The sequence below is a fragment of the Daucus carota genome, chromosome 4 (genome assembly GCF_001625215.2).
Source record: "Daucus carota subsp. sativus chromosome 4, DH1 v3.0, whole genome shotgun sequence".
NCBI classification, from domain to species: Eukaryota; Viridiplantae; Streptophyta; class Magnoliopsida; order Apiales; family Apiaceae; genus Daucus; species Daucus carota.
Window position 1 is genome coordinate 21,872,451 of NC_030384.2, and position 144,179 is coordinate 22,016,629.

The 144,179-nt window shown below is 35.6% G+C and overlaps 5 protein-coding genes across 6 annotated transcripts; 4 read left to right on the forward strand and 1 right to left on the reverse strand.

Moving 5' to 3' along the window:
- The first annotated feature begins 17,773 nt into the window (after positions 1 to 17,773).
- On the forward strand, positions 17,774 to 20,660 carry LOC108215783 (F-box protein At5g51380). Its single transcript, XM_017388354.2, has 2 exons — positions 17,774 to 19,132; positions 19,928 to 20,660. Exons 1-2 carry the CDS (start codon positions 17,964 to 17,966, stop codon positions 20,193 to 20,195), a joined length of 1,437 nt encoding a protein of 478 aa, XP_017243843.1. The 5' UTR covers positions 17,774 to 17,963; the 3' UTR covers positions 20,196 to 20,660.
- Positions 20,661 to 23,920: 3,260 nt separating this feature from the next.
- Positions 23,921 to 43,913, reverse strand: LOC108218356 (uncharacterized). 2 transcript variants are annotated; one of them, XM_017391272.2, is made up of 51 exons: positions 43,702 to 43,913; positions 42,351 to 42,648; positions 42,032 to 42,260; positions 41,517 to 41,859; positions 41,295 to 41,408; positions 40,769 to 40,897; positions 40,499 to 40,690; positions 40,216 to 40,410; positions 38,941 to 39,078; positions 38,685 to 38,804; positions 38,351 to 38,604; positions 37,751 to 37,854; positions 37,417 to 37,511; positions 37,103 to 37,336; positions 35,994 to 36,191; positions 35,806 to 35,875; positions 35,627 to 35,694; positions 34,960 to 35,105; positions 34,723 to 34,831; positions 34,492 to 34,638; positions 34,342 to 34,389; positions 34,140 to 34,268; positions 33,805 to 34,044; positions 33,586 to 33,714; positions 33,420 to 33,505; positions 33,233 to 33,338; positions 33,049 to 33,144; positions 32,752 to 32,904; positions 32,373 to 32,555; positions 32,061 to 32,290; positions 31,823 to 31,955; positions 31,595 to 31,720; positions 30,930 to 30,974; positions 30,696 to 30,773; positions 30,501 to 30,617; positions 29,079 to 29,205; positions 28,886 to 28,986; positions 28,676 to 28,813; positions 28,483 to 28,569; positions 27,927 to 28,073; positions 27,691 to 27,792; positions 27,547 to 27,594; positions 27,323 to 27,469; positions 27,154 to 27,215; positions 26,792 to 26,945; positions 26,510 to 26,701; positions 26,329 to 26,433; positions 25,656 to 25,790; positions 25,230 to 25,460; positions 24,315 to 24,416; positions 23,921 to 24,225 (listed from the first exon to the last, which is right to left on the reverse strand). In XM_017391272.2, the coding sequence occupies exons 1-51, from the start codon at positions 43,798 to 43,800 to the stop codon at positions 24,079 to 24,081; spliced, it is 7,206 nt and encodes a 2,401-aa protein (XP_017246761.1). In that variant the 5' UTR covers positions 43,801 to 43,913; the 3' UTR covers positions 23,921 to 24,078. The 2 variants fall into 2 exon arrangements, with proteins under 2 accessions (XP_017246761.1, XP_017246760.1); XM_017391271.2 differs by having other exon boundaries at positions 35,994 to 36,197.
- Positions 43,914 to 61,344: 17,431 nt separating this feature from the next.
- Positions 61,345 to 62,943, forward strand: LOC135152252 (uncharacterized). Its single transcript, XM_064092106.1, has one exon. The coding sequence runs from the start codon at positions 61,345 to 61,347 to the stop codon at positions 62,941 to 62,943; it is 1,599 nt and encodes a 532-aa protein (XP_063948176.1).
- An 8,324-nt stretch (positions 62,944 to 71,267) lies between these two features.
- On the forward strand, positions 71,268 to 77,132 carry LOC135152253 (uncharacterized). Its single transcript, XM_064092107.1, has 3 exons — positions 71,268 to 72,341; positions 75,840 to 76,615; positions 77,054 to 77,132. Exons 1-3 carry the CDS (start codon positions 71,268 to 71,270, stop codon positions 77,130 to 77,132), a joined length of 1,929 nt encoding a protein of 642 aa, XP_063948177.1.
- A 40,085-nt stretch (positions 77,133 to 117,217) lies between these two features.
- On the forward strand, positions 117,218 to 119,038 carry LOC135152254 (uncharacterized). The gene has a single exon (XM_064092108.1). The coding sequence runs from the start codon at positions 117,218 to 117,220 to the stop codon at positions 119,036 to 119,038; it is 1,821 nt and encodes a 606-aa protein (XP_063948178.1).
- The last annotated feature ends 25,141 nt before the right edge of the window (positions 119,039 to 144,179 follow it).

The following is a 144,179-nucleotide window of genomic DNA, read 5'->3' on the forward strand; positions in this document are numbered from 1 at the left end:
CCCACAACACCAAGCCCTGATCTCCCGACTACACTGGTGGATACAATACTGACGATCTCATCGAGAAATAAAAGAGGAAGATGAGTTTCATGCTGCACATATACACACAATACATCATCTCACCAGATCCACCTTTCATCTCCCCCGTCATCGTTCGTTCCCCCCATCACCAACTCCGTCCATTCTCCGTCAACAATACCTCCGACTTTTCGACCTCTCTTTTAATCTCTTGAATAACTAGAGCTTAGTCGTGGATTTTAGTGTTGTTAAAGCTTGATATAGTTTTTGATATAATTATAAATTGATGATTTATGCTATACAAATTAGTGATATTCGTTTTATAAATTAGTGATATTCGCTTTACAAATTAGTGATATTCGCTTAAAAAAATAGTGATTTGTGTCGCTGAAATTAGTGATTTCTATATCTTCTCTTATGACTGGATCTCAGATTATTTGCCACGTTAATTCTCAGACATAAAAATTACAGATCGAAGAAGATGAAGATTGGAGAGGGTGAGTTTGTGTTAATTGACGTTTTGTATGTATATGCTGTTTATACTTTTGTATGTATATAGTGTGTGTATCAGTTTTCTAGAGAAGCGCTAACGTGAGTTGAGCAGCAGTGGTGAGAAAAGTGGGCTGGATTGGTTAAGAAAAGTGGGCTGGGTCATTAGTTTTTAGTTTTTAGATTTAGGTGGTTTGTAGTTGAATAGGACTCTATATATATATATATATATATATATATATATATATATATGAGTGGAGTTTTGTGGGACACTATTGCTTTTAAAAATTTGGAGTCCCTAAGATCCACCGTTGGATCTTAAAAAGATCCTGTGGCTCTGATTTAATGATCAAATATACCGCTGACAATTTTCAAGCATTTTTCAACTTCACTTTCGCCCACGTTTCTTCAGATGTATCCCGCATCCTCCGATGATAAACACTAGTATGGTCGTTACCACATAATCGTATAACCCTAGGTGCAGAACCATCCATACTAAACACAACCACCAGTTAGGGCTTTTGCAGGACGCATCAATCTCGTTCGAAGATGAGTTCAGGTATGTCCACTATCTTCTCATTATGTCCTTCAATTGCTTTGCATGTCGTTGTTCTTGCCGTTGAAAAGACTGATTCCATGAAATCCGGCATCCCGAATGAATGGGTTCTCCTACATTTGCCGGTAGCCCCATTGAATGGGTGGTGCCGCAATTGTCGGCTCTAAACAATGGCATCTCCTTGTTTTTTAGGGGCTTTTTTAGAAATCGAAATTTGTGTGTGTTCAAACTCGGCATAGTACACCAAAATCACCTTTTTTGGATAATGACTGATTCGATGGAATTTAGGGCTTTTGGTGTGCAGTACATTTTTGACAATTTAAATGCATTTTGTGGTTTAGTTGGGCGCTTTGAGTTTTTTCATCCTGCAGTTGTGTTCTGTGTGATGATTAAATTGATATGTATTTTCCGGAAGGAAGATTGCAAGTTTTTTATGTGTCCTACATCTGTGTAATTTTCTTGTTTGAAGATAATTTGATGTTAAGTCCTGCAATTGGTTGTTATTTTTATCCTACAATTGATACTATGTGATTGTATGGGTTCCCCATTGACTGGTTTGTCTTGCATTTGCTTAATATTGAATATTTTTGGTTGGGGCTATGTTAGTAATAGAAATTTGTGTGAGTTTATACGCGTCATGTTGCAACGAAATGTCCTCATTTTGGAAGTTGACTGTTTCGATTGAATTAGGCCTTTGTAATGCATCTTGTGGTTTAGTTCTGTACTTTGTGATTATTTTGGATCCGGACATTTTGTTCTGTACTTTGGGATACTACATTTGGTGCGTATGTTTGGATTTGAATATTGTACCTTATAAGGTACAATATTCTAGATTAACAGTTTGGTAATATTATAGCTAATTTTTTTATGAGTCCTGCACTCTGTTATCGTTTTGATCCTGAATTTGCGTCATATGTGATACTGCATTTGTTATGTTTTGTTGGGAATGAAGATTGCAACTGTTAATCTAGCCTGCAAATTTTTAATATTGTAGTATCTGCATATTTTTTGGTTTAGTTTTGCACTCTGTTAGTAATTAAAGGTAAATACTTTCAATATCCCCGGCGTTGTTGAGAACACTCACTTTTTGAAGGTGATTTATCTGCAGGAGTTTTAAGTTTTGAATGTCCGAGTATACCAATTGCACTTTTGATTGGATAAAGATCAATTTAGTCCTTTGCAATGTAGCTTCCTAACGCTAATATTATTATCTGCGGGTCTAATTAGATGCTTGAAAACAGGAAGTTGAAGATGCACAGAGGATCCGCAGGAGTGTAATTGACTGTTTTGAATGGGCTAGCCTTCCGAGTGTATCTGAAAAAGAGAGGGAGAGAATCCTTCATTTTGTAGTTGTCGGCGGTGGTCCGACAGGAGTGGAGTTGGCAGCAGAGCTTCATGACTTTGTGCATAAAGATTTAGCCAAGTTGTATCCCACTCTAAAACAATATGTGAAGATTACTCTTCTAGAGGCCACTGATCACATATTGACCATGTAAGTTTTGATCTAGATTTCAGTTATCATGTTCAAATTCTTTTATTAGGAAAATGTAAATAATTAGTAAATACTTCAATTTAGACAAAGTTTAGTATAGCAGGACACACATCTCTCTTATTATGGAACTACAAACAAATAAATGCTGCTAATCTTGCTTGGCATCGTTAGATTACTCAGTATTACCAGTGGGTGAATAAAAAACACTATTTTGGCCTATTATCAGTATACATATACATATTAGCTTGGTTCTGGTACCTTTGGTTATATTTTTGTAAGGATATGTGGAAGGTTCTATTACTTTATGTTTTTTGCCACAGGGTAACAGGAGAGTTTTGGCAACTGATGAATGGTTACGAGTTCAAGGAACTCAGAGCATATATGCTTTAGGTGATTGTGCAACAATAAATCAACGTAAAGTGATGTGTGTTTCTTCTGTTTTCTCGACAAAGTGAATCATGCATTTGGTTTGTTTCTTGAAGTTGCATAATAAGTGATTATGCATTTGGTTTGTTTTTTGGCTATCGGAGTTTCTTATTTTTAATGTGTCCTTCCAGTTTCTAATTACAGACTAGTATCTTGGAATTTTTAAACACAGTTTGGAGTTTTTTAAGTGTCCTGCACATTGTATAATTAGTTGTTCTGCATCGTGTGTAATATTCTAGTATCTTAAGTGTATAATAAGCTATTATTCCTTGTGTGCTTGATAAGCTATTATTCCTCGTGTGCTTAGGTCGAAGGAGAAGCAATAGACTAATCGAAAGCCCGTGGGTATACAATTAGGCTAAGAAGAAACCAGGATACATAACCATTGATGATGACGGCTATAGTTGCACGCCTGCAAGAGTTCACCACACAAACATTACACGGTTCACCACGCAAACATTAAAAAAAAAAAAAAAAGACTCCAGATTCGACTGAAGCACATAATCACATGTGCGGAACACAGCAAAAGACACACAAGAACATGTGCATAACGGAAAAACAACCATTAGTTTGTAATGATGATACGAAGGAAGACAAATACATTAACCATAAACATGTCCTGCACAGAAATCTTATGCACAATAGACCTTGCAGTGCAGGACTTAAAGTGAACAAAAGATGCATTAAAAAAACTGCAAAACTTACTCGATTCGGCCTTCTTATTAGACATTAGACACTTTACACAGAATGATCCCGGTAATAAAGATATTGTCTCCCGAGTATGAAAGAACAAAAATGAGAAAATGAAAAAAAAAAAAATGTTTCGTAGGTGCAGGACACTTCTTCTACAAAATCTCCTAGAAACACTCAGAGGCAGTTGTAACTGCTTGATAACTTACGCACGCGACTACTTTTAAAAAAATGAACGGGTTGGTTTTTAAATTTTTAAAAATTTAAGGAAGAAAAGATTAAATTAAAAAACATTACAGCCATCAGATCTAACACAAAATGGAAGGCCCAGATTGGGATTCCAAGGACTCCAAAATTTATAGGACTCCATATAACTTTCTTTTATATATATATATATATATATATATATATATATATATATATATATATATATATATATATATATATATATGAGTTCAATATATAATAATGTATAATCTTCTTACATATCTGTAAAGTTCCGACAAATATAGTCTATCGATAGACAATATATGAGTATATTTGGGGTGTGATTTTTTCAAATAATTGATGATATTTTTTTATTCTTAATATATCAATTCACTTTTAGCAGGAGTTTTTATGGTTAGAGATATTGTTACAAATTTTTTTTTTAGTACTATTTCTATGTGCGCTGATTAACAATTTTGATTGACTTTTGTGTGTGCCAAATACATTATTGGAAGAGTTAACAAATAAATCTTAGGACAAATTCAATCGTGGCCTAAAGGTTCAAATTTGAGCTAATTTCGGTCTAAATCTTCCCAGAAGTAGCCTAAATCTTGGTCCAAATTTAGGCCGGTGAATAGTGTCAGCCTAAATTTAGACCGGTACTATTCACCGGCCTAAATCTTTTTAGTGATATAATAATAACTTTTTAACTTTTGTAAATTTAGTTAATTGAATGATTATATGTCAATATAATTACTAAATAGTTATAAATTATATTTAATATATTTTACTAAAATAATTATATATATTAATCATGAAATATAATAAAAGTAAACACTCTTAAAATAATTCAAATTAACAATACATTAAACATAAGACAAAGATTACATTCGAGACGGCGGAGAACGATGAAAATGCTCGATTTCACCAATATCTTGGACGATATCAAAAAATTAAAAATAAAGAAGCTCATATTGTTGGGTTCCGTCCCGAATTCCTAATTAAGTCAAGAATCCTAATTTGAGAAGGTATCTTATTTATGATAATTGAGGTAATCCGATTCTTGGTAGAATATTAATTGTGGAAGGATTTCTATCCAAGATAGGAAAAGATGGTAATTATCATAAATAGGAATTTGAAGTAAATTAGGATTAGAATATTGTGGTGCCTATAAATATAGCTATTTGTAGGAGGTTTATGTATTGCGAAAGTTAGAGAGTTGTGTGATAGATACACAAGAGAGAACTTTTGTGATCAAGTTGAGGTGTTTGTATACAAAAGCGTTGAGTGAGGGAGCGACTCCAATCTTGTAATACATTCATATTTAGTGGATTGGTGGTTTTACCCTCCCTTGAGGGGTTTCCACGTTAATTGTTTGTGTTCTTTACTTTCGTGCTTGTTATTGTATTTGATTAACGTCAATCTATAGTGGATGCGATCCTAACAAACTGGTATCAAGAGCTCAGGTTCGAGAAGTAGATTCGACGTTAAAGAGGAGGCAATCACGAAGTAGGCTGTTTGCGTTGTTGGTCTTGTGTTGATTTTTTTTTTGGCTTGATGGAGGATCTGAAATCGTTGAGGATTGATGCACCCAAGTATGATGGGAAGACGGATTTCACTATGTGGCAATTAACCGTCAAGGATGTGTTAATTCAACAAGGACTTGATGATGCCTTGGAGAAGACAAAGCCAAAAGAGATGAGTGATGCAGATTGAGCGAAAATCCAGAAGAGAGCGGCGAGTACAATCAGGCTGGCACTTGCACCCGAAGTGAGATATAACGTGTTGAAGGAGTCGACACCAAAGGAGATATGGGACAAGTTAGCAAACATATAGGCTTCAAAGTCGTTGACCAACCGACTTAATTTGAAGATATAGTTGTACTCACTGAAACTGGATGAAGAAGGTAATCTCCATGATCACATTAGTTGTTTTAATCAGCTGGTATGTCATTTGGCTAATGTTGATAAGCCGATAAAAGACGAGGAACAAGCTCTGTTGCTGTTGTCATCATTACCGAAGTCCTTCAAATATTTTAAGCAAACGTTGTTAGTGGGGAGGACATCTCTTACGCTTGATGATGTGTTAAAAGCGCTAAGAGATAATGAGAGGATGACAAAGGATGCTGTTTCTCAAAGTGGTGAGACGGTTTTAGCTGTCCAAAGTGCTGAAAGAGGGAGGAGTCGCGCGCGCAATGACCCACGAGGAAGAAGTAAATCTCGGCTGAGTAAGAAGGATATGAGCACTGTTGAGTGCTATTATTGTGGTGAAACGGGTCATATGCAGATGTTCTGTCCGAACTTTAAAGAAGACTTGAGATCCTTTAAAGAGATGAAGGGAAAGAACAAAGTTGAAGATGCGCACTCTACACACGTGGTCGAGGATGGAGAGTTTTTGATGGCGAGTGATGATATCCTTTCTGATTCGGTGAAGAATAAATCAGAATGGGTGATGGATTCTGCTGCTTCCATGCACATATGTAGGGATCGAGCGATGTTTGAGACTTTATGCACAGATGAAGATCTTGGTAATATCATTGTGGGGAATGATGAGAAGATGAAGGTTCAAGGTGTTGGAACTGTTTGTCTTAAACTCCATGATGGTACAATCAAGAAGGCTCTCAATGTCAGGTTTGTACCAGATGCATCAAAGAACATGTTGTCTTTGAGCGTGTTGGCATCACGGGGGTACAGATTCGTTGGACGAGGGCGAAACTGCGAGGTGTATAAAGGAAAGAGCTTGATTCTACGAGGGATGATGAACAAGAAGAACATCTATTGTTTAGATGGTGGAGTAACGAAGATGAAGACCGAGAAAAAGGTAAGATTCTCGGATTCAGTTGAAGTTTTAGGGAATTCGAGCCGAGGGACGATTTGTTGGGTTCCGTCCAGAATTCCTAATTAAGTCAAGAATCCTAATTTGAGAAGGTATCTTATTTATGATAATTGAGGTAATCCGATTCTTGGTAGAATATTAATTGTGGAAGGATTTCTATCCAAGATAGGAAAAGATGGTAATTATCATAAATAGGAATTTGAAGTAAATTAGGATTAGAATATTGTGGTGCCTATAAATATAGCTATTTGTAGGAGGTTTATGTATTGCGGAAGTTAGAGAGTTGTGTGAGAGATACACAAGAGAAACTTTTGTGATCAAGTTGAGGTGTTTGTATACAAGAGCGTTGAGTGAGGGAGCGACTCCAATCTTGTAATACATTCATATTTAGTGGATTGGTGGTTTTACCCTCCCTTGAGGGGTTTCCACGTTAATTGTTTGTGTTCTTTACTTTCGTGCTTGTTATTGTATTTGATTAACGTCAATCTATAGTGGATGCGATCCTAACACATATTGCACTCCGAGATGCATTAATTGAGCATTTGTGGGAATAATATATTAATTCAGAGTAGTATAGAATCTTTGTAATTTTTATTTTAGTTAATTAAGTTAAATTTTAAATTTTCTTTTATTTTCTTTGTTCAAATGTAATGTTTTTCTAATTTAATGAATTTATTGAGTTTAATATTAATATGAAGTCTTCTATTATTGTTAAGAGATTAGAATAATAATATAAAGATGGTTAGAAAATTAAAATATTGATATATGAATTTGGACCAAAATTTAGCCCAAACTGTTGGAATGGGAAGATGGTTCGGTCTAAATTTGGACCAAGATTTAAACTTGTTCCAGTGTTGAAGATGGTCTTATAACATGGTATTTTTGCATTTTAGTTGGAGTTGGTCCTACAGCAATATATTATTTTTTTTAAAACGTGGCTTGAAGTAAAATTCAACTAATCTTCAAAACAGAAAAAAAAATATTGTATAAGTCATTGATTTTAGGTTTATTAAATTTATAAAAAAATCTTGATTTAAAATTCCAGCTGCTCTTGATATGTGAAAATAATTTAATTTTAAAAAAAAAATTAACCTCCAATTCCACTACTGATATATGTAAATGCAGAAAAAGTTTCTGCACCAAGACTTCAATCACAGTAGCCTGGAAATTCAGAGTATGTCCAAGAACCTCCTAGTTAACTCTTATATAGTAGTATAATTTAAGATATTAAGCTCTTAATAAATTAATATAAAATTAGGGTGTCAACTCTAACAATGTTCTTTATATTTGCACTTAACTTATATTTTACTCTTATTTTGATTAAAATATTTGTCATGTAGTGAGAATCTAATGTAAGAAATGGAGAAAATGATTATTTTGATTTAAGAGCTAGTTCAGAGTCTCTTGGAGATGCTCTTAGAAACATGACAAACATGACATAGTATGCTTAATCCCTCCGTCCACTGGATTCAAGGAGGGTTCGATACGTATTTTAAGATTTTTATAAAATATGAATTTATAAATTTTTTATTTTTTTATAAAATAATTATGTCTAACTTTTTATTCAAAAACAAAAATTAAAATAAGTTACAAAAGTATATGAAAGTTTTAAAATACGTGTTAAATAATACAAAAAAACGATGTAAAATTAGATGAGATGAGAGAATATTAATCTCTGGTAAGAGGCTTCTACTTATGTTTCGAAATTTAAAAAGTATTTATATGTTAAATTTAAACATATCAATTATATATCTATACTGTACAATAATAAGCCAACATGGATATAATTTGTAATCCAAGGTTTTAATTATATCTTTTGGTTTGGTACTCTACTTTTGGTACCACAAGTTTACAAATATGGAGTCTATTAGTCTTACATTATTAAACAGTTTCAAATACTAAAAACACTCATAACAATACATTATCATATAATATTTCATTAAAAAAATTTTAATGATGCTATAAGTATACAATTTTGAATATCTATTTTTAACAAGAATCTTCATATAACTTTTTTAACTTTAATGTGTTCTATTTCGATATAAACACGAACCATTACATAACTCTTTTCAACTCTAATCTTAAAAGTTATTGTTGTCAAAAAAACCAAGATTACAAGATTACGTTGAAATTCGATTGATTGGATTAGCGGATCTTTCAAAAGTATTACACGATCGGCTATGTTTGGAAAAAATTTGAATTTTTTGAATTTTTTTTATTTTAAAATCTACGTGTACTAAATTCGGATTAAATGTACTAAAATCCTAATGTGTTTATATATATATATATATATATATATATATATATATATATATATATATATATATATATATATATATATATATTCGGGTTTGTCCATTATCAAGTAAACGGGAGAAAATATAGTCAGGTGAATAATATAATTTTAATTAAAATTCAATTCATTAATACTAAAATACTAATAAAATGATGTTAAAATTTAAATTATAAATAATAAATTACGAATTATATACCCGCCCGTGCTTTGCACTGCTAGTATATCTTATAAGTCAACTAGTTGAGAAGTCGCGCGTTGCGGCGGCCTATAAAAATTATATTAATAATTCAATATTAATATTTGTAGAATAAAATAATTTTGTGGCTGTCTATAAAAACTATATTAACGTTTCAAAATTGATATATGTAGGATAAAATAAATTTTATATTATAAAAATCTTGATGTAATACCAATACTAATATATAAAATTGCAAAATTGGACTATAATTCATGGTGAAAAAATGAAAACAAATTTGTAAAGGTAATTAACAATTTGAAGCACGACGAATCTTAATTTTATTTGTGTTTATTTTTTGAAAAGTAATCATGTTCTTACATTATCACCTTCCGCCAATTTTTTTGGATTGATTGTGAAAAAAACATCTAACTTAAATTCGTGAGGTTGTAGTATTGAGAGAAAGGAGGTTATATTTAGATGATCCAAAACCTTGAGAGAAAGGAGGTTGTATTTAGATGATCCAAAATCTTGCGATCTATAGGGGTATTTATAGGTGCAGAGAGACTTGTGTGCTACTCTTTCCCATAATTAAATAATCTGAAACAAAATCAGATTAAAATTTTCAAGCTACTATATTCCGTGAATAATCCGAAACAAAATCAAATTCTGAAACTTGCTTCTAATATACCCGAAACTAAAAAAGGTAGTTCTAATTTTTGATATTTTTCATCCAAAAATTCCAGAAAATTAGAAAAATAAAACGGAGTGATGTGATGCGCCACCTACACGCCCCTCGCTTCTCCACCATATTTTTTTGTATACAAAGTAAATCATATAAAAATTAACAACAACAAACATGTCCAATGAACAAAACAAATATTATAAAAGAATAACCAACAAACATACATCACTTATAGATAATTTATTGATATCATCTATCAATATCATGTCAAGACTATATTCTTTTTCCCTGTTTCAATTTGTCGACTCCCACATAGCGATCTATAACTACCTTTGCTTGCAACAACCTTTATTTTTTTTAATACTATATAAACAGCCTTCACTCATCGTTGCAGAAGAACGGCACCACCAAGTTAGAAATCAAGCAAGTGAACTATCACCAGAGAGAGGTAGAGTTGTGGTATTGAGAGAGAGAGGAGGTTGTGTTTAGATTATCCAAAACTCTACAATCTACAGGGGTATTTATAGGTGCATAGAGACTTGTGTGCTACTCTTTCCCATAATTAAATAATCTGAAACAAAATCAGATTAAAACTTTCAAACTACTATATTTCATAAATAATCTGAAACAAAATCAGATTTTGAAACTTGCTTCTAATATACCCAAAACTAAAAAAGGTAGTTTTAATTTTTGATATTTTTCATCCAAAAAATCCAGAATATTAGAAAAATAGAACGGAGCGATATGAGAGGCGCCATCCACATGCCCCTCGCTTCTCTATAAAGTATATTGATTGATGCTTACTGGACTCCATTTGCGTTCACCACAATCCTCTTATAAAATACATACATGGAGTTCCATGGAATTTTGTAATGTTTATAGCCACCCGGAGTAAGTCGAGAAGATAATTTTGTTGGGTTAGATTAGTCGTGTTTAGTTAGTGAGTTAGTAAAATAAAATCCTATCTTTGAGTTAGTATTAAATTTCGATTTAGTGCATGACAAACTCCACGTTTGAACACATTTGAAATAGTGGAGACTTTTGCTTTCTATAGTTTTATCTTTGTAAGTCTATTTAAAGCTATAGCTCTCTGCATTTATATTTTCAGTTTTAACAAATAGTATCAGAGCTTTCGAAGAAACCTGACCTAGGCGTAAACAGTAATTGTGAGTGAGAGAAATTTAGTGAAACATGAGATTAGGACTGAGCATTCGGACGGTTCGGTTTAAAACCGAACCGAATCGAAAAAACCGAAAATCGAATTAGACTTTTTCTGAAACCGAACCGGACCATATTATTACTCTGAACCGAACCGAACCAACCGAATTACTTCGGTTTGGTTCCGGTTTTGGTTTACAAAACCGAAATTTTTAATCACATTCAGTGATTTCATCCAAAAAAATCTCGAAATCATCTGCTAGCAAAGACATGATCAGAGAGCTCGCACAAAATAACATTAACAGCAAACAAAACAACACTAGACCCGAAATAACGCCCAACACAACACCCGTATTACTCAGTACTTTACCAAAAGCAGGGCACTCAATCTCTCCAATCTCTTCATCCACGCCTTTGAACACTGCTGTTATTGGGGTCTTGAATGGAAGTGTGATTCTTCTGTGTTTTGGAGTGATGGAGTTGAATACGGGTTGGGGGTTGAATATGGGTTGGGGTGAGAGTAAAGATTATGTTTCATGCGATTCTTCGAAGGATGAAGGGAGGGTGAATGTGTCAGAGAGAAAGGGAATGCTAATCTGAAAATGTACAGAAAAAAGCAGAAATAATAAACATAATATACATTTATTTTATATGTAATTAAAAATTCGGTTATTTCGGTTTAAACTGAAATATTTTATCAAAAACCGAACCAAACCGAATTTATTTTTGGTTCAAACCGAATTAACCAAAATTCTAGAAAAATGAAACCGAACCGAAATTTTATAATTCGGTTCGTTTTCTGTTTCCGTTCGGTTTTGCTCACCCCTGCATGAGATGGAGGAGAGTGGTAATTTTAGTCAGCCGAACATTTCAACATTTGCACGGATTATCATCATTAGAGCTTGATCATGAAAAATCTTCTCAGATAAAAGGAGTATTTAAGTGTGGTTCAAAATGGGTTTCGAAAATCGATAGAGGAAGATGTTCTAACAGCACAGAAGAAGGTTGTTGATGAAGCAAGGCTAAAGGATCTAAAGGCCAAGAACTATTTGTTTAGTTCAATTGATAAGACCATTTAAAAAATGATTATTCACAAAAAGACATCTAAATAACTTGAGAATTCGATGGCAATTAAATACTAGGGGAATGCAAGAGTGAGACTAGCCCATTTACAGACATTGTGTAGAGACTTCGTGTTGTTTAGGATGAAGCATGGTGAGTCGGTCACGGAGTATTTCATTAGAGTAATGATGGTTTCCAATGACATGATAAATTGTGGAGAAGCCTTGTCCTATGTAAAGGTTGTGGAAAAGATCTCGAGAACGCAGAGAATATTAATTACATCATATGTTCCATCGAGGAGTCCAAAGACATCGACAAACTATTCATTGATGCATTGCAAAACTCATTTATCGTTCATCAACATAAATTTAAAAAAATTCTATTGGAGTGCAGGAGCAAGTCCTGAAAATATCACCTGATGAGTGTGGAGGAAGAGACAGAGGAAACACTCGAGAAAGAAGAAGAGGCCAAGGAAGGTCATTTAACAAAGCACTTGTGGAATGTTTCAAGTGTCACTAATTAAGACATTTTCCGTATGAATATACACAATCAAATAACATGATGAATTATTCACAATTTAATGAGGAAGAGATGTTGATGACTTTTGTGGAGGGCAAGAATGCTAAGAAAAAAGAAGTGTGTTACTTGGATTCAGGTTGTAGTAATCATATGTGCTAAAATAAATTTTGATTTACAAATTTGGATGAGAATTATTGGTATCATGTGAAACTTGGAAACAATTTTCAAATGAAAGTTATGAGAAAATGGGATGTTTGTCTTGGTATTGATGGGATTGTTCACATGATGTCAGAAGTTTACTACGTGACGGAATTAAAGAAACAAATTACTCAGTAAATGCCAACTTCGAGATAGAGGCTTTGTCATCCCGATCCCACATGATGTGTGTAATGCATACAGGGAGGGATATAATGATGCAGACATGTATGACTACAAACCAAATGTTTTAATTATTGGCAACAACAATGATCACAATTATTGAGACACCAATTTGCATGCAGCTTTCAATAATTAAAGAATCTCGGTTGGGACATCGTAGGTATGGACATCTAAATTATAAAAGTCTGACAACTTAACAGCTGAAAAATATAGTGGCAGGATTTTCCGTGTTAAATGAGGTGAGAAGTACTTGCACAAGTTGTTTGGTGGATATGATACATAGAGAAGTTATTTCAAAAAAAAAACAATGGAGTTCTACGGAGAAGTTGCAGCTGGTACCTTCAAATATATATGGTCCACTCACTCCATCTTCTAACATCGAAAAAAGATATATGGTGACTCTTAGTGATGATTACAGTAGGAATGTATGGATTTATTTTTTGAAAGAAAAATCTGAACCTTTTATATTTTTTAAGGAAAAAGATATATGTTGTGTTGCTTGAGAACTGAGAGGGGGTGAATTCAACTCAAATGAATTTAATTACTATTTCAAGGCAAATTATATAACAAGGCAACTCACAACAGCTTATACGTCGTCGCAGAATGGGATAGTAGAACATCAAAGTTGAATCGTCATGAATATGGTCTGATGTGTTCTGAAAGACAAAGGAATGCCAAAAACTTACTACGCTGAAGCTGCTAATGGGTCGGCACATGTTCTCAGTAGAAGTCCAACATCAGTGTTTAAAGAAAATAAACTAGAAGAAATTTAGAGCAATGATAATATTAGTCCCAATTAGACGTTAAAGGGTGGTTGAAAAAGTCTTAAAAAAATTGTTAATTTCAATTCGAACACTACATCATAAGTGGCCTATTGTAACAAATAATTTTTATGTTACAAGATAAAATGTTCAAATCAACTGAACAAGTTCAGGAAATATTCTATATTAAAAAATAATCCTCGAGGGGGCTACAAATCCAACATTAAGTCGACTACAAGTCTACAAAACACAATTTACAAATACGCTCGTCCTAACAGATTTTCTATCTTCGCACTTCGAGAGTATGTGTGGAGAGTGTGTGCACTTTAAAAGTGTTGTAGTTGTTTTCAAATGAAAAGACAAAGCTTTATTTATAGACTTCAACATTAACCATGGTTAACTGAGTGATCCTAGTTCTGTGATAGTGATCCTGGTTCTGCGAAGTGATCCTAGTTCTGTAAGATTGATCCTAGTACTGTTGAATACATGACCTTAACTAGAGATGGTTAGATATGGAGTCATCCTAGTTCTCTTAAAGTGATCCTAGTTTCCTTGGAAATTAACTAAAATAAACTAACTCAAGCATGGTTAGATTTGCCTTAAACAATTCCCATTTAAACTGAAGTGGCGCCCCAAGGTGTGTATGAGAGTATAAGTGGTGCTACTTGATTTTTAACTTAACCAAATACTCACAAAAGATAAGTGGCGCAAGGAGGTGTATAAAGTGGCGCCCCATAGGTGTATGGAATGAATGTGGTGCCACTGAGCACTTAGGAAAAATCTCCATAATTTTTTAGTGACGCCAGTACTGGTGCTTTGACTCAGATTTCCTCCTTTCACCTTAAATGGCGCCTTATACAAGAGTATGTATGAGTGTGGCGCCACTTAGATTAGTACTTAGCAAATATTCTTCAAGTGGCGCTTGCGCGCGCGCGCGCACACACACATATTAATGTATGTATATTATAAATTTATTTGACTTTATTTCAAGTGGCGCTAAATAAAAATATATATATAACATGAATTTAAATCTTTCGCGCCGTTTTTTGAATTGGAATTCAATTGATTCAGGAACACCTCGAACTTGACTTGATCATTTTTTTCGTTGATTAAACGTATCGAACAACGTTGTACGTACTGACGCTATGTGCACTCGTCTGGTTCACGAATGACTAATATTGAAGTGGATCTTTGAATTCTTTACTTGATGAAAGTCTTGATCAGTCAACCCTAATTTGATGTTTCGAAAAGTCGTATAAAAGACTCAGAAAGTCATATAAAAGGCTCGTAAAGTCGTATAAAAGACTCGGAAAGTCATATAAAACTTTTGAAAAGTTCCTACGAAACTTATCCAAAGTTGGGCAAAGGATAGAGGTCATAAATAAATCTTGTTATTATTGGATTATTAAAAGGCCCAAAAAAGCAAAGTTCAGTTAATAAGCGTCTGAAATATTATTTATTAATTTCGTAATTAATTAATACTCCCTCTGTCCCGCCAGATTGTTTATGTACACTATTTGCACGTATTTTGAGGTTCTCGTAAAGTATGGTTCTATAACGTATTTTTAATTTTTTCTTTTCTTAAATAAAAGTTAAAACGTCAAATTTTTTCAAGATTTTTTTAAAAAATAAATAAATAATGTAAGTATACTTTATAGGAGCCTTAAAATACGTGCCAAAAATAACGTAAAGAACCTGGTGGGACGAAGGGAGTATAGGCTAAATAAAATCCCACCACATTTGAGGTACGTGGGCTGTCAAATGTTTAGGGCTTGAGCCCCAACCCTATCAAGACCTGTGTCTGAAATCGTAGTCTAATTGGGAGTCTACTAATAAGGATCCAGAACCTCAAAGTTCTAAACGGATTCTAACTCGGGATGACTATCTAGAATATTTTTTTTTTTTTTTTTTTTGCCAGAACTATCTAGAATATTTATTAACCATAAACAACTCAAAATAATGATCAAATATCAGTTATATCTTCTCTCAAACACAAACACCCGTTTCTAATCGGTCTCAAAAGCAGAACAGGGTTCATTAAGTTAATTTATTATAAAAATGTTATATTACATATGGCAAGCAGAATGGATTTAAAAAAAATTAATATTAAAACAAAAAAATGATAAACTAAGCTATGATAAATTTTAATGACAATACCCTCACAATTATAACGAGGGGTAATATATGAAATTAAATCAAACATTCCGTCTGTCAATAGAAAATAGGGAATTTATCATAAATATTTCTTAAGTTATAATAGTTTTACAATTTTTTAATAATATTTGTGGAAATATTGTCTATAATTAAAATCAACTAAATGCAATTCTTGTTTACACTTGCAATTCAATATTAACCATTTTGTAAAAAAGAAAAAAAGAAGAAGAGATTTTGTCATGTATACTACTTTTTGGATCTTATTTACAAATATACTATCCTCTCTGAAATCTTTCAAATATACTATCTTCTGAATCTTATTTTTAAATATACTACCTATCTAATTCATCTTTTTATTTCTTTATTATTTGACTCTCCTCCTCTCTCATCTCACCCCACTCTCTGTCTTCCTCACCACTCAACTGCATTGCCCAAACCCCAACATCCTGGATTTTTCACGCAGAGAAATGACATGCCAGCAATACTTCACAAGGTGAACCATGTCGATCTTCATCAAAAAACTACAGTATTACGAAGGCGAAAAATGAGATGATATATGTAGTTGCATCAGTTTCAGAATTCTATGCCAAATTGTTTTATTGTATAGCTTGTTTGAATATTTAAGTACAATTATAGAAAGAGAATGTTTTTATTTGTTAGAAATCACAACAAACAAATCACAGGAACAAGCTCCTGCAGCAGGACTTAAACGATTTTTAGAAGCTCCTGCAACATGACTTAAACGATTTTTACAAGCTCCCGCAGTAGGACTTAAATGATTTTTTATAAATCTTATACGATTCTAACTCACCCAATTCATACTCACTATCGAACCTCTTTTCTCCATCTTCCTCGTAAGTCATATTTACTCACACTTGTGGTCCCTCCTATCATCCACAACATCCTATCTTTGTATGAATTTCGAGTCGTGTGTAAATTTCGAGTTGATTTCTATATTGTTGTTTTAGTTGCTTTTGAGGTTGTAATGTTTGGCCCCGCAGGGGTTAACTTTTTGTCTTGCAACCGTTGCAACTATTATGCAAATAAATATAATTTTCGAAAAAAAAAATTCCAAAGTTGTATTTCTGGTTGCATATGGTTGATCCCAGTTGCAGATGTGGTTGCATATGCAACCACCTTATTTTTGGAATTATTTTCAGGAATATAGTATTTTTATAATTTGTTTTAAAAATTGGTAGTATTTTCGCGAAAATTCTTTTAAACTTGGTTATGTATAAAAAAAGCCAAAAAAAAGGGAGGTGTTATTGCAACAGAGTAAATTTATATTTAAAAAAATGATAGATGTTTTTTTTTAAAATTTTAAAATATTAGTGTGTTTGCAAAAAAAATAAAAAAAATATATATTTTAAAAAAAGCCCTAAAAATATACGCTAAATAAATTTAATGGAAACAGCTTACCGCTATTTTGTTCGGTAACATTGATTAATGACCAAAACATCATTATGATTCGTGAAATTGTTGTACTTCTCTGACTTTTTGATCATTTTCATAATCACCACAAAAAGATAATCTACTCAAAAGACATTTATAATAGGGTTTGTCTAGTGTGTGCCCATGGGCACATGCTAAGCGCGGAATTTGATAAGTTTGGGAGGTTTTGATTGGTGTGGTTGTTGTATTTGCAGGGGGTCCACCATTAGTAAGATATGTGAGCCAATCAAAATCTCTCAACCTTGTAAAATTCCACGCTTAGCATGTGCTCATGGGCACATACTAGAAAAACCGTTTATAATAATCCCATGCGCACAACCACACACAAATATATACAAAACATGTCAAATCATAACCATTGATTTTCATATCGTAACAAATTAAAGATACATATAGTAACAAAAAAGAAATTCATGAGAGAGAAAAAACATGGGTCCCACTTGTTAATCTAAACAACTCTATAAAAGTGTTAATAGTAATACAAGCCCTAGTTTTTGCAGTTTCTTGAGTACGAAAATTGAGTAATTAGATTTGTGAGATATTTTAATTCCTTGTTGGGTTTCAATCTCTACTTGATTATCAACAAACCCCTCAAAAATCTCATGATTTAATGCCATCTTCACCGAGAAAAAGCCCATTCCCTCCATTAAAGAACCCCCTGAAACATGTGTTTCACAAGATGCGATTTCACTCTCGTTCGAATTCAGTCACTCCCCCTACTGAATTTGATGAAACCCATGTCGTGAATCCGGTTTATAATCCGGGTCTTACCCGGGTTTCCTCAGGACCCGATTGTACTTCTTTGATTTCGGATGAGAATTTGCTTTGTATTTTATCTAAAGTTGATGAAAAGCAGTTAGGTGTGTGTGGTTTAGTTTGTAAAAGATGGGAAAAGCTCAGTGGGAAGTTGGTTAGGAGTCTTAAGTTGTTAGATTGGGAGTTTCTTGATTCGGGTCGATTGATTTATCGGTTTCCTAATTTGGTTGATGTTGATGTTGTTAGAGCTTGTGTTAAACGTAGTCATAGTAGTGGAATTGTGTTGAGTAGTAATTTTTTGTCGGTGGAGTTGAATTCGGGTGTTTTGAATGATGGGTTTGTTAAGAAATTGGATTTGTTGGATTCTGGGGTGGTTGACCAAGGGATCCGTGTGCTTGTTGAAGGGTGTTTGAGTTTACAGAAACTTGTTTTGGTTAATGTGAGTGAAGAAGGGTTGAGTTGTGTTGCGGAGGGTTGTAAGACTTTGCAGGAGTTGGAGTTGTATTGTTGTTGTGATTTTGTGTTAAGAGGGATTTCGAAGTGTCGGAATTTGCAGATTTTGAAGTTGGTTGGTTGTATTGATGGATTTTATGATTCGGTGGTTTCGGATATTGGGTTGACGATTTTGGCCCAAGGTTGTAGAAGGCTGGTGCAGCTTGAATTGGTTGGTTGTGAGGGGAGTTTTGATGGGATCAAAGCTGTTGGCCAGTGTTGCCAAATGCTAGAGGAGCTGACACTTTGTAACCATAGAATGGATGGTGGATGGTTAGCAGCACTGTCGTATTGTGGTAATTTGAAAACTTTGAAACTTAAGTCTTGTAAGAGTATTGATTCGTGTCCGGGTCCGGATGAGCATCTTAGTTATTGTCCAACGCTTGAAGAATTGCATTTGCAGCACTGTCAGATGCGGGATAAACAAGGTGTTAGAGCATTGTTCATAGCATGTCAAACTGTAAGAGATCTTGTTATTGAGGATTGTTGGGGATTGGATAACATAACATTTGCATATGCTAGCATTTGCAGGTATAATGTCGAACTCTTTTTTGCTGACAGTTAACAAATCGTAATATATATGATTCATGAAACATGCGTACTTCTGATTTTAAATATCTTAGTGTCTGAAATTTACCTTTTTATGGATGTGTTTTCTCCGCCTTGTTGGTTTGTTAAAGTATTATTTTTTTTATGTGTTTTTCAGTGGGTTAGAGTTTTAGTTTAACTAGTCCTGTTCTATATCTGAATAGTAATGGCATAGTCACGTGTGTATTTGTTTGAAGAAATTCACAGTAACATACAAAGGCATTGAAAAAATGGATTGATTGAAATGCAGGAAAAAATTTCATCCGTGCTCATTATTTGTATATGTTATGCTTAAGGATATAATTATTCAATATAAACTGTTTTGTCTCATTAACTTAGGATTGGTCATTCGGGCAGAATCTCAGTTATTGTAATAAGAGCAGAGTAGGTGATACGTGATAGCAGAGGGACCGGACTTTAATAAGACATGCAATTCCAAATCGATAGCTCTTGCACAGACTGCAGGGCATGCAAATCTGAAAAAGTGACACTGTAATATCATGTCATCTCCCTTGACACTTGGCACTAATATTATGTTATTTCATTACTGAATACTGGTAATCTATACCTGCATGAGACATTCTTATCAATTATCCTAGTTTTCAAAATATTTTATGATTGAGTAAATAGAATTATGGTTCAACCACAGCACTTGCTGTATAATGTCATATTAATGTTTACGAATAAAGGGCTTTATTTTAACATTAATCCAATGTTTCCGGTTTTCATTTTCTGTAGGAGAGTAAGGCTTTTCTCTGTAGAAGGGTGCTCATTACTTACAATGGACGGTTTGGACCCTGTAGTTCTTGCCTGGAAAGAGCTTAATAGGCTTAAAGTGATTTCATGCAACAATATTAAAGATGGTGAAATAACATTAGAACTAGCAACATTGTTTTCTTCTTTGAAAGAACTGAAGTGGAGCCCAGATTCGAGATCTATACTTTTATCAGGTCTTGCGGGAACTGGAGTTGGACAGAGAGGTGGTAGATCTTTCAGCCGGAAGTAACTAACGGACTGGAACTCTAATTCCAAGGATTCAAGCATCAGCTGAACGTCTTTTTGCTATAGATTACTCCACAGGTTATCGGCACGTTTTGTACATCTGCAACACACACGGCTGTTTTTTCTAGTCACCAGAATATAGTATACACGGTGGATGACTTCTAACTTGTACCCTTCTTTGTTCCATTGGTGTATCCTTAAGAAAGCAGTTTTTCAAATGCATAACCTGAAATTTAGCCTGACTGTTCAGAAATATTGACTGTTCAGAAATAATAATGAAGATTTATTATTGTACACCACACTAGCTTCCACAGCAATAGAAATTTAGTCATTTTGTATCTTGGCTGAAATGGAAATATTGTAGCTGCATGACCTTGACCTATTTTAAATGACATGTTATAGCACATTGTATTGTTTGACACATTATATATTGGGAATTCATGAATAAGCTACAAATTCTCCTCTTAAACCTCAGATTTGAATTGCTTTGGTGAGAGCTTTATGGGTTATATTTGGTATATTCTTTTTTGAAATATTAGATTTTGACTATGTGGGTTTTAAAGGGCTAAAATTTTAATGTTATAGCATCATTGAAGCTTTAAAGTGAAATTTGAAGCTTTAAAAGTGAAATTTGGTGGTGTTTTACTGATTTGGCGAGATTATTATTTATATATTAGCCTTGAACCGATGCGAAGCACCGGTGAGCAGGGGTGAACAAAAACTCGAATAAACCACGAAACCGATCGAGCCCACCCCTTTTTTAAACCGTTTAACCTGAACCGTTCGAAACCGAAATATTAATGGGTTCGTTTTTCTTTAACCCGAATAGGTTGGGTCGGGTCAAGGTTTAACGAATTTCAACCATTATCTAACCCAACCCAACCTGTTACATTACATAAATTATATATAATAATATATGAATTCTTAAAGTTAATAAATAATTATAAATATAAATTTTGACTAAAGTTAAAATATATAAGTTCTGGGCTTATTTGCACTAAAATTGAAATAATAGATATTCTGCTGGACCTCAACTTTGTAGTAAAAATCAGTAGTCCCAATCTGTCTTTGTTAACAGAATATACATGGAAAGTAAAAAAGCAAAAAATATATGCTATTTTACTCTTATTTTTAAATACGTATTCAGTTAATACTTAATCAACATGTAACAGGTTGACGTGGTCAGTATCTTTTATTAGACCCAAAGAAACTGAGTTAACCAAAAATCACGACATTATGAAACAAGATACCCATATTTTACCAGTCCCAAATAAAAAATATATGATATTCTAGCCGACCCGACCCAACCCTAACCGATCCAAATTCTAACCGATCCAAACCAATAAAATTTAGACCGAAATTTAATTGCGTTAGAAATTATTAAAACCCAATATAATGGGTTGGGTTAAGGTTTCGGGTAAAACCGACCCAACCTGACACATGAACACCCCTACCGGCGAGCATATAATTCGAAATTTATTATTTATAATTTAATTTTTAACATCATTAGTATTTTGTACCAATGAATTGAAGTTTGATTAAATCATATTAACCTTTGATTATATTTTTTATTGAAAATTTAGTTTTTTCAATTTTTTATATATTGTAAATTGGTAGTATAAATAATATACATGTTTATTGTCTATTAAATATTTTTTTAACATTATATGTGATAATGTGTTTTTCAATTAATTTTAATCATATTTTACATATTTCATATATCTCCACTTGTACGGGAAAAAATAATTATTTATCATATATTGGCTTTTGGTTTATTTTGGAGTACACCGCGTTAGGTCAGGTTGACTGTCGCGGGTCAAAAAATTTACGCAGCCCGAATCCGACCCGAAATTTTAATGGGTCAGAACACCCAATCCGAACCCGACCCGCACTATCCGTGGGTAACCCGAACCCGACCCGAAAATTAATATTTATTAATAAAAAAAATTTTAAATGATAAATAAATATTATTTTAATCCAAATAAATTAATTTTTATTAAATTAAATAATTTTATATTAGATTTAACTAATAAATTTTATAAAAATAATATAAATAATATAAATATATATAATATTTATATTATATATTAATTTTCGGGTAATTTCGGATCAATTTCGGGTAACCCGAATTCAACTCGAAAATGACCCGTTTTTTCTGGGTTGTTTTTGGGTCAACCCGAATTCGACCCGAACCCGAAAAACCCCAACCCGAATTCGTATTTTGCGGGTCGAATTCGTGTCGGGTTGTCGGTTCGGATCCAATATTGCCACCCCTAACCATAACTAATAAAACCTTCGTAACTATAATATGAATCTACTTCACTAATATTTCATTAATATATCGACTTCTCTTTAAGGCCTCAAGAGGTCTACAAAATAATTATATTTTCTTTATATTTCATCCATATCTCATGTATTTATTTAGTATTGCTGTGATGATTAAGATAAATGCCGATTTGTGATGACTAAGGGGTCATTTGGTAAATCTGAATGACTTACATCTGATTGAGTAATATATCTGAATAATTTGAATCAATAAAATATCTGAATGATGAATAATAAATATTATTTGGCATATAAATTTTAATAGTGTCTGAATGATATTGTTTTTCATAATTTTGTTATTTAAATAGATAAATTTGTTTGAACTCATGTATAAATGTTGTTCAACTGTTTTTTTAAGGTGTCCGTTAACTATTACTATTATTATGCTATTATATAAAAATAATAATTATTAGATAAATTTTAAGAAAAAAATGTTATAAAAAGATTTTATCAAATAAATTAATAAATAATGAAAAATAATTTTAATGACTTCATGCAAATTATATATAAAAAATAACTAATTCATAAATTATTAAAAAAAAATCACTATAGTATACATGGCTGCAACAAAAAGCAGCTGGCTATAGATTTCAGGAACTGCTGAACTGATAATTCAGGATTTGAGGAAGGAATGGCTCAGCAGTAAATGATTCGCTTAGCACTAAACGAAAAACTTCCCAAATGAAATGAATCACCTGTATCAGACAGTTAAGCCCATTCAGCATTCATTCAGACCAAAGCAAATATGCCCTAAATTTATAGACAACAGCTGAGCATGGTTAGAGTTGAGTTTTTGAAGCTGTTTGGCTAAATTTTTTTATTTTAAGTATGCCAACTCACCTTTTAACCAAGGTTTTAGATGGTTGGAGATGCTCTTAGTATCGTCGAACCCAAGTGGGCAGCCTGCCTTATTATAAATTACATGTGGGAAAAGATTATGTGTGATTTTATTTCTTCCCGTCATTGGTTTTGAAAACATCATTTATTTTACTCTGGAAACAGATAATGGTATACAAAAACTGAATTTAAATTTTTTTAAAAGTATACAAAAACTACAAGATTCGGATTTGAACACAATCATCAGACGATAGAATAGAGGAAGTAATTTCCAAATTATCAACTCCTAGAGATAAAATCCTCAAAAATGTGTGAAACAACAGAAATTTTATTTTCCAGAGCTTCTGATTTAACTGCATTAAATTGACTTGTGAAAAACATTTTCCAGAAGGCATGGACAATTTTTAATACGTTTTCCTGAACAAACTAACGGATCTTATTATTAAGAACTGCTATTCTTGTTACCTGATTTCATTCCATTTTTGTTTCCTCAACCAAACAGAGAACAAGCAGTCAGTCATAAATTAATGAACATGGTATAAAATCCACTAATTTTTTAGCGGTTAATTGCAAAATGAACTGTTTTTAACTTATTAACTTATCGTTAAAACATAAAGTTTGCCAATTTCAAATAAGTTGCAGTTGCCATCAATCTATTATCCTACAGGTGTCTTAATTTAATGCACAATATTAGTCAGTTCAGTGCCAGATAAATAACAGAATATCTAGTGCATGTCAGCCAACCCACCGGAAACCACCCCTTCTTCCACAGGTTTTGGACCACCGCATGATCTCGAGACTGACTCAAAGAGCTTCTCAATCTCCGGTGCGCATCTGGTGAAAGACCGACTCCAGAAGTTGTACCTTGGATTCTGCTTGATAAACGAACGCCAATTATATTTCGAGTTACTTGAATTTATGGAAACATGAATGTAAAGAGCTGACAGGTAGAAAAAGTCACCTTAATGAGTTCAATGAATGTGATTAAAAGCCCCCAAGGATGAGGTCGATTAACAATGAGACGTTCCAATAAAACTCTGGTAATTTGTTCCTGGATAACTTCCTGCTACCAAAATTGAAGTCATTTGTTAAAAATTTAAAACAGGTCAAAAACATGTAAAAATGTCAATTGTGAGGAATGCTGTGTGAATTTGTTGTGTGTGTATATATATAAGTTTTAATAGTATAGTAGATAAAGTTGGGGACAGGAAATCGGTTTTGCAGAAACCCTCAGTGTGATACAGCTGTGCCATGTTCTCCTGCTTCTATTTCCCACTCACCTTTGACTTCAGTTTGCCACACCTTACTCACAATAGGGTGGAACTCGGGGAGTGGGAGTTCAGTCATGAAGTTGAGAAGTTAGTGGACTGGAGGGAGTGGAAGATGGAGAAGTGTTATTTGGCATAGTTGAATCGGGACTGAACTATGCTTCAGGGCTGTTGGAATGGAGTTGGTTCTCAATTAAAGTATGAAGGTGGGGGGCCGCGCAAGGGCCTCAATTCTCATTAGGAGGTCAAACCAAGGACCTACGGAAGTCGGGGCTACCCCGACCCTATGGGCAATGCAACAGTGTCCTGAGGGAGGAGTTTAGAGGCCTTAATAGTAGTGGAAACTCATGTGTCACCAACATAGACCAGTAAAATGAAAAAGTAAGGTTTGCCAGCTTTTTACTAATTCTTGTGAAAAGATATGGCACCCTGCCAATAAACTTTAGAAAACTAATGCCAGTCTGTATGCATTTAATTAACTATTTAATCTTAACAATCCATGCTTGCATACACATAAACCTATGGTAGAGTAAAATTGAGTAAACAAAATGGAACCAACAATATATTGACGATTCCTTTCACCTTCATCAAAAGAAAGCAATGCTTACCTGATTCGATTCTGCAAACAAGTAGAGCAGGATGAAAGAGAAGTAATGTGTATGATTGTTTGGATAACGTAGTTGGTTAGCAACAGCATTTAGGAAAAGGTACCGCCCTTCTGTATCTAGCTCTGTGATTAATAACTGAAAGATGTCTAATGCAGCACCCACATGAAATGCAGCCAATGAGACACTTCCCTGTGCATGAGGGGGAGTTCTCGCCTGCAGCTGCTGTATAGCCTAAAATTACAGTACAAATACCATGAGAAATCAAGAAATACATATCCCATGATCTATTCAGTTGAGTGGGAAGAATTGTTTATTCTTAATGTAAGGCTTTGTATGACCAAATTAACTTCTTAGCAATTATCAAGAATCTTAACTAAATAAGCGGACCAGAGAAAACGTGCAACACGAAAACAGAAAGTCTCATACCTGCATTCCAACATAAAGTACAAGGGAGTTCATCAGAGGTACATTGTACCGAGTTCCAGCTCGAGCGGCATCACTTGGTGGTAGCAGCAGTTTTTGCTTCAGCTCAGAAAGAAAAGAAGACCCTTGTTGCTTGGTCTGAAAAAAAAAAAAAGAAGGGCACACATTCACGGGAGGTTCAAGACAGAGTTAAAAGTATCTCGAAGAATATCCTGGCTCACCCTTAAAAACAAAATAAATAATCTGGCTCTTGGCAAGTTAGTACATTGGTTAGCATGTCAACTCCAACAATGCTCTTTGTATTTGCGCTCTATTTTATGTGATCCCTATCTACCAAAATTTTTTATTCATATTTTTACTCCAACTATGACAATGTAGTGGAGGAATCAGAGGGAAGTTGATACTTTATTGATTAGAAATAAGTTAAGAGCATCTAGTGGTTTTTGAAAGTAGGGAGAGAGGGGGCTCTGAAATTTAAAAGAGCCTACAGGAGTCTCTTGGAGCTCTCATTTGAGCTGTGCTCTAAGGAAATTAAATGAAGTGGAACCAAGTTTTTTATTATTGTAAGCAATTGGAACTAAATTAATTCAAGATGATACTATCTTAAAAGCTCTTGCAATAGACAGTTCATCCTCATGCAAATTAATATCAATTAGCAAGTAAATAACTTGTTTACCTTCAGGAATTCATCAACATCACTCTTAATCTGCTTCGCTCTCAGAGCAGCATCAACCTCCGAGAGTATACGTGGGGCCTGAGTGATCTCCGCCAACAGATCAATCTAACCAAGTGAAAAACAATTAGGTTACAATCAAGTAAAACATACAGCACGCAGTCGTACTTTACGTGTAAGACACCTTTAAGTTGGGAGTGGAAGGATCTGGCAGCCTCATGTTGCGAGGAAATGCGCTGAGGATTATATTTCGCATTTGTATGCAACTGGGAGGAATAACATCACAGAAGCTGAAATGATAGTCACAGAGAAATTCTGGAAAATCATGAAGCAGCACTAACAATACCCTCAGCGAACCTTTATACAGAAAATGAACCTGGAAATAGAGGTGAATCAAGGCATTATACAACTGCAATATTATATATAACTATAAATCAGTACTCTGAAGTTTAAAAATATGACCAACCGGCTCTCCGAGTTCCGCATTCCTCAGGAATGGCTCCAAAAACTGGAATAAATCTACCAGCAAACGCTGGAAAAAAGGCCAACCCTTCTGAGGATTCCCAGTCAGCAACTTCGGCATGAAACTTCTATGACTCACAAGCTCAAGCCAAGCATAGCTAACATCAAAAGGAGAAGTCAATGACACTCGACGTTAGAATATTATATGCTTAAGTAATGAAAACTTAAGCAATAAGATATTTAAAGAGCCAAAAACTATCTGCCGGGACGGAGTATTTCACAACCAATCACTGTGTATCCAGTAAAAAATTCATACTCGCGAGGCAGATCTTGAACAGGGATACATGTAAGTGTCATTGTACTCACCTGAATGCAGGAATTTTAAGTGGTTGCAGTGCATGGAATGCATTGGCAAGTGCTATCAAAACCTGAAGAAAACAAAATAATTTAGTATTTTACGTTGTGTGACTTTTAAGTAGGTCTGGAAAGTTGACATGTGACACGCTAACACAAAACGAAATGCCATACACCTCACCTGTAAGTTTGCACCATCAGTCACTGGCTCCAAGGTAGTCAGGTCAAGCAGCCAGTTGATGAACAGCCTAAAATAAGGTCTAGGATTGAAAGATGTTTTTTTCTCCTCAGCATCTTTGTGAATAGTTCTCACAGTAACCGCCAGAACCTACAGATATAAGAGACTTGCTCATAAAAGATCCCCTAAAAGAAATTTTTAAATGCATTACAGGTTCTGAATCAAACCTTGGACAGCAGAGATAGTTTACTTGATCCCTGGTCTGCCGGAAAGAACTACAAACAAAATAAAGAAAGTGAGGATACAAATATATGAGAAATTGGAAAACAAGTCCAACACAAACATCACAGATCCCCAGATCAACTAGCTACCTTGAGTATCGAAAAGACGAGTGCTGCATATATGTCAATAGCAAGGAAAGACAGTGGCTGGGTTTGTTGATGTGATTGTAGACAGTGAGACACAGAGAGTTCCTGCAGTAAAAATAAACAGTTGAGTACTAAACTTAGGAATACTCAGAAGGTTCAAAATAGAACTATAAATAGAAGTGTAGAAGAAGCAGCCTGATTAGAAACCAAGAAAAACTGTAATAGTAAAGCAGAAGCACCATAAGAAGGCGGAAAAATTTATCCAGCATATCATCCCCTTTCAGCAGCCCACTTTGCAGCAACTGTAAGACAAAGTGAGCAGAAGCTGCATCCTTTGCCCCAGGAAGTTCACATATCTGATACCATTCTGCAAACAGCATTGAGACCTGCATACAGAACCAACCACATAGATAAGCTTATGTTCAATTAAATGTATAAATACAAGAACTCATAAGTACAGTATCAGAACTATTCCTACAAGAACTATAGAAAAAATATATTCTTATCCATCCCATCTATCTGGTTTTTCAACATCTGATAAAATTGCAATCAAAAAACCAGTGCAATAGGCTTATTCAAATTGGATTTCAAGTACATGAAGGAATATATTTGTTTTATACCAGTGTACATTTATGAAAATCATCAAGTAAAAGATTAGAGACTTAACTATCTTATGCTAAGTTCTAGAATGATTTTCTCTCACAAATAATATCAAATATCAAGTGCAGACACTGCTACTATAGAGTATATTCACTTCAATGCTAAGAACGGCTTTTGTTGCTCAAGCACACTCACCTGATTGCGGAATCCAACTGGATCTGGTTCCACAGAGTCCAAGAGATTGTACTCTTCCCGGCTTGCTGCAGAGAGACCAGTAGTTTGCTGCATAAACAGGTAACTTTAAGAATATATAGCAAAAGAAAAAATATTCTGATCATGACTTGACTATTGAAACACAGAGCAAAAGTAAGATGGCACTCCCATTAACCTTTCTGTCTCTAGAGTGTCTCAGGTTATCGTCTTTCCCGACAGCAAGACCTGATAAAGAAGCAGCACTGGCAGAAGGATTCCTAGCAATCTCCACAAGCTGTTGTAATGACTCGGGAGATCCAGGCCGTGCTGCAAGCTGCAATAACAGTCATTATGATATACATGTTTACGAGATCAATTCCGAAGTAACACAATAAATTGAACAGACCTTAGCAAGTGCATCAACAAGATGATGTAATTCAGATATGACTTTTGAATTGCTCATCACTAGAGTTTGAATGAGGGACACTGCAAAGTCTGTGGCAGCTTCTGCAATATATTAAATGGAACAGTTAGTACTGCCAAAGTGTCAATTACTGCAAAAGCAAATTGCCATGACACCCCTTTTTCCTAACACATACTATTCCTTCCTGCATCAAGAAGCTTCGCCATATGAACATTATACTCTGCAAGATTGAGCAGGTCGCTTCGAATAAGGCCAACAGTAATATCTATGTTGAATTTCCGGTCCTCGTCAGAGTAGATTACCTAAAACATGATTTGTTCAGTATAAACAAAGTCTTGAAAACAAAGATTATATTGGCGATATCATAAAATTAATGGACAAACTACAATAAAACCATGTTACATACAACCATATTAAAAAGCTAGCAAGATCTTGATTAAATTAAATGTTATGCTCAAAAAACACAAAATACCAAGTACTTTCAGGCTAGTCAGTCAACATGATAGACAGCTTAAGGACAAATAAAGAAGGAAATCTTATATCTAAATAAATATATAAATGCATGCAAGCAATAAACCCATCATCACATCAACAAATAATAATTAAACACACACGAGTTTACTCTTATCAGCTTATATTTCCTTTAGAGCAAGTCCAATAGGTTACCTAAATGAGCTTCTAAACTCACATTTAGGTAATGTATCAAAAAAAAGGGTACTCCAACACTATCCTAGTGATTACCTAAATCATTAGCACATCCCCAAATTTCTTAGCCATTACCTATTTGAGGTAACCTCTAGTCAATACCTATTTAATAATTATGAATAAAAAATTCATTTCCCTCCTTTTTTCTTTATCTTTTCCCTCCTTTTCCCCCTTCTTTCCCTCAAATTTATTATTAAAATGATAATAAGGAACAAAAATAGAGATTGCTATTGGAGTTGACACTAAGAGTAGCTCCCCTAAATCACTAGGACTCATTATCTTATATTATAAATATTATAATTAGGTAATGAGATAGGTAACCTATTGGACTTGCTCTTAGGCTTTTCTTCTATTTGATTATATTGTTAGACTTGTTATAATTTGGCATAGTACTTAGAGAGCTGCATCGCCGCATATTATAACGCGTACCTGAGTAACCACAGAAAGTTACATAGTTCTTGAGCAACTGAATATAGCTTCAGCATCTAGAATTAGCAGACGTGCTTTATTATTACTTGCCAAAAAGCGGCAATGTAAACATAGCAATGTGATCAACACACTCTTGTGCTACATGCTAGGGAGTATTCACATTTCTTTGCCAATAAAAACACATACAATCATTTTCCATCAACAGAACAGATACAGAAGGATGGCAATAGTCAATTGAAAGTACATCACATGTAAACCTATCCTGACTATGCAACATGTAAAGTACAAGATACTTCATGCAACTGACGAACATTTACAAGATACTTCATGCAACTGACAAACATTATCAAAAATGGAAAATCAGGTTAACGGTTTTAGCAATGCCGTCAACTGATTAAAAACCTATCACGGATTCACGCGCCATCACAGTCAATTCAAAAAAGAAAAATTATTACAATCATACCCAACTAGTCAGCTCCTTGACAACAAGCTTGCTAACATCACGAATGGCAGAGAGAATTGCAAGGTGTGCACCAACATGTGCATTGTTCGACTCATTTTCATATAGCCCTTTAAAAACCTGTCATATTGCATACATGTTTAATATGGGTGATAAAAGGTTGCATAAAGGCCTTAAATGCGACGAGAAGTCCCAGACCTTCTGAGCTACTGCCAATGCAGCCTCATCTCGACTTATACACCTTAGAATGATCCCGGGAACCTCAGAAACAATTGCCTGCACATATTATCTGATTATTTAACACGATACACCATCTAGAGGAAACATCCATGAAAGTACAGTAACTCCGTTCTCAAGTGACCTAATTATAATAAGACACGTATAACAGTTGAGACTATGGCCAATAAACACATCAAAATAAAGAAGCTCTACCTGAATATCAGCTTCTGTACCATCAATAGTGACTAAACTTTCAAGCTGCGCAGAAGCACAAACAGCCTTATCAGATTTATAAACCAAATTTCAAACTAGGCATGCACATATTGTAGTAGCACCTCTTACAGAACAAAAATTACATAGAATTACATCTTACAACAGTGTAATTTCCTCACAAAACTTTTACCAATTCACCATACAAATAAATCCGGGAGTGTAAGTTCCTAGTTAAAAACATATGTAGATATACAATATTAATAAAAATTTGAGCACTTGACCTCACTTCTCAAAACAAATGTACGCATGCTGCTCATGCTGTAATTATATTCTAACGACCCTTTCCAGCCTCATTAGAAGAGCATTATATACACTGACAATCCAGCTATATTGTGTAACAGTATATAGACACTAAAGCAGCAAACAGACCAAATCACAGTTTGCAACATATATTTATTAAGATTACACAAACTTCTAAAATATAAGTAGCTTGCTGTATATGAGCCATACGACAGATTCATTAGAAACTCAATAGAATAGATTTGAGAGAGAGAGAGAGAGAGAGAGAGAGAGAGAGAGAGATTTACGTGCCGTAGGACCAAAAAAGTAAAGCACTACAACCACTGTTGAAAACTGAAGTCACAAGGAAAAGTAGAAGTCTTAACCTTCTCTGAAACAAGCTGATACTTGTCCAGCGCGTCGCCTGTAGTCAATGATGGTTCTGAGATGCTGCTTCCAAGTCGCTCACTTGTGGATGTAGAAGGCAATGCCTGCACAGATGCTCCAGATTCCTGAGAGAAAGATAATTCATGATCATATAAGTTGTGAAGTTGTATACATAACTGTGTGCGCTTCCGGACAAACACATCTTATTATAAATCTGTTGTACTAACTTTTGAAACAATTGTTGGTTCTGCAGACTGCAACTCAGATGCCGAAGCAGAAGGATAAGAAACAGGGATAGCATCACTCTCAAAATTTTGTTGAACTACACCTTCAGCCAACCCAGAAGGCATTGTGGAAACACTAATATATAAAGCATAAGAAAAGAAAATGTCGATAAAATAAAATTAGTAACAACATCAGTAAGAAAATTAATGCAAGAGCAAGGCTAATTAGTTCGAAAAACACCTAAGTTGTTTCGGTGGACCAGCATCCAGTTCTTCAGAGCCAAGATCAAGGGAATGTGCAACAGAACCCATTCCTGTGTTTCCAAGGGTTGAATAGGGACCAGAATTTAGTTGACCAGATGCTGAACCATATGCCTGAGAAAGGGCACTACTGACGGATGTTGAAGGACCCACTGGAGAAATATTTGAGGTTTGACTAGATTGATTTTGCCAGGGTAACCGGACAAAATCCTGCAAAATACAAAGGCAAATCATTAAAATATCCATCTACGGTCATACTTTGGGAAAATTAATAAGAGAAAATGTGTTATACCTCGTACACTCTCTGTTGCGAGTGCGAAAGACGCCCAGGTTTCGGTCGGAGGGCCTCGGGTAAAACCCCCATGTGACCTTGAGTATACAGGCTTGTATCAAAAAATGCAGGACCAACACCCTCCCTTTGCTTCCTTCTTATAGATAATTGTTGTGCTATTTCCCCATCAATAGTCTGTATAGCCTGCAAAATGAGTATTTGGAGTCAGCTGAAGTGGAATCAAGAACAATATTACATCAATATCATTTCACAATCTTTGAGAAGCAAACACAAGTAAATAATTGTGTAGAGTATTATTAATTCAGATCCAAGTAAGCTCATGTCATTAAATTGTAAGAACTAGTTTCATTTTCCAAACTCAACCAAGAAATTGCCAAACCTTCTCTGTCGCAGCTTGTTCAATGTGAGCACATCCCAGGTCAAGGTTATCATTAGCAACAAGCTGTACAGCTTGTTCAAGAAGTTCGTTTGCAAGAGTCAACCCCTGAACTGAGCTTCTCAAGTGACTTATAATTGAAGCGCGAAGAGGTTCCTAGAAGAATAGAATTAGATTTACAGTATCTTAGTCAAAGAAAGCCAAGTAACAATATAAACTATTTCGAACTTGTATAACCTCAGGATCTTAACAACTGATATGATATGATGAAACAACAATAACTTGATTTGCATATACAACCTTGCATGTCACATGGGCGAGGCTTCCAGCCAAACTTGCCACCATTAAGTGTGCAGCATTACGAATTCGAGTCTCGTCTGATTCCATAGCATAATCCTGCACATAAATGTACTTATAAAAATCCGTTGGAACATAAGAGTTGGTTCACGAAGTCTACTGATTAAGATGAAATGATCAAGGAAACCTTTAGCACTAGCTCTTTGGTTGTCTGAGTTGCAATAGAAACACTACGCTGCACAATGCTGGATACAATTTCTTTGATAGACCGATCCATGACAGCAGGGAGTACACTGCAACAAAGAAAATAAAAATAATGCTTCTGAGAAAAGATCAAGCAACTTTCAGCAGCGAAAGAAGTAACAACTGTGAACCTCTGAAAATGTCGCTGCAGACCCAGAGTATGCAATTTGGGGTTGACTACCACTTGCTGTTCAATATTAGAAGCTGGTGTCGGAAGCTGAAAAAGCAACAAAGTCAAAACAACTGATTTCTAAATATGTCTGTAGAGCAACTAAAAAATTGGGACTGGCATGAAACCTGGCTAACAGTGAAGGGAGATTGCACTTGTAGAAGTCCTTGAGCAGAAGGGAGCTGATCAGATAAGACGAAAGGAGCCACCTTATCGTCCTCCAATGTAGGCGCAGAAAGATGAACAGAAGCAGCATACTAATATAGCAATCATGAGAGAACTGTCAATACCAAAACATTATGACACATGCAAGCATTTATTAAGAAATTATGAGAGCAAAGACAAACCTGGGATAATAAGTGAGAATGTGCAGTAGGATGGGCGGGACTAGCAACATCATGTGGCAGCTCAACTTGATTAAGAGTAGACGACACACCAGGTTTAACATCACCAACTATCGATGCCTGAGATGGTGCAACATCTTTGTTGGAAAAATCAGGATTTCCTTCTGTTTCTCTTGGTCTGTCCTTGAGAAGAGAACTAGGAGTGACATCTTTCATATCCACAGCAAGGTTTTTAAATAGAACCTAGAAGGCAAGACAATAAATACAATAGAGGGCATTTAATACATTATAGACATTTTGTTAATGTAAAACATAGAGTTGGACAAGTAAACATGTACCTCAATGTCAAACTTAAGGTTCATTTTCAAATTTGGCATTGCATAAATCTCAGTTAGTAATGCAAGAATACCCATAGTCCAAGGATTGGGTGGTTGATAAGCTAGACTGTTGTGACATGGTTCCAATATCTGCACATATAAATTTAGCTTGACTGCTACAAACCACATACTATAATATGCACAAAAGTAACAAGAAATATACCTTTGAGGTAAATGGAATTAAAGCAATCATCAAACCCTTCTCGTAAGCCTGCAAAAATCAAAAGGGAGAAAATTAAGTGCATGTTCTTATCTAGACCTAGTTATACAGCAAATTAACCAATTAATGGAATTGTTCAGACAAAAAATAAACCTCTATAATTAAAGACTTAGGATCAATCTCTCGCGCCCGCAATACTTGATTCCTGCCTATTGTAATCTTCCCAAGCCAGCTTCCAAGATTCTTTAACAGTGAACGCTCCTCAGAACTTGATTTGATGAGTTCAGATCCCAACAATACCTAATAATATAGTGACATACAGAATTAAAATTTTGACAAGTAACAGTCCTTATATAATAGAATCATAAACTATATGGCACAAACCTTGCAGTTTTCATATGTAGCTTGAACAATTTCTTTGTTCAAAGGCTTTGAATTAACTTTGTCCAAGAACTTCAAGTACAAGTCATGAAAATTTGGTTCAATGCTTGCTCTGACAAGATTACGGTTTAAATATGAGATCAAGCATTAGGAGTAAAGAAAGATAATGAAGCAGCAGCATTCCAAACTGTTAATTTAACGAACAAAAATACTGATATTAAGCTTTTAAGGTAATTATACCTTTTCATCACCAGATATTGGGCAAACCAAGGATAATATTGCTCTTGGAAGAACTCGGAAAATTCTCTTGCTTTAGTTTCCGCATTAGCTGGAGATAGGTTATTTATGATAAATGATATTTTGTCCTGAATTTCTGATGCTGGGGCCTGTAAGGAATATTTTAAAGATATTAGGCGCACTAAAACAAAACCTTCAAAAAGAGAGTTCTTTTACTCAACCAGTATCTTTGGCAAAAATGTATTTCCAAGTTAACTATGTAAAGAGTTTACAGAACTAACTATAGAAAAAATTGTAAAATAAAGTATTCCTATTGGCATTATTAAATGATACTACCTAAATATACAGGACTCTTTAAAAGCATAGTAAAAGGCTCTTTCCCCTACCCTCATCATAACCAAAAAGCATACTAGAAAAATATAAAGTATAAGATATATGCATAATACCAACCACAAATAACACATAGTGACACATTCCATCTGAAGAATTTTGGCATATTACAGATCTAAATTATCTGGCGCGCTTCTACAAAATAGATTTATCAGGTCCATTTACTAACCAATAACATAAGTTCACCAAGATCCAACCTTGCCAATATATAAACTTTTGGTATAAATAACCTACACACTATAAATCACCTGACAGAATTACAGAAGATCAAAATTTGTACCTGAATTGGAGTTTCCCTTCGCTCTGCAGCAGCAACAAGTGTTTCAATATTCAAAGCAGAGCCAAACCCTGTTTTCAGACAAGTTAGTAAAGCAAACAAAAGGTCCTGGCAAAACAATTGTGTGCTAATGCGCATACCCATGCTAACATAGCAAAAACGTGCATATGTATTGAACTTACGTGCTGAAGTAGTCGAGCGGGTGGTACGAAGAAAACCAGTGGTTGAAGACAATACAGGATTAGCTGTACTCTGTAACCAAGTTGTACATAAAAAGATTTAACAATACCAAAACGTAACTGCAAGCAAATGGTATTCAGGGAATCCAGATACAAATTATATAGAACTAAAATATAAGTTATCCACTTGCCTTTAATGTACTAGATGTATCACTAGAGGTAACTGAAGCATTAGTTGAAGATGATAAAGCTGGTTTCATGTAGCTGGACAACGGCGGAGAAGCTTTATTGCGCTCTTCTAAGGAACCCTGCTGCCTCTGTTGAAGCTGGACAGAAGAAGAGGATGCTATTTGCATGCTACTAGATCCAGTAGAAGGGAACGAGGGGCCCTGCATCTTATTAAAAAGTGAAACTCGTAAGCAACAATTTTGTAATATACTAATAACAAAAGAACCATTCTTGACAAAATTGAAGTAGCCAATTTAAAGTAGTGTTATATATTTGCACCCTGTGTACTGTTTATGTGTTACTGTACAAATTGCAAAACTTTAGGGGGTGCATGCAACACTCCAAACATAGGGACAAAACATAAAGGCAGAACAAATGATAGCACCAGTACGATCTGAAGGGTAACAGCACAGTAGGAAATGAATCTACTAATAAAATTATGCCATGGAAAAGCCAAAATGAAAGAAACTGTCTGTTTGTGATGACGCCAGAACGGCAGCTATGTCTCTAGTAAAAGAGGACTACAACCAGATTATTATTCATCTACTTCACATATTCTAGAAATGTCAAAACACAAGATCATTTCTATTTCATCAAAGTATTCTAAGAACTTCAAATGTAAAGAAGAAGGCAAATAAACATGAATTATTAAGAGAATCTAAGAAAGCATAATGGTGACTTTACAGTTCCCATCAAATACGCTTTACACAGATGGCAGAGTATATCATAAAACAACTGTCTCATGCTATACTCGAACAACAAATCACTGTTCGACATAATGTTATGTAACCTATAAACTACTAGTATACAACTAATGCCAACGATGTATACATACATTCAAAACCATTCCTACTTGCATGAACTTTTAAGTGTCTGACGAGTGTAATGAAAATAAATTTGAAGAGTTACAGTAACAAAGTTTATTAGAATCAAAAAATTCAAGTTGTATCCCACTAATTTTTCATAATTTTATATCCCACTATATTTCGTATAATCATATAACCCCAATCTACCATTATTGGAGAACTCTTCAATAACTTGACAATAATAAAAAGATAAAATTAACATTCACCTCGGCATGTGCTGCAGAAATAGGATTGTGGTGTTGATCGACAGCAGCAACATGGCCCAAATCTGACTCTGAATGGCTTGATGAGATTCTGGCAAGTGCTCGTTCAATGAATGCAACAAGCTCTGAATGAGTACCACGTAAATGAGATATTTGCAAAATATGATTGCAATACTGGGGCCACTCAATCAGTCGGTCAACAAACTGTTCCAGAGCTTTGGTGCCAAAAACAAACATCTGCAATGGAAAGTAAAGCTAATACTGTTGGAGACAACTCACACTGGAAAGAAATAACTGCTTAAAAAAGTAACACCTACTTTTGAATCTGCAGGCTTGCGTAATGCATCCAGAACAGCACGCAAAGCGATGCCAAGCGTGAGATGGGTGACAAGTTGGTGTTTAATAAGTGATCCTGCCAACAAATTTTTTATAACAATTACTATTACATCACAACTCCACAAGTACCGACTGCTTCTAGTAAAAGCAACGAGAGAATGGGAAAAAAAGAATAAGATATTTAAGTATCTCTATACAGTAACAATTATCAAAGTTCAAAAAACAAGTTACACAGATATTAGAGGACAAACTGATAAGGCAAAAACCTAAAGCAAATTGTATTTTCTTGTCTTAGACAGAAACTGAGGAACTCACCAAAAAGAACTGCCGCAATCTTGAGCTGCCTTTCAGGGTACTTAGAAAAGAATTTGTATTCTTCAAATAGATTTGCAATCATGCACTCAAATATAGATTGTTCCCTGTACATCCATAAAATGGTTAGCAAAATGAAAACAGGCAAACAAATACAGAAGCTTGTAACTTGCTCCTAGTACTATCCATAACAAACTTCAATGGTACATGATACTTCAGACACACCAAATATGAAATAGATTAGTTTTTTAATACTACTTTTGATTGTTTGAAGAGCTAGCACAAAACATTATAATTTCACTTTAAAGGTTTGAGAGCTCTAAATTTTGGTTGATTTCCTTCCTAACTATCTTATCTCTATCTCCAGCTGAAAACTAACCAAATAAAATAAGGTGTATCATTTATTTTCCCTTGCCCAGCGAAGAAATTAAATAATGTATATGTGAATAGAATTAATTTATTAACTTGTGTTATATCGACTCCATTTCCCACAAAAATAGACTAAATAATATTATATCAGATTCTAAAGAAAAGTTGTACATACAAATATAAATTATATAAATATATTTAAGACAAACACAAAGCACAGATTAAAAAACATGCCTTTTTTCAGATGACTCTTTGTACCGAGCAAGCATCTGAATCATTGTATCAACTGCCAACTGGCCAGAAAACATCTGATGAAAATAAGAGTTGATCTCTGTCTCAATATCTTCTGCATATCCATCAGCAGTTGTGGAATCAGTACCATTAGGATTAACAACCCTTATATTAGAATGCATAACAGTCACATTCAGCTTCTCTATTTCTTCACAAAGACTGCGAGAAGAAATTGAGCTCGTATTAGCTTGCAGGACCTGCACAAAAAATTGAAACACATCTTAGATAACATAAAGATACGAAATATGATCAGTAAATCAAAAGCAGCAGGAAAAACCTTTAAAAATGTAGGGATTGTTTCTGAATAAATATTCCAAAGAGAACCAGATTGATCAAAACGGGTGGGTGGCGTATCCTGAGTGCTAATTTGGACCTCTTTTATGAACTTGAGGCACTCCTGGAAGTATCATGTGTTATCAGCATATCAAAAAAAAACTCATAACATCTCTAGAGACAACAGTTAATATGCAGATTTAACATTTCAGGATAGCAAAAGACATAAAAGTATAGATAAACCAAAAATAAAATAGTACCTCGAAAAGGGTATCTTTATATGTAACTAAGTTGGTATTCAGCCATTTTTCCAGGTCTACAAGTTCTTTTCTAGAAGCAAGTGCAGCCATCCTGATACCAAAAGAAAAAGGAACCATCTCCAATACCAGTGATAGAATCTGCAACATCAGAAGAATGTTCATATTACAAGAAGTGAGAAATAAATAAGTAAATCTCAATCATAATACTACCAGCTTAAAAGCTTCCAAAATTACTATTATTTATCAAGAATGAACTACGCCTACTACTGTGACGAAGGGGGAGGGGTAGACGTAAGAATCACAGGATTGATAACAGGAATTTAAAAGGACAGAAAAAACTACAGAGAGGAGCAAGATAAAGAAAATCTAATTTCAGATGCTTTAATAGGTATAGGGATATAATTGCTACTTACAAGAAGCGCAAACTTGTTTATTACTCCCTCCGTCCCTCTGGATTGTATGCGTTCACTATTTGGCACGCACTTTAATGGTTCCATAACTTATTTTTAAGATTTTTTTTTCTGAATAAAAATTTAAAATTTTATTCAGAATATTTTTTTTCTAAGAATAAGTTATAAAACTATACTTTACAGAAGCATTAAAGTGCATGCGGCTCCCCCTGCGTATACAACTCAGGGGGATGGAGGGAGTATGACTAAACTCGAACTCGTATAAAAGTCGAGCTCGAACATTAAATATTTCCAGTCAACACCACAAGCGGTGCTGGAGTGTGGCCAAACTCAAATACCCAATTAATTTATTATTACTTACAATTATTTTGTAAGTCAAACTAAAAGATGACTAAAACTGAAAGAGATTCTAAGCGTTCAAGCTTGACATAATCGATGTGCTCGACTCGGCTCCTTTAAATCAGCTGCACTAGCTTGCGGGTAAACTCGAAGTTGACTCATTTAATATCTGAGTAGAACAGAGATATGAGCTCAGGAGCTCACTTAAAAGAGTGAATATATACTCAAGAACGGACTTTTTCCAACAAATACTCAGCTCAACTACATTTAATTACAGACCAAGATGGGTAGTACATGGACTTTATTTCATTACATTCGACAGTATTTCTCACTCGCTTAGCTAGAATATTTTAAATGATTGAATCAATCAAATCCAGGCAGGTTTAGCCTCCAAATCTTAATCAACAGCAACATGGCTCACAAAATAAAAATGCTCATTCAGCTTTATGTAATTATATCATATAACTCACAGTTCCACAGATATAAATAAAGATACTGAAAAATATCGCAACTAAAATGTATATACCTTTAGCTCATGGCACAACTCCAAAACTCTAATCATATTACTCGAGTCCATGCTAAATGCATCCATAAATCCACGCAGCAGAAGGCTAGGATTGACATGCCAGAGATGAAGGATCACAGTGGCCCCAGTAGAACTAATCAGCAGCTCAGGAAAGACACTTGAATAAACTTCGTATTGGAGAAGATTATATACCGTCTGAAATTAGAAATATGTAAAGAAATTAAACAACTGTAGGGACAAAAATTAAAAAAAAAAATGAAGAGTAGTCATGCAAGATCAATACATTAATGCTCGCCATCCCCAGCAACAAAATGTCAGGGCAGTGCTTGAGAGGATACTCCAGCATTGATCGAACAGAACCTGCATGACCCCTCTCAGCTAGCTGGCACAACACCTCCACAAGGTCAAGACATAGCCATGCATGATTCGCATGTCCCGGATGGAACTTGTGATCATTCACGGCATCTATGTAAGCCTGCAATGAGGTTTCTAGTATAATTGCCATGAACATCGTAAAAGCATAATGAGATAGATTTCAGAACTCGCTTCATACCAGCTGTCTCCCAGAATGTGCAAAGCTAAATACTTCAGGTGGTGCTGAGACAGCATGCTTGAGAAAAGATAGCTGACCTTCAGTATTCATCCATACAGAGCCACAAACAGCATGTAGCGGGAACAGTTCCTGAAGTAATATTAAGAATAAATTGTGGTTTTAAGTTTCTATATCAAGCTCATGTATTCTGATTCAGCTTATGTCATTCATATCGAATTATTACTGTTGCCCCACAAATAGAGTTGCCTGAAACTATCTAAAAATTACCATTTCCAATTAATAAATTAATAATTAATAAAATGAAAAATGACAATATCATTCAAGTTTTGAATCATTACTTTACTTGCTATTGTTCTTACTAGAGCTCCTATTCTTGGGTCAACATGAAACAGAGATCGATCTTAAGGTGTACACATTTAGCAAATCTTTACTGTACTGTCAACAGCAGGTGGCCTCACTTTCTACTCTTTAACCCAAACACAAAAACATCATTTTTTTTGGAAGGGAAAGCATCATCAAAATATACCTGACACGCATATCTGTATATAGACATGAGAATAGCAAAAGAAGCCTCATTCGGAATGTAGAAACCCTCATGATCAAGGTTCTCAAAGACCTTTATCCAGTTGATTCCTGGAGCCTGTAGTTAAGTTGATTGATTAGTAATGAAAACACGTGAACTTGCTTATAAAAATTATAAAGCTAATAAGAAACTGAGGCATAAGGTCTAAGGTAAGATAGAACTTACTAGTTGCTTTATAGATTCAATGAGCACATCAACATTCCACGAATCTACATGTGGAAGATCGGACAAGCTGCTGCCAGTTATAGCAGAACAAAATGTCAAGTAGGTATTCTGGTGGTAGCTATCAAGCCCAGCACTAGTGCGAACAACTGTTCCAAATATTTTAGCAACAGTAGCTTCTGTCAATGGTAAGAATAGGGACAACATCTCTTTGCACTGTGGGACATTCACGGTACAACCATAACCAAATTCTGTCATCAGGTCAGCCATACTTAATTCTTTCTCCATATCAGCCAAGATAGTATCAAACTCACTTTCAGAGCCATCATTGAGCATGTCCAAATTCCTGAAACATAATTAAGGAAATAAAATTAATCTTATAATGTTTACCCTAAACTAAATACAAAGCGTAGGTGTAAATTAGGAACCCACACCACACTGGTTCTTAAGATTGGTCAAAAGCTCCATCAGAGATTCAAAACCAATACGAGTGCACCAGAATATAAATACCAAATTACCTGAAAAATTTGGCTTCACGCAATTCATCTGTGATCAAAGGAGATAGGATAAACTCAGAATCCTCCTTCAAATTAACTAGTGACAGTATTTCCATAAATGAATCCACATGCTCTGAAAGTCCTTCAGATTGATTGAGGAAAATGATAACGTTTTGAATTTGCTCAGCAGATTCCAGCGATTCATTATTAGAACATAGCTGTGCAATTTGATTTATGCAGAAACTCTTCCCTGCAGAGCACACTCATATTAGATTATTAGTCGAATTAAACAAAGAGAAGAGTATTTGATTGTGCACCATGTCATGGTAATGAAGCATACCACACATTCTGACGTCAAGGTTTTCAGATTCTGATAGAGCAAGACCTATAACGATTCTTTCAGGTGCTGCTAGTTGCAAGGCCTTGCAGAGACTCTCCAAGAACTCTTCATTAACTGACACACTTCTAAGTGACTGACACAATAGTGTGCTGAAGTTTGGCCTATTCAAAATGTTTCTAAAAACTGATACGAATATAGGTTCCAGTTGCATGTTCTTATATTCTTTTGCATGCATAGCCAATTGGTCAAAGCAGGTTTGGAGCACCAATATGCTTTCCTGGGTTCCATATTCAATGAACTGCAGATGAGAGCAAAATATCAGCAAATAAAAGAAGACGAAAAGGAGATCAAGAAACTGTAGAGCTACATATCAAACAACATTACTTCTTATCAATTGACAGTCTAACACTTAAAAACTGCAGGATTATGGAAGTCTCAAACACAGACTTTTTGACAGCCTGTGTGACCAAGGCCCTTGACACACATTCAACTAAATTAAGGTAATATTTCAATAGACGAAATATAAACACCTCGATATTGACTGTTTTTAAATATACACCTCCAGATTCGAACCTAACACATACTGGCTATTGCACATATTAAATGGTCAATCAGAATGTAGATACTTAACGGATTTGGAACTATACACATGAGATAAATGTACAGATAATGGAAGAGCAGTAAAAAGAATAAGCTTCCAATTTCAAGTATAGAGACTGGTTGCCTTAAAAATTCTTAATCATTATGGTTTCTTGGAGCAAAAATATTCAACGAAACTAAAGAGGCTGAAATTACCCCGTAAAAATATCTGTGGAGATTAAAAATAGACATTGAATACATTAATGTTCATAGAGATCTTACACCTAGTATCGAATAACGTAATAATCAATGACCCAACAAAACAATAATATCCATTCATTTAATTCTGTATCGAAAAACTCGATTACATTATACAAACTCATATACAATCCACACTACAATCTGAAACACTTTCATATTAAAATCTACACTACAATCACAACAACCCACAGTACAACCACAACAATTTTACAATATTTTTCATATAAAAATAAAATTTCACATTCAAATCTCAATCGCGGGTGCCAAAGTAACCAAATCCATAAAATCATACGATCATTGTCCAACCTCAACCTCCAGATCAAAAAACTAACCAACCAATCACACACCCATCCAGCAAAACCCGATTAAAATCACAAACTCACATACAATCTACACTCAAGTTCACAACTTTAACTCATTTTCATATCGAAATTGACATATACCTACTCTATACATTGCAAAACACACCACAAATACAAAAACACGTACACGAACATACACGCAGATATACCTCACACAATTCTTGAAACACAGAGTCAAAGTTCGAATCATTGACGCTTTCGAGCAGATACCGAATCTGGGTAGACGCCGTAACTGAAAAAGGAACCATTTCGAATGAGCAATTGAAGAACAAGCAAGTAAAATTAGGGTTTTCGATTTGGGGATTTTTAGGGAGAGAAAGCCAAGAAGTGAATATAATCGAGGGTAGTAGCAGTGTTTAACACAAGATAGGAAAAGGTTTATATGTGTATTTTTTGTATCGGTATTTTACCATAATACAAATTTATTTTTGTTAGTTTTTTATTTGATTTTAAAATGGTTAGCATTATTTTTCATTAGTGTGTTCTCCCGTAACAAAGTGATTATATTATTGTATTCATTAATAGCATAAAAACTCATGCTTGGTTCTAATTTATATTATGTTTAAATGATTTTTTTGTCTATAATTATATATTTTAAATCATAATGTAAAGATGAAAATATAATAGCAAGCTAATAATAAGAATCATAAGTACATTACTTTTTAAAATTAATAGCATAAAAACTCATGCTTGGTTCTAATTTATATTATGTTTAAATGATTTTTTTGTCTATAATTATATATTTTAAATCATAATGTAAAGGTGAAATATAATAGCAAGCTAATAATAAGAATCATAAGTACATTACTTTTTAAAATTAATAGCATAAAAACTCATGCTTGGTTCTAATTTATATTATGTTTAAATGATTTTTTTGTCTATAATTATATATTTTAAATCATAATGTAAAGGTGAAAATATAATAGCAAGCTAATAATATTAATAATAAGAATCATAAGTACATTACTTTTTTAAAATATTATGAATTAAAAATCACATTTAAACTAATTTTTTCAAAATTCAAATTCTTACGAAGAAGTTTCGTCGAATCTTCCCTGAAAGCAAGGGAACGCAAAGAATCATTAGACTGGTTGATCAAAGAGATGCTAACAAGCGAAGGCAGGATTGAACTGATTGATTATTTGATTTTGCTCGGAGTAAGGTGCATTATAGGAAGTCTTTGTATCATACTTATTGTCATCATAGCTATCAGAAGAAGTGTTATAAAGTGCATTAGTAGAAGCGATTTGATCCATGCGTTTTTAGAGCTATTTACACTGGAACACCTCTAACAGTCGTTATCATATTATCTACATTGAATGAATACTAAAATTTTTGGATTTTAAAGTGAAATATTGCGTAATTTATTGTTGATAATTATTAAATTATTTCATCTCATACAATATGATTTTGGTCTGTTCAAGATATATGAATTACGATATCCTAAATTGTGATTATATGGGGATGTTTGACCTACGTTGTTATACATTTCTTTTTAGCAGTTTTATAGGTTGTCAAAGTATCCTTCTATTATATAAATTATATGAATATATTGATAGTATTTAGATATCTTCAAACTCAAGGGCAACTTTAAGTTTAAGATCGAATTGATATGAGAGGTTGTAGGTTTGTCGTCATATTTAGTTGATACATGATAGAACACGATCATCAACACAATCTTTCTTAGCATACTTTGTAGACACTTTGTATAAATAAAAATTGGAATATATATTGTATGTTAAAATATCCATATCTTATTTTGTTACTCCTTCTGTCCCAGCAGGTTCCTTACGTTACTTTTCGGCACGTATTTTGAGGCTCCTATAAAATATATTTTCATAATATTAATTTTTCCTCCATGAATAAAAGTTTGACGTTTAAACTCTTATTCAAAAATATTAAAGAATTATGACAGATAAATAACGTTAAAAAAATCATTTAGTTTCTCCGTCAATAAAACTGAATTTAAATTATCTCCATCACTCTCTTGTCACCAAACAAATACATATTATCATATATTGCAAAAAGACTATTGCGTGGTTTTGATCAAATGGGTGAACCATCAAGAAACAAATGGCAACAGATTTGAGATCGCGAAGACGTCTTCAGTTGAGTTATATATGAAGTAAGTTTTTATCTTTCTAAAGTTGTAAAATCACATCAAAATCAAGGGGATCTTCGTCAGGTTAGTCTTCGTGAATTATATCCTTGTATTTTAAAACCGTTTCTAATCATAGATTTATTCTTGATTTATCGTCAAACTAATATATTTTTCTTATCTTTGTTCATAATTTAGTTGTATCATTTTTCTTATGAATCATCTTTTTTAAAATATTTGTGAATATTTGTTGAACAGATACACACGTATAAAACACTTTATTATAATAACATATTATACTCATCAACAAAGACTTGCCTTTTTATTAAGATAAGATCATCATGCATCCTGTAGATTGAGTTGTTTTCGAGGCAAACTATATGACTCTTCTTGTTACTTGCAACATAATAAATTAACATTCTTCCCTCCGTTTCTCTTCTTATTTTTTTCCTTCCCACATATTTTTTTCTTCGAGGTATGAGAATTCTTTGAATATCTTTCTCATTATTCTGTTTTTACTTGCTTGTATAATGCATTGTAGTGTGGAGTTGTGTGTGCCTTTTTATACTGATGTAGTAATATCAGGGGTAATGGTTTGTGTATGTCCGGACCTTCTTTAAATCCTACTGATGTGTAACAAATTACTAATCTCTATTGTCACAAGTATGCCTCGTATTATTTTCACTGCACAGATTCACATGCTTTAACATATGTTTCATCGTGAACTAGGAATTATTATTTTCTGTTTTCAGCTAGCTTGTTTTTATTTATTTTAGATAAAATACGGCACATACAACACAGGAAAACAATCTACCGAGGAACCTAAGGATAAGGATACTGGCAGAACAAAGGCCAAATGGACATTGAATACAACACATATTTTTTTGTGATGTTTGCATAACTGACATTGAATACAACACATATTTATTTTAGATTTTAGTACAAATTTAAGGTACCCCAAAATATTGTCCCAAATTTTTTTTCTCAAATGATGTAAAACGTATTAATAATTTTAGCTTATTATAATAATTACATTACTCCATTTATCAAAGTTTGACTGTAATTTTTATCTTAACTAGTTTTTTTTTCTAGTTTCACACAATTATATTTGTTGTTCAATATTTGTCTATGAAATAATGGATAAAATATTATTTTATTTATAATTATAACTCTAAACAGCAGTTTAACAAAAAATTACCAAACAGTTTGTTTTCAGCTTTTACTCAAACAACACATTTGAAATTAAGTTTACCAAACAGTCTCAACTTTTATAAACAGCACTTTTACTCACAGCAACAGCAATTTTCAACAGTAATCCCAAACAGACCCTTAAACTGGTATCAATCAGTTTATCTCAAAATATCTTAACTATCAACATATATGTAGTATCTTGTATATGAAGACACACACACACACACACACACACTAACTAATGACATATATCTTCTTGAAAATAGAACTTTGCTTCTTTTTAAATTTTTTAACGTTTATTTAATATAATATATATAATATATAATATATATTTACTACATACATAAATATTAGTTAATTATTTAGATTATTAGTTTCATTGTAATAATAAAATAATGTATATAAGAGGTTGACTACAAACTTTAAAATTACAACCTCTTTATAAATTTGTGTAATAAATAAAACCACGAATTTAAAAAGTTGATAGACAAATTCTTATATACTTTCTTTTATGAATATAATTAAATTCGTGCCAAGCTTATTTAGTATATAGTTTTTGTTAGTTTGTTTGTAAGCTATTAATTTTACACCCTTCAAACCATTTGACGGAATGTGCAACTAACTAAAAGTGTGTCAAGATTTAAAATAATTATCCTTAAAATCTTCTAAAATGATGTGTTTGACAAACAATGTCCTAAAAAACTCCTAAGACCAAGGTATTTGTACCTATCTCCGCAACCATGATTTATCCTTTCCAAATCAACTGCTTTTGCAACTTTTATAAAACCCATGAACTTAGTAGTGGCACGTGGGATATCAGAAGTTGGAGAATTGAAAGAGCATCGAGTACAAGTCTACTAAATACCATTTGATGATTGATAAGTGAATAAGATTACATATATTTCATAGTATTGTTTTCTCCCTTTTTAGAATCACCATGAATACGTACGATCAACTGGCTAATCTTATGGAACCAGAACTGATTGGAGTGCCGATATGCGCGTTACGAGGATGTGGCCATCAATCTTGACCTTCGGAGGCAAACAAGATTTTAAAGGCTACAATCTACTACTACTGGACGAAGATGTGAGTTTTTTAATGAATAAGAGTAATTCTTTTTTCCGAAAAATGATTCGTTGATTTATATCATTGCTATTTTTGGTTGCTTGTAGTACTGAATTGTTTTGGCATAGATCTGTCGAAAACATGAAAGCACCTCATAGCTATCTGCTTAGTTTAATTTCTGTACGTATACTCCTTTATTCAATACTTGACTCTCTTAAAAATTGAGATCATACATTTATGCAAGAGGATTGTGCATGATTTGGTCATACATATTAATTTTTACAAATTAGTGTCTGATGGATTGACTATGCTTAACATTTATAACAATTTTTTTGATTGACAAAAACTAAATTGTTTGTGATATATTCCCGTTTTTGTATGGAACTGTCATGTGCATGCTTTTGTTTATGCGGATAATTGGACCGCACTGAATAAAAAAAACTGAAATCAAGGAAGGAGGTCTTTATGCAATTACCAGTTTCTACGCAAAAGAAGCTTTTGGTTCTTTGAAGCCAGTCTCTTCTAAGACCTTGATAAATTTCTCAAACTCTACAATGGTGGAAAAAATTAAAAACGACGACGTGATGATACATATGCACAAGTTTGAGTTAGTTGATTAGGGTGATCTACTCAAAATTGCAAATTCTAACAAGAATGCAGATTTACCGGAATTCTCAACTGGTTAGACACATATTCTTATACATAACGAACCTTTAATTACACTTTTATTGCACTTTGTATTTATCGATGATTTGTCTCTTTGATGCAAACACTAATGTCATTGGAGTAATTGCAAATTACGAGGATGTTCACGAGATTGGTACATTTAATGGACCTGGAAATATCGTTAGATTCAGAATCACAGATGGAAGGTGATTGTGATTTGATATATTGTAAAGATCCTGAATACTAGGTTTACGATTGAATTTTTGTAATTCTAACATGGCTATAAAAATGCAGGTATTCCAGTAGTGTGGTGATTCGGGGTGATCTCACAAAAACAACACAAGAGGAAAAAGAAAGAGTCGGGGAAACAACTATCATCGTGACCCTGACGAGTACAAAGCTTAAAACATATAAGCGTAAGCCGGCTAAACCCTTTGGCTTTTGAAAGATCAGCTAATATTTATGCGTTTGTTCCTAAAGAAACTGATGCAACACTTACTCACTAATTTTATTTCAGATACCATACAGATCAACACCGTTCTGTCATTGAAAATATACATGAATCCGGATATCGATGCTGTCATTGCCATGTGTCAGAGGTAGTTTAATTTACCCTCATACTTAAGATAGTAATGATATAACATGTATTATCAAAAAAATTTAAGATACGTTATTAGGTGGGACAAATAAAAGGCTGATTGATGAAGGATACAAACCTGGCGAGGCAAATATTGTCACTCGAACTCCCAGAACTGTGCAGCAAAGTGTGGAAACCATGACATTGAGCGAGCTAACTGCTAAGTGAAGAAATTACATAGGATTACATAATGGTTCATGAAATCGGATGAATTAATTAATTAATTAATTAATTACTGAATCAATGAATAACCGCTACTTATTAGGCACCACTGGTGAATCGTGTAACATTAACAGATCTTATGTGATGGTTGCATTTTAAAACTATAGAAACATGTTTTCTGTGTTGTCAAGGTCATAAGTGTTGAAGAAAATGGTTGTTGGTGCTATAGTTGTGGAGGTTGTGGATCAGAGGTGGATAAATAGGATGGTAAGCTTTTTTGCAGCAACTGCAAGCATTGCATTCTTGTTGCAGAAAAAAGGTATTGATTAATGTCAATTCAGTACAATATCTTCCATGTAATTATCATAGTCTTGGTCTTAACAATGATTTTGGTATGGCATTCAGGTACATAGTGGTCATTCTTGGCGAGGACTTTACAGAAGCATACAACTTTGTTCTTATGGACAAAGTTGTTGAAGCATACAACTTTGTTCTTATGTACATAGTGGTCATTCAGGTATTTGTTGTTGATGCCATTGATGCAGGTGCATTCGTCTCTACTATTTATTCGGTGTCGGAAACATATAGCATAACATCTTCTTTTGGCATTGTAAGTGTCTTCGATAAACTTATTTAGGCATTTTAATATGCAAAGGATGCCATACAAGACATAGTCTGATTTTCTGGGACAAAATGAAATTTAACAAAAAAACAACTTTACTTGCAAACCTCTGCCGTCAACCTTTCACAAGAAAATGATACACCAGATACCTCAAAATCGTCTTCAAAAAGAGTTAAACTAGTTAGTTTCTTTTAAAGGCCTAATCTTCGTTCATTCACTATACATGTGTGTTTGTGTTTACAACTTAACTAGTGACAAGTTGGTTGCATCTGCTGCCTTTCCAGATTTGAATGAGTAGCTCATCCCCGGATAATCAACGTTCCTTTTTCAATTTTGGTTTCTATTATTAATTTCTACGCAATGGATATTATTTAACTTATTGGTGTTTGTCTAAGACTTTTTATTAATATTCAGAATTTTCAGTTGGTTGAAGTATTCTTGTTTTATAGCTTTTTAATTAAATATTTGGACCGGGACCAATACAAAACTTTTAGAAATATGAAATCACTGCATTATTTCAAGGAACAGAATCTGCAACACAAGCACACTCATTTTATAAGCAAACTTTTTTATGATGAATTTCTGAAAAAATATAGATCACATTTTAAATTCAATCTGAAAGTATGGTATGTATGCTTCGTAAAATTGTGGAAACGGAGAGTTATAAATAGAGACACATAACAATATGTAATGACATGTGATTATTAGATGTGTACAAATAAGTAATCAATTATAAAAATATGAAAATAACAAACATTACCCGTGTGCGAAGCACGGGCTAGATGATGTTAGGTCCAGATACGATTGTAGAAGGGGGGTTGAATACAATCGATACCAAAAAAAATCGCGGAAGTGAATCTGATTTAAATATAACTTGTTAATCAGATTATAATTAATTAATATAACAATGTTTAACGTCGTTATATAATTAATATGGTTCAGTTTTAATGTCCACTAAAGTTCGTAGAATAAATTCGACAGGTTATATTCTAGATTTAGTGATTAAAACAACCGGGTTATCAAAGCACAGAAAACTGAGGATATAACGATCAAGCAAGTTACGAACAACTTGAAAGCTTTACAAATGCTTTGAATTACAAAGTGATGAACACTTTCAAATGAAGAAACTAAGCCATATTTATAGGCAAAGCTTTGTACATGAAAGACAATTAAAAGACAAGACAAATACAAGCTTGGAAAGACAAATACAAAGAGGGTATGACAATCTAGGCTTGGGCAAGACAATTCAAGGCAAGGAAAGACAATTACAGATTGTCTACCAAGCTTTAACCAAGTCAGAAAGACAATTAGTAGGGAAGGTATGACAATCCTATTGATAGAAAGACAATCACTAGAATCGGCAAGACAATTCAAGATTGTCTTGCACACCTTCAAGCATTCGGCAAGACAAAAGGATTGTCTTGGCAGAGAAGAAACTCTCGGCAAGACAAACCAATTGTCTTGGCAGAGGTGATAACTTCGGCAAGACAAACCAATTGTCTTGCTGCCATACTAAGTCATTCGGCAAGACAATTCAATTGAATTGTCTTGCACACCATTGAATCACACGGCAAGACAAGACAATTGAATTGTCTTGCACACTGACTTCATCCCATGTGGCCAGATCAGTAAGACAATCACTGATTGTCTTGCTGGGCTTGTTTTGGTGATAAAGAATGTAATATTGTAGAATATATAAAATAGAAAATTATTCACTTAATTAAGTTAATCATATAAATTCATAAATTAAATTAATTCGAGAGTGAATTAATTTAATAAATAAATTACATAATTAATATAATTATTTGAGAAGTGAAATAATAGTCTATTAAATATTTAATCACCCAATCTTCAGTAGAACTGCTTCCTGTCTTCTTTAAACTTGAATAACTTCTTCTTGATTTGTCGAACGAACGAACTACCACTTCTGCTTGACTTCAAATATTTAATTTGAATAACTGATACACAGATGTACTGTCTGGTTCATCTGTATCTAGTTAAATCAAATATTCTTCGTCATATAAACAATATGAATTTGGTTAGTTCGTCGAGTCTTCGTCTTGTAAGTACTTCTTCATTAAATGGAATCTTCTGATAAAATAAAGTATAGAAACTTTATATCTTCTGAACTCCTGGACGTGCCACAAAAGATTACTTGTGCACTGAGGCTTGAACATATTAATGAACTTCTTTCAGTGGTGTGCAGCAGCATCCTGGAATTTATCTGACATATAATTCCCATAAATCATTTGACGTTCTTCGTACGGATTCCGACGACTTGCTATTTACTGAGCTTTCTTATCTGAATTGAGTTGTACCTTTTTAAATACAAATAGGCTGAACATATGCCTTTCAGATGACTAGTATTTTATGATTGACGGGTGTGTAATTCGCACGGTTTAAACACTCGAGTAGGGGTGAGCAATACCGAACCGAAACCAAAAAACCGAACCATACAATTTCGGTTTAGTTTGGTTTCATTTTTTCAAAATTTTGGTTAATTTGGTTTGAACCGAAAATAATTTCGGTTCGATTTTCGATATAATATTTAATTTAAACTGGAATAACCGAACTTTTATTAAATATAAAACAATATATATATATATATATATATATATATATATATATATATATATATATATATATATATATATATATATATATATATATATATATATATATATATATATATACACAATATTACATATGTATAGACGTCGAGATAGTCACTAAGACACTAACCCTAACCCCCCGTCCTAATCTAAATACTAAAGTGTGGCTCTCCTAACGGCTAACCAGTACCACGAAATACGAATCCCTGATCAGACGACTACAAAATCACTAACTCTCTCGATTACACGAATTCATTTAGTTGATTTAGTTCATCAGCAACTCTTCTCTCCACTGTCCAGGTTTGTATTTGATTTATTTACTCTACTCTTCGATTTGTTTGCTGATTTTAGATAGCTGACTGTGAAATTAATTAGCTTGGATTTCATCCAATAATTTTCGTAATTTCGATTTAGATTAGTGATTATGTGCATCGATTTAGTGTTTTTATTAATTAGATTTCAGTTCGAGAATAATATAATCTGTTAGATTTTGATTTCGAATCTTCGATTTCAATTCTAGAATAATATAATCGGTTAGATGTTATAAACTTGTTGGCTATTGCAATAGCTACTGCCTACTGATATTCTAAATTTCTAATAGCCTTTTTTTTAAAACTTGTTTTTCAGTTGGAATTATGTCGCAAAGTGAACGAGATCCGGAAGTGGGTGACTCGAATGATGCTAATACTAATGCAAGCACTGGAAAGAGAAAAGATCAAGGAAGCCTATAAAAGATAGGTCGGAGGCGTGGGATCAGTTCTCAAAGTTTTTAGATGCAGAAGGCGCGCAAAGAGCTAGGTGCAACTATTGTGAGAAGGTATATCGTTCCGATACTTGTACTAATGGCACTAGTTCACTTAGAAATCATCTTAAAGCTTGCAATAATTACCCCTTAGTGGTGAATTAAAACAAACTCAATTGTCCATGCAACCCGAAATGGCGTTTGGATCAAAAAGCTTCTAGACATAGGTTAGCCGACATGATTTTAATTGATGAACTTCCATTTAGGTTTGTTGAGGGTAAGGTTTTATTGATTTCATGCGCACTAGTCTACCACTTTTTAACATGCCATCACGTTTTACCATTGCTAGAGATTGTTACCAAATCTTTTTGCATGAGTAGAAAAAGTTGACTGCTAATTATTTCAAGATGTCGGGTCAAAGAATTAACATTACCATAGACACTTGGACTTCAATTCAAAAGATTAATTATATTAGGGGTGTTCGCGGTGCGGGAGGTGCGGTTTTTTCCTAAAACCGCCAACCCACCCGCGCATGCGATTTGGAAAAATTCATAAACCGCAACTGCACCGCGTAAAATAAAAACCGCGTAAACCACAGCACAAAATTGCGGTGTGGGGTGGTGCTGTTCGTGCGGTTTATACATTCAAAAAGTTTATACTTTTGAATGACAATATAAATATAATTTAAATTATATGTATTTAAAATAAATTTTTATGATAGATTTACATACACACACACACATATATATTTACAAGTTTAGAGTTACTATACTCATCAAAGAAATATAAACAAAGATATAAGTATGATAATGATTAAGATGAAAATATTTTAACACCAAAAAATCATTTTATAAAAAGAAAATATAATTATAATATTTAATTTGTCGTCTTAGAACTAACCTTAATTTATATTATAAAATTATTAAAATTAAGTTGAGTAAGTTGAACATATACACACACACAGACATACAAGAGATAATATCATAATAAATAATCTACATATATAATATAAATATTTGTAATTATATGTGATATATTTTTATATATTAGAAAATAGCGGGGCGGTGCGGTTTGAACCGCGTTTGCATAAAGTCAAACCGCAACCCGCACCGCACTGCGTGGTTTGTTAAAATTTCAAACCGCACCACGAAAAAGAAAAACCACATTTTGCGGTGTGGTGCGGAGCGGTGCGGACGGTTTATGCAGTGTGGCCGGTTTGATGAACACCCCTAAATTATATGTGCATCACGACTTACTATATTGATCAAAACTGGAAATTGCAAAAGAAAATAATCAACTTATGTCCTATTGAGGGTCATAGGGGTGAGTTATTAGCTAGGGACATTGACATGTGTTTGAAAGATTGGGGGATATCAAAAGTGTTTGCAATTACTGTTGACAATGCAAATTCAAATCATACTTGTATTCAATTATTGAAGGATGGGTTGTCTTCTAGGTGGTGTGATTTTTTTGGAGGAAGATATATGCGCATGAGATTTATTACACACATTATTAATTTGACTGTGAATGATGGGCTTCTTCATATGAAAGTATCGATTAAAAGAGTGAGAAAAGCGGTTAGATTTGTGACATCATCTCCGGCTAGAATAGTCAAATTCAAGGAGTGCATTGAGTTAAAAAAAAACATTGCTTGTAAATCTATGTTGTGTTTAGAAGGAAGTACAAGATGAAATCTCACTTATTTGATGTTAAATGTGGCTCAAAAACTGGCATTTGAACAATTTGAAAGAATGGATCCATACTTTGTACATGATCTTAATGAGGCCGGTGTTTTGCCTACTTTTTGGGATTGGGGTAATATTAGAAGGATGGTTGACATGATAGTTCATTTCTATGAACTAACCATTAGGATATCGGGTTCTTTATATGTTACATCTAATGTATTTTATCACGATATTAGCACGGTTAATTTCTTGTTGAAAGAGTGGATGAAGAATGATGATGTTGAGGTGAAGTTAATGAGTGAAAGAATGAAAGAGAAATATGACAAATATTGGGGTGATGAACAAAATGAACAAACTCATCTATGTGGCGGTTATTGTTGATCCTAGGTACAAGTTAGAGTTCATTGAGTTTGCATTTTGTGAGGTATATAGAAATGAAATTGATTGGAAATTGGTAAGTGACACAAATGTACTGTTGATGGAGTTATTTGAAGAGTATAAAAAGAATTGTCAACCCAAAACTACTTAAACTAATTAACAAGATCAATCTTATTTCAATTCCTTGAGCAAAAATGTAACTACATCTTCAAGAACAACATCAGCATTGGGAGCTAGGTTAATGAGGCAAAAGATGGAGAGTGGAGAAGTAGAATCCAAATGTGAATTGGATATCTGTCATAAGGATAGTGTTCAAGTTACAAAAAGTGAGGATTTTGATATTTTGAAATGGTGGAAAGTTAACTCAAGTAGGTTCCCCATCCTCTCACAACTTGCCCATGATGTTTTAGTAATTTCAATCTCCACCGTAGCATCGGAATCCGCTTTTAGTACGGGTGGAAGAATACTTGATCCATATAGGAGTTCCTTGACATCTAAGGTTGTGGAGGGTTTGATTTGTCCTCAATATTGGTTAAGATCGGCTAAACGTCCAAAGACCATATAAGAAGATTTGAATGACCTTTAAAAATTCGAAGAAGGTACATTATATATGTATTTTGCATTTCGTGTGTTATTAATTGTAGTATTCGTGAAATATTTGAATTAATGTCTCATTTTAATAAACTTTGCAGCATTTTCAGCTCTTACGATAGAAGAGAATATTCAAGATGATGCTATAACTTTAGAGAGTGACTGGTAATCAGTTAATCACTGTTTTTTTACTCTGTTGCTCTACTTTGTTTAAGCACATTGTTTCCTCTCTGCTGCTCCGATTTTGGGTTTTTGTTGATTTGTACAATGTATTTTGTTTCTTGGTATGCTGTTAGGCGAGGTTTTTTGTCGTTCATGCTTGTTGGAATCCTCATTTTCCCGAGGAGTGTGTGGTTTTGTTAGAAAGTGGGAAACTGGTCTTGTTTAATTAATAAAATTAAACGGAAGACTTTAACTGAACAGGTGATAATTTTGTACAAGAAAATGGTCAGTAGATAATGCCATTATGCAGAAACCAGGTCTAACAATTTTGTACAAGAAACAGAGCATCCAAAAATATGTTCTGTGCACCAAACTACCAATATGCAATAATGTATCTATCTAGTTGTCTACAGTATCATGGTTTACCCCGAGCTTTGCTTAATTACTATTTTGCATATAGTATAGTGGTTCACATTCAGGTTTCAGATTTGCTATGTCCTCTCATTAAAGAATTTCTCATGCACAAGCACAACCTTATATGATTTTCCAATGTAATCATATATGATATGGAGGATCTGTTTGCTGTGATTACATCTTGGAATGCCAGCCATGAAAACTTCTCTTTTAACATATGAACTAGCCCTAAAACCCGTGCAAGGCACGGGGGTCGGTCCTAGTGTTATGAGTGAATTGTCCATATTTCTGCGCGTCAATTAGCTATCGGTGGTGGTTGTGCGTGAGTTAGCTATATGTGGTATGTTGTATGAGAAATCCTATCCAAGATGGAGGTACATTGGCTCAAGCTGAAGTGTAATAAGCAGTTGCAAGTGAGTAATTAAGCCCACACTAAGGCATGAAGCCGAGTAAAAAGTGTTGAAGCTCCAAATGCGAATATGCATTGTGTATAAATTTTTATTTTCATCTCACCTTGAATGAGACTCCTATTCTGATTAGGTTGGAATAAGAGTAAATAATTTGTTAGGAACCAGATTTATGAAATTGTTAATTCATCAATATTCACCATCAAGTTATATTCCATGCGTAAGGCAGGACCTCATAATCAGTTTTGTACACCATATGAGTACAGTTAGTTGTACAGTAAAGGCGAAGTACAGAAGGATCTATTGTAGCAAACCATAACAAGTAATCATTTAGAGGTGAGATTTTGCTAAGTATTTGTTTCAAAGATATATTATAAACCTATCTTTGTTGGAAGGAAATGGAATAAAAAATTTAGATGGATCATAAAGATTCGATCATCTATAGAGAAGTGTATTCCCGTATAAAGTATGTAGGATATGTGGGTGCCGGCTTGTTATAAATTAGTCCACATAATTTAATGGCATCTGTATCAATTGAATAAGTAAATTATTGAGTTTTTAGAAGCAAATATATTTAATCAATTGTGTCATTGCAGTGGTTGATCCTTAGGTAGTTGTAAGGCAGGAATATTTTTAATAAAGTAGGGGGTAATAATAAACATGCGCCAACCATTTCATGAAGTATATGTGTAGAAAGTCTTTCATCAGACTAACGAAACTTAGGATTAATTAAACTAACCTTAAGGGTCCTATTATTTTCATACATCATTTCTCACTATTATCTGATGGCACGCATATCTCTGGGAGGCCGGGAGTTCTGCTTGTCAACCAGTTTTTGGCCTTTTGTTCCCGTTTGTGGAAGCCTGGACTTCTGTTGCAGTTGTTGGATGTGCGGTTCTTTTTGATGGCTCTGCATCACTGTGTCCTCCTACCTTTGAAGCATCTGCCTCTGTGGCTGGCCTTGCTTTTGTAGCCTCTGAAGTTGCGTCCGTCAGGACTCTTGTGATTGTGTATTCTTCACATCCGTGTGAAGTGTTGTATTGGGTGACTTTAATTTGAAAGAGACAAACCTTACCAATAATGTTGCTAACCATTGGTCATATGTTGGACATGTCTTCATCCTGCGCAAGAGTAAGTAATAATGTTTTGATATTGTAATATGTATTGTGAAACTTTAGTTGAATTTCTTATTACCTGTCCTATCTCCTGCAAAGTTTTTGCCAAGGGCACACCGACAAGCTGTTCCGCTTCCTTGTTGTAAAGTGTTAGACTTGTGTTCCCATTTGTGTCTTGGACAGAGATGACTATTCTAAACCTGCATAATGTCTTGTGTTACCCTGACATAGACTTGTAGTGTGGAGAAAGCCACACTGCATAAAAGCCCTTTTGTTTTAGTTTTAGTAATTATTGGAAGTGACTGTTGTGAACCTTTGTGACACCGGATCCGCAGGTTGCGCACATGTTAAGCAGTAAGGTATTCCTTCAATAGGACGTACCGCTCTGGCGCATTTTTGGGCAGCACGTGTGGCACCAACCATTCCCATTGAGTATTTCTTTGATCTCTGCATGGCATAAGCAGCGAACGTCCTGGACCATGAAGAGGTGACAATTTAAGTGTATAGTGTTGTATATCGCTCCCATTAGAATCAATGAATTAATGTGGATGAATAGAGAATTTGTTTCACCTCCTGTCCTGGTTGAACTTTGATATCGAGTATAGAGTCAATTGTGAGCTGAGGCACACTTTTTCCTTCTGTTGTGACAAACCTTTCACGAACTGGTGGTGGCAACAGGTCTGATGGCTTCCCCATTGCAGCTGATAACACTACTAGAAAAACAGGATCAGACATCACAGATTAGACATCGGTTAAAAAAACCACCGATGTTAAAACCCTTTTTTACATCGAAATTTTAAAAACCGATGTCTATTAAAAAACTAGACATCATCTTAGTGTAGAACTGATGTCTAAAACATGTTTTTAAAAAATTGGCCGCGCTTCCCCGCTGCTATTCCCCACTTAGCCAAATTTTTCACAAACAAAAAAACGCTTTTAAAACCCCCGCTTAGTTGATGTGTTGTCTGAACAAGACATCAACACCTGTCTTTAAACATAAAATTAAAAGGAAAAAGACATAAAACTAATAAAACTACCTAAATTAAATCATTTGTACAAAATACATTCTCTCTCCCCGTTCTTCCCCCTTTCTCAGCGAGCGAACCCTAGGTTCCAATTCGGCCGATTTCATCCTTAACTTTGTGCGCTAAAGGTTGATTTGTACCTAATAAACTGATGTTTGTTCGATTACAATACTCATTTGCTTCTTTAATTCGTTTTTTCAACAGATCTCAGAGTTCAGTTCGAGTGTGGAGTTTGTGGGTTTAGTGGGTGCTCGTACTTCAGTTCGAGTTTGGAGTCTGTGGGGTTTGGAGTTCGAGCTCGGAGTCTGTTCAAGCTCTGTTCAAGTCTATTCAAGCTCTGTTCGAGTTGGAGGAGGTAATTTCTTATTTATTACTTGAGTTTGGGTATCCTTGTGGTTGTATGTGTATGTATATATGTATTTCAGTGTGTGTTTTTGGAAAATGAGATAGTTTGTAGTTGTGGTTTTTGGAAAATGAGATAGTATGTTTATATGTATTTGTATGTTTATATGTATTTGTATGTTTGTAGTTGCTTATCATAAACTGATTGGAGTGGTTTTGTATATTGAATTAGTTAGCTAGTGTCCTTTGTTTTTGGTCTTACAAAGGATAGCTATTTTATATTGTTCAGTGTCGTATATATATGTTCAGTAAACTTACAGTAAACTGGTTCTTATATTGTTCAGTGTCGTAGCTGTGAAAATTAGAATATTGTAGCAGTTAGATCACCTTGAATGTGGAGTATACTGAGAAGTGGATTTAAATTATACGTGTTACACAATTTTATGCTATCTGTTTTCTCTTTGGTCTTGTTAATGTGCACAATTTTCTTCGAGGTTTAAATGATTGCTATGTTGGTAAAACCTTAATTCTAAACTTAATACTGGAAAATGGAAATGGAAGTGTATATAGGTGATACACTTGTATATACCTTTTTTGCTTAATTCAGAATAATTTGCAAGATAGATTGGTGTTATTTTAAATGTCACAAGCATGTTAAGGTTAACATCTATAGCAGTTATTTTACCTTGAATGTGGTGGTGTACAGTGAGAAAAAGCAGATCAAAATGCTCTGTTTTAGACTGGAACAAAAGGTGTATATTGGTGATATACTTGTATTTACCTATTCTGCTTAATTCAGAAGTCTGCAACTTAGTGATTATTTTATAAGGATAGGTATTTTATTTTATATTGGAGTGGTTTGTGCTCATATGATATGATATATATATATGTTCTATTATGTTATGTTTTTCTTAGTAACTAGGCTGTTTTCATAATAAGTAGGCACACTCACAACCCATCTGTCATTTTAGATATCAAATTTTAGCAAGTTATTTGACAAGTAATTTGACAATCAGGTAGTACTTTGGGGACAACATGGACAAGTCATGGATTGCGAAAGATAGGGATTCACTAGAATATGAAATGGGGGTCGAGCAGTTTTTGATATTTGCTGAGGAGAACTCTTGTGACCCCAAAAAAATCCCCTGTCCTTGTTCACGTTGTGTCAACTTCAAGAAATATCCCGTAAAGATTATCAGGGGTCATTTGTACGAATATGAGTTTAGTTTAGGGTACGTTGATTGGATTTGGCATAAGGAAGAGTCTAGGACTAGGTCAGTAGTTGATAGTAATTGCCGAGGTCCTACCCCTGTCCCCGCTGCCCCCGTTGCCTCAGCTTCGGAAACAGTTAATGTTTGTGATGCTGCGTATAATTCAGGGGACTATGATAATGAATCGTACGAGTTTAGGAGGTTCTTGGCTGATGCTGAACAGCCTTTATTCGATGGTAGCGAATGTACCAAGTTAGAGTCGATGCTGAAATTACATAATTGGAAAGCTAGGTTTGGAATCAGTGATAGTGCATTCACAGATTTGCTTTCTTCTGTTGGATCACTCCTTCCCAAAGATAATGTCCTACCACAAAATGCATATGCAGCAAAGAAAACCTTGTCTGATTTAGGCCTAGAGTACGAAAAAATTCACGCTTGTCCAAACAACTGCATACTCTATCGGGGTGTATATTCTGATGTTTTTCAGTGTCCTAAGTGCCATGTATCTAGGTGGAAGGTAGGAAAACATGGTAAAGAAAGAGTCAATGTTCCGGCAAAAGTCATGTGGTATTTTCCAATTATTCCTAGATTTAGACGAATGTTTAAATCTCCTACCACCTCCGAACAAATGACTTGGCACGCAAAGCATCGAATACAAGACGGGAAGATGCGACATCCCGCTGACTCGCCTTCATGGAGAAATATTGATTATAGGTGGCCAGAATTTGGTAGCGAAGCAAAAAACATTCGCTTGGCTTTGTCGGCAGATGGGATAAATCCACATAATAATGGACTAACAAACAGATATACTTGTTGGCCGGTAGTTTTAGTAATATATAACCTTCCTCCCTGGTTAGCCATGAAAAGGAAGTTTATGATGTTAACAATACTAGTTTCCGGTCCGCATGAGCCTGGTAATAACATCGACGTGTATTTACAGCCGTTAATTGATGATTTAAAGAAGCTTTGGGAAGAAGGCGAACCAAATGTGTATGATGCGCATAGTAAATCATATTTTACTTTGAGAGCAGTTTTGTTATGGACAATAAATGACTTTCCTGCCTACGGAAACTTGTCTGGCTGCGTTAATAAAGGTTATATGTGTTGTCCAGTATGCGGGGATGATACCGTTGCTAAATATTTGAGCCATAGTAGGAAGATGTGTTATTTAGGTCATCGACGTTATTTGCCTAGAAATCATCCTTATAGGAGGCAGCGGGCAGCATTTAATGGAGAACAGGAGTTGGGGCACGCACGGCAACCTCTTTCTGGAGAAGAGGTCTTAGCGCAGCAAGAACGGATTAAATTTGAATTTGGGAGGGAAGGAAGAAAGTCAAAGAAGGTGGACTGTCCATGGAAGAAGAAATCGATTTTTTTTGAGTTGGAATATTGGAAGTTTCACCATGTTCGTCATTGTCTTGATGTCATGCACGTCGAGAAGAATGTGTGTGATAGTGTGATTGGCACATTATTGAATATGAAATTTAAGTCTAAAGATACGGCTGCTTCTCGTCTTGACATGATTGATATGGGGGTCAGGGCTGATTTAGCTCCTGAAGTCGGAGTTAGGAAGACCTACTTGCCTCCTTCTGTTTTTAATTTGTCAAAGGCTGAAAAAAAGGTAGTTTTATCATCATTAATGCATATGAAACTTCCCTATGGACATGCGTCGAACATAAAAAATTGTGTTTCGATGGATGAATTGAAGATGTTTGGGATGAAGTCCCATGATTGTCACATCCTACTGCAGCAATTACTTCCTGTCGCAATTCGTTCGGTTCTTCCCAAACATGTGAGGGTCACAATAATAAGACTATGTTTCTTTTTTAATGCTTTATGCTGCAAAATTGTAGACGTGTCGAAACTAGATAAGTTACAAACAGATGTCATAGTGACCTTGTGTGACCTGGAAAAGATCTTTCCAGCATCATTTTTTTATGTAATGATACATCTGGTAGTTCACTTGGTTCGGGAATTGCGGTTATGTGGGCCAGTGTTTTATAGGTGGATGTATGCTTCTGAACGGTTTAATAAGGTATTGAAGAGTTACGTAAGAAACCATTATTATCCCGAAGGTTGTATAGCAGAAAGCTACCTCGGAGAAGAGTCGGTAGAATTCTGCCAAGAGTTTGTTAATCAAAGTTGCACCACTGCTGGTATTCGCAAAGATGCAGGAAAGCTAAGTGGTCCATTATCTGTTGTGATAATGAAATCAATTGAAGAAAAAGAGCGAGATGAGGTGTTAGATATAATTGATGATTACTAATGTTCTTAAAGTTTGTTTTAGAACAGAAGTGATCAGAGTTTAAACTGGAAGCTGATCAGAGTTTGATGAAGCTGATCAGAGTTTAGTAAAGTCTGACCAGAGTTTGATAAAGTCTGATCAGAGTTTACATAGTCAAGACTCGTCAGAGTTTACACGTGGAAAGAGCTCAGAAGCGGATATACTTCAAGGAAGGATAGAAGCGGAGGAGTGATTTGCTGACTATGGAAACTAAACAGAAAACTGGAGCAATCTTTGATTGATAGAAAACATAGCTGATTTATAAGATATCAAATCAGAGATTGATTTTGTAACTGTGTCTATATAAACACAGAATAGGGTTACTCTATATGAGTTGAGTTATCGAGTACATTGTTAAGAACCCTAGCAGCTCTTAGTGATAATATATATAAATCACTGAGAGAGTTTTTGTAACCATTCAAGCTTTGTGAATAAGAGTTTATTGTTTTAAATCTCTTATATTGTCATACTGTGTTACAGATTGTGATCACTATATCATCCTATATAGTGAGTTTATAGGACCTAACAAGTGGTATCAGAGCGAGCTCTGTTAAGATTACTACAGTGAGATCTTAATCACAATCATGTCTGAAAAATCACAAGCTTCATCCTTTAGAGTTCCAATCCTTAAGGCATCTGAATATCCAGTCTGGAAAGAGAGAATGATCATATTCTTAGACTCTGTTGATCCAGAATATCTTGACAGGATCTATGATGGACCACATATGCCCACCAAGCTCTCTGTTGGGCTTGCAGATGAACCTCAGAAGATGGTTCCAAAAGAAAAGAAAGATTATACCCCTGAGGACATCTTGTCAATTGGTAAAGACTCTAAGGTGAAACACCTTCTGCACAGTGCCCTTGATAATGCAATGTCTAATAGGGTAATTGGGTGCAAAACTGCTAAACAAATCTGGGATGCTCTGGAAACCAGATGTCAGGGAACTCAGGCCATAAAGAAAAACAGAAAAACAATCCTTACACAGGAGTATGAGCACTTTGACTCAAAATCTGGTGAGTCCTTGACAGATCTGTATGACAGATTTGTCAAACTGTTGAATGACTTATCTCTAGTGAACAAGGAATATGATCTTGAAGACTCAAACCTCAAATTCCTTCTGGCTCTTCCTGAAAAATGGGATTTGAAAGTCACTACAATAAGAGACAATCTTGATCTTGGAGAAATGTCTCTTGATGATGTTTATGGAAGACTGAAGACTCATGAACTTGAGATGGAGCAAAGGAGCAAACGTCATGGAGGAAAATCAAAGTCTGTTGCTCTAAAAGTTCAAGAGGAGGCTGCTAAAAGCAAGGGAAAAGCTCATGTCACAAAGTCTGACATTGAGTCATCAAACTCTGATGACTCAAACTCTGATATTCCCTCAGACTCTGAAGAAAGTGATGATGAGATGATGCAGTTAGCAGCATTGATGGTGAAAAGCTTCAAGAAGTTGGCCTACAAAAAGTTCAACAAAGGCAAAAGTTTTTCAAGGAAAGACAGAAACTCTGACAGAGTTTATGATAAGAAGAACTTCAGGAAGAATGAGGGCAAGGAAGGGAAAGCTGGAAAGGCTGACAAGTATACCTGTTTCAACTGTGGTGAAAAGGGTCACTTTGCATCTGAATGCAAGAAAGCCAAGAAGGAAAAAGAAAAAGCCTTTATCACCAAGAAAGGAAACTGGACAGACACATCTGATTCAGAAGAAGAAGTCAATTATGCTCTGATGGCAAACACTGACAACAACTCTGAATCTACTGCTAAGGTACCTCATTCTACTCTTGCCTTTGATACTGAAGATATAACTGAGTTAAGATTGTTCCTTAAAACTTTGCATATCAGCTTCAGAGATCAGACTTTAGAGAATGAAAGATTAAAATCTGAAACTCTAAATGTAAAGAAAAGGAATGATTATCTAGAAAAAGAATTAGTTCAGATGCTAGAAGTTCAGAAAAAAAGAGATGATGATGTCATTGTCAAAGATGAATTATTAAAGAGGTATGCATCTCTTCAATCAGAACTTGCTAAGGAAAGAGACATTATTAAAACATGGACTAATTCAGGCAAAACCACTCAGGATATCTTAGGTAGTGGAAACTGGAAAAAGGGACTAGGTTATACTGATAACTCAGAAGCTGAGTCATCAAAAACAGAGTTTGTTAAAACTCAAAAACCTAAGGTTAAACCTGTTAAATTTGTTGCTGAATCCTCTAAGTCTAAACAGAGTAGACCAAAATCAGAGATTAACAACAATTTAAAATCTGATAAACCCAAACAGGTTAACATAGGACTGATGACTCAGAAACAGCTTAAACATAAGCTTAAAGAGGTAAAGTCTGATGACAAAAACAAGGAGCCTAGGAAAAATAGAAATGGCAAGATTGGTATAGACAAGAGTAATAACTACATGCCTATTCCAAATGCACCTAGGAAGACATGCCATAACTGTGGTAATACTAATCATCTTGCTAATTTTTGTAGGAAGAACAAAGACATTAACTCCTTACCTACAAAGTCTGGAGTTAGAAAAAGTAGTATTAGATATAAACCACAAGATCCATGTTTTCATTGTGGTAGTTTATGGCATTCTATTTACACTTGCAAAGAATATCATAGTTTGTATAATGATTATTATCAATTGAAACCTTCTTTGAGAAAGGTTAATAAAAACTCTGCAAGTACAAAATCTGTTTCTAGTGCAAACTCTGATCCAAAGTCTGTTAGCTCAAAATCTGATAATGATAATTCCGCTGCAAAAGCTAACAAACTTAATAAGGCCAAGGGATCCAAGCAAGTCTGGGTCCTTAAAACTAACAATTAGTGGTCTTTGTGATTGCAGGGCAACAGGAAGAATATTCTAGTCTTGGACAGTGGATGTTCAGGACACATGACTGGAAATAAGGCCCTGCTGTCAGAGTTTGTGGAGAAAGCTGGCCCAAGTGTTTCTTATGGAGATGGCAACATAGGAAGGACTCTGGGATATGGCAACATCAATCTTGGAAATGTCATCATATCAAATGTAGCTCTTGTTCAAGGGCTAAAACACAATTTACTCTCTGTCAGTCAGATCTGTGACAGAGGATATCATGTTGATTTCTATGAAGAACACAGTGAGATAGTAAGCAAGTCAACAGGCAAGGTGGCAGTGATTGCTCACAGACATGGAAATATTTATGAAATCCACTTGCCTATAAACTCTGAAGGAAAAGCAATTTGGTTGTCAACTAGAATCTCTGCAGAAGAAAGTTGGAAGTGGCACAAGAAGCTCTCACATCTCAATTTCAACTCCATAAATGAGCTTATAAAGAAAAAGCTTGTGAGAGGACTCCCTGAATCACTACTCACTTCAGATGGTCTTTGTGATTTCTGTCAAAAGGCCAAGCAGAGAAAAACATCCTTCAAGAGCAAGACTGAATTCTCAATAAAGAAGCCATATTATCTTCTACATGTTGATCTATTTGGACCAGTTAATGTACCATCCATTGCAAGGAAGAAATATGCTCTTGTCATTGTTAATGAGTATACCAGATACACTTGGGTATATTTTCTTCACTCTAAAGATGAAACTGCTTTACATCTGATGGATCATGTGAAGCTACTGGATCATGGATCTGAAGACAAAGTGAAGATCATTAGAAGTGATAATGGAACTGAGTTCAGAAATTCAACAATGGAAGATTTCCGCAAAGAAAGAGGTGTAGTGCAACAATTTTCTGCACCTGGTACACCACAGCAAAATGGTGTAGTTGAGAGGAAAAACAGGACTCTTATAGAAGCTGCCAGAACTATGCTTGATGAGGCTAAACTACCTACTTATTTCTGGGCAGAAGCTGTTCAAACAGCTTGTTTCACTCAAAATGCAACACTGATTAATAAGCATGGCAAGACCCCATATGAGATGGTAAAGAAAAAGAAGCCAAATCTGAAGTACTTTCACATATTTGGGTGCAAATGCTTTGTATTGAAGACTCATCCAGAACAGCTTACCAAGTTTGATTTAAAAGCTGATGAAGGCATTTTTGTAGGATATCCTCTGACAACAAAGGCCTTCAGAGTCTATAATCTAAGAACCAAAGTGATCATGGAATCCATACATGTGTCATTTGATGACAAAAGAATTTTGGGCTTAGAAGACATGGATAATCATGAAGAATTGCATTTTGAGAATGAAGGAATATTCTCTGATTCAACAAACTCTGATGAACAGTCAAACTCTGACTGTGAGCAAAATACAGCAAACTCTGGTGAAGACTTACAGGTTCATGATGATGAAGCAATTGTTGAGGGGGAGCATCAGAATGTTTCAGACTCTACCCAAGACTCATCAGAGAATGCTGCCTCAAACTCATCAGAGAATACTGATTCAAACTCTGATAGCACAAATTTAGGGGGAGCTACAGAGAATAATCAACAGAATCAGGAGAGCATGGATCAAGGGGGAGGATCCAATGATGAAAATGGTCAACTTCTACATGCTAGGAAGTGGACAAAATCTCACACACCTGATTTAATAATTGGCAATCCAGAAGCAGGTGTGCAAACAAGGACAGCTACAGCAAATGAGTGTTTACATCATTGCTTTCTGTCACAAACTGAACCTAAGAAAGTGGAGGAAGCTCTTCAAGATGCTGACTGGATTCAAGCAATGCAAGAGGAGCTAAATGAGTTTGAGAGGAACAAAGTATGGACCCTAGTACCAAGACCTAAAGACAGATCCATAGTTGGTACAAAATGGGTGTTCAGAAACAAAACTGACAGTGAGGGTGTCATTACAAGGAATAAAGCAAGGCTTGTGGCAAAAGGGTATTCACAACAGGAAGGTATTGATTATGATGGGACATTTGCTCCAGTTGCAAGATTGGAGGCAATTAGAATCTTTCTGGCCTATGCTGCTCACAAGAGATTCAAGGTATTTCAGATGGATGTCAAAAGTGCTTTTCTAAATGGGAAACTGGATGAGGAGGTATATATTGAACAACCTCCAGGCTTTGTGGTTCCAAAGCATCCAGACTATGTCTACAGATTGGACAAAGCACTTTATGGACTAAAGCAGGCTCCAAGGGCATGGTATGAAACTCTAGCTCAATTTCTTCTTGAAAGTGGATTTACTAGAGGTACCATAGATAAAACCCTATTTTACTTGAATCATGGTAATGATCTGCTTTTAGTTCAAATCTATGTTGATGATATCATTTTTGGTTCCACTAATGCTAAACTCTTTCAAAGATTTGCCAAGCTCATGCAGTCTAGGTACCAAATGAGCATGATGGGAGAACTCAGTTACTTTTTGGGTTTACAAGTTAAACAGACTGAAGATGGGATTTTTATAAATCAAGCCAAGTATACCAGAATTCTTTTGAAGAAGTTTGGTATGCAAGACAGTTCAGCTGCAACTACTCCTATGGCAACAGCAACCAAACTAGACAAAGATACTGGTGCATCAGTGGATATCACAAACTATAGAGGAATGATTGGATCTTTGCTTTATCTGACTGCAAGTAGACCAGACATCATGTATGCCACATGTCTATGTGCAAGATTTCAGGCAGATCCAAGAGAGCCTCATCTGATTGCAGTAAAGAGGATATTCAGATATCTCAAGGGAACCACATCATTGGGATTATGGTATCCTAGAGAATCAGATTTTAGTCTAATTGGATACTCTGATGCAGATTTTGCAGGTTGCAAAATTGACAGGAAAAGCACAAGTGGGAGTTGTCAATTTCTGGGTGGAAGACTAGTTCCTTGGTACAGCAAGAAGCAGAAGTCCATTTCAACATCAACAGCAGAGTCAGAGTATATAGCTGCAGGCAGCTGCTGTGCTCAAATTCTTTGGATGAAGAATCAACTGTTGGACTATGGGTTATCCTTTTCTAAAATTCCTATTTATTGTGATAACCAAAGTGCTATTGCTATGACAGGAAACCCAGTTCAACATTCTCTGACAAAGCACATCAGTATAAGATATCATTTTATAAGGGAGCATGTCGAGGAAGGAACCATTGAACTTCACTTTGTTCCTACTGAACAGCAGCTAGCAGATATATTCACCAAACCACTAAGTGAAGCAACCTTTACTAGGTTGGTGAATGAGCTAGGAATGATATCAGGAACTGAGTAAACATAATGGTCAGATCTTTCAAATTTCAATTGTCAAATTACCATATGTATTGCTCACAAATTTGCCATGATATACTCTGACTGTTAAAATCTGATGACATTCTCTGATGATATACTCTGTGTGCTATACTCTGATATATTCTCTGATCGTCATTCTCTAACGATATTCTCTGATGTTTGTAAACTCTGAATCTTGATTAATGATCTCATTCTTATTTCTCTGAGACAAATAACCTGTGAAGATATTATGAAGCATGATCTGAATTAGTAATCATGAATCTCAGTTAAGTTCCTTAATCTTGATCTCAATTTTGTGCTACTATCTTACACTATATGCATATTGATATCATTGAGACTCTATTACTTCACATATCTTAATTATAAGTGAGACTGACTAATTTGCATTTTCTCTCAGTAAATTAGACAGTGATTATAAACTCTGATGCTATATACATACCCCTGCAAATAAGCATAGTACTCCTTTGAGATCTTAGATGTCTATATGACAGTGACTGGGAAGACCCAAACACTTACTGGTATTAAGTAATTGCCAAGATTTTATAATCTATGGTGACTAGTCACAATCTCTGATTACTGGAGAAATACTGTTGCAAAATAATATTTAAAGGTCGTGATTCATTTACACTGAAAAGCGTCTTTGAAAAAAAAAAAAAAAAGGGGGGGGGTTAGTTTATTTTATATATTCCTCCATCAGAGTATGTCTTTTGTCTATGTCTTGAGAGTTTAAATAAATTATTCTTGTCTACCTTATAATTACGAAATTGTGAAATTCTCTAGTCTCTGATTTAATATGTTAAATCACACACATTATTTCACAAGCACATTATTGAGCTATGGATTTTATGACAAACTCTGATTTTTTGATGAATTTTCTAAAAATTATGTCTTTATTCTGAGGTATTTAGAATTTATTTTCTTTGATTTAAATCTCAGAGTTTAATATTCGAGGGATTTGATCTTGATTTTCTAAACTCTTATACATTTCAGGAGTTCAAATATTCAGAGAATATGAAGGGAGTATTCCAAACGGATGTATTGTTAGTGGGTTTCCATGAAAAACATTTTAATAGGAGAACGTGTAATCAGCATTTATAACTGCACATGTTTTACTGCGCTCATGATTATTACTCTCTTTTCTCCATGCCACTAACTCTCATCTACCAGTTAAAATCTGACAGGTGTCCAAGTGAACAAAGAGCCATGCGTGTACAGCTAAACAAAATCTGAAGAGTTTAACTCATCAGATTTTATTGCTTATTATTCACTTATACACTTAATCTTTACACACACTCTCTTCACAAACTCTTACTCTCTTCTCTCTGAAATTCAAATCTTCTCTCACACACCTTCTCAAACACCTTCCTTCACAAACTCTGTTCTAATGGCCACTACAGCTTTCATCTTTGCAGGTGTGGAATTTGTTACCAATAACCATGCTGCCATTCTAAACACTGCCGACGCTCCAAGGGATTATCATCCCATGCAGCAATTTCTGGCACAGAGTGCCATTGCTACCGCCCTTACCGCTCCTGCCAGACTCTCAGGAAGTCAAATCATCAATTTTTGGAGGACGGGTAAGTATGACAATGGTGGTGAAGATGGATCACCATCAATTGTGTTTTCATATGAAGGGGAGGAGTATTTTGTTACTCCAGCCACAGTCAGAGCAGCATTCAACCTGCCAGAGCTCGACACTGCTTACATCACTAATGGAGATGCAAATCTTAGAACAATGATGACTGATTTGGGCTACAGTGAATCACTCGACAAATTGGGACAATTGAAGCGTCCAGGGCTCAGAAGGGAATGGAGTTTCTTCTTCGACTGCATCACCAGGGCCTTTCAAAAGAAGTCTACAAACTGGGATGCCATACCAATGGACATGCTGCAGATTGGGTATTCTCTGATCTACTCTACTAATTTTGATTTTGGTAGATTAGTTCTTAGAAATATTGGTGAAAGAATGCATGAGAATAGACAAGTCATATATTTCTCAAGATTCTGTCAATTATTGTTTAATGCCACTGTTGGTGAGGTGGAGTTTGATGTTGATGATGAGATCAAGCCATTCAGGCTTCATAAAAGGGTATTCAAGGACCTCATCTCCAAAGATGAGAAGTATCCAATTCAGAGACCCCTTCTCATTCCAGCTCAAGTTAGAGTCAGGATGGATATGCCCCCAGTACAACAACAACAACCACAACCACAACAGCCTCAACCTCCAGTCTCTCCTACAATCCCCAAACAACCCAGATCTTCTGCATCCAGGTCTAAAAGGGCTACAAACTCTGAAGAAAACCCCTCTACTAAGAAGACCAGAACATCTGTTGCTACACAAGTTCTGAAGACAAAGTCTGATAAACCAGCAACCTCTGATGCTGCAAACACTGATCCTGTAAACACTGAAGCTGCTTCTCCTCAAAAGCAGAAAAGGAGGAGACTGGTTGCAGCCTATGATTATGATGATCTTGAACCTGCACATGCAACAAACTCTGAACCTCCTCCTGCAACAAACTCTGATCCTTCCCAGGCCAGTCCTCAAACAAAGACACCAAGATTCAAAAGAAGAGCAAACAAGCCTAAGAGGCTAAGGGTGCCAATCACAGAAATCACAGATTTTACAGTTGAGGAAGAGCAAACACCATCTACCACACTACCAGAATCTTCTCAAGCTCTGATGGTGCTTCCTCTTCAAGCAGTTCCGCTCTCAACTGCTACAGCATCTTCTACTTCATCTGAAGTAGATGAAGAAATTATATGCAAGGAGCAAGCTACAGCTGAAGCTGAGACACCAGTGTCTGATTTTCAAATTCCAGTATCTGATCATGGACCCTCCACTCCAATTCCTCATTCTCCAATGAAAATTCCTGAGGGTGCCATTGTTCATGATACTGCTCCTGAAAATTACAAGTCAGATGCTGTAGTTGAAGAACCTGATAAGGTAGCAGTGGAAGCACTGCAGTCTCTTGCTAAGGCTGGTGGAGAGCCTAGCAAATCAAAAGCTGATGTTCAAGAAAAATCTGTTCAAGAAACTGTTGAGAAAGTTGCTAATCCTGCATCTGATAATGATGAGGATGATGACAGTTCAGATGATGACAATGATAAAAATGATGATGAAGCCCCTTTGTCTCATTTACAACAAAAGTGGGAGTCCACCAGCCAATACAATGCCAGGCTGCAGACTCTGAACACAAACTCTGAGCCACTTCCCAGGGATCTTCAGGTTGATCCACCAACTGAAGTATGGGATAAACTCTGGCTGAGCCACCAGCATTCTCTGGAGCCAACTAAAGCTGAAGAATTCTTATCTATGGCAGAGAATAAAATCACAAACTCTGATGTCATGTCAAGCCTCAAGGCCACAGTTCTTTATCTAAAGACATTTCATCCTGCTCAAGCTCAGACATCTAAGTCTATAGATGGTCTCAGAACAGAGGTAGCTGGTCTCAAGGAAACTCAAACTATGGAGAAGAAAAGGAACCTCATACCTCTGAAAGATGATGTTAAGAAGCTGGTGTCTGTCAATGAATCTCTGGAAAAGAGGATGTCCACCATTGAGTCTACTCAAGAGAAAATGTCCAAACAGCTTGAAGCCATCCAATCTTCACTTTCTCTGATAACTTCAATACTGATTCCTGATGAGGATGATGTCAAAAAGGGGGAGAGAGTAGCAAAAGTCAAATGCAAGTCTACTTCTCAAGCTCTGAAGAGAAAGAAAAATGATGATGATGATGATGTGGATGACTTTACAAAGAACAAAAGATTCCAAGCTGCAACTGGTGGAAGAGGTTTAAACTCTGACAGTTCAAAGTCTAGGCAAAGTTCAAAGACTGCTCCAGTTCCAACACATAATGTCACATCTGGGTCAAAGCAAAGACCAGTGGCTGGATCAGATAAACCTATGACTGATGAAGAACTTGCTAGATTGGTATTTGAACAAGAGAATCCAGAAGCCAAGTTGGATTTGGAGTTGATTGCTGCAGAGGAAGCTGAACTGAAGAAAGAACATGTTGAAGCTATAAACTCTGGAAAAATTCAAAAGCCTGCAAAATCAACTACCAAGCCAAAAGAAAAAGGGATATTGATCAAGGAAGCTACTGTTGCTGATCAGAGTTTACCAGTCAAAAAGATATACTCTGAAGATGAGTATACATCCAAGGGAAAAAGCAAAGTAGATGAACACCTTGAGAAAGGCTGGGATAAGAAGAAGTCTACAACCTCTGACAAAGATCAAGTTGTAAAGGAAAAGAAATCAGAAGCTGCAATCTCTGACAAAGCTCATGTTGCAGAATCACAAAAAGGAAAATTAACCTCTGACATAGCTCAAGTTAATAAGGAAGCAAAGAAAGACACAACCTCTGACAAAGCTCAAGTTGTATTCAAACCAACAACTACTCCATTGGCAGGATTTGCAAAGCCTAGTCTGATGACTGAAATAAACTTTGAAAAGGGCTCAATTCAACCAATCTCTCGTCAAAAAGCAGGAAGAGATAAAGGAGGGCTGGGATCCAAATATGAGAAATTTGATCAGAGTATAGGATCAATGTCAACAGACCCCTCATCTCTCTGTGCTCCCAAGACTGGAGCATTGCAAGAAAAAATGGACAAACTTGATTCAGTCCAGCTGGTGAAGAATGACAGAGGAGATAACATTCTTATCTACTTCATGTCTGATGGAACAGTGTTTAGAGTAATTGAAGCTGATCTCTATGCTAAACACTGTGAGGAATTGAGATATGTCTCACACATATTTCAAGTAAAGAACAAGTCATGTCAACACATCTCCAATCTGCTCAAAGATCAAATCAGAAGAAAGATGGGTATTACAGGAAACAAAAATGCTGGACCTTTCATTCCTAAATACTTTAATCATCAAGGAAAGCTGGTTGAGATGAAGAAAAATTCAGCAAAAATAGTAACAATAGCTGGAATCAGAACTCTTGCATTCAATGAAGAGTCTGATAAAGCTTACAATATCAGGCTGGATAGAGACTTGAAAAGAAACAAGATCTATGATCTCAGAGCTGCAATTTATCAAACTGGAGTTTCAGATCCAGAGCTGAGAGAGATCAAGAGACAGATGATTACAGTACTTGAAGAAGCTGAAAGAGAACTCCTCAGAGGATATCTTAAGACAGCAAATGGTGTCTATGAAGCTAAGGAGTAAAGTATCTGTAAGTTTTAAAAGTTTTCTGTTATATAGTTAAACTCTGTTGCATTTGACTTATCTGTTTTGACATCATCAATTATCTGTTAACTTGCACATAACATATTTATGCACAAGTTGGGGGAGATTGTTAGATATAATTGATGATTACTAATGTTCTTAAAGTTTGTTTTAGAACAGAAGTGATCAGAGTTTAAACTGGAAGCTGATCAGAGTTTGATGAAGCTGATCAGAGTTTAGTAAAGTCTGACCAGAGTTTGATAAAGTCTGATCAGAGTTTACATAGTCAAGACTCGTCAGAGTTTACACGTGGAAAGAGCTCAGAAGCGGATATACTTCAAGGAAGGATAGAAGCGGAGGAGTGATTTGCTGACTATGGAAACTAAACAGAAAACTGGAGCAATCTTTGATTGATAGAATACATAGCTGATTTATAGGATATCAAATCAGAGATTGATTTTGTAATTGTGTCTATATAAACACAGAATAGGGTTACTCTATATGAGTTGAGTTATCGAGTACATTGTTAAGAACCCTAGCAGCTCTTAATGATAATATATATAAATCACTGAGAGAGTTTTTGTAACCATTCAAGCTTTGTGAAGCTTCATCATCATGAACCTGTAAGTCTTCACCAGAGTTTGCTGTATTTTGCTCACAGTCAGAGTTTGACTGTTCATCAGAGTTTGTTGAATCAGAGAATATTCATGCGTGTACAGCTAAACAAAATCTGAAGAGTTTAACTCATCAGATTTTATTGCTTATTATTCACTTATACACTTAATCTTTACACACACTCTCTTCACAAACTCTTACTCTCTTCTCTCTGAAATTCAAATCTTCTCTCACACACCTTCTCAAACACCTTCCTTCACAAACTCTGTTCTAATGGCCACTACAGCTTTCATCTTTGCAGGTGTGGAATTTGTTACCAATAACCATGCTGCCATTCTAAACACTGCCGACGCTCCAAGGGATTATCATCCCATGCAGCAATTTCTGGCACAGAGTGCCATTGCTACCGCCCTTACCGCTCTTGCCAGACTCTCAGGAAGCCAAATCATCAATTTTTGGAGGACGGGTAAGTATGACAATGGTGGTGAAGATGGATCACCATCAATTGTGTTTTCATATGAAGGGGAGGAGTATTTTGTTACTCCAGCCACAGTCAGAGCAGCATTCAACCTGCCAGAGCTCGACACTGCTTACATCACTAATGGAGATGCAAATCTTAGAACAATGATGACTGATTTGGGCTACAGTGAATCACTCGACAAATTGGGACAATTGAAGCGTCCAGGGCTCAGAAGGGAATGGAGTTTCTTCTTCGACTGCATCACCAGGGCCTTTCAAAAGAAGTCTACAAACTGGGATGCCATACCAATGGACATGCTGCAGATTGGGTATTCTCTGATCTACTCTACTAATTTTGATTTTGGTAGATTAGTTCTTAGAAATATTGGTGAAAGAATGCATGAGAATAGACAAGTCATATATTTCTCAAGATTCTGTCAATTATTGTTTAATGCCACTGTTGGTGAGGTGGAGTTTGATGTTGATGATGAGATCAAGCCATTCAGGCTTCATAAAAGGGTATTCAAGGACCTCATCTCCATAGATGAGAAGTATCCAATTCAGAGACCCCTTCTCATTCCAGCTCAAGTTAGAGTCAGGATGGATATGCCCCCAGTACAACAACAACAACCACAACCACAACAGCCTCAACCTCCAGTCTCTCCTACAATCCCCAAACAACCCAGATCTTCTGCATCCAGGTCTAAAAGGGCTACAAACTCTGAAGAAAACCCCTCTACTAAGAAGACCAGAACCTCTGTTGCTACACAAGTTCTGAAGACAAAGTCTGATAAACCAGCAACCTCTGATGCTGCAAACACTGATCCTGTAAACACTGAAGCTGCTTCTCCTCAAAAGCAGAAAAGGAGGAGACTGGTTGCAGCCTATGATTATGATGATCTTGAACCTGCACATGCAACAAACTCTGAACCTCCTCCTGCAACAAACTCTGATCCTTCCCAGGCCAGTCCTCAAACAAAGACACCAAGATTCAAAAGAAGAGCAAACAAGCCTAAGAGGCTAAGGGTGCCAATCACAGAAATCACAGATTTTACAGTTGAGGAAGAGCAAACACCATCTACCACACTACCAGAATCTTCTCAAGCTCTGATGGTGCTTCCTCTTCAAGCAGTTCCGCTCTCAACTGCTACAGCATCTTCTACTTCATCTGAAGTAGATGAAGAAATTATATGCAAGGAGCAAGCTACAGCTGAAGCTGAGACACCAGTGTCTGATTTTCAAATTCCAGTATCTGATCATGGACCCTCTGAAAGGCATATGTTAAGCCTATTTGTATTTAAGAGTATCAACTCAACTCTGATAAGAAAGAAAGTAAATTAGCAAGCACTATTGAAGGAATCCGTACGAAGAACGTCAAGTGATTTATTAAAATCATATGTCTGAAGAATTTCAGGATGCTGCTGCACACCACTGAAAGAAGTTCATTAATATGTTCAAGCCTCAGTGTACAAATAATATTTTGTAGCACGTCCAGAAGTCCAGAAGGTATAAAGTTTTAATACTTTATTTATTCAGAAGATTCCAAACTATTTCTACTTATGAAGAAGAACTACGAAGACAAAGACTCGACGAACAAGCCACTTCTCAAATGTTTAATTGATAAAGAATATTTGATTCAGCTAGATACAGATGAACCAGACAGTACATTTGTGTGTCAGCTACTCAGATTAAATATTCTACATCAACAATAGGTGGTCGTTCAATCAAGACAAAGAATCAGATCTTTTAGAGGAAGTTAAAAGACCTGCTGCTGAAGACTGTGCTCAATAGGATTATTCTTTTAATTTATTCACATCTCAAATAATTATATAAATCATGTAATTTATTTATTAAATTGATTCACACTTGAATTAATTTAATTTATGAATTTATATGATTAATATAATTAAGTGAATAATTATTGAATTAATTTTATTAATTAAAATCAATTTATATTGATTTTGGGCACGGTATGACAATCATATAGATTGTCATACCGCACCTGGTTTGTCATACCGTGTCCCTGGCATGACATAGCTATACATTGTCATACCGAATTTGAATTGGCATGACAATCCCATGCATTGTCATACCGAATTCAATCAGTATGACATTGATATGGATTGTCATACCGAACTCCTGCTGCATGACATAACTTGTGATTGTCATACCGATCCATGACTTAACCAACAAGTCATATGTCATGCTATGGATTGTCATACCGAAATTTGCAGCATGACAATGTCCTGAAATGTCATACCGATTTCCATTTTCAGCATGACATATGCTCACTTTGTCATACTGATCTCTAGTGTAGCATGACATTAGTTCACATTGTCATTCTGATCTTTGTAGCATGGTCATACCAACTTTGTCATACTAGTTCAAGGTGTTGCCTATAAATATGGCTTCAACCTCTTCATTTGTTCATGTTCAAAGCTTTGTAAACTTTCAAGTTGTTTGTAACTTGCTATTCGTTATATCCACAGTTTTCTGTGCTTTGATCACTCGGTTGTTTTATTCACTAAACTAGAATACATCCTGTCGAATTTATTCTACGATTTTTTAGTGAACATTAAAACGAACCATATTAATTATATAACGACTTAAAAATTGTTATATTAATTAATTTAAATCTGATTAACAAGTTAAACTCCGATCAGATTATTCCGCCGCGATTATTTTGTGACGATTGTATTCAACCCCCCCCTTCTACAATCGTATCTGGACCTAACAATTGGCATCAGAGCGGTTGATACCATTTTTCCGTATCAGATCCTATACACACTCTGTGACGTCCAAATATTTTTTATTCGAATTAATTTTATTCCAAAAATTAATTCTGATTTAAAATATTTTTCTTTCAAAAATCCAAATCTCATCCAAACACTATTCACTTCAAATCCTTAAATATGAGTACACAAAAGATCAGTAGCATTAAAATCCCACCGTTCAGCAAAGAACACTTTGGCCTATGGAAGAGGCACATGTTCCTATTCCTCCGCACCGCGAACCGAAAATACATAGGGATTTTGGACAAAGGTGTTACTACTCCGATGAATGTCATATTAGCACACGAAGAGGATGGTGTGTTAATACCTCATCAGATCATTCCGAAAGAACTTTCTGAGTACACAGATGAAGAGAGTGAACAGATGAACCTAGATGACGCTCTTCAACTAATATTGGTGGAATCTCTAGATCCAGTAATGTACAATGCTGTTGTTAATTGTACGAACGCCAAGCAAATCTGGGATACGTTAGAGATTATCAATGAAGGCTCAGAGGAAGTTAGGGAAAACAAGAAAGAGATACTGATGGCTCAGTATGAACAGTTTGGTTCTCATCCCGGTGAAGGGATTTCAGAAGTATTTATCAGACTTAATAATTTGATAAATAATTTAAATCTGAATGGGAAATTCTACGACAAGAAAGAGGTCAATATGAAGTTTCTCTTAACCCTTCCCGAACATCTGGAACACAGAATCACTGCCATCAGGGAAAGCAGAGATCTGAATGAGATTTCTCTGGAAAGACTCTACGGAGTTTTGAAAACTTATGAACTGGAGCAAGTTCAGAGTAAACAGAGATATGGCTGGGGTAAAACACAGAACCATTCGAGAGCTCTAGTTGTTGAGTCACCTATACCGGAAGAAAAGAAGGATGTTGTTGTTCCTTCTAAAACCACTCAGGAGTTTGTTGTACCTGAGATGGGTCAGACTGCTTCTTCCAGTGGTGACGAAGAGTTCTATACAATGGAAGAGCTTGAACAGTTAGAAGATCAATCTCTATCCCTGTTTGCCAAGAAGTTTGGAAACATGAGATTCCGGAAGAACCCTTCCTATAAATACAAACCTACTGTTAGTAAGTTTCAGAAGGGAGGCTATTCATCTTCAACAAGCAAAGGAGGATACAAGACTGGGATGGTGGACAGAAGTAAATTTAAATGTTTCAACTGTGGTGAACCTGGACACTTTGCAACTGAGTGCAAGCAGCCCAAGGTTCAAGGAAAGAGAAAGGATTCGTATGATGAGCTGAAGCAGAAGTATGATGCACTGGTTAGAAAGCATCATGGTACTTCTGGAAGTCAAAGCTTCAAGAGCAAATCATATCTAGCAGAAGGGAAAAGCTGGGATGATACAGATAGTGATGAAGAAGAGCAGATTGGGAATGTTGCTTTCATGGCTAATGCTGGATCATCTTCACCTCCTCCTGCTGGAAGCTTTCAGGTAGATCCTACATGCCCTAAACTTTTTATGCAATTAGGACTCGAAAGAGATGATGCTATTAAAAGGTTGAAAGCTGCCAATCTTAAAATTGATACTTTAGTCTTAGATATTCATGCTTATAAAATGAATGAGATGAAAGTATTAAAACCTAAAATAGAACAATTGACTATGGATTTAGGATTTCAATGTGCTAAAGTCAAAGTTCTAGAGAAAGGTGAGATTGCGTTAAGACTTCAGCTAGACGAAGAGAAAGTGAAATGTAAAGCCTTTAAGGACGCCTCCATGATAGTCAAAGAACTTAATGATAAACAAGAGATCAAGAGAACTGTTGGAATAGGCTTTGACTATAACAAATCTGTAGGTAAGGCTAGTAACATTACTCCCTTTAAGAAGAGTGCAAAGGAGAGAGGAATTCCTTTTGTTTTGAAAGATTCCCCTCAACCTTTGTTTAAGGCCTCAGAAGCTGAACCTCTGTTAGAAACTCCTGTTGTCATTAAATATGAACTCAAACAGGAAGACCTTAAAATGAAAGAGAGTAATGAGAAGAAAGATGAGATCCCGACATCACTAAAACCAATCAAAGTGAAAGGCAATGTTAGGTTGCCTAAAGCTGGTTTAGGTGTTAACTCTGAGAGAACTAATTTCAACAAGCCTAATAGTTTTGTGAATAGTAAGAACAAGAACAATAGATGTCATTCTACTGAGAACTTTAAATCTGTTAACAAGGTTAGAGTAGAATCTATTGATGTTCCTACTACTATGACTGATATGCCTGTTGCTCCTGTTTTTGATGCATGTCATAAATGCTGTGGTGTTGATAACTGTATGCTTTGTGCTTTCAATACTATGTCTGCTTATTTTAGAAATTTGCATGCTAAAAATGAAAACACATCACCTAGACAACACACAAACAATAAGCATGCTAGATCAAAGACTGCTAGTCCTTCTTATGTTAGAAAGGAGACTTATGTTCCAAAGCCTAAAACCAAGGTTTATAAGGCTGTTGTTAAGGAAGTAAGTTCAGTCAAGAGTGAACCAAGTATCAGTCCAAGGGGCTCTGTTGTTACACCTGATAGAAATCAGTTCTTTAAGTTTGCTGGACCCAATCAAGTGTGGGTCCCAAAGAATGTTTAATCAAGTATGTCTTTTGCAGGGTGCCAGTGGATTTGTTCGTGTTACCTGGGTGCTTGACAGTGGAGCGTCAATGCACATGACTGGCAATAAATCCCTGCTGGAAGACATAAGAGAAGGAGCTGGCCCTACAGTCAGTTTTGCTGATAATAGCAAAGGTCGTACTGTGGGATATGGCAAGTACAAAATTGGAAGGATCATCATAGAAGATATTGCTATAGTTGAAGGACTTCAACATAATCTCCTGAGTGTCAGTCAGTTTTGTGACAAAGGATATTATGTTCATTTTGAAAAGGAGATATGTATCATCAAACATATCAAGGATAAGCGTCCTTCACTATGTGGCATTAGGAAGGGCAATATATTTGTAGCTGATTTATCTTCAGGACCAGGAAACGAAGTTCACTGTTTCTACGCCAAAGCGTCGGCTGAAGATAGTTGGTTATGGCATAAGAAGCTCTCACACCTCAACTTCAAAACCATGAACTCTGTAGTCAAGAGAGATCTAGTGAGAGGTTTGCCTTCCCTGGAATTCTCAACTGATGATCTTTGTGAAGCTTGTCAGAAAGGAAAAGCGAAGAGAGCATCTCACAAAGGCAAAACCATCAATACCATTACAGATCCACTTCATTTGTTGCATATGGATCTGTTTGGCCCTGTGAATGTTGCATCCATTGATGGAGGAAGATATGCCTTGGTTATTGTGGATGACTTCTCAAAATTTACTTGGGTTTACTTCCTGGCTTCTAAGGATGAAACCCCGTTGACAGTGATTGATCATATAAAGTTAGTTGAATTGGATAAAGGTGTGCCAGTCAAAGCTGTAAGGTCAGACAATGGCACAGAATTCAAGAATCAAACTCTAATCAACTTTTATTCTGAAAAGGGAATTAGAAGGCAGTATTCAGCACCAAGGACTCCACAACAGAATGGAGTCGTCGAAAGAAAGAATCGTACATTGATTGAAGCTGCACGGACTATGATTGCTGAAGCGAAGCTTCCTCTGTACTTTTGGGCTGAAGCTGTGTCTACTGCCTGCTATACCCAGAATAGAACTTTGATCAATAAGGATCATATGAAAACTCCATTTCATCTGTATAACAACAAGAAACCTTATGTCAAACATCTTCATGTCTTTGGAGCCAAGTGTTATGTTCTCAAGGATGGAGAAGAGAACTTGAACAAGTTTGAACCAAAGGCATCTGAAGCAATTTTTGTTGGATATACTAATAATGCTTATAGAGTTTTTGTAATTGATACTCTGTCAGTGAAAGTTAGTGTCAATGTTACATTTGATGACACTAAACTTCCAAGTATACAATCTGCTGATCCATCTGAATCTCTGAAGTTTGATAACTATCCAGATTCTGATTCAGATGATGATGTGCCACCTGAGGTTGCAACAGGTGATGACAACAATGATAATGATCCAGGCAATGGTGGAGGAAATGGCAATAATGCTGGAGATTCCACTGATGCTAGTGGTGGATCATCAAGTCAACCTGGCAACAACTCAGGGGGAGCTGGTGGATCAACTAGTCATACACATCAGCCTAATGATAATACAGCTGAATCATCAAGGACACAACTTCCAAGGGAAAGGATTTGGAGCAGAGATCATCCCTTTGATCTGATTATTGGTGATCCTGATGTTGGTGTAAGGACTAGAAGTGCTACGACAAATGAATGTCTATTCTCTGGTTTTCTATCACAATTAGAACCAAAGAAAGTTGATGAAGCACTTGCTGATCCTGATTGGGTTCTTGCCATGCAAGAAGAACTCAATCAATTTGAGAGACAAGAAGTCTGGGCCCTGGTTCCAAGACCAAAAGGAAAGTCTACAATTGGATCTAGATGGGTCTTCCGTAACAAGTTAGATGGTGATGGCATTGTTGTAAGAAACAAAGCCAGATTGGTTGCAAAAGGTTATTCTCAGGAAGAAGGAATTGATTACGATGAAACCTATGCTCCAGTTGCTCGTCTTGAAGCCATCAGAATATTTCTTGCATTTGCTGCACATTCCAACTTCAAGGTTTATCAGATGGATGTGAAAAGTGCATTTCTGAATGGAAAGCTAGAAGAAGAAGTATATCTGGAACAGCCCCCTGGCTTTGAAAATCCAGAATTTGCTGATTTTGTGTACTTCTTATTCAAAGCTGTCTATGGGCTCAAGCAGTCACCAAGAACATGGTATGACACCCTCTCTGAATTTTTAATTGAAAATAAATTTACTAGAGGTGTCATAGACAAAACTCTCTTTTACAAATTGCATGATAATGATATGATATTTGTTCAAATATATGTTGATGATATTATATTTGGCTCTACTAACGATAACTTGTGCAAGAAGTTTGCTAAGTTAATGCAGAGTAATTATGAGATGAGTATGATGGGTGAACTATCCTACTTCCTTGGTCTTCAAGTAAGCCAAAAGGAAGATGGAATATTCATTTGCCAGTCAAAGTATGTCAGAGATCTTCTAAGGAAGTACAATCTAGAAGACTCTTCTCCGGCAAAGACACCCATGGCCACTGCCACAAAGCTTGACCAGGATAAATCTGGTAAGAAAGTTGATATTACAAGCTATCGAGGTATGATTGGCTCATTACTGTATCTTACTGCAAGTAGACCAGATATCATGTTTGCAACATGTTTATGTGCTAGGTTTCAGGCTGATCCTAAGGAATCACATCTTATAGCCGTCAAAAGAATCTTTAGATATCTTAAGGGTACACCTGGTTTAGGTATTTGGTACCCTAAGAATACTGGTTTTGACTTAACCGGCTATACAGATTCTGATTATGCAGGTTGCAGGATTGATAGAAAGAGTACGTCTGGAAGCTGTCAATTTCTAGGACGTCGATTGGTTTCCTGGTACAGCAAGAAGCAACACTCTGTGTCCACTTCTACTGCTGAAGCTGAGTACATTGCTGCTGGCAGTTGCTGTGCTCAGATTCTCTGGATCAGGAATCAATTAAATGATTATGGTATTTCTGTCGACAAAATTCCTATATTTTGTGACAACACCAGTGCCATAGCCATTTCAAACAATCCAGTGCAACACTCCAGAACCAAGCACATAGATATCAGGTATCATTTCATTAGAGAACATGTCATGAATGGTACTGTGGTATTACATTTTGTACCCACAGCTGATCAGATTGCTGACATCTTCACTAAACCACTTGATGAATCCACTTTCTCTAAGTTGGTTTGTGAGCTAGGGATGTTAAATATGCCATGATTCTCTTTGTATATTTTATATATTTGTTTTATATATTATTATACATTTTTGTGAATTTTCTGTGTAATTATATGTATTTTATTAGATTTTATATAATTGTTTGTAAATTATCTGACAATTTTCTGTGTAATTATGCATGTTCATATATGTCTCTGTTAATTTTCTAAGTGCTGCACACTCCCCTGTATTATTTTTCAAGCATTTAGATAATTATTTGTGTCTATTTTGTATTTTTCAAAATTAATTAAGCATAAATATTAGTTTTTAAGTTAATTCATTTTTATGAATTAAAGTTAAATTCATAAATATTTATATTTAATTAAAGTTGAATTTTACAAAATATTTGTGTAATTTATAATATATTATATGTAGTAGATTTTTGATTTTATGTGTAACAAGTTTTATTTCAAAAGAAAATCAAAAATCATAATATTTGTATATATATTTCTGTTTTTAATTTTATTTAACTCGGCATGACAATCTAAAAGATTGTCATACCGAGTCTGTATTCCGAGTTTAGTTTATTCGGTATGACAATCGTAGTTTGTCATACAAGTTTCATTGAAACCTCGGTATGACAAACGAAGCAATTGTCATACCAAGTTCTGACTCCACCTACCACAGTCGTTTTAAAACTCGGTATGACAATTGAAGCCATTGTCATACCGACTTTTAAAACCCGTATGACATCTTTATACATTGTCATACTAGTCGTTTTAAAACTCGGTATGACAATCGAAGCGATTGTCATACCGACTTTTAAAACCCGTATGACATACTTAAACATTGTCATACAACTGTACACTTCATCTTCACCAATCGCCTCACACACTGACATATACACACACTTTTCTCCGATCGGTTTTCAAGTTTTAACCTCAAAACTTGCTGGTTACTGATTTACAAGTGTAAAAACTTGCTGGTTACTCACTTAAATCACGATTAAAGTCGAATTGCTGCCGGATTTTTGAGTTTTTGAAACCTTCTTCGACCGAGTCACTGAGTTTGCCCGAGTTGCCCCGTTTCTGACCGAGTTTGATCGATTTTGTACCGATTCCGTGGCCCTATGACCGTGCATTATCAGTATTAATCGATTTACACTTGTTTGGATTCGACTGAGTTTGAAACCCTAACATTGAGTTCGAATTTTGGGGGTTTTTGATAAAGTTAAGGGCTCGTTTGGCTAAGTGAAGCATTTTAAGACTTAGTTGGATTTTGTGAATTGAAATTGGCTATTTACAAGTTAATTAATTTTTAATTCGAGTTTAATCTTTTAATTCGAATTATTAATTAATTGATTAATTGTTAATTAATTATTAATTGAAATTTGCGAGATATTTGAGAATTAACTTTTTATTTGAAAAATTCTCGCTTAATTCAATTCTTAATTATAAAAATGGCTGGCCAATTTGTGATCGGGGAGACGAACTACAACGGGTACTTAGACCCTGATATCAGTTTAGTGAGATTCCGACCGTTGGTGAGATTCCTGAATAGTCAAAGTTTAGTCAGCACGGCGATCACCGCTCATGCTGATTTACAGATTCGACCACTCCAAGACTTTTACTCCTCTGCCATCAACACTACATTGCTGGAAAGCTTCCGAGTCTCGGGAAATATTGGTGGTGGACGAAGTATCACCATATCTGTGGATGATGTGAATAGGATTCTTGGATTTCCACGAGACAACTTTGCTGAGATTCCTACAGATGCTGAGATTATCCAGTTCTTTCAGACCATTCACTATCAAGGAGAGATTCACCTGCCGAGAATGCTGAAAGGGAATCTTAAACCTGAGTGGGACTTGTTCTTCGACACGCTGGCAAAAGTCTTTTCACCTACCACTCGAAGCAACTACAACATCATATCTTCCCTTCTTCAGATCATTGGGTTCTGTATTGTTTACAATCGACGAATCAACTTTGGCAAGTTGCTTCTTCAGTCGATTTTAAAGAAGTTGGGACCACTCAGCAGCCGATCAGTTGCACAGAATCCCAAAGTGGTGTGCTTTTTCCCTCGGTTCTTAATGCTCTTTCTGAATGATAAGATGACAGACGCGGAAAAGAACTCTTATTTCAATTCTCCAATTGCACCAACTCTCCGTGTCTGTACCAAACTGATGAAATCTCTGACCAACAAGAGAAAGCATGAAAATGTACCCCTGATCGTAACTCCATACTTGTTGGAACAGTTCAATGCTCAACAACAACTGCATCAGTTTCAAGTGGCTCAGGAACAGCAACAGCAACAACCTCAACCACAACCAGAACACCTACAACCTGAACCACACCAATCACCACATCATTCCCCTCTACATCAAACACACACAGTTGAAGACGAACGTCAGGAATACTACTTCTTCGAAACTCAACCGTCTTCATCTGAACCACTACCGCGACCACAACACACCCACTTTTACCCACAAACACAATCAACCTCACAACCATTACCTGCTGACTCTACCTCAAATCCAGAGTTGCAGTCCTTTCGAAAGGACCTACAGGTAGCTCAGGTACTTTCTGACTTCTCTTCTAACTTTAATATTGATATGTCAGATTATGTTTGTGACCTTGATTTTGTTTTCCAGCCTACCAGCAATGAACCTGACAACACACAGGTTCATAACCTAGCTGAAGATTCTCTTCAACAAATATTCGTTTCTCCAAACACATCAACCAACACTTCAATGCAACCTGTTCGTAAAGTTGCGAGGAAACGGAGTTCGAGTAGTTTATTGAGTCAACCCGCAGCTCTGTCTTCCATTAAGAAGCCAAGGTTGGAAGCCCTGGAGACATCTGCAGCCTCATCCTTGCCTTCCCAAAAAGGCTTGGACTTGGAACAGGCAATGAAACAGTCTCTGGACTCATTCTCTCAACAGAATGATGCCATTGAAGTTGACCGTCCTGCCACGGTACCCTGTACAGAGTCAAGCACTGCGCTAGCACTCACGCTAGTGCAAGACCAAACAGATACACAGGTTACTATGTTTACTGATTGCACAGATTTTCAAAATCCAATTAGTATGTATGAAAACTTTTCTGATCGCACTTTCTTTGATGATCAGGAGGAACTTGGCAGCTTGCAAGTAAATCTGCCCTCGCAGGCATTCGGAGGACAATTTGTTCCTCCACTACCTTTGAACCCATCTCAGGGGACATTGGTAGTTTACACAGGTACAGCTGGAAGAGTGAATACTATGAGTGAAGAAAGGCAAACACCGAGCGATACACATGCACGTGAGGCTAGTGAAACAGCTTTGAGTGTACGTGAGGTGAGTGCACACACTGACCCGGCTCTGTTTGAGGAACAAATGTCTAAGCTTAGAGCTGAATTAGCCCGAATGATTGCTGAAAATGAGAGGCTAAAGGGTGCACAGTTGGTGACCCTAGAGAAGAAAGCTGATGAAAGGCCATCCAGTTCTTCCAGGGATGAGCTTAAAGGAGAAATTCATGAGTTGACTGTCGAGATGAGATCTAATCATGCACTGTATATGTCAAAATTTGATGATATCGACAGGAAACTGGATCAACTCCTCAGGAACTCAAAGTCAGATGCTGATACCTCCAGAGAGGATCCCTCAACTAAGGGGGAGAATAGAAGAGATAGAGGAGGAGATGGAGACAAAGGTGACAGGGGCAATAGTTCGAATCAAAGTAACAAAGGGAATACTTCTGAATCTGCTCCTGACAATTCTGGAAAGTCTAAGGGCGAAGAGCCGGCACATCAATCTGAGAATGTCTTTGATTCTGATAACTATGATGATTTTCCACAAGACATGGATGATGATGACGTCTTCGATGCTACCTACCGTCAAGCAGACGAAGAAGGCAAATTTGAGGAGAGCTATCTGTTTCAGGATGAAGAACCTGTTGACCCTGAACATGAAGAGAATGTCCGGAAGTTTAAAGCTGAGAATGAAGCTAGGAAGCGTAAGCTTCGTGATTACCAGAAACTTCTAGAGGACAAGTTGATAACTGAAGAGCAAATCAAGATAGAGAAGCAGAAAATCTATGATGCTGCGTGCAAGCAGAAGAATCTTGATATAAAAAGGAAAGTTGGAAAAAGCTGGGACATAGCAAAGAGGATTTTCAATGGACCTCAAAGGGAGCCTTTCAATGACAGAAAGTTTTTATCTCTGATCTACGATCTTCGAGAGGTAAACCCTGACGAGGATATCTTTATGCATGCCTTCGCTTTAGAAATTGATTATTTGACTGTGGGAGTCAATAACTTGCTAGAACAGTGGGAGCTGATTGTATATACACGGAGAAATGGTTCATTTAGATTATCTGTTGAATTTCTTAAATCATTCTCTGTGTCTGAGCTTTGGGTACTTCGCAATAAGGTAAAGCGATGCTCCAACCTGAACGAACTCCTTCGTGATAAGCTGTTGGATTGTGCTGTCTTCAACAGTCCACAGGTTGTCAAAAATCCATACAGTATAAAGTTCATTCACAAGGAGCTCTTATGCACTGTCAATCTAAATGAGGAGGCTTTACCTAAGTATCCTGCTAAGCGACTGGCTCTAGCATCCACTCTACTACGAACCAAGGGCTTCGCTTCTAAAGCCAAGTCTGATGCTGATGATGTGATTCTTGCTTACTGCACCCGAAGGAATATTTCTCAATATTTCCGGAGGATGAAGAATGTTACAAAGGCTCAGCCATCAGACTTCCGGGAAGACCCTGTAGAGATGGAGGTGTTACATCAACTGGCTCTGGCACGAGAACGTAAGAAGCGTGGTGAGTCCACTACATCAGAAGTGCCATCCAGAGAAGAACCGTCAACTCCTGTCCTTCACAGTTCAGATACCGAAGAAGGAGAAGTTGATCTTTAGATTTGTTAAGGAATTTGTAGTATATGTTCAGTAAGAACATCCTTATGTAATCTAATGTACTTGTTTGAATTCTGGTGAATGTTTAATGAAATACCAGAAACTTTTTGCTATTTACAATTCATGTTTAATCCTTTGTCTTATCAGTTAGTTGAGTTATCCTCTCGATAATTTGCATGTTATGTTAACAAACAAATAGGGGGAGATTGAAAGGCATATGTTAAGCCTATTTGTATTTAAGAGTATCAACTCAACTCTGATAAGAAAGAAAGTAAATTAGCAAGCACTATTGAAGGAATCCGTACGAAGAACGTCAAGTGATTTATTAAAATCATATGTCTGAAGAATTTCAGGATGCTGCTGCACACCACTGAAAGAAGTTCATTAATATGTTCAAGGCTCAGTGTACAAATAATATTTTGTAGCACGTCCAGAAGTCCAGAAGGTATAAAGTTTTAATACTTTATTTATTCAGAAGATTCCAAACTATTTCTACTTATGAAGAAGAACTACGAAGACAAAGACTCGACGAACAAGCCACTTCTCAAATGTTTAATTGATAAAGAATATTTGATTCAGCTAGATACAGATGAACCAGACAGTACATTTGTGTGTCAGCTACTCAGATTAAATATTCTACATCAACAATAGGTGGTCGTTCAATCAAGACAAAGAATCAGATCTTTTAGAGGAAGTTAAAAGACCTGCTGCTGAAGACTGTGCTCAATAGGATTATTCTTTTAATTTATTCACATCTCAAATAATTATATAAATCATGTAATTTATTTATTAAATTGATTCACACTTGAATTAATTTAATTTATGAATTTATATGATTAATATAATTAAGTGAATAATTATTGAATTAATTTTATTAATTAAAATCAATTTATATTGATTTTGGGCACGGTATGACAATCATATAGATTGTCATACCGCACCTGGTTTGTCATACCGTGTCCCTGGCATGACATAGCTATACATTGTCATACCGAATTTGAATTGGCATGACAATCCCATGCATTGTCATACCGAATTCAATCAGTATGACATTGATATGGATTGTCATACCGAACTCCTGCTGCATGACATAACTTGTGATTGTCATACCGATCCATGACTTAACCAACAAGTCATATGTCATGCTATGGATTGTCATACCGAAATTTGCAGCATGACAATGTCCTGAAATGTCATACCGATTTCCATTTTCAGCATGACATATGCTCACTTTGTCATACTGATCTCTAGTGTAGCATGACATTAGTTCACATTGTCATTCTGATCTTTGTAGCATGGTCATACCAACTTTGTCATACTAGTTCAAGGTGTTGCCTATAAATATGGCTTCAACCTCTTCATTTGTTCATGTTCAAAGCTTTGTAAACTTTCAAGTTGTTTGTAACTTGCTATTCGTTATATCCACAGTTTTCTGTGCTTTGATCACTCGGTTGTTTTATTCACTAAACTAGAATACATCCTGTCGAATTTATTCTACGATTTTTTAGTGAACATTAAAACGAACCATATTAATTATATAACGACTTAAAAATTGTTATATTAATTAATTTAAATCTGATTAACAAGTTAAACTCCGATCAGATTATTCCGCCGCGATTATTTTGTGACGATTGTATTCAACCCCCCCCTTCTACAATCGTATCTGGACCTAACACCCTCCACTCCAATTCCTCATTCTCCAATGAAAATTCCTGAGGGTGCCATTGTTCATGATACTGCTCCTGAAAATTACAAGTCAGATGCTGTAGTTGAAGAACCTGATAAGGTAGCAGTGGAAGCACTGCAGTCTCTTGCTGATGTTCAAGAAAAATCTGTTCAAGAAACTGTTGAGAAAGTTGCTAATCCTGCATCTGATAATGATGAGGATGATGACAGTTCAGATGATGACAATGATAAAAATGATGATGAAGCCCCTTTGTCTCATTTACAACAAAAGTGGGAGTCCACCAGCCAATACAATGCCAGGCTGCAGACTCTGAACACAAACTCTGAGCCACTTCCCAGGGATCTTCAGGTTGATCCACCAACTGAAGTATGGGATAAACTCTGGCTGAGCCACCAGCATTCTCTGGAGCCAACTAAAGCTGAAGAATTCTTATCTATGGCAGAGAATAAAATCACAAACTCTGATGTCATGTCAAGCCTCAAGGCCACAGTTCTTTATCTAAAGACATTTCATCCTGCTCAAGCTCAGACATCTAAGTCTATAGATGGTCTCAGAACAGAGGTAGCTGGTCTCAAGGAAACTCAAACTATGGAGAAGAAAAGGAACCTCATACCTCTGAAAGATGATGTTAAGAAGCTGGTGTCTGTCAATGAATCTCTGGAAAAGAGGATGTCCACCATTGAGTCTACTCAAGAGAAAATGTCCAAACAGCTTGAAGCCATCCAATCTTCACTTTCTCTGATAACTTCAATACTGATTCCTGATGAGGATGATGTCAAAAAGGGGGAGAGAGTAGCAAAAGTCAAATGCAAGTCTACTTCTCAAGCTCTGAAGAGAAAGAAAAATGATGATGATGATGATGTGGATGACTTTACAAAGAACAAAAGATTCCAAGCTGCAACTGGTGGAAGAGGTTTAAACTCTGACAGTTCAAAGTCTAGGCAAAGTTCAAAGACTGCTCCAGTTCCAACACATAATGTCACATCTGGGTCAAAGCAAAGACCAGTAGCTGGATCAGATAAACCTATGACTGATGAAGAACTTGCTAGATTGGTATTTGAAAAAGAGAATCCAGAAGCCAAGTTGGATTTGGAGTTGATTGCTGCAGAGGAAGCTGAACTGAAGAAAGAACATGTTGAAGCTATAAACTCTGGAAAAATTCAAAAGCCTGCAAAATCAACTACCAAGCCAAAAGAAAAAGGGATATTGATCAAGGAAGCTACTGTTGCTGATCAGAGTTTACCAGTCAAAAAGATATACTCTGAAGATGAGTATACATCCAAGGGAAAAAGCAAAGTAGATGAACACCTTGAGAAAGGCTGGGATAAGAAGAAGTCTACAACCTCTGACAAAGATCAAGTTGTAAAGGAAAAGAAATCAGAAGCTGCAATCTCTGACAAAGCTCATGTTGCAGAATCACAAAAAGGAAAATTAACCTCTGACATAGCTCAAGTTAATAAGGAAGCAAAGAAAGACACAACCTCTGACAAAGCTCAAGTTGTATTCAAACCAACAACTACTCCATTGGCAGGATTTGCAAAGCCTAGTCTGATGACTGAAATAAACTTTGAAAAGGGCTCAATTCAACCAATCTCTCGTCAAAAAGCAGGAAGAGATAAAGGAGGGCTGGGATCCAAATATGAGAAATTTGATCAGAGTATAGGATCAATGTCAACAGACCCCTCATCTCTCTGTGCTCCCAAGACTGGAGCATTGCAAGAAAAAATGGACAAACTTGATTCAGTCCAGCTGGTGAAGAATGACAGAGGAGATAACATTCTTATCTACTTCATGTCTGATGGAACAGTGTTTAGAGTAATTGAAGCTGATCTCTATGCTAAACACTGTGAGGAATTGAGATATGTCTCACACATATTTCAAGTAAAGAACAAGTCATGTCAACACATCTCCAATCTGCTCAAAGATCAAATCAGAAGAAAGATGGGTATTACAGGAAACAAAAATGCTGGACCTTTCATTCCTAAATACTTTAATCATCAAGGAAAGCTGGTTGAGATGAAGAAAAATTCAGCAAAAATAGTAACAATAGCTGGAATCAGAACTCTTGCATTCAATGAAGAGTCTGATAAAGCTTACAATATCAGGCTGGATAGAGACTTGAAAAGAAACAAGATCTATGATCTCAGAGCTGCAATTTATCAAACTGGAGTTTCAGATCCAGAGCTGAGAGAGATCAAGAGACAGATGATTACAGTACTTGAAGAAGCTGAAAGAGAACTCCTCAGAGGATATCTTAAGACAGCAAATGGTGTCTATGAAGCTAAGGAGTAAAGTATCTGTAAGTTTTAAAAGTTTTCTGTTATATAGTTAAACTCTGTTGCATTTGACTTATCTGTTTTGACATCATCAATTATCTGTTAACTTGCACATAACATATTTATGCACAAGTTGGGGGAGATTGTTAGATATAATTGATGATTACTAATGTTCTTAAAGTTTGTTTTAGAACAGAAGTGATCAGAGTTTAAACTGGAAGCTGATCAGAGTTTGATGAAGCTGATCAGAGTTTAGTAAAGTCTGACCAGAGTTTGATAAAGTCTGATCAGAGTTTACATAGTCAAGACTCGTCAGAGTTTACACGTGGAAAGAGCTCAGAAGCGGATATACTTCAAGGAAGGATAGAAGCGGAGGAGTGATTTGCTGACTATGGAAACTAAACAGAAAACTGGAGCAATCTTTGATTGATAGAATACATAGCTGATTTATAGGATATCAAATCAGAGATTGATTTTGTAATTGTGTCTATATAAACACAGAATAGGGTTACTCTATATGAGTTGAGTTATCGAGTACATTGTTAAGAACCCTAGCAGCTCTTAATGATAATATATATAAATCACTGAGAGAGTTTTTGTAACCATTCAAGCTTTGTGAAGCTTCATCATCATGAACCTGTAAGTCTTCACCAGAGTTTGCTGTATTTTGCTCACAGTCAGAGTTTGACTGTTCATCAGAGTTTGTTGAATCAGAGAATATTCATGCGTGTACAGCTAAACAAAATCTGAAGAGTTTAACTCATCAGATTTTATTGCTTATTATTCACTTATACACTTAATCTTTACACACACTCTCTTCACAAACTCTTACTCTCTTCTCTCTGAAATTCAAATCTTCTCTCATACACCTTCTCAAACACCTTCCTTCACAAACTCTGTTCTAATGGCCACTACAGCTTTCATCTTTGCAGGTGTGGAATTTGTTACCAATAACCATGCTGCCATTCTAAACACTGCCGACGCTCCAAGGGATTATCATCCCATGCAGCAATTTCTGGCACAGAGTGCCATTGCTACCGCCCTTACCGCTCCTGCCAGACTCTCAGGAAGCCAAATCATCAATTTTTGGAGGACGGGTAAGTATGACAATGGTGGTGAAGATGGATCACCATCAATTGTGTTTTCATATGAAGGGGAGGAGTATTTTGTTACTCCAGCCACAGTCAGAGCAGCATTCAACCTGCCAGAGCTCGACACTGCTTACATCACTAATGGAGATGCAAATCTTAGAACAATGATGACTGATTTGGGCTACAGTGAATCACTCGACAAATTGGGACAATTGAAGCGTCCAGGGCTCAGAAGGGAATGGAGTTTCTTCTTCGACTGCATCACCAGGGCCTTTCAAAAGAAGTCTACAAACTGGGATGCCATACCAATGGACATGCTGCAGATTGGGTATTCTCTGATCTACTCTACTAATTTTGATTTTGGTAGATTAGTTCTTAGAAATATTGGTGAAAGAATGCATGAGAATAGACAAGTCATATATTTCTCAAGATTCTGTCAATTATTGTTTAATGCCACTGTTGGTGAGGTGGAGTTTGATGTTGATGATGAGATCAAGCCATTCAGGCTTCATAAAAGGGTATTCAAGGACCTCATCTCCAAAGATGAGAAGTATCCAATTCAGAGACCCCTTCTCATTCCAGCTCAAGTTAGAGTCAGGATGGATATGCCCCCAGTACAACAACAACAACCACAACCACAACAGCCTCAACCTCCAGTCTCTCCTACAATCCCCAAACAACCCAGATCTTCTGCATCCAGGTCTAAAAGGGCTACAAACTCTGAAGAAAACCCCTCTACTAAGAAGACCAGAACCTCTGTTGCTACACAAGTTCTGAAGACAAAGTCTGATAAACCAGCAACCTCTGATGCTGTAAACTCTGATGCTGCAAACACTGATCCTGTAAACACTGAAGCTGCTTCTCCTCAAAAGCAGAAAAGGAGGAGACTGGTTGCAGCCTATGATTATGATGATCTTGAACCTGCACATGCAACAAACTCTGAACCTCCTCCTGCAACAAACTCTGATCCTTCCCAGGCCAGTCCTCAAACAAAGACACCAAGATTCAAAAGAAGAGCAAACAAGCCTAAGAGGCTAAGGGTGCCAATCACAGAAATCACAGATTTTACAGTTGAGGAAGAGCAAACACCATCTACCACACTACCAGAATCTTCTCAAGCTCTGATGGTGCTTCCTCTTCAAGCAGTTCCACTCTCAACTGCTACAGCATCTTCTACTTCATCTGAAGTAGATGAAGAAATTATATGCAAGGAGCAAGCTACAGCTGAAGCTGAGACACCAGTGTCTGATTTTCAAATTCCAGTATCTGATCATGGACCCTCCACTCCAATTCCTCATTCTCCAATGAAAATTCCTGAGGGTGCCATTGTTCATGATACTGCTCCTGAAAATTACAAGTCAGATGCTGTAGTTGAAGAACCAGATAAGGTAGCAGTGGAAGCACTGCAGTCTCTTGCTAAGGCTGGTGGAGAGCCTAGCAAATCAAAAGCTGATGTTCAAGAAAAATCTGTTCAAGAAACTGTTGAGAAAGTTGCTAATCCTGCATCTGATAATGATGAGGATGATGACAGTTCAGATGATGACAATGATAAAAATGATGATGAAGCCCCTTTGTCTCATTTACAACAAAAGTGGGAGTCCACCAGCCAATACAATGCCAGGCTGCAGACTCTGAACACAAACTCTGAGCCACTTCCCAGGGATCTTCAGGTTGATCCACCAACTGAAGTATGGGATAAACTCTGGCTGAGCCACCAGCATTCTCTGGAGCCAACTAAAGCTGAAGAATTCTTATCTATGGCAGAGAATAAAATCACAAACTCTGATGTCATGTCAAGCCTCAAGGCCACAGTTCTTTATCTAAAGACATTTCATCCTGCTCAAGCTCAGACATCTAAGTCTATAGATGGTCTCAGAACAGAGGTAGCTGGTCTCAAGGAAACTCAAACTATGGAGAAGAAAAGGAACCTCATACCTCTGAAAGATGATGTTAAGAAGCTGGTGTATGTCAATGAATCTCTGGAAAAGAGGATGTCCACCATTGAGTCTACTCAAGAGAAAATGTCCAAACAGCTTGAAGCCATCCAATCTTCACTTTCTCTGATAACTTCAATACTGATTCCTGATGAGGATGATGTCAAAAAGGGGGAGAGAGTAGCAAAAGTCAAATGCAAGTCTACTTCTCAAGCTCTGAAGAGAAAGAAAAATGATGATGATGATGATGTGGATGACTTTACAAAGAACAAAAGATTCCAAGCTGCAACTGGTGGAAGAGGTTTAAACTCTGACAGTTCAAAGTCTAGGCAAAGTTCAAAGACTGCTCCAGTTCCAACACATAATGTCACATCTGGGTCAAAGCAAAGACCAGTGGCTGGATCAGATAAACCTATGACTGATGAAGAACTTGCTAGATTGGTATTTGAACAAGAGAATCCAGAAGCCAAGTTGGATTTGGAGTTGATTGCTGCAGAGGAAGCTGAACTGAAGAAAGAACATGTTGAAGCTATAAACTCTGGAAAAATTCAAAAGCCTGCAAAATCAACTACCAAGCCAAAAGAAAAAGGGATATTGATCAAGGAAGCTACTGTTGCTGATCATAGTTTACCAGTCAAAAAGATATACTCTGAAATGAGTATACATCCAAGGGAAAAAGCAAAGTAGATGAACACCTTGAGAAAGGCTGGGATAAGAAGAAGTCTACAACCTCTGACAAAGATCAAGTTGTAAAGGAAAAGAAATCAGAAGCTGCAATCTCTGACAAAGCTCATGTTGCAGAATCACAAAAAGGAAAATTAACCTCTGACATAGCTCAAGTTAATAAGGAAGCAAAGAAAGACACAACCTCTGACAAAGCTCAAGTTGTATTCAAACCAACAACTACTCCATTGGCAGGATTTGCAAAGCCTAGTCTGATGACTGAAATAAACTTTGAAAAGGGCTCAATTCAACCAATCTCTCGTCAAAAAGCAGGAAGAGATAAAGGAGGGCTGGGATCCAAATATGAGAAATTTGATCAGAGTATAGGATCAATGTCAACAGACCCCTCATCTCTCTGTGCTCCCAAGACTGGAGCATTGCAAGAAAAAATGGACAAACTTGATTCAGTCCAGCTGGTGAAGAATGACAGAGGAGATAACATTCTTATCTACTTCATGTCTGATGGAACAGTGTTTAGAGTAATTGAAGCTGATCTCTATGCTAAACACTGTGAGGAATTGAGATATGTCTCACACATATTTCAAGTAAAGAACAAGTCATGTCAACACATCTCCAATCTGCTCAAAGATCAAATCAGAAGAAAGATGGGTATTACAGGAAACAAAAATGCTGGACCTTTCATTCCTAAATACTTTAATCATCAAGGAAAGCTGGTTGAGATGAAGAAAAATTCAGCAAAAATAGTAACAATAGCTGGAATCAGAACTCTTGCATTCAATGAAGAGTCTGATAAAGCTTACAATATCAGGCTGGATAGAGACTTGAAAAGAAACAAGATCTATGATCTCAGAGCTGCAATTTATCAAACTGGAGTTTCAGATCCAGAGCTGAGAGAGATCAAGAGACAGATGATTACAGTACTTGAAGAAGCTGAAAGAGAACTCCTCAGAGGATATCTTAAGACAGCAAATGGTGTCTATGAAGCTAAGGAGTAAAGTATCTGTAAGTTTTAAAAGTTTTCTGTTATATAGTTAAACTCTGTTGCATTTGACTTATCTGTTTTGACATCATCAATTATCTGTTAACTTGCACATAACATATTTATGCACAAGTTGGGGGAGATTGTTAGATATAATTGATGATTACTAATGTTCTTAAAGTTTGTTTTAGAACAGAAGTGATCAGAGTTTAAACTGGAAGCTGATCAGAGTTTGATGAAGCTGATCAGAGTTTAGTAAAGTCTGACCAGAGTTTGATAAAGTCTGATCAGAGTTTACATAGTCAAGACTCGTCAGAGTTTACACGTGGAAAGAGCTCAGAAGCGGATATACTTCAAGGAAGGATAGAAGCGGAGGAGTGATTTGCTGACTATGGAAACTAAACAGAAAACTGGAGCAATCTTTGATTGATAGAATACATAGCTGATTTATAGGATATCAAATCAGAGGTTGATTTTGTAACTGTGTCTATATAAACACAGAATAGGGTTACTCTATATGAGTTGAGTTATCGAGTACATTGTTAAGAACCCTAGCAGCTCTTAGTGATAATATATATAAATCACTGAGAGAGTTTTTGTAACCATTCAAGCTTTGTGAATAAGAGTTTATTGTTCTAAATCTCTTATATTGTCATACTGTGTTACAGATTGTGATCACTATATCATCTTATATAGTGAGTTTATAGGACCTAACATGAGGCTCATTTACATGTGCTTCTAAACTATCCTGAAGTACATCCATACATCGTGTAAGAATTTAATATCCTTGTAAATTCTTCACTTTTTTGTCCAAGTTTTGTATTGTTGTTTAATTATAATCATTTTCACAGAATGCATAAGGAGCATCTAGAGGAAATATACCGAGGAAAAAAGAAAAGTCTGCATTGGCTCTTGAGAGAGCACAATCGGCTATTTGCTGATTGGTTTGAGCAAAAAGTTAGTTTTTTTAGCGTTTCCTTTTGTGCACACTTTAGTGGCTGCGTAGTAATTAATATAGAATTGAGTTGATTTTTTGTTTGTTACAATTTGTAGGTTAGTAGTGAAATGATGAAGAATCCCCAAGACATTTCAGATACCATCAGATGGCTAGCCGGAAAGCCATCATTTTCTGTTTTTACTTACGAAGCTTATCTAGTTGACGGGGTTCGATACTTTACAAAGGATCGAGACCATGTCAGGGTTGTTCAAAACAGTGGCGTGTCATTAGTTGCTAAGACGGTCCAAGTGTCTAGTGCCAAGGATAAAAATCCCGTGGAGAGTGATATGACCTTCTACGGAGTGATTTTAGAAATATGGGAGCTGGATTATCATGCATTCAAGGCCCCATTGTTCTTGTGTAACTGGGCAGACAATGACAAAGGCATAAAGGTGGATGACCTTGGGTTCACACTTGTGGATCTAAGTCGACAAGGGCACAAGAAAGATAAATATGTCTCTACTGATCAAGTTAAACAAGTTTTTTATGTTGAAGATCCGGTCGATGCCAAATGGTCTGTTGTATTAACCTCTACCACCTGAGATTATCAAGAGGTGTATAATGATGATGATTTAGGAGACACAATCATGGAAAATCCCCCATTCTGCTCAGAAATTCCTACGTGTGATGTACCTGATGATGTTCAGCATAGTATTAGGAATAATATTGAGGGAACTTGGGTTAAACATTGATATGTGTTTAATTCTCGTATCTGTTTTTTATTTGTGTCCAAAATACATTCTCTTTCCCCGTTATTTAATTCTTGTATCTGTTTTTGATATGTGTAATGATGTTTTAGACTTTTAGTCATGCATCTGCTATTTAATTCTCGTATCGGTTTTGATTTAACTATTACTGCACATTTGCTATTCAATTTAATATATTACTATCATGCATCTGTTTTAATATTCTTGTATAAATACATGTGCATTACTATTTGATTAATATGCCATGGTTAATGATTTTATGGTCTTGTTTTTCAGATTGAAGAAGAAAAATGACACCTAAAAAGCAGAAATCCAAAGTACAATTTCGAGAAGGACCTGATTCCAATCAGGGAGATGAAGAATTAGATAAAGGTGTTGCAGAAATGGAAAATGCAAAGGCATCAAGTGAACCTCAACCTGAAATGTCAGAACAAACAGCAGCAACAGTTACAAGTACGGAATCTGCAAAAAAAAGGTATGGGAGTGCCCGAGGTGTTTCCGCTATGTACAAAGTGGTAGTGAAGAAGGCACAGGGAAAGAAAACTAAGGTCACATGCAATTCACTTGGAGTTCCCATCGTGGAGAATAGGCACGTACTACAGTCCTATACCGGGATGCTTGCTAGGACGATGATTCCCATCAACCATCCGAACTGGCCAAGTGTAGATGCTGAATTAAAAGACAAATTATGGCTTGATATTCAGGTTTGTAAATTCTTGAATTCTTATGTTTTAAATTATATAAGCTGCTGGATATGCTTTTGATCGGAATAATGTTGATTGCAGGACACATTCAAAATTCCCAAGGAACTCAAGAATGCGGTGCTAAAGTCTGCATCCGCAAAGTGGAGACAATTTAAAGCGAATTTAACTAAGGATTACGTGAAGCCGAATGTTGGAAATAAGAAAAAGTTAAGAAAGCCTCCAAAGCAGTATGCTTTTATTGGTAAAGAGGCTTGGAAAAAATTTGTTGCTGAGAGGACCACTAGGGACTGGCAGGTAATATAACATCTTTCCATTTCTACAAGTTTTGTTAATTTTTCCATTTCTGGCAGGTAATATTTCCATAATATGCAAATATTGTTTGTAATTTTTGTTGCAGGCACTTAGTGCAAAACAAAGTTTACGAGTGAAAAATAGAAAATACCATCACCGCACGTCGAGGAAGGGTTATATTGGATTAATAGAAGAAGAAGTAAGAACAACTACACATTGTAATTGGATTGCTTCATTTTACCTATGTCAGTACTTTAATCATGTGTTCATTTTCATCAGCAAAAGAATGGAAATTTGGAGCCTGGAGAAATTCCTGATCGTGCTGTGTTGTGGAAAAAGGCTCGCAAACTAAAACCTGAAGAAGAGGTTGATTCAGATCTTGAAGACATATGTAAAACAATTGTGAGTATTTAAAAAGTAAATAGCATAGTCATTATTAATTAGCACTGCGAATGCAATTTTAATTTGAATGCAAATTTTTTTATGAAAGGATACTTTATTGGAGAAGCAAAGTAAAGGAGAATTTAATCCTTGCGGAAGTGACGATGTATTGACTACAGCCTTAGAAACTCCCGAACATTCAGGAAGGGTTCGTGGAGTTGGTAGCTTCGTCAGCCCATCAGTATTCTTCAACATACCGAATGGAAAGCGCTGTAGAATAACCAAAGCCGAGTTGTTAGCCCGTGATCGAGAGAGGGACGAAGAGTTGAAGAAAGCCAAGCAGGACATGGCTGAGGAGATTGAAAAGACACGGAAGGAGATGGCTGAACTGAGGACAATTCTTAAATCAAATGTTTCATCTCCTATGTTGTCTGATAAAGCAAGTTGTGATTCGAAGGCAGAAGATGCGCAAAAAGCTAAGCCTGAAAAAACTAAGCCAGCAATTGCAAAAAATCTTCTCGATGATGATGTAGCTATTATTGAGTATGCTGCAGTTCCACCAGAGAATAAGGTAATATAACTTGTGCATTTTGTAGTTTGTCAAAGGTATCTCCTATGTTCCTATTATTTCTTTAATTTAAATGTGTGCAGGGGCCGAAGAAATGTGAGTTGGCAGTGGAAACCATAGAAAACAAGGTGGCATTTGGCTTGCTATTTGATGATGAAGACATGAACAAGTCTATACATGGAGTGGCTTTGCAGCCCGGATGTGCTCGTGTCTCGGTGGATGGCGCAATTCAAGGAGACGCCTTGATTCCAATCCCCATAAAGGGTGAAATCGAGACAGTGGCCCAAGCTGTTGGGTCCTATGTGTCATGGCCCCGAGACTTGATCATACTCCCAAATGCCCCAGTTGTCGAGGTATGCATGATTATAGGTTCTTTATATTTGCAGAAAAATAGGAGAAAAATTAGTGGTCTAAGTTATATTGAAATCATTTGCTTTATATATGCAGAAAAAAAAGAGAAAAGAAAAAGAACCTAAAACTGAGTTGGAAAAGGTGCAAAGATTGTTTAAGAGTGTCGAGATCAATAAGAAAGTTCCACAGCGCTTTCGCTTGTTGTATAAACATGCAACAACATTCATGAAGTCCAGCGGGGGTTCGATACAAATGCCATGTGATGCCGAGGTTTTTGGTGCTGAGAAAACAATTTTTATATTGGCTGAGAATATAATTGCTTTGCTCGAGTTCCAAATGATTGGGCAAGGTGCACTATCTGCATACATGGCGTAAGTAATCTTTCCAATTTATTCTTGTCGCTTTTGCCCTGTCTCATATTATTTGCTTGTGTGCATATTTATTTTGAAAAATAAATATTTTATTTGATTTTTAATGCAGGTACTTGCATACGGTGGTTCGTGACAATGACGAATTGGAAATGTATGCTTTTTGTGATCCCGCAACCATATTCACCAACAGTACAGATATTGAACGTAACTTGGTGAATCGTTTGAAAGAGGGTAATCCTGACCGGCTTTTCCTACTACCCTATAATACCAAGTAAGTACTCCGTCCTCATTGGCCATTGGATATTTTTTCTAATCCTGACCGGCTTTTCCTACTAATTAAAATTTTTTTGTAATAAACATAGTTGTCACTGGATATTGGTCATATTATGGGCTGGAGAAATATTTGTACTCAATCCTTTGCCTCGAGGAACTAATTTTCCTGAGTTGGAAAAAGCACTGACTAGGTATTTCCATTATTTGATACAGAGCTATATTTAATTATTGAAATATCGTTTATTTTGCACTAATTAATGTCACCACCACACGTGACTGCAGGGCGATGATTACTTTTAATGTTCAGGCTGGGAGGGGAAATAAAGCCCCTAGTATCAAATATATGCCGGTATAACCTTTGTTTTTTCTATTAATTAGGATCAGTTAATACGGTATTATTATATAGGTATGTTACTATTCTAATTTTATTTTTAAACAGGGATGTCCCAAACAACCTGGTGGGATTGAATGTGGCTATGTAGTTATGCGCTACATGAGAGAAATTATAATGGACCATGAACTGTCATTTTTAAAGAAGGTATTTACATTCCTTAGATTTTGTAATTGTCATATATATATATATATATATATATATATATATGTGTGTGTGTGTGTGTGTGTGTGTGTGTGCAGTTGGATAATTTATAATTTTATTGTTTTACATTTCAGTGGGCTCTTAAGACGCGTAAGCTGATTTGTTCGAAAGCCGAGCTTGATGAGGTCCGGTTTGAGGCTCTTAGCCATATTGAATCATTCATGTAGTTGCAATGACTTTAGGAGTAATCTGACTTTAGGTTTCGTTTAGAAGTCTACTGCTGATTTTGGGAGTATAATGTGTAGTTAATGGCAATGCAGACTTGTGAATTGAAGTACTACTAGTATTGGTTGTGTTGTGGATAATTTGAATTAGTTGGCATCAGTACTAGTATTGCTTGTTGGTGAATTATGTAATTAGTTGGTGGATTAATGCAAATATGTTTGGTAATTGGTGATATTGTTGCTTGGGAAATTTGATTGTTGATTTGTTTTGAGATTTTAATTTTACATTTGGGCATGTTATATAAGCAGGTGGAACATGGACTAAAAAATGTGAAATGACATCACTTCTTTGAAAAACTGATGTCTAAACTACAGAAAGACAATGGATTTAAAAGTAACCTGATGTAAAAAAACACTATAGACATCAACCGATAAAAAGAGATGATGTAAAAGAAAACTATAGACATCAACTGAAATAAAGAACTGATGTGAAAGACGAACATAGACATCGTCTAATTTAAACAGATGATGTGAAACAAAGTAATTTACATCGGTTAGTTTAGGTAACTGATGTTAAAAATGAATATTACATCAGTTCCACTGCAAATGTGTTCATTTTTCTCTTGTGCGTCTCATGTTTAAGATCATATTCAGCCTCTATTATTACCATATTTCATATTAGAATCATGTAAAAAAAAGATGATTTTCAATGCATAGACATCTGGTTCTTTAGTAGAACTGCTGTGAAAGGTGGTTCTAGACATCGGTCATAAACCGATGTCTAAGACCCTGTTAGGTCCCGATAGAGTGTAATTTAAGCTAGAAGGGGGGGTTGAATAGCTTAATCACCAATTTAAAAATTGATGTGGTGTAATAAAATTTATCCCCCTTTTGAATAGCTTTTATCGAGAGTATAGGCAGTTTATGTGTGCGGAAGCAATGTAAGAGTAATACGACACACGAGATTTTATCCTGGTTCGCGGTGGCTAACTCAACAATTGGAGTCCACTCACCCCTACTTCAGTCCCCAAGCTCCTCCCCGGACTCGAGATTTTCTCTACTATAAAGAAACTCCTTTACAGTAGGCGGAGAAGCCTTTACAAATATATATCTTGGAGCGTAACTTCCCGTTACCTCCTCACTATAAATGTAAACTTACAAGACTCTTCTTGGAGCGTAACTCCCCGTCACCTCCTCAAAGTCGTTGTACTCCGGGTGTAGTCTTTGAACTTCTAAACTTTTGCGGGTCTTGGATCTTAGGTCTTAGGTCTTGGGTCTTTCCTCTTCCTCACGGTGCAAAGACGACTAACTCCCCGTTAGCTCGTCTAGGACTTGGGTCTTAGAACGAAGATCACCTCACTTCACTTCACCTCACTGCAAAACTTAGAAAACAATATCTACGACAAATAACCTTGTTTATAAAAAGGGTTTTGGACTAGACACAACTAGGCCGATAGTGAGTATATATATGTTGATGATATATATATTTAAAGTATACTTTCCAAATGATTTAGAAAGATTTAAGTATACTTGATGTATTACTCCAATACTAAAGATGAGTATATAGTTGGAGTAATAAAAGTCTTATAAGCTTTAGTCTCGCTTAAGACTTGTATAATACTTGTCTTTTTGACTAAGTATATATTACTTCGAATATACGTCTATTTTCGAAGTACGGATTTAAGAGAGTCTTTTGATATAGCTCTTTTGGCTATGCACTCTTCTTAATACAACTCTTCTCTTGATATAGTCTTTTTAGACTAGATATAATCGATTTAGTGCGGAGAGAGAGAGTGTAGTCTTTCTTTAACTTTAGCCCAATATAATGATATAGCCAAACTAGAATCCGCAATTACAACAACAATAAATAATAACAATAAAGTGCAGAAAGTAAATAGCGGAAAGTAAATGAGTTAGTTGGCTATGTTAGTGCTAAGTAAAGTTAAAGAGTTAAAGTAAGCTTTTTAGATTTTCTTCCCACGGAACAATACGATGATAGTTGGGAATAGAATCAAGCTTAATAAAATTGATTTTGACCGTCGTCAAATATTAATCTCGTTTTCGAGATTTATTACGAATCTTTAATTCGTGATAAGATACAAATCGTTGTTCGATTGTATCAAATATATTTGAGTATATTCGAAATATATAAACTTTGTTTAAGTATATAACTCAAATATAACGAATCTTAGTTCGTTTAAATATACACCGAATCTATAGTTCGTGTATATATATTAATATTTCGAATAACACGACTTTGTTAGTTCGTGTTTGAATTTAATTCGAAATAAGAAATCTCTTTTATAAGAGATATAAGATGAAGAGCTTTAGGATGAATAGATCGAGAATAATAACGAGCTCTTGTATATATAATGGTCGGTTAAGACTCGGATCGAAGCTAAAATAATAACCACTTACAAAAACGATCGGAAAGTTCGCCGGAAAAATTCGCCGGAGGTTCGGCCGGATTTTGGCTTAGTGGCGGAACTTGGGCAGCCCTACGGGAGGCCTAAAGAATTAGTGGTTGAGCTAGTTGGGTTGGGAGAGAGCTTGGTTGGTTGAACTAAGCTTATATAACTAAAACCTTGTATATATAAATATATATGTATAAGAAAGGAGGTTTTAGAGAAGAAGTATTTGTAGAGAGTGTTTGTAGAGATGAAAGAGAGAATACTTCTAAAATTCCCAGCAACTAATTAGCTCTTTAGCTTGTGTAGAAAATGAATGGGGATGGGGTGGTATTTATAGGGAAATTTTGGGGTAGTGGGTAGTGGAAGGTGATGTAAGGGATGATGTAAATGGGTAGGTGATGTAAGGGATGACTACATTGTTCTTGTCCACTAGCCTAGCAACTTGACAACCAACATGTGACTCCTTATCTCAGCACTTATTGCTTGGAAGAGGATAAGGCACACACCCTAATGCAACCCAATTAACTATTAATTAACGATTAAGTATCGTTAATTAAAACTAGCTTATTTCTAAACATCTCCAATAAATCCAACAAAAAATATGACAATTTTCTAAATATTGTAAAATGGAAATCTGTGAAGTTTGGTAATTTTTGGTCAAAGTCTCCTAGGTCAAACGCTCAGTCAAAGCTTCTCGGGTCAACCGTTCGGAAACACACCCCGACAAACATTCTCCAAAAATCACGAAACTTTTACCTAACATACATCACATCATAAAAATGATATCCCCAAAGTTTCAAGTCATTCTAGCAAGTGGAAGTATTTTATCCGGAATTAAAACGATAAAAACCGCTTTTCGGGTATGAATAAAATACGTAAATTCTTTTGACGATTAGTAAAACGTTTTTGGCTAGAGTTTTGACTTAGATAAATACTACAAATATATTTCCTTGAGAATAAAATAGTTTGGAGTTTATGGAAATATTTTGAGTATTTAAATTAATTTCCTTCGATAAATAAGGAAATATACGTAAACCGAGAAAATTAGTATTTGGTCAAAACGAGTAGACCCTTGACTAATTTTTGATACCAAAACACTTAGAATAATGTAAATCATGATAAATCATGGTTTTGACAATTTTAAAGTGCATTCTAAGTATTAAAATATTTTACTCCAAAAAATGAATAATTTGAGAGACCTTGGAGAAAATATTTAAGGAACTAAGAAAAATGGATATTAATATTTGACCATCCAAATATTAATGTTTTGATAGAGTAAATCTTTCTTTTGGATAGAAAACAATTTTTGGAATGAAAGATTTATTTTTGACTAATTAAAGATAATTTATCCCGTAAAATAGAAATCTGATAAATCAGGGAATAAATTACTTTAATTAAGAGATTTAAAAATAATGTTACATGAGGGTTCTAAAGAATATCAAATCTTGATAATCCTTTTTCGATCTTCATGCGAGTTTAATTTTGCAATATGAAAATAGGGAAATATCGTAGAATGGCGATATCCCTCAGCATGAATATTGCGTGAGAATATATTTCTTAAAAGTAGGTATTTTGATACGAAGAAATATAAAATGATTTTTCAAATAACTTGCTAGAGATAACTTTTCCACTTAAAGATAATCATGCAAATTAATGATCCTATTGGGAGGATTACTAGGTGATTTAAATTTTACGTTTATTTATAAATACCAAAATAAATTAATATCGAAGATATCCTTTCAATCTTCCCCTTTTTGGTATTTATCAAACAAACCTAAAATTTAAATTTTACAAGTGTGTGCTTCCCCTTAGTGTATGCATGAATTTGAAAAATAATTTTCACATAGACACATAAAAGGTTTCAGAATTTTTACTTGTAGGTTTCGTAATTCTGATAGCAAAATTTGTAATCCTCGTCATTCCAATAGCGGTACCTTGAAAAGAAATTGGTTAGATACATAGACAATTTTAAAATTTTAAACCAACATTTTCTTTTCTCTATCTTTGGGAAAATTTTAATTTTTGATCGTGCAATTGCACGTCTCTTCCCCTTTTGGTTGATAAAAACCAAAAATAATCTTTCCCGTTTAGGTAGGTATGATTGTTTCGTAGAATACGTCTCTTCCCTTTAACATTTACATCTTTTCAGAGATGATGAATTTTTTGTAAAGAAAATATAATTTTCTTTGATTTGCTTCCCCTCTCTTATTGACCATCTTAAGAATTTCTTTAAAAGACTTGGTCAAGGATAATGTAAAATAGTTAAGAGCCTTTCTCTTTTGTTTTAGCAAATCTCATGAGTTCTTTCTTTTATCTATTTGAGCTATTTGTCAAGAATTAGTGTTTGTTTTGATTTTTCTTGACAAATCTTTCGTTAAACTCAATATTCGAGTAATTCTTTCAATTTTGAGCCACTTCTGCTTTGAAATTTCATCAAATTCGTTGAGCAGTTTTCTTTTTGTTTGAACTTTGATAATGACTTAACATTTTCGTGTTTTTCGTGTAATAAAGTCATTTTGAATCGATATGAATTGTTTTAATTCGATTCATATTTATCACTGGAAGCTTTTTGCTTTCTTAAATATATAAGTGATAATCTATTCGTTTTTATATATAACGAAGCAAAATTTTTTTTTTTTTGTATGAGAATATGAGACAAGTGCAATAGATATTGCTGAAATAAAGATCTCAAACTGAATTTTCATTAATTCTTGAAATTCATATAAGTACATAAATTCTTGAATAGAATACATTTGTATAAACTTCGACAATCCAGAGGAGAACCCTGCAATTTGAGTTAGCAACACATCATATAGTTAAGTTTAGTAAGTTAGTATTCGAGCAGTACCTGCAGACTATCAAGGTTTAAAAGGACATTATTTTTAATACTTAGTATCCATGAATTAAAAACGTCCTATTTTACCAACAATTTTGCAATGACTTTGTATCTGTTATTAAGCAAGATAAACAAGCATTATACATATTAATAGCAGATGTAATTATTTAAATGCAGATTTATATTCACAGATCAAAATAGTTCAAATTAATCAATGTTGTTCATTGATTAACCAGAACTGGAACCTGCATTCTTACAAACACATGGCCAGAGGCCTATCACATACATAAGCAAAAGCACCAGTTTAAACAAACTGTAACCTCCAAATTCCAGCAGTCACAAACATCATCACAAAAAGCCAGCAGAACTAGTAACAACACATAACCATAATTCAGAACCAGTAGAACCAGGACCAACCAGCCATCATTCCCAGTTAACAGAGCAAGCATAAAACAGATCTAAGCCTTCTCAGGCTCCTCAACAGCAACAAAACCCAGATCATCAGCTAAATCATTCAAACTAGGAAGCACAGCTGCCTCAGTTTTATCATTTCCACCCAATTCAGTTACCATATCTTCATTAAAGAGCCTGTCCATTTTATCATCTATCCCTTCAACATTCCCAACAGTGGAATCATCTTTAGTCTTACTTTCCAACTGATCTAACCTAGTTAGAATGCCTAAATTCATTTCCTTAAGATTTTCAACTTCAACCCTTAATTTCTCAAAATCAGCATTAGTCTTATTCTCTGCTTGTTTACTACCAATAATCATAACATCAGGAGTAATGCAAACAGGAGTAACATTCAAGGGCTTGCAATCTTTAAGGGAAACTTGGGGTTTTACCAGATCTATAATATCACAGTATTCAATTCTTTCTGCTAAAACCCTAGGATGGCTACATGATATAATTCAAACAGAGAGGTTAACAACAGACCATAAGGCAAATATTCCACTTCAAAAGCCATTATCATGTTGATCAGAATCACATAGTTTATATTGAACTCAACCTGATTAGTAGCTAGCTGAAACATAACCTTCAAGTCAACATAATCAAAGAACTGAGTGTTCTTAGGCTTAGGCAACAGATTGGACCTAATTATTATGGCTAGTTGTTGGTACAAGGGAGTGAAATGATGATATTCTATAGCACAATTCTTGTCACGCAAACCCAAAGGCACATCACTATCACAGAAGTAACCAACAAACAGCTCAAATTCCTTCTTATCAAACACAAATTTCTCATAAATATTTATGCAAGGCTGAAAGGGAACTTGACTTCCTAACTTGAGGCATCTATTAAGGGTGTTAACATCAACAAGCATGTTTTTGTTATGCACTACAGTACTGATTTTTAAGACATCATCTATCCCCTTCTGGACCACCATATTACCATAGAACTCACCTATCAAATGCACAAAATAGTTCTGACCTCTATAAAAAATCATGTTTTCCCACTTAGCAGATAAGAACATATTATGCACCACACCATTCTGAGGAACATAGATCATCATACCAGGTTGCACATTTAAAAGCATGTTATCAAGTTTTGACAGATTGAAGGGATCAACTAGCACACTTTTAGGAGCATTCACAGTAGGTTTAGCATTTTGAGTGTGTGTGTGCCTAGAAGATTGATGGTTTGGTGCAGAGGTTATGTTTTTATGCATGTGCATTTTTGAATTAGGGTTTTGTGAAGAGTTTTGATGTATTTGTTTTTGCTTCTTATGATAAGTCTGGAGAGGCTTACCATTTAGAAGTTGGAAATCATGGCTTTGGTTTTCAGAGTAAAACTGTCTCTCCATATTGTGTAGGAGAGGCAAAGTGTGAAGTGGTTTGAAAGAGGGATTTGGATGAAGCTTTTTGAATTCCATGCAGAGAGTTTTGAAAAACAGAGTAGTGGTGTAAGTTTTGAAAACCATGCAAGTCTATTTATAGTAAAAAGTGATCAGTTGCATGTTATGAGTGTGTGTGAGTGTTTAAAACATGCATATATAAACAGATGCTGCATATATCAAGTAATGTGAGTGATCAGGCAAGCACATATATGGCAGTTATATGTATATACATCAGATTGTGTGAAACAGCATGCATATAAGTGAGATTATATGTATATGATATGTGCAGTTAAGTATACATACAAGTCACCTTGAGCAAATAGCATTTAATAAACTGACACATTGTAAAATGGTGGCCAGAAGATACAACTGGGATATCAGCATGCTAAATTAAGTTTTCAAATCAAGTTAATACCACAGAGTTCAATTAGATGATGATATCTATACAAATAGGCATGCAATTAGCAGTCTTACATATGACACACTCCAGTAAACATTTAATGTAGGCAGCCATTTACAAATAAAGGTCAGTATGCACACAAGGTTCCAAAACATCATTTAAGAACAAGTAAATGCATGTATATTAGTCAAGAAATACAAACAAAGTATATGCAGAACATATGTCATAATCTGCAGATTTTAAGTCCATTTACATTAATACTTCTATCCTAATTCTAGTGGCCGGATACATCAGTGATCCAGATACCCAGGGGCTCACAGGACCCCTTGGCCAGGTCTTAATGCTCGGGCAGATGTGTGTAGTGTCCTATCTTAGGGGTTTTTCTTCACTATATGTTTTTATTTAGCCTATATTAATTATTAATCAATAATCTTACCTTGACAGAAGACATAATCTACTCATACTCACAAACAGATGTAGTGATAAGTGCATAAGTATCTCATATTATTATAAGTATCTCACAGTTAAGCAAAACAGAACAGATCACATATAATAATCACAAAGTTAACTGGTACAGGACACATCAAGCAAGAAAACTCAAAGTTAACCAGCACAGGACACCTCATCAAATAATAGCATAAGTTCAAGTAACAGAGGACACATCATCAGCAAAATACAATTGACTTTTCTTTTAAGTAAATGTTGATTCATTATCACATGACTAAGCACAACTTGTCAAATACTCAAGTATTGCAGTGCAGGGGACAAGTTCAGCAGGGATCACATGATTTAATCAGAAAAGTTGAGTTTTAATAATATTTTAATCACTTAGTGGAGGAACAAGTTAATTAAAAACAATTTCCACAACTTAAGTTTCATCAGACTTTCCAACTATGGTTTAACATAAACAATTAACCATTAACAGTGACAAATCCAATATAAGGTCAAAACTAATGACTTAAGCAGTCAAATATAGTCTAAACACCAGTTTTAAGATTTAAATTAATCTGACTTTAAGCTTAAATCATCAAATTAGGCAATTAAATCCAGGTATTAGCAGAATTCACATAATATCAGATCAAATTTTAGCCTAAAATTCAAATTTCACTAATTTTAAAACTGACAGAAGATTTAATTACATCAAAAGTTTAACACAGTACATAATCAACCACAATCCAAAATTCAACAGTCAAAACCAGCAGTCAAATTGAACCAGATAGCAAATATATTCAATTAATCGAACAAAAATCAGCAATAAAAAAATTCATCCAACAAGTACCAAATCCAACAGCCACCAACAATCCAACAAACCAACAATCCAACAGCCACCAATACGCCAACACATCCCATCCTCCTTATTCAAAATATAACTATATATATATATAAAAATGCCAGAGTTTTCGACTCATACCTAGCCCCAAGGCATTGAAACCTCTTGGGGACTTACCTTCCCAGCACATGTACATATAGTACAATACAGAACGCATTCCCATCTTCATTCCAGCTGCTCCCCTCTACATTTCCATCTCCTTTAGAGCTTCACATGACCTGCAAACACTCGACACCGAGTGTTAGTAAAGAAACAAAAATGGAGTTTAGGGTTTCGTAAATACCTGAGCTCGAGGCCTCGAATCGACTCGAGACTTACCAAAATATATAGATCGGAGACTGTTTACACCGATTCAAGCGATTTAAACACCGAAATCAAATAGCCGCCTCAAACCCTAAATCGATTTGAGTATCAAACCGACTTAAAATGCTTCAAACCTGCATAAAATCGTTAAATAAACCATCAATTAGGTCTAATACATGCCGATTTGAGTTAGGGTTTCGAATATCTCAAGAACCCTAATTAGGGCTTTTCGAAAAACAACTCAAAATCGCAATGCACTATATCTAATCGATGTATAAATGTCGATTTCATGTCGTATCACCACATCTATACACTGGATGCGCGATTATAGACTGAAATCCAGAATTTTTGTACCAATCCCGACACACGACCATGATTCGCTCTAATACTAAAGAGAGAATCTGAGTGTGTAGTATTTTAAGCAAGAAACTAGCGATTCTGGTGAAGAATTTGAATGAAATCGGCCGGAACTAGCTAGGGTTTTCAGAGAAGAATCGAAGGAGACGAGAGAGACGAGAGAAAAACGAGAGAGAAACAGCTGCGGCTGTAATGAATATAAAATTATTTTAACACATATATATATTTTACAATGTACGGCTGAGATCCTGTTTTAAAAACATTTGATGGCTCAGATCGTAGGGTTTAAGTTGGGTCGGGTTGGATCCATGGGTATTGACCCGAAAAGTAACAATTTAAAACAAAAAAAATCAGTATTTGAATTTTCTGTTTTGTAAAATAAATATTTAAATATTCGAAAAATGATTTTAAAATTCAAACAAAATTACCCAAAATTTTGAAAAACAATTTAAAATATGATTTGGATAATTTTGAATATTTAAAATATTTGGAATATTTTTGACATATAATAATAGTAATTAAAAAGATATTTGGAATTTATTACAATTTTGTCCAAAAATGAATATTTTAAAATGATAGCTTTGTTGGACAATTTTGTAAAAAAGAATAATTCCAAATTTAATATTCCAAATTTCATAGAATATTTTAATACTATATTTCCCATTATTTAGATAACTTCTTTGAATATTATTATGGGATAAATATTTGAATAATTATAGTAATTTATTTTGGCATGATAATTTATGAATGATCCTCATATTTAGAAATTTCACAAATATTTCTGATAGCTCATCAATATTTGCTTGTACAATAAATATAATAATCAATTATGAACTCCCAAATTTTGACTCAGAAAAATCCGATCAATAAATTTCTTTATTGACAAATCTGAATTATGGGAGTATACTTGAGAGAACCGAATTAAAAATGATATTTAAAGTACATGAAATAACTAAAATAATAAGTAGCACTCATTTATTATTTTATAATGAGTATGCCAAAATATTATTTAGCCGGTTCCAACATTCCTAAATCCAAACGTAATTTGGCAAATCTTTCAGAACTTAATGGCTTAGTGAAAATGTCAGCGATATTGAACTCAGTTTCAATATGAGTCATTTTTATGTCGCCTTTATTGACATGATCACGTAGAAAATGATGTCTGAAAGGATATCTTCGATATATAATTATTTATATATTTGTTTCGGTATTTGTGACAAACATTAAAATTAAATTCACCTAGTAATCCTCCCAAATAGGTCATTAATTTATTTGATTAATTAAAAGGGGAAAGTTATTTTTGGCAAGTAATTTTAATCTCTAAAATATTCCTTCGCATCAAAATATATTTATTTTAAAAGGAAATTTTTCTGATTACGCAATAGTGGCGCTGAGACATATCGTGAGTCTATGATTATCTCTTTCTTGCTACTGCAACATTAAATTACATGAAGCTCGAAAAAGGACTATCAAGATTTGGTATTCTTTAGAGTACTCATGTTACATTATTTACAAAATTTATATTTAAATTAATTTATTCCATATTTAAACATTTATTATCTCTCGGAATAAATTAGTTTAAATCTTTCAAAAATTATTAAATCCTTCATTCCACAAGATTTATTTTATTCAAGGAAGGATTTATTTTTTTCATATTAATATGTGTCTCTAAAAATATTAATATCAATTTTATACCAATTCTGAAATATTTTCTCCCGGTCTCTCAAATTCATTATTTTTTCGGAGAAAAATATTCGCAATACTTAGAAAGCTCTTTCAACGTATCAAAATCATGATTTATCATGAACAATATTTTTCTAAGTAGTTTGGTATCAAAACCTTCGTCAAGTATCCTTCTCTGTTTTCCAAAAGACGAAGTGTTTCGGTTTTTCATAAAACGGCTTTTATCTTAGAAAATCGGTTTAAATACCTTAAGATTATTCCCGTCCCTCAAAAGTATTTTATCTTTATGGGAATATATTTTAAGTATTTATTCAAGTTTTAATTTTGGCCATAATCTCTCTCTGATAATTTCGAAAGAATTATCGTATTTTATTTGAAACCCGAAAACCTGATTTATCGTTTTAAATCCAAATAAAATACTTCCACTTGCCAAAATGACTTGAAACTTGAGATTAGCCAATTAAATATTATTCTTAGTGCATGGTTAAATTTTCGTAATTTTCCGAGAACTTTCGTTTCGGAGCGTTTTCTGTCTGCCGACCCGATCACTGGCTGAACGTTTGACCAAGCTAGGGTTGACCAAAAATTACCAAAATTTCCAGAATGCCATTTTCTAATATTCTAAGATTTATCATATTTTTTCCGTAATTTATTTCGCACGTTCAAAATATCGCGTTTTTAATGTAACGGTTTTTATCGGTATCTCGTAAAGCGTGTCTGTCTTCTAGTGCATTAAATGCCCTGGATTTTTAGTCCAAGATGCTGGTCAAGAACACCTTTTTAGGTGTGGGGGACAAGGGGACAAAGTTGAGTGGTGGCCAAGGTTTGCTAAATTACCATTTGCATTTTTACTTCTACTTTTCTTACATTTACCCCACCCATTCTTGCCTATAAATACACCCCTCCACCCATTCATATTTCCTAAGCTAATAGCCAAATATATGCTGAGATTTTGAAGAACAAACACTCTCCCAAAGTTTATTCAAGTGCCTACTTCTTCTACTTCATCTTTAAAACCTTCGATTCTTCATATATTCCGATATATACAAGGTTTTAAACCCCGAAGCTTCGTTCCACCAAACCAAGCCTCGCTCATCTTAGCATTTTCATAAACCACTCTTTTCAACCTCCCGAAGGGCTGCCCAAATTCGTTCGTGTGCTTAAAGTCGTATCGAACCTCCGACGAATTTCTCCGGCGAACTTTCGTGGAATAATCGTGTAAGTGGTTTCTTTTAGCTTCAATTATCCGAGTCTTAATCGACCATTTTCAAAGGGCTTTTCAAACAAATTTCTCTTCATCTTAAGCTCTCTTGATTTCAAAATACTCGAGTTGGCCACTCGTTATTATCGGGAATTTGTGCACTAACTTTATTTGCTCACTAACTCATATTTGTGCTCCCATTCCCATCACTCCCATACCCTTCTTGTTTTAGTGAGAAACCCATTTTTCAGCCCTGTGCTCGGTGGGGATATCATTGAGATAAGATACGTGGTATTACGTGTTTATTTTCCGAACGTGTGTGACGTGAGTGATTTCACTTGTTTCGGTGGTAAACCCCGTTTGGGCCTTTTCGCTATCGCGGGGTGTTATCCGAACAAGCTACTTGGTTCGATTGCGTTAGTGAGAGTGTGTGTGATATATCTTGCTCGACTTCGACTCCGTCTTTTCAAAACTCACTCATCACTCGATCTTATTAAAATCAACAACTTATATTTCTCCGCGCGATATAATTTGTTAAAATTGAACCAACGACTTAACCACCATACTTAAACGTTATAATCGACTAATTTCAACGTGGTTAAAATTGGACTAAAACTTGCGGAACCAAAACTTTTATAAAACAAGGATATATTTGCTTGTTTCTAACTTTTGCAGTGAGGTGAAGTGAAGTGAGGTGATCTTCGTTCTAAGACCCAAGTCTTTGACGTATTGACGGGGAGTTAATAGTCATCGCACCGTGAAGAAGAGGAAAGACCCAAGACCTAATACCTAAGATCCAAGACCGGCGAAAGGTTTAGAAGTACAAAGACCACTGGAGGTGCAACGACTTTGAGGAAGTAACGAGGATAGTTACGTTCCGAGACAAGTCTTGTTATTTACATTTATAGTGAGGAGGTAACGAAGAGTTGCGCTCCAAGATATATATTTGTAAAGGCTTCTCCGCCTACTGTAAAGGAGTTCTTTATAGTAGAGAAAATCTCGAGTCCGGGGAGGAGCTCGGGGACTGGACTAGGGGTGAGTGGACTCCAAGGGTTGAGTTAGCCACCGCGAACCAGGATAAAATCGCTCGTGTGATATTTTCCTTTTCTTTTCTTACACTTCCGCACGTAACTGCCAATACTCTCGATACAAGTTCTAAAGAAGGGGTGAAAACTTTTTAAAACAACATAAATAATTTTAATTGGTGATTAAGCTATTCAACCCCCCCTTCTAGCTTAATTAAACCATCTATCGGGACCTAACAGTTGGTATCAGAGCGGTTACTTTTTAAGTGCTACGGTTATAAAAGCACCCTGTAAAGTAGATCCGATATGGCCTTTATTAATGCTATCGGTTGTAGTGAAGGTCTCTCAAATTCTAGACCTCCTTTGTTTGATGGCACAAACTTTGCCACATGGAAAACTAGATTTCGCATTTATGCTAGAAGTCAAGGTGTCAAAGTTTGGATGGCCATAGAAGATGGTACAATACTTCCGACTAAAATTGTCGACGATATTATCATCGAAAAGAAAGTAAGTGAATATACTCACGATGAAGAAGATAGAATGAACATCGCCGCTAAAGCGGAAATGGTTCTCACAAGTGCACTTGCAGAAAAAGAGTATAAACGAGTAAACAATTGCAAGTCCGCACAAGAAATGTGGAACAAGTTAGTAGTTACCTATGAAGGAACTACCGACATAAAAGATTCTCGAATGGATACTTTGATCCAAGAATACGAGAACTTTAAACTCCAAGATGGAGAAAATATCATCGATATGGAAACAAGATTTACTCGTATAATCGATGAATTAACTCAACTCGGAAAGAACTATACTCAAAACGAAAAGAATCGTCGGGTTCTTAAATCTTTGCCTCCGAGTTGGAAAGTTAAAGTTACTACGATCAAAGAGATGCACAATCTCAATGATTACCACATCGATAACTTATTCGGGAACCTTCGTGCTTACGAAGAAGATAATGTTCCGGATAAGGTCATTCCTAAAGTGGAAGACAAAAAGAAAAATATGGCTTTGAAGTCCATCTTAATCGATGAAGATGAAAACGACGAAGAGTTGAACGAAGAACTCCAAAATCTCGACGAAAGTGAGATAGCTCTTTTAACGAGACAACTCCGTCGTGTACTTCAAAGTAAAGCTCAAAGGTATGGAAAAGGCTTCCTTAAATCGAACAATCAACAAAGAGTTTTTAACTCTAACGGAAGGCCAAATTACTCTCAAAATTATACTCCTAACAATAAGAGTAATTATCCTACCACGGGCTATAACAAGGGCAAAATCAATCAAAGTCCCAATGGTTATAATAATGCCAATAACAATGGTACTTACACTCCTCCTAAGCCAAAAGAACAAAATCCGGAGGAAACACCTAATGTGTGTTTTGAGTGTAAGCAACCCGGTCACTTTAAACGGGAATGTCCTAAGCTCTTTAAGGGACGAATTCTCGTGGCCGAAAATGGTTGGGATTTAAGTGAAGATGAAGAAACTTCGGAAGCTACGGAAGAAGTGGTTAACTTGTGCCTAATGGCTCTCGAGGATGATTCTTCGTCATCGGACATCTCCACTTCAAATGATGAGGTAAGCTCTCGTACTAAACTTTTACATAATATGCATCTTTTTAATGAATCTTCGTTAAACTTGCTAGATATGAGTAAAAGTGATTTGATTGATTTGTTGGTTGAAATGAATGAAAGAAATAATAGTGTAAATCAACATACCCTCTCTCGGATTAGTGAATTAAATCTTAAACACGAGGAGGAAGTCTCATCTTTGTGTGAACAAAACGATTTCTTGAAAAATGAAAACAACAAGTATAAGGATGTTGTTACAAAGCTAGAAATCGAAAATATATCCTTAGTGTTGAACACCGAAGAATTAGAAAACGAGAAGTTACAATTAAATGAAAACACTCGTATGCTTCATGTTGACTTACTAAACTTAAAAATTCAAAATGAGTCATTGGCTCAAGGTAAGTCAAATTCGGTTGTTCAAAAGGATAATGATGAATTGGTTCATGCCTTAAGTGAAAAAGATGAAATATTCGAGTTGGAAACTCAAAGGCTTAAAGATGAACACTCCAAGATCTTAGCTCAAGTTATGGATCAAGAAAGGATTCTTAACGACAAAACTAATATTTTGAGCAAAGAAAAAGATGATCTTGTGAGAACAATTCAAAAGTTCACAAAAGGAAATGAGTTGTTAGATAAAATGGTACATTCGAAAATATCATATAACCATGAAGGTTTAGGATATGATAAAAATGCTCAACCTAAGAAGTTTGTACAAGGAAAGAAACAAACTACTTTTGTCCCCGCTACACCAAAGTATAAATGCTCTTATTGTAATAAAGATGGACATACGGTTGAATATTGCAAAATAAAGAATGGTGAGATTAAGGGGAAGTATATGTGGGTTCGTAAAGGAACTAAAACATATACAAAGGTTGATCGTTTTGTACCTAATAACTATGTTGATGGCACTCAAAGAAAACCAAAGTTTAGTTATGTTCAAAAACCCATTGTGTATCAAAATAGAAATTCAGGGTATAAGGCATATACTAATGGTCAATCGTCTAGAAGTCATTTTGTTCCTAGTCATCGTTTCTATCCTCAAAATACCATGTATTATTCAAAAGATAGAAACAACATGTATCAAGGTGGCAATTATCAAAAACCAAGATACTATGATTATTCTAGGAACAATGCATCTAGAAACTCCTATGTGCCTACTCATGCTTATACCATGCCTAGTTTCTATAATGCAAATGCTTATCATGATACTCTAACCCGAGGACCCTCAAGACAAAAGGGTACCTATAAATTCTATTGATTTGCTTTGTAGGTGTGCCTTGTTACTAAACGAGACATGTGGTATCTTGATAGTGGTTGTTCGAGACATATGACCGGTAATAAGTCACTCTTGAAAAGCATTAGAAAGGTCACCGCTGGAAGTGTCACGTTTGGAGATAGTAGCAAGGGGAGTATCATTGGTATTGGCGATATCGGGAATGAACATTTCAAGATTGCTAATGTACAACTAGTTACGGGACTTAAGTATAATCTTCTCTCCATTAGTCAACTTTGCGACAATGGATATAAGGTGATTTTCTATCCTACTCATTGTTCTATCTTAAATAAGGATGGAAAATTAATGCTTACTTGTCCTCGTAGCAAAAATGTGTACACATGCGATATTAGTAAACATTCTAATGTATGCCTAATTACTACACAAGATGACCCTTGGTTATGGCATCGTAGATTAGGTCATGCGAATATGAAGTTAATAAAGAATATCTCAATGAATGATCATGTTAGGGGTATACCAAAGTTAAATTATCAAAAAGATCATACTTGTGAAGCTTGTGAGATTGGAAAGCAAATACGAGCTTCTCACAAAGCTAAGTTTATGGTATCAACCTCTAGACCTCTCGAGTTGTTACACATGGATTTAATCGGACCGGTTCCGGTACTAAGTCTCGGAGGTTGTTCGTATACATTGGTCATTGTTGATGATTTTTCACGATTTACGTGGACGGAATTTCAAAAAGTGATGCTTTTGAATCATTTGCTTCTTTATGTAAGAAGATTCAAAATCAACAAAGTAACACCATTGTCTATATAAGGACTGATCATGGTAAGGAATTTGAGAATTCTAGTTTCACTACCTTTTGTGAGGATAATGGAATAACTCACAACTTCTCGGCTCCATACACACCTCAATCTAATGGAGTTGTAGAAAGGAAAAATAGGACTTTACAAGAAATGGCAAGTACTATGCTTAATGAATATCGTCGTCCTAAATATTTTTGGGCCGAAGCTATGTCTACAGCTTGTCATATTCTAAATCGAGTCTTATTACGTCCTATGACACAAAAGACTCCCTATGAGATTTATTTTGGAAAAACTCCTAAGGTTAGTTATTTTAGAGTTTTCGGGAGCAAATGCTTTATCTTAAATTCGAAGGATTACCTTACTAAATTTGATCCTAAGTCAAGTGAAGGTATATTTCTTGGTTATTCGACCAATAGTAAAGCATATCGTGTATTTAATCTTAAAACTCTTGTGGTGGAAGAATCTATGAATGTTGCCTTTGATGAATCAAAACCACCCTCGAAGTATATTGATCTTGTTGATAAAGAAGATGCCGAAACGGATGGTGTCGAAGATGTTATTCGACAATTCGAAAATATGGATATAGGTATTTCCCCTCCCAATAATCCATTAGAATTGTTACAAACCGAAGATGAACTTCCTAAAGAGATTCCATTGATAAGAAGTCATCCCTTAGATAATGTTTTAGGGGATTTGACGAAAGGAGTTCAAACCCGGTCACAAGTTCAAAATGTAGTAAATCATCTTAGTTTTCTTTCGCAAATTGAGCCTAAAACTGCTAAAGAGGCTTTGCTAGACGAGGATTGGATATCCGCAATGCAAGATGAATTAACACAATTCACTCGTAGCAAAGTCTGGGAACTCGTTCCTCCACCCGAAGATACTTCCATTATTGGAACTAAATGGGTGTTTAGAAATAAATTAGATGAGAATGGAACGGTTGTTCGCAATAAAGCAAGGTTAGTTGCTCAAGGATATACTCAAATGGAAGGAATTGATTTTGACGAAACTTATGCACCGGTAGCTAGAATTGAGTCTATTCGTATGTTTCTAGCTTTCGCGTGTCATAAAGATTTCAAAGTATATCAAATGGATGTAAAATCTGCCTTCTTAAACGGGATATTGGAAGAAGAAGTTTATGTTAAGCAACCTCCCGGTTTTGAAGATGCGGTTAATCCAGAATACGTGTATAAGCTACATAAGGCTTTATACGGATTAAAACAAGCTCCAAGAGCTTGGTATGAAAGGCTTAGTAAGTTCCTATTAGAGAATAATTTTAAGATGGGAACGGCCGATAAAACTCTATTTACACGACAAGAAAAAGATGATATACTACTTGTCCAAATTTACGTAGATGACATTATTTTTGGTTCAACAAATAATGATCTATGTAAAGAATTCTCTGAAAATATGAGTAAGGAATTCGAAATGAGTATGATGGGAGAATTAAATTTCTTTTTGGGTTTGCAAATTAGGCAATCCGATGAGGGCATACATATTTCACAATCTAAGTATTGTAAAGAAATGCTCAAGAAATTTGATATGGAGAATGCTAGACCCATATCATCTCCTATGTCAACTTCTGACAAATTAACAGAAGATCCGAAAGGAATTCCTGTTGACACTAAGAAATATCGTGGCATGATTGGTAGTTTGTTATATATTACCGCTAGTAGACCCGATATTCAATATAGTGTTTGTAAGTGTGCTAGATTCCAAGTTGCTCCAAAGGAATCGCACCTATCCGCTGTTAAACGGATATTAAGATACTTAAAAGGCACGATGAATCTTGGCCTTTGGTATCCTAAAGGTGTACCTTTTGAACTAGTATGTTTTTCTGATTCTGATTATGCCGGACATTTGGTAGACAGAAAAAGTACTAGTGGTACGTGTCAATTCCTTGGTGGATGTTTAGTTTCGTGGTTTTCCAAGAAACAAAATTCTGTATCCATATCCACCACGGAAGCTGAATATATAGCCGCTGCTAAATGTTGTGCACAGATATTATGGATGAAGCAAACATTAGCGGATTCTAATATTAATTTTAATGTCATATCTATTTTATGCGATAACACGAGTGCAATTGACTTAAGTAAAAATCCCGTATTGCACTCAAGATCAAAGCATATAGATATACGACATCACTTCTTACGTGATCATGTCAATAAAGGTGATATCAAAATGACTCATGTGGAAACTGAGCATAATGTCGCTGACATTTTCACAAAGCCTTTAAGTTCCGAAAGATTCACTAAACTCCGCTTGGATTTAGGAATGCTGGAATATACAAAATGATTAATTTTGGCCAAATATATTTTAAATAGAATTTTTATCATATATACTAGTCATCTTACGTGTAAGAAATTTTATCAAACGGAATTCTTCTTGTGTGTACTCTTAAAGTTCAGATTTGTCAATAAGAATTTATTGATCGGACTTTTATGAGTTAGAGCACTGATTTATTTCGTATACAATTGATAACATTTCTTAGGCGAGCGAATATTTTCTTAAAAATATTTCTAAGATACTACATATATGGCATTAATCCTATTTACAATACACACTTTTTAATTGCCAAAATTAATAATAATATATTTTAATATCCACCAAATTTTATGTGTTTGATAATTATACATAATTTTATCCAATATAATTTTAAAATACCTTTTTCTCAAAAATTGGATAAATTTATGAAATTATCAATTTGTGGATTATATTTATTTACCCTAAATTTGGTAAATATAATTACTTTATATTTATCTCCTAAATTACTTTTTATTAAAATTTTGTCCAAATACACTCGAAATTATTTTTTATAATTTGGACAATAATATTTTAGGGGAGATATATATCTTTAAATTATTTTATGAGTTTTATACTATTTAAATATCTATTTTCGAAAAATGGTTTATTTAAAATTAAATTCAGTTAATTAATTTTTATTAACAGTTTTTATTAATATTCGGGTATAAAATCTACCCATTTATGGACCAACCCGACCCAGCTGGATGTTTTTAATCTCATCCGTTCCTTAAAACCCTAAATCTAATCCTAGCCATCCGTGTAGCTTATTTATATATCTCTTAACATAGACACTGTTGCCGCACACACTGTTCACTCAACTCTCTCTCGAGTCTTCTCTCGAACCCTCCTGTGTTCTCTCTTCCTCTCCGTGGCGATTTCTTTTACAGATGAATCTTTCGCCCCTCTTTCTAAATCTAAACAGATGTATCTCTTCTTCTATTTTAGATTTAAACACCTTCGTTGTTCAAATCTTAAATCTGGCTATGGGTTAGGTGAGAATAATGTGATTTCGACCTCGGATGCTTGTTGTTGTGCCAATTAACAACAAGTTTCGGTCTAAATCCAACAGCTGTATACATACATATACGAATCCCCTTTGATTTCGATTCGTTGTTCAAAACCCTGATTTTAGGGTTTCTTAGATCGACTTCTCTGACTATCTTTCGAGATGTTTTTGCAGGGTTTATGGCGTTTCCAGTACAGATCGAACAAACTGAGTGTCTCTCCTCTCCATTCGAGTGTTGTACACTCTCAGTTGACCTCGACGAACCAGCTTCACACCTCCTTCCGACCGATTTGAAGCCCACAAATCTTCTCTCTTTCTTCTTTCAATTCAAGTTTCGAAACCCTGTTCTAGGGTTTATGTTTAGATTAACTAATAACATAATTTGTTGAAAATGTTTGCAGGTAATGATGAATCGAAAGAGGAATCGACTGTATCAAGTCAATTAGTGTGTATTCAGCGGATTGGATTTTTAGGGTTTCTGAACCCTAGGTCTCGTCTGGTGTTTATGAAGCGATTCGATGCTATCCTAGCTCGATCTGATCTTTTCCGAAACCCTCAAGTGCGATTCACATCGTATCGAGAGTTAGGGTTTTTAAAAACCCCAACTCGATCTTGAGTGATTTGGGAAGTTCAGATTACTCCTCATGCCTAGCTCGCTTAAAGATTTCAGATTCTCCATCAAACGTGCTTGCGAATTAGTGTCAAGGTAAGGTTTTCAGGCGTCTCTATGCCCTGAAACTCTGGTGAGGGGCACTACGGCCTAAGCCGCCCTTATTTAAATATATAGTTATGTTTACTGTGAATAATTGGTGCTTGCATGTTGTGACCTTTATGTATGAAATGTATGATTGGAATCGATGCCATGTGAGTCTATCTGTTAAGATGGTTGATGTCTTAATCTGTGTGTTTAGTCCTGTTGGTCTTGTGGATAATGTGTTAACATCTGTGGATAAACTGTACATTCATAAAAACTGTTACCATGACCTCTGGAATGATTTTATGTGCTTACCATATCTGTGACTCTGGTAATTTTACACAATTTGGTACTTATACTATGAATTGTCTCTTGAATTACTACCATGAGTGTGTTGCCTGATGTATGTACAATTTAGTCTATAAGAAATCTTGGATGTTGGATTTCATGAGCTTATTCGAATGATTATCATGACTATTGAACTGATCTTGCTCGTATGTTCGAATCTCTGTCAAATGATATTTTGGAATATATGTTTGTGCTTATTAGAAATCTGGTTTGTTACTATTATAAGATAATACTTGAGCTTATCTTGCTTCTTGAACTGCTGGCAAAATGTTTGTAACTATTAAAATAAAACTATGTGGTTGATGCTTGTGGTATGACCTGCTATTTGTTTAATCTATGTGACTTTTATCTAAAACTGAAAAGGATTAAACATTTACATTTCACCATACACACAGTCTGTTTTCTGCAAACTTGGATTAAATCTGACTTTTTATGAAAATCTGATAGTAACCAATCTTATTTTATAAAAAGAGATGTCATTGACTACTTGACTATTTTTCAATCCTACCTTATCTGTCCTATCTGCAAATCTTTTTGTGTTGAGTTTATGACCAAGTGAATCTCAATCAATTCACCTGTACTTGTGCATCCCTTGCCTAATTTCTTTTTTAAAAAAAAAACTAATATTATTGTGTGTTTCCTCAACTCAGTGTTCAATAAAATTGTATGCAAAAACCAAAACAAGACCTTCCCTGACTATCCTTGAACTTATGCCATGATTGACTTGACTGTTTTTCAAAAAAAAAAAATTGCTTAATACCTACTAAGTGAATCCATGATATATACTCTGCTTATTCTTAATTAAAAATGACTATACTGTTTGGTTTTTAGAACTTGTTTGCTTGAAGACTAAAAATCTTGGCCATGCTCATGCTTATCCTGTAATCTCTCTGTGTATCTGCCACGTATCTTGTGTGAAATTAACTGCTATCTGCTTATATGTATTCTTGATATTTGAAACTTTGACTTTGTGCTTGCTTAAACTGAAATTTCTGATAAAGTTAGGTTTATGAATTTATATGAATATATGCAGTCTGACTTCTTGGTTTAAGTAAAATACTTGAAAAATCTGTCCTTTGTCAGTTATATGTATATTTGCCTATCCCTTGAAATCTGCACAATGACCTAGATTGATTTTAGGAAGTCATGTGTCAATCTGATAAGTTAAATGAATGTATGAAAAGTGCTTAATTGACAATTTTGTATACTGATTCCTGGCATATTGATAAAACTAGCTTGCTTGCTTAAGACTGACTACTTGCAATGCTTGTTGTGCTCTTATGAGATTCTGATATGTAGTGTTCTGCATATTGCTTGCATATTGATCATCTTGGCCATCTATGTATGTCTCTGCCATGTACCTTAATAAGACTTGCAACTTGTAAACACTATGTTATACTTGTTTGGACTCTTCTGATACTGCCAGTTGTGTGTATCCATATATAACCTGCAGATTGATATTTTTAACATATGTTAGAAAATTGTCCTTGCAATGTGTGTACTCTTTCTATGGGATTCTGACTTGTACTTGCTTGGTAACATTAATGCATCTGTTTTGTTTGTTTGAACCACTTGATGCCAGTTGATATATCTGTTTGTGTGATGTGAGACAATAGTGCTTCTTTGACTTGTTATGGATACTCTGACTATGCCAGTTGTGTGTATGGAAGCTGCCACTTATTGATATATTAGTGCCTGGATGTGTGAGTATCTTATATAGGAATTTGGTCCTTTAGAAATCATCCCTTAACAATTAATAAAATTGGCACACTCACACACCTGCCCACACACAAAGACATGGCTGGGGATCCCGTTGAGAGCCCTAGTATCTTGACACTGGTGTGTTTAACGGCCACTTAGAATTAGGAGTCACCTTAATTACCTATTAGAGTGATTTAGTTTAATATAGGTTATTCTGGGTTGTAATAATTCAGGTATTCAGTTCTTCTTAAGCCTTGCATTTTGAGTACTACTTGTGATATATGCTCTGCCAGTTGTATGCTTGATCATGTCTCTTATATGCTTGGTTGAAAATTGATATAATGCATCTGCTAGCCTTGTTTGTTTCGAATTTGCCATGTATCGATTTATCTCGACTGGTTTTCCAAATAAAAAGTATTTTTTATCACACTTCGACTTGCAAAAATTGGACTAATTGACTTTCGAGACTTAATAAAAATGAAATCTTTTGTAACTCGAATTAAAACGATCTCAACTCGATTTTTAAACTTAAAAATTTCAGTACTCTTAAAATCGATTTGTTTTGGAACAAGACAAAACTCGAATACTTTTAAAATTTTGGGAGTTTTCAAAATTAAAACATGTAATGGTTCTTGCAACCACAAAATGTTTGTCTCTTTATACTTGACTGATTGACTGATGTGCATGCTTATATGCTTAGCTGTTATGAGTATACTTGTATAACATTGTCAAATATAAACTCAGTCCTTTAAATAGTGAATTGTCCCCTGTTTCTAAAACAAGTGTACCTGACCCGTTTTCAAAACCATGTGTGTTGCTCAACTTATCAATATTTCTAAACTATATCCTGTCAAAAGTCTTGTGACAAAACGGATTTCAAAAAGTGTCATGTCTCATTTAAGGTGGTATCTTACAAAATCCCTTGATTTTTCAAACCAATCTGTAAACTGATGTCATTTGTGGGGTCTCTTCATTTACTATGATAGAGAACTTAGTACCATTCCTTTATTCCCTAGAAACCCACAAACTTCCCCTGGCCAAACAGAACCTAACCACCTTACTATATATACCACTGTCACTTTCACTCACTTTACACCAAAATCACTTAAACACAAAACACCCAAATGAATTTTCAGTTACTTCCCTCCAACCCAAACCCTGACCCTAACACCCAACAATTCGACCCTAACCTCCTTGACACCATGGAAACCAAACAGCTTGTCCACTCCCAACAAGCCTCTTCTTTCAAATACTACACCCCTAAACAAAAAAACTCCACTGCCACCTCTCTACTCCGAAAACCACAACATTACTACCATCCCTACCTTCCGAACCAAATTCCCTTTGCCACCAACTATAACCTTGACCCATCCCAAACCCAAACCAAAATTTACTCAAACACCATTTCCCCTCCCATCACCTTGCCACCTGTTCTCTATAGTAGGAGAAGGAAGAGCTCCACAAGTGCTCGGGTTCCACGAGTTATCAACCTTTCAAATGTTGGTAAGTTGAGCAAGATGATGAAAAATTTTCAAACGGGAATGATGGTTTTTATTCAACAAAAAGGGGATGTTCATTCGTTTTTAATGACTGCCCGATGGGACAATCTGATTTTTTATCGTGGTCAAAATTACCACACTTACCTAATGGGTGAGTTCTACGGTAATTTAGTCACGAAAACAAATCAGGCTGGTTTGTTTGTGTTTGACAGTGTTGTTCAAGGTCAGACTATCCATGTTACTATGGATGTTATTTTTCGGGCCTTAAGGATCGACCCAGCCCATATCCCTCAGCCTTGTATAAATATTTACGAGGCTTACAAGTTTAATCAACGGGATTTCGAAATCCACATCGGATTTTTCTGTGGGACAGATGCTCCCATAGGGTTGTGTCATGAGAATTGCGGGATTAGCTTCAAGCACTTTCTGCCTAGTTACCAACAATTAGCTATCATACTTAGGGCTAATCTGCTGCCTAAACCCCAAGGTGACCAATACTTTGATTTCATTGATTTAAAAATCATGTACCAACTAGTCACCAATAGGCTCGAATTTAACATTGTTTATGTGATAATACTGAACATGTTTCTTGCTTTTCAACTGGATTACATGCCTTATGGACTACTGCTCACTGCTGTGTTTGACTTGTTTAAGATTGAAAGGCATATGTTAAGCCTATTTGTATTTAAGAGTATCAACTCAACTCTGATAAGAAAGAAAGTAAATTAGCAAGCACTATTGAAGGAATCCGTACGAAGAACGTCAAGTGATTTATTAAAATCATATGTCTGAAGAATTTCAGGATGCTGCTGCACACCACTGAAAGAAGTTCATTAATATGTTCAAGCCTCAGTGTACAAATAATATTTTGTAGCACGTCCAGAAGTCCAGAAGGTATAAAGTTTTAATACTTTATTTATTCAGAAGATTCCAAACTATTTCTACTTATGAAGAAGAACTACGAAGACAAAGACTCGACGAACAAGCCACTTCTCAAATGTTTAATTGATAAAGAATATTTGATTCAGCTAGATACAGATGAACCAGACAGTACATTTGTGTGTCAGCTACTCAGATTAAATATTCTACATCAACAATAGGTGGTCGTTCAATCAAGACAAAGAATCAGATCTTTTAGAGGAAGTTAAAAGACCTGCTGCTGAAGACTGTGCTCAATAGGATTATTCTTTTAATTTATTCACATCTCAAATAATTATATAAATCATGTAATTTATTTATTAAATTGATTCACACTTGAATTAATTTAATTTATGAATTTATATGATTAATATAATTAAGTGAATAATTATTGAATTAATTTTATTAATTAAAATCAATTTATATTGATTTTGGGCACGGTATGACAATCATATAGATTGTCATACCGCACCTGGTTTGTCATACCGTGTCCCTGGCATGACATAGCTATACATTGTCATACCGAATTTGAATTGGCATGACAATACCATGCATTGTCATACCGAATTCAATCAGTATGACATTGATATGGATTGTCATACCGAACTCCTGCTGCATGACATAACTTGTGATTGTCATACCGATCCATGACTTAACCAACAAGTCATATGTCATGCTATGGATTGTCATACCGAAATTTGCAGCATGACAATGTCCTGAAATGTCATACCGATTTCCATTTTCAGCATGACATATGCTCACTTTGTCATACTGATCTCTAGTGTAGCATGACATTAGTTCACATTGTCATTCTGATCTTTGTAGCATGGTCATACCAACTTTGTCATACTAGTTCAAGGTGTTGCCTATAAATATGGCTTCAACCTCTTCATTTGTTGTTGTTCAAAGCTTTGTAAACTTTCAAGTTGTTTGTAACTTGCTATTCGTTATATCCACAGTTTTCTGTGCTTTGATCACTCGGTTGTTTTATTCACTAAACTAGAATACATCCTGTCGAATTTATTCTACGATTTTTTAGTGAACATTAAAACGAACCATATTAATTATATAACGACTTAAAAATTGTTATATTAATTAATTTAAATCTGATTAACAAGTTAAACTCCGATCAGATTATTCCGCCGCGATTATTTTGTGACGATTGTATTCAACCCCCCCCCTTCTACAATCGTATCTGGACCTAACAATTGGCATCAGAGCGGTTGATACCATTTTTCCGTATCAGATCCTATACACACTCTGTGACGTCCAAATATTTTTTATTCGAATTAATTTTATTCCAAAAATTAATTCTGATTTAAAATATTTTTCTTTCAAAAATCCAAATCTCATCCAAACACTATTCACTTCAAATCCTTAAATATGAGTACACAAAAGATCAGTAGCATTAAAATCCCACCGTTCAGCAAAGAACACTTTGGCCTATGGAAGAGGCACATGTTCCTATTCCTCCGCACCGCGAACCGAAAATACATAGGGATTTTGGACAAAGGTGTTACTACTCCGATGAATGTCATATTAGCACACGAAGAGGATGGTGTGTTAATACCTCATCAGATCATTCCGAAAGAACTTTCTGAGTACACAGATGAAGAGAGTGAACAGATGAACCTAGATGACGCTCTTCAACTAATATTGGTGGAATCTCTAGATCCAATAATGTACAATGCTGTTGTTAATTGTACGAACGCCAAGCAAATCTGGGATACGTTAGAGATTATCAATGAAGGCTCAGAGGAAGTTAGGGAAAACAAGAAAGAGATACTGATGGCTCAGTATGAACAGTTTGGTTCTCATCCCGGTGAAGGGATTTCAGAAGTATTTATCAGACTTAATAATTTGATAAATAATTTAAATCTGAATGGGAAATTCTACGACAAGAAAGAGGTCAATATGAAGTTTCTCTTAACCCTTCCCGAACATCTGGAACACAGAATCACTGCCATCAGGGAAAGCAGAGATCTGAATGAGATTTCTCTGGAAAGACTCTACGGAGTTTTGAAAACTTATGAACTGGAGCAAGTTCAGAGTAAACAGAGATATGGCTGGGGTAAAACACAGAACCATTCGAGAGCTCTAGTTGTTGAGTCACCTATACCGGAAGAAAAGAAGGATGTTGTTGTTCCTTCTAAAACCACTCAGGAGTTTGTTGTACCTGAGATGGGTCAGACTGCTTCTTCCAGTGGTGACGAAGAGTTCTATACAATGGAAGAGCTTGAACAGTTAGAAGATCAATCTCTATCCCTGTTTGCCAAGAAGTTTGGAAACATGAGATTCCGGAAGAACCCTTCCTATAAATACAAACCTACTGTTAGTAAGTTTCAGAAGGGAGGCTATTCATCTTCAACAAGCAAAGGAGGATACAAGACTGGGATGGTGGACAGAAGTAAATTTAAATGTTTCAACTGTGGTGAACCTGGACACTTTGCAACTGAGTGCAAGCAGCCCAAGGTTCAAGGAAAGAGAAAGGATTCGTATGATGAGCTGAAGCAGAAGTATGATGCACTGGTTAGAAAGCATCATGGTACTTCTGGAAGTCAAAGCTTCAAGAGCAAATCATATCTAGCAGAAGGGAAAAGCTGGGATGATACAGATAGTGATGAAGAAGAGCAGATTGGGAATGTTGCTTTCATGGCTAATGCTGGATCATCTTCACCTCCTCCTGCTGGAAGCTTTCAGGTAGATCCTACATGCCCTAAACTTTTTATGCAATTAGGACTCGAAAGAGATGATGCTATTAAAAGGTTGAAAGCTGCCAATCTTAAAATTGATACTTTAGTCTTAGATATTCATGCTTATAAAATGAATGAGATGAAAGTATTAAAACCTAAAATAGAACAATTGACTATGGATTTAGGATTTCAATGTGCTAAAGTCAAAGTTCTAGAGAAAGGTGAGATTGCGTTAAGACTTCAGCTAGACGAAGAGAAAGTGAAATGTAAAGCCTTTAAGGACGCCTCCATGATAGTCAAAGAACTTAATGATAAACAAGAGATCAAGAGAACTGTTGGAATAGGCTTTGACTATAACAAATCTGTAGGTAAGGCTAGTAACATTACTCCCTTTAAGAAGAGTGCAAAGGAGAGAGGAATTCCTTTTGTTTTGAAAGATTCCCCTCAACCTTTGTTTAAGGCCTCAGAAGCTGAACCTCTGTTAGAAACTCCTGTTGTCATTAAATATGAACTCAAACAGGAAGACCTTAAAATGAAAGAGAGTAATGAGAAGAAAGATGAGATCCCGACATCACTAAAACCAATCAAAGTGAAAGGCAATGTTAGGTTGCCTAAAGCTGGTTTAGGTGTCAACTCTGAGAGAACTAATTTCAACAAGCCTAATAGTTTTGTGAATAGTAAGAACAAGAACAATAGATGTCATTCTACTGAGAACTTTAAATCTGTTAACAAGGTTAGAGTAGAATCTATTGATGTTCCTACTACTATGACTGATATGCCTGTTGCTCCTGTTTTTGATGCATGTCATAAATGCTGTGGTGTTGATAACTGTATGCTTTGTGCTTTCAATACTATGTCTGCTTATTTTAGAAATTTGCATGCTAAAAATGAAAACACATCACCTAGACAACACACAAACAATAAGCATGCTAGATCAAAGACTGCTAGTCCTTCTTATGTTAGAAAGGAGACTTATGTTCCAAAGCCTAAAACCAAGGTTTATAAGGCTGTTGTTAAGGAAGTAAGTTCAGTCAAGAGTGAACCAAGTATCAGTCCAAGGGGCTCTGTTGTTACACCTGATAGAAATCAGTTCTTTAAGTTTGCTGGACCCAATCAAGTGTGGGTCCCAAAGAATGTTTAATCAAGTATGTCTTTTGCAGGGTGCCAGTGGATTTGTTCGTGTTACCTGGGTGCTTGACAGTGGAGCGTCAATGCACATGACTGGCAATAAATCCCTGCTGGAAGACATAAGAGAAGGAGCTGGCCCTACAGTCAGTTTTGCTGATAATAGCAAAGGTCGTACTGTGGGATATGGCAAGTACAAAATTGGAAGGATCATCATAGAAGATATTGCTATAGTTGAAGGACTTCAACATAATCTCCTGAGTGTCAGTCAGTTTTGTGACAAAGGATATTATGTTCATTTTGAAAAGGAGATATGTATCATCAAACATATCAAGGATAAGCGTCCTTCACTATGTGGCATTAGGAAGGGCAATATATTTGTAGCTGATTTATCTTCAGGACCAGGAAACGAAGTTCACTGTTTCTACGCCAAAGCGTCGACTGAAGATAGTTGGTTATGGCATAAGAAGCTCTCACACCTCAACTTCAAAACCATGAACTCTCTAGTCAAGAGAGATCTAGTGAGAGGTTTGCCTTCCCTGGAATTCTCAACTGATGATCTTTGTGAAGCTTGTCAGAAAGGAAAAGCGAAGAGAGCATCTCACAAAGGCAAAACCATCAATACCATTACAGATCCACTTCATTTGTTGCATATGGATCTGTTTGGCCCTGTGAATGTTGCATCCATTGATGGAGGAAGATATGCCTTGGTTATTGTGGATGACTTCTCAAAATTTACTTGGGTTTACTTCCTGGCTTCTAAGGATGAAACCCCGTTGACAGTGATTGATCATATAAAGTTAGTTGAATTGGATAAAGGTGTGCCAGTCAAAGCTGTAAGGTCAGACAATGGCACAGAATTCAAGAATCAAACTCTAATCAACTTTTATTCTGAAAAGGGAATTAGAAGGCAGTATTCAGCACCAAGGACTCCACAACAGAATGGAGTCGTCGAAAGAAAGAATCGTACATTGATTGAAGCTGCACGGACTATGATTGCTGAAGCGAAGCTTCCTCTGTACTTTTGGGCTGAAGCTGTGTCTACTGCCTGCTATACCCAGAATAGAACTTTGATCAATAAGGATCATATGAAAACTCCATTTCATCTGTATAACAACAAGAAACCTTATGTCAAACATCTTCATGTCTTTGGAGCCAAGTGTTATGTTCTCAAGGATGGAGAAGAGAACTTGAACAAGTTTGAACCAAAGGCATCTGAAGCAATTTTTGTTGGATATACTAATAATGCTTATAGAGTTTTTGTAATTGATACTCTGTCAGTGAAAGTTAGTGTCAATGTTACATTTGATGACACTAAACTTCCAAGTATACAATCTGCTGATCCATCTGAATCTCTGAAGTTTGATAACTATCCAGATTCTGATTCAGATGATGATGTGCCACCTGAGGTTGCAACAGGTGATGACAACAATGATAATGATCCAGGCAATGGTGGAGGAAATGGCAATAATGCTGGAGATTCCACTGATGCTAGTGGTGGATCATCAAGTCAACCTGGCAACAACTCAGGGGGAGCTGGTGGATCAACTAGTCATACACATCAGCCTAATGATAATACAGCTGAATCATCAAGGACACAACTTCCAAGGGAAAGGATTTGGAGCAGAGATCATCCCTTTGATCTGATTATTGGTGATCCTGATGTTGGTGTAAGGACTAGAAGTGCTACGACAAATGAATGTCTATTCTCTGGTTTTCTATCACAATTAGAACCAAAGAAAGTTGATGAAGCACTTGCTGATCCTGATTGGGTTCTTGCCATGCAAGAAGAACTCAATCAATTTGAGAGACAAGAAGTCTGGGCCCTGGTTCCAAGACCAAAAGGAAAGTCTACAATTGGATCTAGATGGGTCTTCCGTAACAAGTTAGATGGTGATGGCATTGTTGTAAGAAACAAAGCCAGATTGGTTGCAAAAGGTTATTCTCAGGAAGAAGGAATTGATTACGATGAAACCTATGCTCCAGTTGCTCGTCTTGAAGCCATCAGAATATTTCTTGCATTTGCTGCACATTCCAACTTCAAGGTTTATCAGATGGATGTGAAAAGTGCATTTCTGAATGGAAAGCTAGAAGAAGAAGTATATCTGGAACAGCCCCCTGGCTTTGAAAATCCAGAATTTGCTGATTTTGTGTACTTCTTATTCAAAGCTGTCTATGGGCTCAAGCAGTCACCAAGAACATGGTATGACACCCTCTCTGAATTTTTAATTGAAAATAAATTTACTAGAGGTGTCATCGACAAAACTCTCTTTTACAAATTGCATGATAATGATATGATATTTGTTCAAATATATGTTGATGATATTATATTTGGCTCTACTAACGATAACTTGTGCAAGAAGTTTGCTAAGTTAATGCAGAGTAATTATGAGATGAGTATGATGGGTGAACTATCCTACTTCCTTGGTCTTCAAGTAAGCCAAAAGGAAGATGGAATATTCATTTGCCAGTCAAAGTATGTCAGAGATCTTCTAAGGAAGTACAATCTAGAAGACTCTTCTCCGGCAAAGACACCCATGGCCACTGCCACAAAGCTTGACCAGGATAAATCTGGTAAGAAAGTTGATATTACAAGCTATCGAGGTATGATTGGCTCATTACTGTATCTTACTGCAAGTAGACCAGATATCATGTTTGCAACATGTTTATGTGCTAGGTTTCAGGCTGATCCTAAGGAATCACATCTTATAGCCGTCAAAAGAATCTTTAGATATCTTAAGGGTACACCTGGTTTAGGTATTTGGTACCCTAAGAATACTGGTTTTGACTTAACCGGCTATACAGATTCTGATTATGCAGGTTGCAGGATTGATAGAAAGAGTACGTCTGGAAGCTGTCAATTTCTAGGACGTCGATTGGTTTCCTGGTACAGCAAGAAGCAACACTCTGTGTCCACTTCTACTGCTGAAGCTGAGTACATTGCTGCTGGCAGTTGCTGTGCTCAGATTCTCTGGATCAGGAATCAATTAAATGATTATGGTATTTCTGTCGACAAAATTCCTATATTTTGTGACAACACCAGTGCCATAGCCATTTCAAACAATCCAGTGCAACACTCCAGAACCAAGCACATAGATATCAGGTATCATTTCATTAGAGAACATGTCATGAATGGTACTGTGGTATTACATTTTGTACCCACAGCTGATCAGATTGCTGACATCTTCACTAAACCACTTGATGAATCCACTTTCTCTAAGTTGGTTTGTGAGCTAGGGATGTTAAATATGCCATGATTCTCTTTGTATATTTTATATATTTGTTTTATATATTATTATACATTTTTGTGAATTTTCTGTGTAATTATATGTATTTTATTAGATTTTATATAATTGTTTGTAAATTATCTGACAATTTTCTGTGTAATTATGCATGTTCATATATGTCTCTGTTAATTTTCTAAGTGCTGCACACTCCCCTGTATTATTTTTCAAGCATTTAGATAATTATTTGTGTCTATTTTGTATTTTTCAAAATTAATTAAGCATAAATATTAGTTTTTAAGTTAATTCATTTTTATGAATTAAAGTTAAATTCATAAATATTTATATTTAATTAAAGTTGAATTTTACAAAATATTTGTGTAATTTATAATATATTATATGTAGTAGATTTTTGATTTTATGTGTAACAAGTTTTATTTCAAAAGAAAATCAAAAATCATAATATTTGTATATATATTTCTGTTTTTAATTTTATTTAACTCGGCATGACAATCTAAAAGATTGTCATACCGAGTCTGTATTCCGAGTTTAGTTTATTCGGTATGACAATCGTAGTTTGTCATACAAGTTTCATTGAAACCTCGGTATGACAAACGAAGCAATTGTCATACCAAGTTCTGACTCCACCTACCACAGTCGTTTTAAAACTCGGTATGACAATTGAAGCCATTGTCATACCGACTTTTAAAACCCGTATGACATCTTTATACATTGTCATACTAGTCGTTTTAAAACTCGGTATGACAATCGAAGCGATTGTCATACCGACTTTTAAAACCCGTATGACATACTTAAACATTGTCATACAACTGTACACTTCATCTTCACCAATCGCCTCACACACTGACATATACACACACTTTTCTCCGATCGGTTTTCAAGTTTTAACCTCAAAACTTGCTGGTTACTGATTTACAAGTGTAAAAACTTGCTGGTTACTCACTTAAATCACGATTAAAGTCGAATTGCTGCCGGATTTTTGAGTTTTTGAAACCTTCTTCGACCGAGTCACTGAGTTTGCCCGAGTTGCCCCGTTTCTGACCGAGTTTGATCGATTTTGTACCGATTCCGTGGCCCTATGACCGTGCATTATCAGTATTAATCGATTTACACTTGTTTGGATTCGACTGAGTTTGAAACCCTAACATTGAGTTCGAATTTTGGGGGTTTTTGATAAAGTTAAGGGCTCGTTTGGCTAAGTGAAGCATTTTAAGACTTAGTTGGATTTTGTGAATTGAAATTGGCTATTTACAAGTTAATTAATTTTTAATTCGAGTTTAATCTTTTAATTCGAATTATTAATTAATTGATTAATTGTTAATTAATTATTAATTGAAATTTGCGAGATATTTGAGAATTAACTTTTTATTTGAAAAATTCTCGCTTAATTCAATTCTTAATTATAAAAATGGCTGGCCAATTTGTGATCGGGGAGACGAACTACAACGGGTACTTAGACCCTGATATCAGTTTAGTGAGATTCCGACCGTGGGTGAGATTCCTGAATAGTCAAAGTTTAGTCAGCACGGCGATCACCGCTCATGCTGATTTACAGATTCGACCACTCCAAGACTTTTACTCCTCTGCCATCAACACTACATTGCTGGAAAGCTTCCGAGTCTCGGGAAATATTGGTGGTGGACGAAGTATCACCATATCTGTGGATGATGTGAATAGGATTCTTGGATTTCCACGAGACAACTTTGCTGAGATTCCTACAGATGCTGAGATTATCCAGTTCTTTCAGACCATTCACTATCAAGGAGAGATTCACCTGCCGAGAATGCTGAAAGGGAATCTTAAACCTGAGTGGGACTTGTTCTTCGACACGCTGGCAAAAGTCTTTTCACCTACCACTCGAAGCAACTACAACATCATATCTTCCCTTCTTCAGATCATTGGGTTCTGTATTGTTTACAATCGACGAATCAACTTTGGCAAGTTGCTTCTTCAGTCGATTTTAAAGAAGTTGGGACCACTCAGCAGCCGATCAGTTGCACAGAATCCCAAAGTGGTGTGCTTTTTCCCTCGGTTCTTAATGCTCTTTCTGAATGATAAGATGACAGACGCGGAAAAGAACTCTTATTTCAATTCTCCAATTGCACCAACTCTCCGTGTCTGTACCAAACTGATGAAATCTCTGACCAACAAGAGAAAGCATGAAAATGTACCCCTGATCGTAACTCCATACTTGTTGGAACAGTTCAATGCTCAACAACAACTGCATCAGTTTCAAGTGGCTCAGGAACAGCAACAGCAACAACCTCAACCACAACCAGAACACCTACAACCTGAACCCCACCAATCACCACATCAATCTCCACATCAGTCACCACACCAATCACCACATCATTCCCCTCTACATCAAACACACACAGTTGAAGACGAACGTCAGGAATACAACTTCTTCGAAACTCAACCGTCTTCATCTGAACCACTACCGCGACCACAACACACCCACTTTTACCCACAAACACAATCAACCTCACAACCATTACCTGCTGACTCTACCTCAAATCCAGAGTTGCAGTCCTTTCGAAAGGACCTACAGGTAGCTCAGGTACTTTCTGACTTCTCTTCTAACTTTAATATTGATATGTCAGATTATGTTTGTGACCTTGATTTTGTTTTCCAGCCTACCAGCAATGAACCTGACAACACACAGGTTCATAACCTAGCTGAAGATTCTCTTCAACAAATATTCATTTCTCCAAACACATCAACCAACACTTCAATGCAACCTGTTCGTAAAGTTGCGAGGAAACGGAGTTCGAGTAGTTTATTGAGTCAACCCGCAGCTCTGTCTTCCATTAAGAAGCCAAGGTTGGAAGCCCTGGAGACATCTGCAGCCTCATCCTTGCCTTCCCAAAAAGGCTTGGACTTGGAACAGGAAATGAAACAGTCTCTGGACTCATTCTCTCAACAGAATGATGCCATTGAAGTTGACCGTCCTGCCACGGTACCCTGTACAGAGTCAAGCACTGCGCTAGCACTCACGCTAGTGCAAGACCAAACAGATACACAGGTTACTATGTTTACTGATTGCACAGATTTTCAAAATCCAATTAGTATGTATGAAAACTTTTCTGATCGCACTTTCTTTGATGATCAGGAGGAACTTGGCAGCTTGCAAGTAAATCTGCCCTCGCAGGCATTCGGAGGACAATTTGTTCCTCCACTACCTTTGAACCCATCTCAGGGGACATTGGTAGTTTACACAGGTACAGCTGGAAGAGTGAATACTATGAGTGAAGAAAGGCAAACACCGAGCGATACACATGCACGTGAGGCTAGTGAAACAGCTTTGAGTGTACGTGAGGTGAGTGCACACACTGACCCGGCTCTGTTTGAGGAACAAATGTCTAAGCTTAGAGCTGAATTAGCCCGAATGATTGCTGAAAATGAGAGGCTAAAGGGTGCACAGTTGGTGACCCTAGAGAAGAAAGCTGATGAAAGGCCATCCAGTTCTTCCAGGGATGAGCTTAAAGGAGAAATTCATGAGTTGACTGTCGAGATGAAATCTAATCATGCACTGTATATGTCAAAATTTGATGATATCGACAGGAAACTGGATCAACTCCTCAGGAACTCAAAGTCAGATGCTGATACCTCCAGAGAGGATCCCTCAACTAAGGGGGAGAATAGAAGAGATAGAGGAGGAGATGGAGACAAAGGTGACAGGGGCAATAGTTCGAATCAAAGTAACAAAGGGAATACTTCTGAATCTGCTCCTGACAATTCTGGAAAGTCTAAGGGCAAAGAGCCGGCACATCAATCTGATAATGTCTTTGATTCTGATAACTATGATGATTTTCCACAAGACATGGATGATGATGACGTCTTCGATGCTACCTACCGTCAAGCAGAGGAAGAAGGCAAATTTGAGGAGAGCTATCTGTTTCAGGATGAAGAACCTGTTGACCCTGAACATGAAGAGAATGTCCGGAAGTTTAAAGCTGAGAATGAACCTAGGAAGCGTAAGCTTCGTGATTACCAGAAACTTCTAGAGGACAAGTTGATAACTGAAGAGCAAATCAAGATAGAGAAGCAGAAAATCTATGATGCTGCGTGCAAGCAGAAGAATCTTGATATAAAAAGGAAAGTTGGAAAAAGCTGGGACATAGCAAAGAGGATTTTCAATGGACCTCAAAGGGAGCCTTTCAATGACAGAAAGTTTTTATCTCTGATCTACGATCTTCGAGAGGTAAACCCTGACGAGGATATCTTTATGCATGCCTTCGCTTTAGAAATTGATTATTTGACTGTGGGAGTCAATAACTTGCTAGAACAGTGGGAGCTGATTGTATATACACGGAGAAATGGTTCATTTAGATTATCTGTTGAATTTCTTAAATCATTCTCTGTGTCTGAGCTTTGGGTACTTCGCAATAAGGTAAAGCGATGCTCCAACCTGAACGAACTCCTTCGTGATAAGCTGTTGGATTGTGCTGTCTTCAACAGTCCACAGGTTGTCAAAAATCCATACAGTATAAAGTTCATTCACAAGGAGCTCTTATGCACTGTCAATCTAAATGAGGAGGCTTTACCTAAGTATCCTGCTAAGCGACTGGCTCTAGCATCCACTCTACTACGAACCAAGGGCTTCGCTTCTAAAGCCAAGTCTGATGCTGATGATGTGATTCTTGCTTACTGCACCCGAAGGAATATTTCTCAATATTTCCGGAGGATGAAGAATGTTACAAAGGCTCAGCCATCAGACTTCCGGGAAGACCCTGTAGAGATGGAGGTGTTACATCAACTGGCTCTGGCACGAGAACGTAAGAAGCGTGGTGAGTCCACTACATCAGAAGTGCCATCCAGAGAAGAACCGTCAACTCCTGTCCTTCACAGTTCAGATACCGAAGAAGGAGAAGTTGATCTTTAGATTTGTTAAGGAATTTGTAGTATATGTTCAGTAAGAACATCCTTATGTAATCTAATGTACTTGTTTGAATTCTGGTGAATGTTTAATGAAATACCAGAAACTTTTTGCTATTTACAATTCATGTTTAATCCTTTGTCTTATCAGTTAGTTGAGTTATCCTCTCGATAATTTGCATGTTATGTTAACAAACAAATAGGGGGAGATTGAAAGGCATATGTTAAGCCTATTTGTATTTAAGAGTATCAACTCAACTCTGATAAGAAAGAAAGTAAATTAGCAAGCACTATTGAAGGAATCCGTACGAAGAACGTCAAGTGATTTATTAAAATCATATGTCTGAAGAATTTCAGGATGCTGCTGCACACCACTGAAAGAAGTTCATTAATATGTTCAAGCCTCAGTGTACAAATAATATTTTGTAGCACGTCCAGAAGTCCAGAAGGTATAAAGTTTTAATACTTTATTTATTCAGAAGATTCCAAACTATTTCTACTTATGAAGAAGAACTACGAAGACAAAGACTCGACGAACAAGCCACTTCTCAAATGTTTAATTGATAAAGAATATTTGATTCAGCTAGATACAGATGAACCAGACAGTACATTTGTGTGTCAGCTACTCAGATTAAATATTCTACATCAACAATAGGTGGTCGTTCAATCAAGACAAAGAATCAGATCTTTTAGAGGAAGTTAAAAGACCTGCTGCTGAAGACTGTGCTCAATAGGATTATTCTTTTAATTTATTCACATCTCAAATAATTATATAAATCATGTAATTTATTTATTAAATTGATTCACACTTGAATTAATTTAATTTATGAATTTATATGATTAATATAATTAAGTGAATAATTATTGAATTAATTTTATTAATTAAAATCAATTTATATTGATTTTGGGCACGGTATGACAATCATATAGATTGTCATACCGCACCTGGTTTGTCATACCGTGTCCCTGGCATGACATAGCTATACATTGTCATACCGAATTTGAATTGGCATGACAATACCATGCATTGTCATACCGAATTCAATCAGTATGACATTGATATGGATTGTCATACCGAACTCCTGCTGCATGACATAACTTGTGATTGTCATACCGATCCATGACTTAACCAACAAGTCATATGTCATGCTATGGATTGTCATACCGAAATTTGCAGCATGACAATGTCCTGAAATGTCATACCGATTTCCATTTTCAGCATGACATATGCTCACTTTGTCATACTGATCTCTAGTGTAGCATGACATTAGTTCACATTGTCATTCTGATCTTTGTAGCATGGTCATACCAACTTTGTCATACTAGTTCAAGGTGTTGCCTATAAATATGGCTTCAACCTCTTCATTTGTTGTTGTTCAAAGCTTTGTAAACTTTCAAGTTGTTTGTAACTTGCTATTCGTTATATCCACAGTTTTCTGTGCTTTGATCACTCGGTTGTTTTATTCACTAAACTAGAATACATCCTGTCGAATTTATTCTACGATTTTTTAGTGAACATTAAAACGAACCATATTAATTATATAACGACTTAAAAATTGTTATATTAATTAATTTAAATCTGATTAACAAGTTAAACTCCGATCAGATTATTCCGCCGCGATTATTTTGTGACGATTGTATTCAACCCCCCCCCTTCTACAATCGTATCTGGACCTAACAAAGATTCCTACCCCACGTGTATTTGCTCAACGTGTAGAATACTGTAGGATAGAGAATTTAGTAGTTGAACAAGTTCCCCTTAAGAAAATAGTGCCTTATAAGTATGGTCCCCCTACCCCTCCTGAAGAATCTGCTAATAGGGATTATGCTAGAGAAAATGTGATTTTAAGATCTGTTATTGATGAGCTTAAGATTAAAAATGAGAATAATATACATGAGATTAAAGCTCTTAAAAATGAAATCTTAGAAAATTCCTCCAAGATTACAGATCTAGAAGGCAAGCTGGGGATTGAGCAGGTAGAAAATGGGAAAAAGGCTGTGATAGAGTTAGATGATGATGTGGACTTTGACTCTGTGTGTGCTGGTACTGTTTCTGTGACTTCGAATCTGCCAAATCTGACAGATTTTAATGCTGAGCTGGGAATCGTGACTGCTGAACCGAATGCTTAAATCGGTTGACTTTTATGTTCTGATATTATCTAATGTGTGTTGTAAGGATGTTTTGCTGTGGGGCCAGTAAAGTTGTTTCTACTGGCGTATAAAAATAATCTTGTTGCAGGTTTCTATTCCGCAATAATCAGTGAACCACACTGATTACAAGGAATATTTTGGTTGTAATATAAAACCGGCAATATTTCGGATACATTTGTCTCGTTTATTTTTCTGCAAACACGAGAACACACACACTATTTATTTATTTATCGAAATTAATTTTGATAGATTAATATCTCAAAATTAATATTCCGAATATAAAATTAATTCTCGATCGAATGATTAAAATCTCGACTTGAATAATATTAAATATTATTAACGAGCAACGATTTAAATACTGCTCTCGAGTTAATTTAAATTCGAAATTATTCAGCAAGGTAAAAATAAAACTTGACTGCAATTATTATATAAATCGATAAATTCGATTTTACTAAAATTAAAGAAAAATTCGGAAAATTGTTTTTAAATTCTCGACTTGAATCGAATTGAGGACATATTTTTCAGATAAGAAAAATCTGTTAAAGTTTTAATATGGGAACGAAAAGATCTTATCTCCCATCACACTTATTTAAAACTATCTCTTCCCTAAATATCTTTACATAGAAATCCTTTTGGTCTTTATCAACCAAAAGGGGAAGAAGAACGTTATATAATTTTAAAGCTGTTACTCCAAAGAGGAAGAAAAACGTATGAATATTAACGGGAAGAAGACGTTATTATATAACGTACAAAATTAAAAATTTTTAAGACCTTCCCAAATTAAATTGCAAAAATTACTTTCTAACAAATTTCTTGTCTATTTCAGGAAAACGGAAGGATTACCACTTATTCTGCTAAGTGCTTCGTGTGAAAAAATGTATTTTCTAAACTCATGCATACACGTAGGGGAAGCACACACTTTTAAAATTTAATTTTGTGTTTGTTTGACAAATACCAAAAAGGGGAAGATTGAAAGGATATCTTCGATATATAATTATTTATATATTTGTTTCGGTATTTGTGACAAACATTAAAATTAAATTCACCTAGTAATCCTCCCAAATAGGTCATTAATTTATTTGATTAATTAAAAGGGGAAAGTTATTTTTGGCAAGTAATTTTAATCTCTAAAATATTCCTTCGCATCAAAATATATTTATTTTAAAAGGAAATTTTTCTGATTACGCAATAGTGGCGCTGAGACATATCGTGAGTCTATGATTATCTCTTTCTTGCTACTGCAACATTAAATTACATGAAGCTCGAAAAAGGACTATCAAGATTTGGTATTCTTTAGAGTACTCATGTTACATTATTTACAAAATTTATATTTAAATTAATTTATTCCATATTTAAACATTTATTATCTCTCGGAATAAATTAGTTTAAATCTTTCAAAAATTATTAAATCCTTCATTCCACAAGATTTATTTTATTCAAGGAAGGATTTATTTTTTTCATATTAATATGTGTCTCTAAAAATATTAATATCAATTTTATACCAATTCTGAAATATTTTCTCCCGGTCTCTCAAATTCATTATTTTTTCGGAGAAAAATATTCGCAATACTTAGAAAGCTCTTTCAACGTATCAAAATCATGATTTATCATGAACAATATTTTTCTAAGTAGTTTGGTATCAAAACCTTCGTCAAGTATCCTTCTCTGTTTTCCAAAAGACGAAGTGTTTCGGTTTTTCATAAAACGGCTTTTATCTTAGAAAATCGGTTTAAATACCTTAAGATTATTCCCGTCCCTCAAAAGTATTTTATCTTTATGGGAATATATTTTAAGTAT

What these genes read in the sequence shown, in the direction of transcription:
- LOC108215783 (XM_017388354.2), top strand. Translation starts at nt 17,964, where the DNA reads ATGCCATCTTCACCGAGAAAAAGCCCATTCCCTCCATTAAAGAACCCC. An exon ending in GCATATGCTAGCATTTGCAG is followed by an intron (nt 19,133 to 19,927) that starts GTATAATGTCGA and finishes CATTTTCTGTAG; the next exon opens with GAGAGTAAGGCTTTTCTCTG.
- LOC108218356 (XM_017391271.2), bottom strand. Translation starts at nt 43,800, where the DNA reads ATGGTTCCTTTTTCAGTTACGGCGTCTACCCAGATTCGGTATCTGCTC. An exon ending in CGCAACAGAGAGTGTACGAG is followed by an intron (nt 32,291 to 32,372) that starts GTATAACACATT and finishes TGTATTTTGCAG; the next exon opens with GATTTTGTCCGGTTACCCTG. An exon ending in CAGTTGGATTCCGCAATCAG is followed by an intron (nt 28,074 to 28,482) that starts GTGAGTGTGCTT and finishes TTCTGTATGCAG; the next exon opens with GTCTCAATGCTGTTTGCAGA.
- LOC135152252 (XM_064092106.1), top strand. Translation starts at nt 61,345, where the DNA reads ATGCGACATCCCGCTGACTCGCCTTCATGGAGAAATATTGATTATAGG.
- LOC135152253 (XM_064092107.1), top strand. Translation starts at nt 71,268, where the DNA reads ATGGATATGCCCCCAGTACAACAACAACAACCACAACCACAACAGCCT. An exon ending in AGGTTGATCCACCAACTGAA is followed by an intron (nt 72,342 to 75,839) that starts GTATGGGATAAA and finishes GATGAGATCAAG; the next exon opens with CCATTCAGGCTTCATAAAAG. An exon ending in GATCATGGACCCTCTGAAAG is followed by an intron (nt 76,616 to 77,053) that starts GCATATGTTAAG and finishes CATCAACAATAG; the next exon opens with GTGGTCGTTCAATCAAGACA.
- LOC135152254 (XM_064092108.1), top strand. Translation starts at nt 117,218, where the DNA reads ATGGCTTTGAAGTCCATCTTAATCGATGAAGATGAAAACGACGAAGAG.